Source organism: Myripristis murdjan, chromosome 17 (genome assembly GCF_902150065.1).
Source record: "Myripristis murdjan chromosome 17, fMyrMur1.1, whole genome shotgun sequence".
In the NCBI taxonomy this organism is placed as follows: Eukaryota; Metazoa; Chordata; class Actinopteri; order Holocentriformes; family Holocentridae; genus Myripristis; species Myripristis murdjan.
In genome coordinates, this window is record NC_043996.1 from 35,011,648 (window position 1) to 35,155,826 (window position 144,179).

The 144,179-nt window shown below is 42.8% G+C and overlaps 5 protein-coding genes and 3 gene segments (V, D, J or C); 4 read left to right on the top strand and 4 right to left on the bottom strand.

Moving 5' to 3' along the window:
* Positions 1–94: 94 nt before the first annotated feature.
* LOC115375420 (T-cell receptor beta-1 chain C region-like) lies at positions 95–4,380 on the top strand (the record flags this gene model as incomplete). The annotated part of the segment is given in 4 exon segments: positions 95–188; positions 2,967–3,257; positions 3,383–3,457; positions 4,036–4,380. Coding segments are annotated over 4 exon segments (591 nt in total), but the record flags the coding sequence as incomplete, so codon positions are not given.
* Positions 4,381–17,001: 12,621 nt separating this feature from the next.
* On the top strand, positions 17,002–87,800 carry LOC115375421 (uncharacterized). The gene is made up of 10 exons (XM_030074810.1): positions 17,002–17,029; positions 18,436–18,496; positions 18,744–18,951; positions 22,008–22,204; positions 28,670–28,758; positions 55,348–55,638; positions 55,764–55,838; positions 56,262–56,327; positions 86,853–86,918; positions 87,450–87,800. Exons 1-10 carry the CDS (start codon positions 17,002–17,004, stop codon positions 87,578–87,580), a joined length of 1,212 nt encoding a protein of 403 aa, XP_029930670.1. The 3' UTR covers positions 87,581–87,800.
* On the bottom strand, positions 43,624–44,409 carry LOC115374963 (T-cell receptor gamma chain V region DFL12-like). The segment is given in 2 exon segments: positions 43,624–44,177; positions 44,254–44,409. Coding segments are annotated over 2 exon segments (582 nt in total).
* Positions 87,801–92,028: 4,228 nt separating the features above from the next.
* Positions 92,029–101,326, bottom strand: LOC115375422 (uncharacterized). Its single transcript, XM_030074811.1, has 7 exons — positions 101,267–101,326; positions 99,932–100,091; positions 98,611–98,671; positions 98,218–98,363; positions 95,179–95,427; positions 94,153–94,242; positions 92,029–92,348 (listed from the first exon to the last, which is right to left on the bottom strand). The coding sequence occupies exons 1-7, from the start codon at positions 101,324–101,326 to the stop codon at positions 92,029–92,031; spliced, it is 1,086 nt and encodes a 361-aa protein (XP_029930671.1).
* Positions 101,327–111,518: 10,192 nt separating this feature from the next.
* Positions 111,519–115,495, top strand: LOC115375424 (uncharacterized). Its single transcript, XM_030074812.1, has 3 exons — positions 111,519–111,708; positions 114,243–114,530; positions 115,330–115,495. The coding sequence occupies exons 1-3, from the start codon at positions 111,519–111,521 to the stop codon at positions 115,458–115,460; spliced, it is 609 nt and encodes a 202-aa protein (XP_029930672.1). The 3' UTR covers positions 115,461–115,495.
* Positions 115,496–118,385: 2,890 nt separating this feature from the next.
* LOC115375425 (uncharacterized) lies at positions 118,386–124,307 on the bottom strand (the record flags this gene model as incomplete). Its single annotated transcript, XM_030074813.1, has 5 exons — positions 118,386–118,780; positions 119,299–119,373; positions 119,499–119,786; positions 123,008–123,117; positions 123,916–124,307. Coding segments are annotated over 5 exons (996 nt in total), but the record flags the coding sequence as incomplete, so codon positions are not given.
* A 4,640-nt stretch (positions 124,308–128,947) lies between these two features.
* Positions 128,948–136,686, top strand: LOC115375426 (uncharacterized). Its single transcript, XM_030074814.1, has 5 exons — positions 128,948–129,131; positions 130,470–130,639; positions 133,420–133,501; positions 135,404–135,694; positions 136,530–136,686. Exons 1-5 carry the CDS (start codon positions 128,948–128,950, stop codon positions 136,658–136,660), a joined length of 858 nt encoding a protein of 285 aa, XP_029930674.1. The 3' UTR covers positions 136,661–136,686.
* Positions 136,687–139,275: 2,589 nt separating this feature from the next.
* LOC115375427 (immunoglobulin lambda constant 6-like) overlaps positions 139,276–144,179 on the bottom strand; it is a gene marked incomplete at its 5' end in the record, with an annotated part of 5,036 nt that continues 132 nt past the window's right edge. The window contains 3 exon segments of the C gene segment in view: positions 139,276–139,292; positions 140,597–140,644; positions 140,770–141,057. Of these exon segments, the coding sequence occupies positions 139,276–139,292; positions 140,597–140,644; positions 140,770–141,057 (353 nt within the window).

Here is a 144,179-nt window from a genome sequence, read left to right on the forward strand (position 1 = left end):
CTGACAGTCATGTTGGCAGCAACAGCAGAGAAACACATCATGAAGCCCAAATATGACACTTGTTCAATAATTTGGACGTGTTCACCTCAGCTGACACATTCAACAACACACACAGGTTTTTGTCACAGCACTTTTCACTGTGGGGGGCAGCAAGATCTTTGGCTCAGGCACCAGACTGTATGTAAGAGGTAAGAGGCAAAATTCATTTTTCCTTCATTTGTTTTCTTGTTGAAGTTGAAAATGTGGCTTTAGGTTTGTTTTCTGCTGCTTTAGACATTCCATGTCAGTCTGTCATCACTGGCAGACAATTCAATATGCAGCCATTCATACATGAAAAACTAAATGAGTGTGTGAAGAACGTTTGTTTGGCTGGATCATTTTCTTGTGCACCCTAACATCTTGAAAATGTGCCAAGTGATTAGAGAAAGTCAGCAGTGCTCCTCTAATTCCATTCTGTGTTATCACAGGCTGATATTCACTGTCTGGGACTCAATGATCATGATGGAGGAAAACTGCTTGTATTGATTGATATTCATACAGCCCATAATAACATAGTGTGTGTTGTTGGATGCTGAACTTCATGTATTAAGGATCAGTAAATGAAATGTGCTGCTGTTGGAAACTTGTGGCTGCTTTTCTTCTCTCTCTTCTCTCTCCTGAAAGAAATGGAGGCATGAAATTATAGATGAATTATTGTGGAGGCTTTTCCTGCTCGGCTCATTAGTCGACTATTTGTATCAAATCTACAATTAATCAAAGTCAGTCTCTGTGATGAACATGATTCTTCACAGTTTATTTCATCAAGCTCTGCTCTCAGCCTCAGCCCTTCAACGGGAAGACAAAACTTTTATTTGCTGCATTGTTTTCAATGGAAATTTTAATTATCAACTTGAGAATTTAATAAATAAATGAGAGCATAATATTTCTGCAGCCTGTTGTAAAATTATCAGTATTTTCTGGTTTCTTGTGTGATTTTCCCAGAGACAGTAGTAATCTCCTTCAGCCGTTGTTTCTCCGTGTGATTAGAAACTTGTGAAGGTTGTGTTCTCTCTGATCTGATTTGGCGAGGAGTTCCACAGTTCAGCTGCTTCAACTGAAAAAGCCGTCTTCCCAAACTGTGTTGATGTGTGTTTGATACAACAGCAGTACAATGTGCCAGCACTACAATGTCTTACTAACTGACTTTAATCTCAGATGTTTGCAGTCAAAGTAAACATTTGAAAATCAAATTCAGAATTGTCAGATTAAAGTTTGAGTTGTGACTTTTCCAAAAGCCAAACTGGATGAGGTGAAGTGGATGGTGACCAGCGCTCTGATGGGCTGTGACATACACCCAATAGAAAGAAATCGGCAAAAATCACTCAGAACCCTTGTTCCACTGTTATGATACCTTAAATCATAAATGAATACAATGACATGTTACATACATGGTAGTAAATATGTTTTATGTTCTGTTGATTAAAAAATATATTTCAGATGCTATTTGACTGTAAAGAGACTTTCTGGTTAAAAAAGGCTAAAAATGAAAATTAAAAATATGTATATTTATATGATACATGAAGGTGAATATATTAATATGTTTTAATATGTGATAATATTTTTTTGCCAATAGACAAGAAAATAAATATGATAGGACATACCGTATTTCACCAATTAATCGCCGGGTCGCAAATAGCCGCCTGGTTCTTTTAAACACTTCGGGTCTGCACCCATTTTGCGTATTAAACGCCCACCCGAATAACCGCCGGGGCAATTATTTGCATTATATTGAGGTAAACCCAAAATAAGGCTATTCACCTTATTTTTGCAGAAGTATTATTATTATTATTATTATTATTATTATTGTTATTATTAACCTTTATTTAACCAGGTAAATCCCACTGAGATTAAAAATCTCTTTTTCAAGGGAGACCTGGCCAAGACGGTCAGCAGCAAAAACACTAAGTTACAGACAGAGAAACAACAGAAAGAGTTAAAATCACAAGAGAAAATCACTACAAAACAAACAAACAAACAGACAGACAAACAAACAAACAGACAGACAAACAAACAAACAGACAAACAAACAAACAGATAAACAAACAAACAGACAAACAAAAAACATTACAACAACACAACAGTACAATACAAGCAAGTCAAAAGATGAATAAAACAGAGCTCTCGGGGAGACTAATATAAACACTGATGTGCTAAAAACAACGACATTCAATGGACCTCAATTCACGATCTCTCATTACTGATTTAAAAACAGTCATTGACACCAAGTCCTTTAGTTTCAGTTCACTCTGCAACAAATTCCACGTCGAGGGAGCAGAGGAACTGAAAGCCCTCTTCCCAATTTCAGTGCGGACATTTGGGACAGAGAGCAGAAAGACTTCCTGTGAACGCAGAGAGTACAATCCGGTGTTTTTCTGTGCAATGAGATCACATAGATAGGGCGGAAGCAGCTCAAGAATAGTCTTATAAATAAAAATGTACCAATGTGTGGACCTACGGGTCGCCAGAGCTGGCCAACCCACCCGAGCATATAATTCACAGTGGTGAGTAAGAGTTTTACAATTTGTAATGAACCTTAAGGATGCATGGTACACTGTGTCAACCATATGAAGACACTGGCCAGAGGCATGCATATATAAAACATCACCATAATCCAACACAGGTAAGAAGGTAGCAGCGACAAGACGCTTTTTTTTGTAAACAGTTAGCTGCACAATAACTTGCCGCACTTCCGTTTTCTGTCAAAATAAGAGAGCTAGCTAACGTTAGAAAAAAGGGTGTACTGTAATCTTAAATCGACCGACTATAAATATGTTGGACAGTAACTGTCATCACAATAATGGCCTGGTGCAGGTCTGTGTAAAAGGTCTGAGCCCAGACTGATCACAGGACAAGACACAGGCAAGTCAAAACAGGGTTTTCACACTGACTGTGACTGTGTGCCGCTTGTTGCTCTTGTCAAACCTCAGATCGTCCAGTTGTGCCGCCCAAAGTGAGCATCTACCCAGCGACCAGAGCCGACTCGAACAAGAACAGCTCCCTGCTGTGTCTGGCCACATCCATGTTTCCTCCTCAGGTCGAGTTCTCTTGGAGGACAAAGGACAACAAGAGGACAATTCCTGAGGGAGAGCGAGTGGAGCTCAGAGAGGAAGAGCACGCCGCCTCCATCGTGCTGATCGATCAGGAGGAGCTCATCACGTATCAATACATCTGCTCCGTCAAACACCAAGGGGGCACGGTGGAGGCCAAGATACCACCAGGTAATGAAGTTTGGCTGCTTGTGTTCAGCAGTGATTTAGCTTCATCTGGAAACACGTCCAACAAGCCAAGAGGAGCAGAGAAATGACACTTTTCCCTCCAACATGTCCCTCATGTTGTGTTTCAGAGCTTCCAGCGTCTGCAGCCTCCATCCCTCCAGTCACAGACACAGCAGAGCCGCCAGCCGGGGAGCAAAGTGACGGTAAGATCAGCTGCTGCCTTCGCTAATTCACTTCCATCAGCAGGTTGGACTGAAGTGCAGCAGCTTCCTGAAGACTGGAGGCTCAACATTTGCACAGCAGCATCTCACTTCTTCTTCTGCTGTCTGACAGTAACACTGTGAGCTCTGACAGCAGCTCTTCATACTCAACTGCTGCAATCATGTCAAGCATCAACATCTGCACCTTTGCATCGTATGTGGCTTTGCACATATTAGTTGCACATGATTCCCTTTGCACATCATTCAATTTCATTTGTGTTCCAGTTGCCAGTTACTTTACTTTCCCCTCATTTTTATCAGCCAGTTTTTATTTTGCCGTTCTTTCTATGTGTTTTATTCTGTGTGTGCTTGGTGCTTTGTGTCCTGCTGCTGTTGCACACACACACTCAGCATTTCACTGCACGTTGTGTGTGATCGTGTGTGTGGCCACGCACATTAGATGTGATGATAAATCCTGTGCATCAATGTGTGTGTGTGTGTGTGTGTGTGTGTGCGTGCGTGTGTGTGTGTGTGTGTGTGTGTGTGTGTGTGTGTGTGTGTGTGTGTGTGTGGTCTCCCAGTGTCCTTCCAGTTCCAGTGCAGGGTGAAGCTGCTCTCTCTGGTTTCCACAGTGATGATAGTGAAGAGCATGGTGTACTGCTGTGGACTCTCTCTCCTGATCATCCACAGAAACAAGGGACTTGCTGACTGACTGTCCTGCAGCGCCGCTTGATGATGTCATCACTGACTGTCCTACAGTGCCGCTTGATGATGTCATCACTGAGCGAAGTGTCATCAGTTAATTGCATTTCCTGTTTTGTTCAGTCGTTGGAAACGTTGTCACTTTATGTTTAACCCTTTGAAAGGCTTTTATTTTGGAAAGGCAATTTATTCTCAAAATTCACTTTTAGTATCGCCTGTTCATTTTCTTTTTGGTGGCAATTTTCTTGTTTTTTGTTTGTTACTTTTTTTTTTCCATTATTTCTGGTGACGATATTTTTTTGGATGCTAAATTTGCGATGTTTCAGAGTAATTGACTTAAAATATGATTGTATGAAATTATAATTGTACTTTTTGTTTTGTTGTAATTTTTTAATGAATTCTTTCTAATTCTTTGGACGTTTTCTTTGGTTCCTTCCAGTCTTTGGCTGATTTCTTGCTGATGAACTCGTCATATTTTCTCCGTGTTTTGGAAGGAGATCATGAGCTTTTGTTTATTGATAAAATCTGTTTTCCAGGTCAGGATCCATAACAAATGTTTACCCTCCTGGTTGTGAAATTCTCCTCTGAACAAAAACCAACATGAGATGAATTTTCTGTTCTGTTCTATCGACCTTTTCAATAAAGTGTCACATCACAGTGTGTGTGTGTTTGTGTCCTACGTGTATGATATATACATACATTTATTTTTGATTTTAATTATTGTTATTGCTATTAATTAATTAACCAATTCAAAAAAAAAAAAAAAAAAAAACATCTATATATATTTGTCCCTTTCTGTTTTCCTCTACTCCTCCTTTATGAATTATGAAAACATGAGTCAAGATTTTTTTCTTATGTGTTTTTACTCTTCTTAGGGCATGAACATTTTTGTGAATCTCCATACTTCTTTAAGATGCAGGACTGGTATTACCATGTCATTATACTGGTATTAATATGTTTTCAGCAACAAGAACTGACAGTCTCTGCATGAAGCTCAATGGAGGGGAGCAGCAGAGAGCATTCTAACAGCTGATATGCAATTCCACCATAGAAACCACTGCATTTAGGAGAAAATGACTTTTAACCAGCTGTCCACTGCAGTGACCGCCATGCACTCATACTTTGGCCAGCAGTTATCAGTGCATACCAACATGTATGCACTGATAACTGCCAGTGCATATATGTTGGTATATATATATGTATTTATAATTAGAGATATAGATATAATATATATATGAGAGTATGACTGCTGTGTGTTGAAGTGGGCGGTGGGCTTCCTGGAAGGGCTCTTGAGCAGAACCAAGAGGTGCAACAGTTGTTTTCTTGATATGAGAAACCACAGCTAACGGAGCGGAGGCTGCACAGAAGCTGCTGTGAAAGCCACAGCGCCTGTCTGGAACATTCTGTGTCCCCCAGCAGGAAGTCAAATGTTGATTCACTGTCAACACTGCAGCTTTGATGTGTCCTCACCGCTGAGCTGCACACAGCTGCTGCCACCACTGCTGCCTCTGCTGCTCTCATTATTATTACTGTCAGTATTAGCACTATCATTATAATCACTATTATTATTATCATTCTGATTATTATTATCAATCTTATTATCGCTATCATTATTATCAGTGTGATTGTTGTTGTCATAGCAACCACAGTTCGCTTTGTCGTTACTGCTGTTATCACCACTGCTATCACTATACAGCCCTGAGGAGACGTGCAGCCTGTCTGTCTGTCTGTCAGTCTGTCTGTCTGTCTCTGCTACTAATATTACTGTTATTACTACTACTACTACTAATACTACTGTGACTACTACTACTACTACTACTACTGCTTTTACTGCTACTACTGCTACAAATACTACTACTACTACATTAATGCTACTGTTACTACTACTACTGCTACTACTACAACTGTTACTACTACTACTGCTACTGGTACTACGACTGCTACTTTTACTACTACTACTACTACTGCAGTTACCAGTACTATTACTAATGTTACTACTACTACTACTACTACTGCTACTACTACTACTATTAGTGTTACTACTACTACTACTACTACTACTATTTGTACTACCACCATGACTAATAATAATAATAATAATAATACTGATGAAGTCAGTGAGCATTAGTAGAAACAGACAAATGAAAACAGTGAAAGTTCTGTGCAGGAACTGTTTTAATGGATGAGATTTCTTGGTGAAAACAGACAGAGCTGTGCTTCTAAAATCCATTCTGCATGTCCACACATCAAACATGTTCACTGCCAAACTCACAACCTGGACAAAGAAGGAAAACATGACATGAAGTTGTTATGATTTCTGTGTGTTTCATACAGGTGAACTGAGCTATGAGGCAGACTGACTGATTTTACATGTGATGGATGAAAACTGCTCTTTGAATCAGTTCCCAACAAAGCAAACACAACAGAAACACAGCGTCACCAAAACTGAAGCACATAAAGAGCAGCGCTGATTCAGAGCCTTTGACACCAGGAGTTTCCTGTTTGTTCTCTGTTGGAACCTTTAGAACAAGCAGCAGCAAGACCACAGAAGCATTTGGAGAGACGAGGAGCTCCATGACAGACAGCAGGAAGAGGAAGGCAGTGATGACATCATCAGGCGGCGCTGCAGGACAGTCAGTGATGACATCATCAAGCGGCGCTTCAGGACAGTCAGTCAGCAGGTCCCTTGTTTCTGTGGATGATCAGGAGAGAGAGTCCACAGCAGTACACCATGCTCTTCACTATCATCACTGTGGAAACCAGAGAGAGCAGCTTCACCCTGCACTGGAACTGGAAGGACACTGGGAGACCACACACACACACACACACAAACACACACACACACACACACACACACAGACACACTGAGGTTACTATAGTTGTGTAAAAACACAGTATGACTTCAGTTAGTTGTCATTTTTTTCCTAAAGTTTAGTTTTTATTTTTCTTTCCGTTAACCCAAATTGTTTTTCACAGCTTCTCTAACATCTTTTTCATGGCTGCTGTCTCTGCTCTGAAAGACATGTTGCTTTTCAGACAGACTCCAGACGCAGCGCATTCAAATCAACTTATTTTATACTATTTCTATGTTGGTATTTGGTAAATCACTGAGAGACTGAGATATTACAGCGACACAGCACACTTTACTAATCTACCCCACAGTTTGTTTCCTCATTACCTCCTTTTATCAGGGCCTCCACCGTGCCCCCTTGGTGTTTGACGGAGCAGATGTATTGATACGTGATGAGATCCTCCTGATCGATCAGCACGATGGAGGCGGCGTGCTCTTCCTCTCTGAGCTCCACTCGCTCTCCCTCAGGAATCCTCTTGTTCTCCTTTGTCCTCCAGGAGAACTGGACCAGAGGAGGAAACATGGATGTGGCCAGACACAGCAGTGAGCTCTTCCCCTTCAGGTCGGCTCTAGTCGCTGGGTAGATGCTCACTTTGGGCGGCACAACTGGACGATCTGAGGTTTGACAAGAGCAACGAGCGGCACACAGTCACACTCAGTGTGAAAACCCTGTTTTGACTTGCCTGTGTCTTGTCCTGTGATCAGTCTGGGCTCAGGAAGCTGCTGGATGCTGTGTCAGTCTTTGTGAGGCTCTCATCAAGTGGATTCAATGTTGCTCCAAGTTTTCCCCAAGAGTCGCTCCTGGCTCTGTTCTTGTTTTCTTCTTTACAATCTGGGTTAACAATCTGGATGACAAATGTACGTCTGTATGCAGATGACGCCCTCATCTATTCTTACAAATATCTGGCAGCTCTTATTGATGATGGACTTTCTTTTTTTTCAAAATCGGGGTAAAATACTAAAAACTATTCTCAGATATCATGTGGCAGAAAAATATATATTTACAATGTTTAACAAAAAAAATGTATCTGCTGTCATGTGGAAAATATATTTCCTAACATATTTATTTTTATTTTTCATTCATTTTTTTTAAAGGTTTTTTTTTTTTTTTTTTTTGGCATTTCTGCTTTATTTGACAGTCACAGTGGAGAGAGACAGGAAGGGCAGGGGAGAGAGAAGGGATGACCTGCAGCAAAGGACCTAATGTCGGTTTCTAACCCCGGTCACTGCGATCAGGACTGAGCCCTGTTACGCACTCTTTACAAATAAGCCACCGGTGCTCCCAATATATTTACAATGTTTAACAAAAGAAAATGAATCTGCTGTCGTTTGCAAAACATTTTTCCCTATCATATTTTTTTTGTCTCATAACAAAAATTATTTCAAATATTAAATCACATTTTAAAACATATTAATATATTCACCTTCATGTTTCATTAAATATACATCTTTTTTATGAGAACGTACAGATAATCAAAGGCAACTCTTCTTGTTCATAAAAAGCCTTTAATCAAAGTGGCTTACATGATAAAAAGCTCCAACATGTTTCGGCCAGAGCATGGCCTTCATCAGACTCTCCCTTCTGTACGTCTTTTTTATTTTAATTTTTATCCTTTCTTTAACCACAAAGTCTCTTTACAGAGACATACCATACTAAATATATTTTGTAATGCACGCAACATAAAACATATTTAGGTAACACTTGACAATAACAGTACAACAATTTACGTTAGTTAATGCCGTACTAAACATTAAGTAACAAGTAATAAACATTAAATAATAGTTAACTAACAGTTAACTAATGCTGTTCATGCTAAGGTATTAATTTATATGTTATTTAAGGGTTATTGTAGATATTATTAACATTAATAAATGCCATAATAATCATTAACTAACAGTTAATTAACCATTATGGCAATAACTAACGTTAAGTAACGTTAATTCTTGTACTGTTATTGTAAAGTGTTACCCATATTTACTATCATGTATGTAACATGTCATTGTTATCATATATGATTCAAGGTATCATAACAGAGGAACAAGGGTTCTGGGTGATTTTTGCAGATTTTTTGCGATTGGGTGTATGTCACAACCCATCAAAGCGCTGGTCACCGTCCACTTCATCTCATCCAGTTTGGCTTTTGGAAAAGTCACAACTCAAACTTTAATTTGACAATTCTGAATTTGATTTTCAAATTTTTACTATTGTTGCAAAGATCTGAGATTAAAGTCAGTTAGTAAGACATTGTAGTGCTGGCACATTGTACTGCTGTTGTATCAAACACACATCAACACAGTTTGGGAAGACGGCTTTTTCAGTTGAAGCAGCTGAACTGTGGAACTCCTCGCCAAATCAGATCAGAGAGAACACAACCTTCACAAGTTTCTAATCACACGGAGAAACAACGGCTGAAGGAGATTACTACTGTCTCTGGGAAAATCACACAAGAAACCAGAGAATACTGATATTTTTACAACAGGCTGCAGAAATATCATGCTCTCATTTATTTATTAAATTCTTGTGTTGGCAATTATAATTTCCATTGAAAACAATGCAGAGCAGAGCTTCATGAAATAAACTGTGAAGAATCATGTTCATCACAGAGACTGACTTTGATTAATTGTAGATTTGATACAAATAGTGGACTAATGAGCCAAACAGGAAAAGCCTCCACAATAATTCATCTCTAATTTCATGCCTTCATTTCTTTCAGGAGAGAGAAGAGAGAGAAGAAAAGCAGCCACAAGTTTCCAACAGCAGCACATTTCATTTACTGATCCTTAATACATGAAGTTCAGCATCCAGCAACACACACTATGTTATTATGGGCTGTATGAATATGAATCAATACAAGAAGTTTTCCTCCATCATGATTATTGAGTCCCAGACAGTGAATATCAGCCTGTGATAACACAGAATGGAATTAGAGGAGCACTGCTGACTTTCTCTAATCACTTGGCACATTTTCAAGATGTTAGGATGCACAAGAAAATGATCCAGCCAAACAAACGTTCTTCACACACTCATTTAGTTTTTCATGTATGAATGGCTGCATATTGAATTGTCTGCCAGTGATGACAGACTGACATGGAAAGTCTAAAACAGCAGAAAACAAACCTAAAGCCCCATTTTCAACTTTTACAAGAAAATGAATGACGGAAAATTGAATTTTGGGTCTTACCTGTTACAAACAGTCTGGTGCCTGAGCCAAAGTAGTCGCTGCTCCCCACAGTGAAAAGTGCTGTGACAAAAACCTGTGTGTGTTGTTGAATGTGTCAGCTGAGGTCAACACGTCCAAATTATTGAACAAGTGTCATATTTGGGCTTCATGATGTGTTTCTCTGCTGTTGCTGCCAACATGACTGTCAGAGGTTGATTTCTTTTGCTTTATTTGAGCCACTGAGGTAGAAAGAGGCGGTATCCTAGATTCCTCCTCCAGTTGAAATGAGTCCAACAGATGAGACGTGCTGTCTGTCACTTTCCAAAGATTCACAAACTTCTGCTTTAACTCTGATCTCAATGTTGAAAGTGGATTTGTCCCTGATCCAGTTTGTCACATTCAGACCTGACCAGGGGTTCAGCACTTTGCTCAACTTCTCCTCAGCAGTGGCTATTAAAGGAGGGCAGAGGTGACATTTGAACAAGGAGCATGTGGACTTTGTTGTGCTCTGAACTGGCTCTCTTCATATCTATGGAGCAGAGAGTTTGCTGTTGCTGTTGGAAACCATGTTCTGGTTTTGCTCCACTGACCTCTGAGGTTCCACAGGGATCAGTTCTAGAGCCTTTTTATATTTGCTTCTGGGAGATTTATTACATATTGTGTAGCATCGTAACACAAACACACAAGGTCCCTCTGCAGCCAAACTCTGACTGGCTCCTTTCTCACAGCACAGAGCCGGTGAATTTTAACATCTGTCACGGAGATGATACTTATTATATCAAACGCACAACAAAATTTAACAGAATGCTGGACACAGATTATGGAGTTGACTGTATTGAGTAACCTACATTGTAAAGTACTGGCAGTGCTGGGACGTTTGAAGCCGAGGCTCGGAGGCGTGTCCCGAGCACGACGGGACGAGTCACATGAGGCTTGTGTCGCTTTACAGGAAACCAGGTGACCTGCGACAAACGAGGCCTCGCATCACATGGGACACGACACTGAAGGCCCTGATCAACTGGCTGCACATTTTGCTGACAAAGAGTGTATGTCACGGCTATGCACTGGACCTCAAAGCAACACACAGGCTACGTTTACACGTACACGGGTATTTTTAAAAACGGAGACATTTCCCTTCGTTTGTTCCCTTCATTTACACGCAAACGGCGAATTCACCTCTGAAAACGAATCATTCTAAAAACTACGGCCAAAGTGGAGATTTCGCATTTGCATGTAAACTGAGAAAAACGGAGAAATACAGAGTTTCAGGCAGTCGATGTCACATTATGCGCCAAAAGTGCGAGCAATGTTTACATTTGGCTATGGTCATAGACATGATATACGTATATTATGTCTATAATGGTGATGATCATGGATGCATTCACAGTAGCAGTCGCATTTCTGTTGGTGCAGACACTTTCCATATGTTTGCATTTGCAAATCCAGCTGCTTTTTTATATCGAGGAGCAGAGACGAATGAGGGCTCAGATGTCAGCAATTTTTCATATTCTCCTCCCTCGAACACAAAGAGCCAGTCCACGGCACCACCAGCATCACCGGCAGGGGTGGACTGGCCATCGGGCACACCGGGCATTTGCCCGGTGGGCCGATGTGCTAAGTGGGCCGACAGTCCCCCGACACTTTTTTTTTTTTTTTTTTTTTTTTTATTATTATTGAAATAGCTGACCGTAAGATCAGTAGATCAGTGGCCCGATTGACACTGGGCTGGCCCAATCACATTGCTAAACAACCCCTTTTGCGTAGTTTGGTCCCGCCTGCATAATGATTTCTGCAAATAAAGTCATTTCAAGAGTTTGTTTACTCAGCACCGGGCCGGCCCTTGAGACTCGCTGCTCTGCGGCCCATTGGTTATTTTTCTTCACTGACACGGGGCTGGCCCAATCATATCACGAGCCTGTGGCTCGGTGCGCCGGTGTGCAGTGCAACGCGGGTCGAACGTTATCTCATAGGATCTACTGAGATGGAGAGAAAACGCAAAAGTGGCGCAGAGAAACTGCGAGAAAAAAGCGGCTGTCAATTTTCAAACCGATCGGACTTTTTCGCTTTTTCGTAATTTATCAACATGAATGAAGAACAAGCCCAAACAATGCCAGAGGAACACAATTCCCGATGGTAGAGCGGATAGTGCCCCGTCTGCTATGCAGGAGATCTTCGGGTCAATTCCCCACCCGGACAAAAAGCGGATTTTACTTTATTAGCCTACCTCACTTTGTTGTTAACCATGACAGTGAAGTGATTCTTATCATTCTGCCTGTCACTGGCTAGATGACACACACAGTGGCATTTAGGGTTTCTGTAATTTTCATTTCTGTACTCTTTTTGTGAATTTATAACTCAGGTGCTAAATTATTATTATCATTATTATTATTGTTATTATTATTTTGCCTTGTTTTGTTTTGGGGTTTTTTGTTGTTGTTGTTTTGCCTTTTTTAATGCCTTGTTCTAACTTTATGGGGAGATATATATACCAATCGAATCAGATTCAGATTTAAAGGATTTGTGTGGTATACTTTGTTTGTTGCCATGACCTTCCTATGTGCAGTCTGGGCTCATTCTCCATTCATGTTGATAGGCACCTGCACTTACTGATCTGAAATAGATGCCCAAAAGGTGTTGGCCAGTTGTGGCCTGTTCAGTAGAATAAAAAAGTTCAATTCCTATTCATCTATTGTATTTTATTGTTCTACTATAGTACTATAGTCCAGTATGATTGGGGCAGCCAAGTAATTTGACATATTTGAACAATTTTTTAAAAAGTAACGTAATAGTTACTTTTCCTGGTAATTAATTACTTTTTAGTAGAAGTAACTAGTAACTATAATTAATTACTTTTTCAAAGTAACGTGCCCAACACTGCTGATGACAGCTAACTAATTGCATGGCATTATGGTTTTAAAGAGTTGCACAGTTGGTATACACATTTAAGAGAGCAAAAAGACTGGAAAGGTGTGCGTGATCGAATGTGGTGGGCCGGTCTGGTCCAAAATGCCCGGGCCGATTTTTTGTCCCAGTCCGCCCCTGATCACCGGTTTTGGGTCCAACCTGGGCCCGATCTGTCATGGTTTGGTGTTTTCTGTGTTTTTGTACTTTTGTCTCTTGTGTTTCTGTTTTCCTGTGTTTTGGTGTTGCTTCCTTTGCCCAGCTCTGTCTCTTTAGTCATTGATTTCAGCTGTGTCTTGTTTGCCCCTCCCAGTGCCACACTTGTCCTGTGTCTGTCAATCATCCCTGATTGTTCTGATCCCTCCCAGTGTTTCCCTCAGCCTATCCTCTGTGTTCTCCTGTCTTGTGCTCCAGCCCCTTCCCCAGGTGTGTCTCGTTAGCTATTTAGTTCTTGTGTAATTAAGTCCTGTTTTGAGTTCTGTTCCTTGTCCAGTTATTGTCTTACTGTCGGTTGTTCCTGTGTTTCCTGAGTGTTCATTAAATATTTTTGCTGTTTGCTAACTCCGTGCCTCCTGGCTCCTGCATTTGGGTCCTTCACCACCTCCCGGCGTGACAATATCTTGAGTAAGCTTGGCCCACTGGAGTAGTACGTAGGATTCATTTATGGTCATGTCTGTGGTGACTGATGTTTTTCCTGTGTGGGTGTGGTTGGAGGGAGTTTTGAAATGGAAGCAATGTTTGGGGCAGGGGAAAAAAGAGAACAAAGGTAAAGAGGGAGCAGAGAGGAGAAACCAGGGAACAGTGTGAGGACATTTCATTTAAAATGTTCTAAATTAATAAGATTGCTCTTAAGCAGAGGAAAGAGTCAGGTCTGAGGGATAGGTTCCCCTGCGCTGAAAACCCCCAGTCAAGAGTGAACACTGTGTTGTACAGCATCGATTGGGACTTTCATCCTGTCCTCCACTCCCTGGAATATCTGCTGGTGAGATTGTGGCCTTTTTTGTCTTTTTTGCAATGCATTGCTGTTTTCAGATATATTTCTGCATTTTGAAGGGTATTTTTGCCTAATAGGAAGGATTTTTGAGTTGGACACAATTATTTCAGTTTTTTTAAAGACATATGGACTTTGCCAGAGACACTGAGAAATTAATTAAGTGCATGTTGTTCTCCTTTGTTAAATAACCTTGTTTTTTGACAGCACCATTTTTGACTCTTAACTTTTAAGAGTACATATATGATTTAGTTTTCCTTACCGAATGCTGACAGTCAACCCATTTATAGTAGGATCCTGAAATTCTTGAGTAACTAGGCTTTTAATTTAAGGCTGACTGTTACAAGCAGGTGATGGAAACATGAAAAGGTCCTCACTTTACACAAACACATGGGCTCAACCTGTCAGGCAAGGCCAGGAGTTATATTTGATGTTGCTGCTGTCCAGTGGTCGAGTTGTAAAAACAATTCAGGGGGGATGGTCATTTTTTTTTCACTTGATGAAAAGTGAGGATGGCAGTTTTACGGGGGGGGATGATTTTGACCATTTTTATTTCAGGGTAGATGCCATCCACCCTAACCCCCCTAAACTCGAATACTAGGTATGTACCCAAACCTGAATACGATATTCGGAAGTACGCAAATAATGCTTTGATCCCGAATAGTTTTTCTGTCCGAAGTTCCTCCTCATTATTCGGGAGCGTTTTTCTAAAGAATCCAATCCAATCCAATCCACTTTATTTATATAGCACAATTTAACAAATACAAGGTTTTCCAAAGTGCTGCACAGCAAGATAAAACACCACAAAATAACACAACAAAAGCAGAATAAAAAGGTAAAAAAAAAAAAACAAAGAAAAAAAACGTTTGGATGCGTGTTTTGAGCATGATTTTGAGCCAATTACAAGAGATTAAAACAAAACGTAACAAAAAACATGTTGGTGCGTGTAATGTTGGGACATCAAGAACAAGGCCGGAGTGTAGAACAAAAATGCTGTTTACTTAGCACACTGGCAGTATAGCAAGCATAACTTTATCAGCAGACAATAACAGTATCATACGTTTCAGTAGTCGCCATCTTGGTTCACACTTTCTCTGTATCACATTCCGTCTCAACAGTATCTGCTTTACAACACTGCCACCTAGCGGTATAGACTAGTAATAATTCGGGAACACAACAGTGCGTGTTTTTAGTCAGTCACATCCATCTGAGACACTGCCACACTTTGGTTTTGGTGAGAGCCCTCATGCTCAGTCCCATACGTCATCACAGAGGAGCAGCAGCACAGAACACGAGCAGGCAGCACTGCAGCAACACAAAAAGCATTTTGTCATAGAAAATAACGGGAAAAGAAGCGGCTGTAAAACGTTGGATAAATTTTTTGGAGTGTCAACCCCCGCGAAACGACTGCCGCCCGATGCCGGCCGCGGCACCAGTCGGCATCAGGCAGGACGGCCGCTGCACCGGCACCGCGCCCACCCGGTCAGGTCTGTCGGATCTGACAGGTGAGCGGCTCACACAGACTGCCATATATATCTTTCATTATAAATCAACTTATGTTCATACGCGGCTGCAGCAGCACAACAGACACTGACACAGACAACATGGTTGATTATTGACTGCGCAATGCGGCCATTCGCCGGTAATCGCGGCATCAGGCGAGCCCACCTACTGGTTTACATATGCAAGTACAATACAGGTGTATTTGCTTAGACCCCCAATATTAGACAAGGGCATTTTTTCATGGTATTTTCAATGGAAAAAATATCATCTTATATTCGGATGAATACGGTATTTTATTCCCGTTCTAGTTAGCCGAGAGCTAAACCGGAAGTTAGCCGGCTACCTCGGCGGAAGTCTCTAGTGCGCCCACTTCCGGTTTCTTCCCGAATCCGAATAACGAATCTAAAGTTTTTTTTAAAAGCCCGAATCTGAACCCGAATACAAATCGAGTACTGCTGCCGTCCCTTTCTCAGCTGACTTTGTGCTCTACCTGACAGGGTTTCATTCCCACCATCTGACCAGCAGGTTGTCCCACACTTTTATACAGTTTATTTATTTATTTATTTATTGTTATTCATTTTACACAGTTTATAATCATGGTTGGCAGATTGTTTGGAGGAACTGCTGGTGGCAACGACACAATGTAAAGCAAAGCTTCAGAGCTCAGAGCCGTTTGTGTGGCTTCAGCAGTGTCCTGGAAGAACCAGATGACAGCTGAGATGGGAGCTGAAATATGTGAAGCTGGGCTCAAATCAAGCTCTCTTCCTGTGGTAAACAGGGTTTGCCATCTGTTCATTTCTTGGTTAACGCTGCAGAGTTTTTGTACAGCGACGAGCCAACACTTCTCACTGTGGGAAACTCTCTTCCAACAGGCACAGTAGTAGGTGGCGTCATGGGAGGCTTTTACTTTGTCGATCACCAACTCACAGCTGCTCCCTCTCCCTTTAGCTGAGAAATCATCTTCTTCAGGATGGTTGTAAACTTTATGAACTGTACCGTCTCTCACATCAATATGAAGAATCAGTTTGAATGTTTCTGTCTCGTTCTTCTGGTACCAGAACACATAGGTGTAACACTGTTCAGTTCCTGTACATCTGAAGGAGACTCTCTTATCGGTGCTGCTGGTCAGTGGTACCTGGTCCTGATCCAGCTGTGCTGCCATGGCAACCCCTGCTGTGGAGAAAGGGACAGGTAAATGAAGGTGAGTGTGCCAGATTTTGCTGGATGCTGATTGGTTGGAAACACTCACCTAAACACAGAGAGCACAGAGCAACACTTGGCAGTGAAAGCATTTTGTCCAGTGAGGTTTCCTCTGTTGAAGCTGGGTACAAGTGGGGCTCCGATTCAGCCGAGGCCAAATAAGGACGGCCGCTGACATCACATGAGGGCGGCGTGCTTTCTAACGCCTCGTCAAATGATTGACAGCTGAGTGGGACCTATGGTGTCAGAGCTTTTCAAACACGTCAGTAAGATCCTCCTGTTGGTCACACACCAACAGGTGAGGTGGATGTGCTGCTCTGCTGGATGTAGTGTTGGTGTCAGAGCCTTCCAGCAGCATGGGAGTGTTTTTCTGAGACCAACAGGGAGGCGGTGGAAAGACCATGTGATGCTGTGTGTTTGTAGTGATGGACAACAGAGCAGATCAGCTGAGCTTCCTCCATCTGTTCCTTCCAACAGGCCGACCAACACCGCAGAGCACAAGCTTCCTGCTGCGCGGCGCCAAGCGGCTGTCAATCAAACTGTGGTTTAGCCCCGCCTCTGCTCCCAGGAAACACCGGCTCAGCCTTTACTAGAAAACCAACCAACAGTTTCACCACATTTTCCATCATGCTGACAGCTTTTCTGTCCCGCTCTGAACTCAAAGACTTCTCTGCAGTGACTTATTATTGCTGCTCAGACCAGACCAGTCACCCCAGTTATTAATCAGCATCAATTATTGTTTATGTTGCTTATAAAACTGAAACCATAGGACAGGCTGATTCATTTTTCATGGTGAAATACACCATGTTCACAGTTTGAATGAAAAGTTTCTCTCCAGTGTGTTATTGCTGGAGATTTTCTTGAAGTTCTCACTGCACACACACGTCGTCACCAACTGGTTTAAAATCAATAAAAAACAGAGAAGTCGAGTCAAGTCGCTGATTTGTACGGCAGATTTCATAATGAAGTAGATTCAAAGAGCTTCAGATAAACAAATAAAAAAATCATAATTATCACTATTATGAATGATGTTATTATTATTATACTGGTGTGTTTTTCACTTTATTACACACTCCAGGACTGAACGAGGGTCCTTAAGGTCACAGACAGAAACAACTATACACACACACACACACACAGGAATGGAAACAATACCTTGCCTGGCTCCACCCTCTCTGTTTCCTCTCTGTGGCTTTTCAGGCCCACAAGTTGACAACAAACAGGACGACTTCATCCTCACAGCAGCAACACAAAACTAGAATATAAAACTGAATATAAAACTGAATATAAAACTCAATATAAAATTGATACTTAAACTGAATATAAAACTAGAATATAAAACTGAATATAAAATTGATATTTAAACTGAATATAAAACTAGAATATAAAACTGACTGTAATCCCTAAAGGTTAATGCCATATTTTTCTTTAACCCCTTAAATTAAAGCTGAAAGTCTGCACTTCAGTCTTGATTAGTCCATTTCAAATCCACTGAGGTGTGTTCAAGGCCAACATGATGAATATTGTGTCTCTGTCCACATACTGATGGAGCTGACTGTATACATGTGCTGATATTAAAATGATGTGTTTAGAGGTCAGCTCAGTGATGCTGGATCACATTTCTTGTCTTTCCATTTTGCTTTTGTCTCAGCCAAATCTGTGTGGACCTCAGGGTCTCTGCAGGGCAGAGTCTCTTCAGACGGGGCCGGCGGCTTGTTGCAGGTCAGCTCGGGGTGAGGAGCAGGACAAAGTTTGGAAGGCCCTGGTCTGAATGAGGAGTGGAGCCGTCAGTGAGTCAGTGCTGCAGGACGTTTCCATGATGCTGTTGACTCTCCACTTCATGTTGTCTGCTTTCCAGTGCAGCTCTGCTCAGTGTGTGGGGCAGGGTCTGTGTTCAGCTCCTCCACTAGATGGCGCTGTGGTGTTTGGGCAGCAGAGGGGCTCTGTGCTGAGTGGAGAGCGTGTGGTGTGTTTGTGAAGGAGGGCCCTGAACGCCTCCTGGCAGCTCTGCAGGAAGAGTCCCACAGACACAGTTCACCTGCGGCCCGACGGCATCGCTCTGCGGCTCCTCCGGCTCCTCGCGTGTCGCCTCCTCCTTCATTTCTACGTCACTGTGGAGGTCACAGGTCAGAGGTCAGAGGTCACGGCGGCCGGACCGCAGAGGGAACGCGTCTCCCCGACGAGCGCCGTAAGTTTCTCTGGATAATGACTCCGTTTCACAGCAGCGGCAGCACAGGCTCAAAGTGAGCCGCCGGACTTGTTCAGATGGACGTCCTTTAGTTTGAATAAAGCCGTGGATCATGTCAGGCTGGGACTTTCACTAAAATGCTTTCATTCAACACATCCTGAGCTCAGCAGCACAGAGAGCAGCACAGGAAACAGCTGGCAGCATTTCTACCTCTTCTTACCACACAGGCCAGTTCAGCCAGCAGGCCAAACAATGCTTTTGCACTGGTTGGAGTGGGAGCCACACACGGTCCAGTGTGGCGGCTGACAAATCCCTCACTAGTGCTGCTGACGAGGCTTCAGGACGCTTCTTAGAGCGCAGCCTCATTCCACATCTGACAGCAACACAAGCACAAGCCACATTTTGAAGTGTGCAGCCTCCTGTTGGAGCTTCTTCACAAAGCAGCTTGGGATCGTCTTTATTTGGGTTTGTTGTCCAGCATCACTGATCGCACCTTGAAATATCTCACTTCCATCAGGACAAAGACACTTTTCTTGGACAAATCATTTCCTGGATCATTCTCAACTTGGATTGTTTTGGAATCGCTTTTTTCCTGCTCCGTTTCTTCTTCTGCTGCTTTCTTAAAGGCGCTGACGTGACAAATATTTCTTGTGGATTATTTCACTTTCCAGCTGTTAAATATAGTCGGCACATATCTACACAGCGCTGATGCTTTTCACAGGAAACTCATGTTCTTGTGGATTCTGTGTTTTTCTGCTTTAGTTTGGGATTTGCTGACAGTTCATGTGAATGACATTTGAAGAAATGAAAGAAACCAAACTTCAGCCTGTTTGATAACTGAGTCCTGACTTTAATCTGAGCAGCAAACAGCAAAACTCACACATTTCACTTTTTCATGCACATTTGAAATATGACGTCTTCACACAAACATTCAATGACAAAATGAAAAAACAGCAGACACTGGGTTAACATACAGTGGATATTAAAATGTTTAATATTCATTGAAAAATAATCTATAGTGAATTTGAAATTGAGAATTTCCCGGGAGACTTTTTCATCTTTGATGTGATTTTTGTGTGACCTTGATCATAGGCAAAAATCAAAAAGGCAAAAAGTCTGTCAGAATTTGTCTCTAGACGGATATCTATGTTTTTTTATTTTTATCTAAAGTAGGCTATTTGTACTTTGAGTTTGATGTTGTATCGGCCCACAGTTACACTTTATAATTTAAATGTATAAGGGCTGTGCATTTTAAGTTGCATTATTTTGTGTCATAGTTTCATTTCAGTTTCTTATTTGATCTCAAAGGGACAGTGTACAGCTCAAACATATACTGTATGTCACTATTTGATGCCATATCGTGCTTTGTTTTTTGTTGACACTACAATAAATGTGTTTTTTGAAGAATAGTTTGATGTAGTTGGATTATTCAAGGTATTTCCTCTAGTTTTAGAGCTTCTTTTGAGTTTCTAGTTCTTGTAAAGCTGCTTTGATGGACTGTAGTGGAAACAGAACAGTGAGCAAAGACATTTGGTTAGAAGATTATTGCTTTTAATACCATTATTTAACATATTTTATATTTTATAATAATAATTCATGAACATGCTGAGGGCTAAACACTGTACAGCAAGTTTCAAAGAAGCGTAAGAGAGAGATAGGGAGATATAGTAAAAATAACAATTATTATTAATAATAAGAAGAAGAAGAAGAAGAACAACAACAACAACAATTATTATTATTATTATATTATTATTATAATTCTTATTATAGTCATAATAAACTTTATTTATATAGCACCTTTCATACAGTGGTTGCAGCCCAAAGTGCTTCACAGCAATATAATTTACATGAAATGAGCATGAACAGACAGAGTACAGAATAAAAGCAAGTCGTGCCAGACAGCAATTTTTTCATGTCCCCTCCAGGAATTACTCTCTGACATTTTGCTGATTATTGGCCCCTAATAATGAAATGGTATTTTTGACCCTGACCTTGATTTTATTTGAGTGATCTTTGAGAAAAACCTGTAATTTCTAAGTGAGTGCATGTGTGTGTGTGTGTGTGTGTGTGTGTGTGTGTGTGTGTGTGTGTGTGTGTGTGTGTGTGTGTGTTTCACTTTGGCTGGACTCCTGTTGGTTTTAAATGAACAAATCAAAGTGACTTGACTCAGTTTGTCCATTTTACTGGAACAGGGACCACATTTGATCATTTAGGACCAAACATGTCTTATAGATATGTTACACTGTTCTATATATCCTATGTAATGTATGTATATTTCCCAACATGTATGTTATATTTTCCACATGATGTCATCCATGTCAGATTTCCTTGTTTGATGAGATTTTCATGAATAAAGGCCATTTCTGTGGACACATTTCTCTGTCATCATGTTGCTTTGTTTTATCACCAATTCTAAGACACGACAACAGCTGACTTCATGTTGCACACAACATGTCTTTACTCATTTTTATTTCTCATTCACACACACACACACACACACACACACACACAGAAATGTCAGCAGATCCAGAAAAGACAAAGAAAAGGTGTGCAGGTGGAAACCCAAGACGGGCTTCTGTCAAACTTCAGTGTGAAACAACATCTGCACTGAGTGCAGCTTCTAGAAGAGGTGAAGAGCTGCTGAGGTCCAAATCCAGCCAGACAAATCATGTGAAAGTGAGGTAGCAGAGCTCCCACTGAGCACACACACAGTTTTTCTGTGGGAGAGGCCAGGATCTCAGTCACAGTGGGGTTGGGATCCTGGGGGGAGGAGGTCCACACACAAGTCAGGATGGAAGCTGCTTTGAAAAGTGCCGTATGAATCCTCCGCCCTCCAGAAGCTCCAACGCCACGCAAACCTCCACCATAGGTCGCACTCAGCTGTCAATCATTTGAGGAGGCGTTAGAAAGCACGCCGCCCTCATGTGATGTCAGCGGCCGTCCTTATTTGGCCTCGGCTGAATCGGAGCCCCACTTGTACCCAGCTTCAACAGAGGAAACCTCACTGGACAAAATGCTTTCACTGCCAAGTGTTGCTCTGTGCTCTCTGTGTTTAGGTGAGTGTCTCCAACCAATCAGCATCCAGCAAACTCTGGCACACTCACCTTCATTTACCTGTCCCTTTCTCCACAGCAGGGGTTGCCATGGCAGCACAGCTGCATCAGGACCAGTTATCACTGACCAGCAGAACCAATGAGAAAGTCTCCTTCAGATGTACAGGAACTGACCAGTGTTACAGCAACTATGTGTACTGGTACCAGAAGAAAGAGACAGAAACATTCAAAGTGATTCTTTACATTCACAAAAAAACTGGTGAACTCAATTCAAATTTTGGCCATCCTCAAAAAAATGATTTCTCAGCTGTAAAAGACACAAATGGCTGTGAGTTGGTGATCAACAAAGTAAAAGCCTGGCATGAAGCCACCTACTACTGTGCCTGTTATGTTTTCCACAGTGAGAAGTGTTGGCTCGTCGCTGTACAAAAACTCTGCAGCGTTAACCAAGAAATGAACAGATGGCAAACCCTGTTTACCACAGGAAGAGAGCTTGATTTGAGCCCAGCTTCACATATTTCAGCTCCCATCTCATTATTATTATTATTATCCAAATATTTTTATTGTTTTTTTTAAACTGCAAACACATACAATACAATCAACAAAGCCACAGACAGCATTCACAAGTAACATAAAAATAAAGCAACAATAATGACATAAGCATACAGCATACATAACAGAAAATGTACATACTGTATATGTACAAGATAAGATAAAATAAAATAAAATAAAATAAAATAACGAACACAAATTCTGACATGTTACAGAGATTGTGGTCAATTAAGTAGTAGTCTCAGTGTCTCTAGCCAGGAATTCCAAGTTAAAGTAGTTCAAAAATGGCTGCCAGACCTTGTAAAACCTCTGGGTTGATCCCCTGATAGAGTGTTTCAAGTTCTCAACTTTTTAATGTGCCTTTACATCCCCAACCCAGCGCCTGTGCATAGGAGGCATAACTGACTCCCAGTTAAACAAAATAAGGCGCCTGGCCAACAGGGATGAAAAGGCAATGGCATCCAATTGTGCACCAGATATTGCCACCTCAGCAGGGATCACACCAAATAACGCAATTTCAGGAGCAGGGCTTATCTCCTTGTCACAGATATAGGAAAATGTGTCAAAAATTGAAGACCAAAACTGTACCAACTTTGGGCATGCCCAAACATATGGTAGAGGGTGGCCAAAGCCTGACAGCATCGGGAACAGGTCAGATCCACATCCGGATATATCCTGGCAAGTCTACTTTTAGACAAATGGAGCCTGTGGAGCACCTTAAGCTGGAGCAAACCATGTCTGATACAGATTTAACTTTAATGTATTCTCTTAATTGCACTTTGCCAGGAGCCACCTGAGATTTCAAACCCCAGTTCCTCCTCCCACGCTGCCTTAATATTATGAAGTGATGGAGAGGTGATCATTTGAATACCTTCATACAATCTGCTCACCGCCCCACTTTGATCTGGATCTCCATCCAACCACTCATCCATCCAGTCATTTGGCAGGAGTAACGGAAAGGAAAATGCTTCCGAACAAAGGTGCGCACATGCCAATATCTGAATGAATGTGACCTGGGAATATTATACTTACTTACAAGCTGTGCAAAAGACATGAACACACCATCTTTAAAAAGATCCTTTACCCGTGTCAGACCATTCCTGAACCACAACTTAAACGCTGTATCAATGAGTGAGGGCAGAAATAGTGCATTAGCCGAATTTGGGAGAGAGGGTATAGCCTGTCTATGTTTGAAGTGGGTCCTAAATTGAGACCATATTCGAAGTGAGCCACTCACAATGGGATTGTTTGTAAGGCACTGTTTACCGAATGGAAGTGGTGCACATACTAAAGAAGGAAGGGACACAGGAAGGGTGGAATGTTGTTTCATTTCGACCCATACAGGTCCATCCCCCTCATAAGATGCAGAGACACAGTATGTCAGTTTATAAATATTAGCCGCCCAATAAGAGAAAGTTTGGCAGTGCTAAGCCTCCAGCCTCTTTCTGTTTCTCAAGATGTGCCCTTCTTATACGTGGGATGGTCTTATTCCAGACAAAGACGGATATGGATCTATCTAACTCTTTTTAAAAAAAGACTTTGGGATATAAACAGGTACTGTATGAAACAAGAATAAGAACCTAGGCATAACTGTCATCTTGACAGAACTGACCCTGCCAGCAAGTGATATAGGCAGTGCTGGCCACGCTCCTGCTTGGCCCTCTGTAGGGCTGGTTTAAAATTTTGTTTGAATAAATCATTGTATTTACAGGTTACTGATACACCAAGATATATAAAAGTGTCACGAGTTTCTATTAATGGATATGCCTCAAAGGACATCTGTTGAGCCTGGTCATTAACAGGGAAGAATAAACTCTTAGGGCTCTAGTTTCACAGACCGGGCGAGGTGGGGGCGCAGCAGTGCGAATTTCCTGCGGGATGAATAAAGTATCTATCTATCTATCTATCTATCTACCTGTGCTTCACCAACTGGGTGTGGCCAGGTGGATTTTTTGTTTGGCACGCTGTGTGCGCTGGCGCAAGTACTCCACCGTCCCTCCTACCAGCAAAAGGGAGTAGAGAAGGCATGGAGTGGGTTTGACACAGCCTTAAACCAATCAAATGAGCCCCTCAGCACTCCATAATGCAACCACAAGCGGTTCAATGGCAAGGTCAAACAGGAGCGGGCTCAGGGGACAGCCTTGTCTGGTACCCCTACATATAGGAAAATAATTGGAGATTGTTTTCTTAGTACAGACCGAGGCCAGTGGTGAAGCATACAGGACCCTTATCCAGGAACAAAAAGCCAGTCCAAAACCGAACCTCTCCAGAGTTGCAAAAAGATACTCATACTCAATCCGGTCGAATGCTTTGTGGGCATCGAGGAAGAGCAAAACGTCTGCTGTCGGTGCTTTTTCCGGAGAATAAAGAATGTTAAAAAGCCTATATATGTTACCAAAAAGCTGCTGCCCTTTAATAAAACCAGTCTGATCTGGATGTATCCCTGTATGCATAACAGACTCCAATCTACTAGCCAGAACTTTGGTTAAGATCTTGTAATCACAGCAGAGTAGGCTCACAGGCTGAAACAATTCGCATTTCAGAGGGTCCTTTCCCTTCTTAAGAAGAACTGAAATGGTGGCCTGGGTCATTGTAGGGGGAAGTGTCTCATGCTCAAGTGCCTCAGCATACACATTCTTTAGAAGGGGAATTAGTTTGCCGGTGAATTTTTTTTAAAAAAACTCAATCAGGAAGCTGTCTGGCCCTGGAGCTTTACCGCTCTTCATCCGCTTAATTATCCGATCAATTTCAGCTGCTGAGATGCTGCTATCAAGATCTGTCCCATCCTGTTGGCCTACTGTCGGTATTTTGAGACAACTGAAGAACTGAGCTAACTTTGTATTATCGCAATTTCCTGTGACGTAAAGGTCCTCATAAAATTTTCTGAATTGCTCATTTATGCCTTTTTGATCTGTGGTTATTCCACCTGGAGTGTATATCTCCGCAACAAATCTGGCCTCAGCGGATTGTCTTAGCTCATGGCATAGTAGTTTGCGGGCCCGTTCGCCATGCTCGTAAAACTCTTGGCGAGATTTAAGATGAAGCTACTCAGCAGCTCCAGACGAGAGGGTGTCAAATTCTGTTAGCAAACCTATTCTCTCCCTTCTGAGATCGGCAGATGAAGCCTCTGAATTTCTATGATCCAAATCTTTTATCAAAGAGATGAACTCATTAAGGCATGGTGACTGTCTTCTGTTAATACTTAGATTATAGGATATTATCTGTCCGCGTAAATAAGTTTTCATTGATTCCCAAAGGATACAGTGTCTTGTGTCTGGTGACTGATTTGTTTCTAGAAAAAAGTTGATTTGGGCAGATAGGAAGCTATGAGCTCCCATCTCAGCTGTCATCTGGTTCGTCCAGGACACTGCTGAAGCCACACAAACGGCTTCTTCATGCATCTTCATTTTCTGCTGCTTATCTGGAAGGCTGAGGAGGTCACAATGTCTCTGTAGGAAGTTTAGCTGCAGCCGTCAAACTGCCTGCAGGGATAATCTGCCTGGCGTCCTCCCCTGCCGGTGCTGGGTTCAGCTGTAGGAAACTGTGGACTGTCCACTTTGTAATGACACACACACAGCTGTGCTGCAAACACATTACTGTCTAAAACCCCTCAGGTCAGACCAACATAAAGCCTAAAGCTGAGAGTCACCAGAGACAGGAACACTGATAAGAAATGAAGCCAAACCTGTGGATAAGTGCTAACAGAAGCATCTAGAGAGAATAAAAAAGGCTCTGGAACTGATCCCTGTGGAACCTCAGAGGTCAGTGGAGCAAAACCAAAACATGGTGTCCAACAGCAACAGCAAACTCTCTGCTCCATAGATATGAAGAGAGCCAGTTTAGAGCACAACAAAGTCCACATGCTCCTTGTTCAAATGTGACCTCTGCCCTGCTTTAATAGCCACTGCTGAGGAGCCCTTGAGCAAAGTGCTGAACCCCTGGTCAGGTCTGAACGTGACAAACCAGATCAGGGACAAATCCACTTTCAATGTTGAGTTCAGAGTTAAAGCAGAAGTTTGTGAATCTTTGGAAAGTGACAGACAGCACGTCTCATCTGTTGGACTCATTTCAACTGGAGGAGGAATCTAGGATACCGCCTCTTTCTACCTCAGTGGCTCATATAAAGCAAAAGAAATCAACCTCTGACAGTCATGTTGGCAGCAACAGCAGACGTGTTGGCTCGTCACTGTACAAAAACTCTGCAGCGTTAACCAAGAAATGAACAGATGGCAAACCCTGTTTACCACAGGAAGAGAGCTTGATTTGAGCTCATGGCCTTGCCTGACGGGTTGAGCCCATGTGTTTGTGTAAAGTGAGAACCTGTTCATGTTTCCATCACCTGCTGATGGGACATTTATTACTGTGACACCGTACCGACAATAACACGTCACCTCACCTAGGACGTGCATGAAAAGGCAACGCTCACCTCAACACATCGTTAAATGGAATAAAATGGTGAATGGACTGCATTTCTATAGCGCTTTTCTAGCCTACTGACCACTTAATGCACATTACAAAGTTTGCCTCACATAGACACACACAGACACACACAGACACACACACACACACACACACTGATGGAAGAGGCTGCCATGCAAGGCATCTAGCTGTCCATCAGGAGCGGTGAAGGGTTCAGTATCTTGCTCAAGGACACATCGACACACTGTGGAGGAGTCGGGAATTGAATCGGGAACCCTCCAGTTACTGGACGACCACTCTGCCACCTGAGCCATGCCGCCCCCTTCTGCCCTGGAACTGGAGATTATTTCAAAGTGGACATAAATGATATTTTTCTAAAGCGTGTCAACAATTTCATGAAGTAGAAAGAAACATTTTTGATGAAAACAGGCTGATTTGTGAACGCTAATTAACATTAAAGGCAGAATGAGAAGGATTTGTAAGGCGGGGGGGCCGCCATCCAAACAGGCCCCGCCCCCACAACTATTACGATACGAATAAAAAATGAGGTTTTAATTATCTTTTGATTTGATTTTGATTTGAAAGTTTTATTTTGAACAACAAAAAAGAGAAAATGAGCGAAAAAAAAAAACAGACAATGAAAGATCATTGCTGGTCCATAGAGTAGAGTCCGTAGAGCAACGCCCCTCATGCAGTTCCAGTTGTGAAATTCATATTTTAATGAAACTCGATTTTGTTAGTGTGTGTGTGTGTGTGTAAATTTCAGTTGTTAGTCTCACATAAATAATAAATTATGACAGAAACATGCGATGACCAAGGAAAAAGCTCTGCCTGTCCCAGGAGCGCCACATTCACTAAAGAAGTGGGGGCCAAAAAGTGCTGAGTTGTGTGTTCGGCTCATTCACTGTGCCTCTATTCTGTGCACCTCATCCATGCCCCTATATTACAAGGTTACTCAATACAGTAAACTCCATAATCTGTGTCCAGTGTTCTGAAGTGCTCTGTTAAATTTTGTCGTGTTTGATATGATAAGTATCATCTCTGTGACAGATGTTAAAATTTGCCGGCTCTGTGCTGTGAGGAAGGAGCCAGTTTGGCTGCAGAGGGACCTTGTGTGTTTGTGTTACGATGCTACACAATATGTAATAAATCTCCCAGAGACAAATATAAAAAGGCTCTAGAACTGATCCCTGTGGAACCTCAGAGGTCAGTGGAGCAAAACCAAACATGGTGTCCAACAGCAACAGCAAACTCTCTGCTCCATAGATATGAAGAGAGCCAGTTTAGAGCACAACAAAGTCCACATGCTCCTTGTTCAAATGTGACCTCTGCCCTCCTTTAATAGCCACTGCTGAGGAGCCCTTGAGCAAAGTGCTGAACCCCTGGTCAGGTCTGAATGTGACAAACTGGATCAGGGACAAATCCACTTTCAACGTTGAGTTCATAGTTAAAGCAGAAGTTTGTGAATCTTTGGAAAGTGACAGACAGCACGTCTCATCTGTTGGACTCATTTCAACTGGAGGAGGAATCTAGGATACCGCCTCTTTCTACCTCAGTGGCTCAAATAAAGCAAAAGAAATCAACATCTGACAGTCATGTTGGCAGCAACAGCAGAGAAACACATCATGAAGCCCAAATATGACACTTGTTCAATAATTTGGACGTGTTCACCTCAGCTGACACATTCAACAACACACACAGGTTTTTGTCACAGCACTTTTCACTGTGGGGAGCAGCTACTGGTACTACATCTTTGGCTCAGGCACCAGACTGTATGTAACAGGTAAGACACAAAATTCATTTTTCCTTCATTTGTTTTCTTGTAGATGTTGAAAATGTGGCTTTAGCTTTGTTTTCTGCTGCTTTAGATTTTCCATGTCAGTCTGTCATCACTGGCAGACAATTCAATATGCAGCCATTCGTACATGAAAAACTAAATGAGTGTGTGAAGAACGTTTGTTTGGCTGGATCATTTTCTTGTGCATCCTAACATCTTGAAAATCTGCCAAGTGATTAGAGAAAGTCAGCAGTGCTCCTCTAATTCCATTCTGTGTTATCACAGGCTGATATTCACTGTCTGGGACTCAGTGATCATGATGGAGGAAAACTGCTTGTATTGATTCATATTCATACAGCCCATAATAACATAGTGTGTGTTGTTGGATGCTGAAGTTCATGTATTAAGGATCAGTAAATGAAATGTGCTGCTGTTGGAAACTTGTGGCTGCTTTTCTTCTCTCTCTTCTCTCTCCTGAAAGAAATGAAGGCATGAAATTATAGATGAATTATTGTGGAGGCTTTTCCTGCTCGGCTCATTAGTTCACTATTTGTATCAAATCTACAATTAATCAAAGTCAGTCTCTGTGATGAACATGATTCTTCACAGTTTATTTCATGAAGCTCTGCTCTCAGCCTCAGCCCTTCAATGGAAAGACAAAACTTTTATTTGCTGCATTGTTTTGCTGCATGGAAATTTTAATTATCAACTTGAGAATTTAATAAATAAATGACAGCATAATATTTCTGCAGCCTGTTTTAAAAATATTAGTATTTTCTGGTTTCTTGTGTGATTTTCCCAGAGACAGTAGTAATCTCCTTCAGCCGTTGTTTCTCCGTGTGATTAGAAACTTGTGAAGGTTGTGTTCTCTCTGATCTGATTTGGCGAGGAGTTCCACAGTTCAGCTGCTTCAACTGAAAAAGCCGTCTTCCCAAACTGTGTTGATGTGTGTTTGATACAACAGCAGCACAATGTGCCAGCACCACAATGTCTTACTAACTGACATTAATCTCAGATGTTTGCAGTCAAAGTAAACATTTGAAAATCAAATTCAGAATTGTCAGATTAAGGTTTGAGTTGTGACTTTTCCAAAAGCCAAACTGGATGATATTAAGTGGACGGTGACCAGCGCTCTGATGGGCTGTGACATACACCCAATAGAAAGAAATCGGCAAAAATCACTCAGAACCCTTGTTCCACTGTTATGATACCTTAAATCATAAATGAATACAATGACATGTTACATACATGTTAGTAAATATGTTTTATGTTCCCTTGATTAAAAAATATATTTCACATGCTATTTGACTGTAAAGAGACTTTCTGGTTAAAAAAGGCTAAAAATGAAAATTAAAAATATGTATATTTATATGATACATGAAGGTGAATATATTAATATGTTTTAATATGTGATAATATTTTTTTGCCAATAGACAAGAAAATAAATATGATAGGACATACCGTATTTCACCAATTAATCGCCGGGTCGCAAATAGCCGCCTGGTTCTTTTAAACGCTTCGGGTCTGCACCCATTTTGCGTATTAAACGCCCACCCGAATAACCGCCGGGGCGATTATTTGCATTATATTGAGGTAACCCAAAATAAGGCTATTCACCTTATTTTTATTATTAGTATTTAGTATTATTATTATTATTATTATTATTATTATTATTATTATTAACCTTTATTTAACCAGGTAAATCCCATTGAGATTAAATATCTCTTTTTCAAGGGAGACCTGGCCAAGACGGTCAGCAGCAAAAACCCTAAGTTACAGACAGAGAAACGACAGAAAGAGTTAAAATCACAAGAGAAAATCACTACAAAACAAACAAACAAACAGACAGACAAACAAACAAACAGACAAACAAACAAACAGATAAACAAACAAACAGACAAACAAAAAACATTACAACAACACAACAGTACAATACAAGCAAGTCAAAAGATGAATAAAACAGAGCTTTCGGGGAGACTAATATAAACACTGATGTGCTAAAAACAACGACATTCAATGGACCTCAATTCACGATCTCTCATTACTGATTTAAAAACATTCATTGACACCAATTCCTTTAGTTTCAGTTCACTCTGCAACAAATTCCACGTCGAGGGAGCAGAGTAACTGAAAGCCCTCTTCCCAATTTCAGTGTGGACATTTGGGACAGAGAGCAGAAAGACTTCCTGTGAACGCAGAGAGTACAATCCGGTGTTTTTCTGTGCAATGAGATCACATAGATAGGGCGGAAGCAGCTCAAGAATAGTCTTATAAATAAAATGCACCAATGTGTGGACCTACTGGTCGCCAGAGCTGGCCAACCCACCCGAGCATATAATTCACAGTGGTGAGTAAGAGCTTTACAGTTTGTAATGAACCTTAAGGATGCAAGGTACACTGTGTCAACCATATGAAGACACTGACCAGAGGCATGCATATATAAAACATCACCATAATCCAACACAGGTAAGAAGGTAGCAGCTACAAGACGCTTTTTTTTGGAAACAGTTAGCTGCACAATAACTTGCCGCACTTCCGTTTTCTGTCAAAATAAGAGAGCTAGCTAACGTTAGAAAAAAGGGTGTACTGTAATCTTAAATCGACCGACTGTAAATATGTTGGACAGTAACTGTCATCACAGTAATGGCCTGGTAGGGGAGACTGGGGTAAGTTGAGCCAAAGGGTAAGTTGAGCCACCCCCTGTTGCTAAGAAACGGTAAAAAACATTGATCATTTGACCAAATATTTAGGAGGAAGGCATCATTTTGTGGAGTCTGTGAAGGTAAGAACCACATGGGTAAAGTGGTTAGACATTTATTTCCAAAAAAACATTTTTTACCCTTGAAAGTGAATTCAGTCTATCATCAGTTTCCTGAGAATTGTGTTAAGACCAAAACAGATCATTTTAAATTTGTTTTATACATCAGTTGTGGTATCTATGAGCTACAACATGAGGTCATAAACCTAGCATAAAAGTGCACCATTTTAGCTGTGGGGACTAAAAAAGTCGAAATGGTAGCTCTGGGGTAAGTTGAGCCATTTGGCCAGGGGTAAGTTGAGCCGGAGCCCCATACACTTAATAAGTGTATTTTGGCTGTAGCCTAAATGTCTTAAATATTAAATAAATATGAAATATTGAATGAATAAAAAAATAAATAAATTATTTAATTAATTAATTAAAAAATAAAAATAAAATAAATATTAATTACATATTAAGTGTATGAGGTAAGTGTATTTTGGTTCAATGTTCAAATGTGTTATGTTCATATGTTCATAACTGACCTTACTGTCAGCAAGGACACCAAGAAACTAGTGTTCTAGTGTTTTCTTTCCAAAAACACAGCTGTTAATGTTCTCTTCCCAGGTGCAGTTTAAGGCCTGTTAAAACAGCTGTTTATTGTACCTGCTGAATTGTGTTTAATACATAAAAATACACATGAATGTGAAGAAGTGACTGTTATTTAGGGAGGGAGAAGGTGAGGGAGGGGTGGGATGGACGTGGGGAGGAAGGTGGGGGGTGAGTAGGGATACGGCTCAACTTACCCCGCCCCTATGCTCAACTTACCCCATACACGGGGTAAGTTGTGCCATGAGGCCACTTTTTTTGGACATGCTATATTATAGAAACAGTTATGTTTACACTCATTCTGTTTGTTTGAAGAGATGCACAACATCCTGAAATATATGCAGATATATTAGTTAGGGACAAAACTATGATTGCCTTGATGTAGTGATCCTAAATATGAAAAATGGCTCATCTTACCCCAGTCTCCCCTACAGGTCTGTGTAAAAGGTCTGAGCCCAGACTGATCACAGGACAAGACACAGGCAAGTCAAAACAGAGTTTTCACACTGACTGTGACTGTGTGCCGCTTGTTGCTCTTGTCAAACCTCAGATCGTCCAGTTGTGCCGCCCAAAGTGAGCATCTACCCAGCGACCAGAGCCGACTCGAACAAGAACAGCTCCCTGTTGTGTCTGGCCACATCCATGTTTCCTCCTGAGGTCCAGTTCTCCTGGAGGACAAAGGACAACAAGAGGACAATTCCTGAGAGAGAGCGAGTGGAGCTCAGAGAGGAAGAGCACGCCGCCGCCATCGTGCTGATCGATGAGCAAGAGCTCAACACGTATCAATACATCTGCTCCGTCAAACACCAAGGGGGCACGGTGGAGGCCAAGATACCACCAGGTAATGAATTCTAGCTGCATGTGTTCAGCAGTGATTTAGCTTCATCTGGAAACACGTCCAACAAGCCAAGAGGAGCAGAGAAATGACAGTTTTCCCTCCAACATGTCCCTCATGTTGTGTTTCAGAGCTTCCAGCATCTGCAACCTCCATCCCTCCAGTCACAGACACAGCAGAGCCGCCAGCCGTGGAGCAAAGTTACGGTAAGATCAGCTGCTGCCTTCGCTAATTCACTTCCATCAGCACGTTGGACTGATGTGCAGCAGCTTCCTGAAGACTGGAGGCTCAACATTTGCACAGCAGCATCTCACTTCTTCTTCTGATGTCTGACAGTAACACTGTGAGCACTGACAGCAGCTCTTCATACTCAACTGCTGCAATAATGTCAAGCATCAACATCTGCACCTTTGCATCGTATGTGGCTTTGCACACATTAGTTGCACATGATTCCATTTGCACATCATTCAATTTCATTTGTGTTCCAGTTGCCAGTTACTTTACTTTCCTCTCATTTTATCAGCCAGTTTTTATTTTGCCGTTCTTTCTATGTGTTTTATTCTGTGTGTGCTTGGTGCTTTGTGTCCTGCTGCTTTTGTACACACACACTCAGCATTTCAGTGCACGTTGTGTGGGATCGTGTGTGTGGCCACGCACATTAGATGTGATGATAAATCCTGTGCATCAATATGTGTGTGTGTGTGTGTGTGTGTGTGTCTGTGTGTGTGTGTGTGTGTGTGTGTGGTCTCCCAGTGTCCTTCCAGTTCCAGTGCAGGGTGAAGCTGCTCTCTCTGGTTTCCACAGTGATGATAGTGAAGAGCATGGTGTACTGCTGTGGACTCTCTCTCCTGATCATCCACAGAAACAAGGGACCTGCTGACTGACTGTCCTGCAGCACCGATTGATGATGTCATCACTGAGCGAAGTGTCATCAGTTAATTGCATTTCCTGTTTTGCTCAGTCGTTGGAAACGTTGTCACTTTATGTTTAACCCTTTGAAAGGCTTTTATTTTGGAAAGGCAATTTACTCTCAAAATTCACTTTTAGTTTCGCCTGTTCATTTGTCATTTTTGGTGATAATTTTCTTTGTTGTTTGTTTGTTTTTTTCTGTTATTTCTGGTGATGGTATATATTTTTTGTACGCTAAATTTGCGAAGTTTCAAAGTAATTTACTTAAAATATGATCGTATGAAATTATAATTGTATTTTTGATTTGTTGTAATTTTTTAATGAATTCTTTCTAATTCTTTGGTCGTTTTCTTTGGTTCCTTCCAGTCTTTGGCTGATTTCTTGCTGATGGACTCGTCATATTTTCTCCATGTTTTGGAAGGACATCATGAGCTTTTGTTTACTGATAAAATCTGTTTTCCAGGTCAGGATCCATAACAAATGTTTCCCCTCCTGGTTGTGAAATTCTCCTCTGAACAAAAACCAACATGAGATGAATTTTCTGTTCTGTTGGTTCTTCTGTGGCTGCAGATGTGATCGCTCTGTAAAATTCATGTGCATCGACCTTTTCAATAAAGTGCCACATCACAGTGTGTGTGTGTGTGTGTGTGTGTGTGTCCTACGTATATGATATATACATACATTTATATTTGAATTGAATTACTGTTAATGTTATTAATTAATTAACCAATTAAAAAGCCACAGAATTTTATTAATATATTTTTTTCTTTTTTCTTCTCCTGTACTTCTCCTTTATGAATTATGAAAGCCTGAGTCCAGATTTTTTTCTTATGTGTTTTTACTCTTCTGAGTAATGAACATTTTTGTGAGTCTCCATACTTCTTTAAGATGCAGGACTGGTATTACCATGTCATTATACTGGTATTAATATGTTTTCAGCAACAACAACTGACAGTCTCTGCATGAAGCTCAATGGAGGGGAGCAGCAGAGAGCATTCTAACAGCTGATATGCAATTCCACCATAGAAACCACTGCATTTAGGAGAAAATGACTTTTAACCAGCTGTCCACTGCAGTGACCGCCATGCACCAGAGGGGTCAAATCTGTGGCTTCTATCTCCTCCTTTGGCCAGCTTATGATCCCGGAGGGGTATCTGATAACTGCCAGTGCATACATGTTGGTATATATATATGTATCTATATATAGAGATAGAGATATAGATATAATATATATATATGAGAGTATGATTGCTGTGTGTTGAAGTGGGCGGTGGGCTTCCTGGAAGGGCTCTTGAGCAGAACCAAGAGGTGCAGCAGTTGTTTTCTTGATATGAGAAACCACAGCTAACGGAGCGGAGGCTGCACAGAAGCTGCTGTGAAAGCCACAGCGCCTGTCTGGAACATTCTGTGTCCCCCAGCAGGAAGTCAAATGTTGATTCACTGTCAACACTGCAGCTTTGATGTGTCCTCACCGCTGAGCTGCACACAGCTGCTGCCACCACTGCTGCCTCTGCTGCTCTCATTATTATTACTGTCAGTATTAGCACTATCATTATAATCACTATTATTATTATCACTATCATTATTATCACTCTTATTATTATCATTCTGATTATTGTTATCAGTCTTATTATCGCTATCATTATTATCAGTGTGATTGTTGTTGTCATAATAATAATAACAATACTGATGAAGTCAGTGAGCATTCGTAGAAACAGACAAATGAAAACAGTGAAAGTTCTGTGCAGGAACTGTTTTAATGGATGAGATTTCTTGGTGAAAACAGACAGAGCTGTGCTTCTAAAATCCATTCTGCATGTCCACACATCAAACATGTTCACTGCCAAACTCACAACCTGGACAAAGAAGGAAAACATGACATGAAGTTGTTATGATTTCTGCGTGTTTCATACAGGTGAACTGAGCTATGAGGCAGACTGACTGATTTTACATGTGATGGATGAAAAGTGCTCTTTGAATCAGTTCCCAACAAAGCAAACACAACAGAAACACAGCGTCACCAAAACTGAAGCACATAAAGAGCAGCGCTGATTCAGAGCCTTTGACACCAGGAGTTTCCTGTTTGTTCTCTGTTGGAACCTTTAGAACAAGCAGCAGCAAGACCACAGAAGCATTTGGAGAGACGAGGAGCTCCATGACAGACCGCAGGAAGAGGAGGGCAGTGATGACATCATCAAGAGGTGCTGCAGGACAGTCGGTGATGACATCATCAGGTGGCGCTGCAGGACAGTCAGTCAGCAGGTCCCTTGTTTCTGTGGATGATCAGGAGAGAGAGTCCACAGCAGTACACCATGCTCTTCACTATCATCACTGTGGAAACCAGAGAGAGCAGCTTCACCCTGCACTGGAACTGGAAGGACACTGGGAGACCACACACACACACACACACACACACACACACACACACACACACACACACACTGAGGTTACTATAGTTTTGTAAAAACACAATATCACTTCAGTTAGTTTTCAATTTTTCCTGAAAGTCTAGTTTTTATTTTTCTTTCCGTTAACCCAAATCCTTTTTAACAACTAGTTTTAGTTGTGAGTTTAGTTTTAGTGAGCTAGAATAACCTTGGTGCAGACAACCAGCCGGCTCAAATGGAACGTGAGGGATGGATCTTGGTCCCACTGAGATCAGATCTCAGTTGTGTGTGGACAGAAACAGAATCTTAATATTGCAGCAACGTCATTCATTTACAGCCTGAAGCCCCACAGTCCCACAGTGAGCGTCCTGCCTGTTGTCTGGAGACTGGACGATTAGAAAGCAGGAAATGTGTTTCCTCATATGAAAGCTATTTGTGCACAGTGTGTGAGGAGCTCAGAGGCGGTGTGTTGCTGCGTTCTCGGGACAGTTTCCCTCCACTGGGACCATCAGAGCTGAGGAACAGCCTGGGATTGGTGGATGAAGCTAAGCCAGCTGCCCGCTGCCAGTCCTGCTGCTAAAAACTGGGAAGAAACAGCAGCAGAAGCTTTTCTTGTTTCTTGGCTCTAACATCTTTTTCATGGCTGCTGTCTCTGCTCTGAAAGACATGTTGCTTTTCAGACAGACTCCAGACGCAGCGCATTCAATTCAACTTATTTTACACTATTTCTATTTTGTTATTTGGTAAATCACTGAGAGACTGAGACGCACAGCAACACGGCACACTTTACTAATCAACCCCACAGTTTGTTTCCTCATTACCTCCTTTTATCATGGCCTCCACCGTGCCCCCTTGGTGTTTGACGGAGCAGATGTATTGATACGTGATGAGCTCTTGCTGATCGATCAGCATGATGGAGGCGGCGTGCTCTTCCTCTCTGAGCTCCACTCGCTCTCCCTCAGAAGTCGGCCCGTTGTTCTCCTGTGTCCTCCAGGAGAACTGGACCTGAGGAGGAAACATGGATGTGGCCAGACACAGCAGGGAGCTCTTCCCCTTCAGGTCGGCTCTGGTCGCTGGGTAGATGCTCACTTTGGGCGGCACAACTGGACGATCTGAGGTTTGACAAGAGCAACAAGCAGCACACAGTCACAGTCAGTGTGAAAACCCTGTTTTGACTTGCCTGTGTCTTGTCCTGTGATCAGTCTGGGCTCAGGAAGCTGCTGGATGCTGTGTCAGTCTTTGTGAGGCTCTCATCAAGTGGATTAAATGTTGCTCCAAGTTTTCCCCAAGAGTCGCTCCTGGCTCTGTTCTTGTTTTCTTCTGTCCATCTGGATTAACAATCTGAATCACAAATGTACGTCTGTATGCAGATGACGCCCTCATCTATTCTTACAGATATCTGGCAGCTCTTATTGATGATGGACTTTCTTCACTTTTTCAGAATCGGGGTGAAATACTAAAAACTGCTCTAACCTATCATGTGGCAGAAACATATATTTTTACAATGTTTAACAAAAGAAAATGTATCTGCTGTCATTTCCAAAACAAACATATTTCCTAAAAGATTTATTTATTGAAGATTTTTTTTTTTTTCTGGCTTTTCTGTTTCATTTGACAGTCACAGGGGAGAGAGACAGGAAGGGCAGGGGAGAGAGGGGATGACCTGCAGCAAAGGACCTGAGGTCGGATTTGAACGCCGGTCGCTGTGATCAGGACTGAGCCCTGGTACGCGCTCTTTACCGATGAGCCACCGGTGCGCCCAATATATTTTCAATGTTTAACCAAAAAAAAAAAAAAAAAAAAACATTTAGTCCCTATCATATTTATTTTTCTGTCTCATAACAAAAAAAAAATCAAATATCTAATCACATTTTAAAACATATGTATATATTCATCTTCATGTATCATGAAAATATACATATTTTTAATTTTCATTTTGAGCCTTTCTTTAACCATTAAGTCTCTTTACAATCGTATACCATACTACATATATTTTCTAATGCATGGAATATAAAATATATTTACTATCAATAATGTATCATGTCATTGTTATAATTTATTATTTAAGGTATCATAACAGTGGAACAAGGGTGATTTTTGCAGATTTCTTTCTACTGGGTGTATGTCACAGCCCATCAGAGCGCTGGTCATCATCCACTTCATCTCATACAGTCTGGCTTTTGGAAAGGTCACAACTCAAACTTTAATTTGACAATTCTGAATTTGATTTTAAAATTTTTACTTTGACTGCAAAAATCTGAGATTAAAGTCAGTTAGTAAGACACTGTACTGCTGGCACATTGTACTGCTGTTGTATCAAACACACATCAACACAGTTTGGGAAGACGGCTTTTTCAGTTGAAGCAGCTGAACTGTGGAACTCCTCGCCAAATCAGATCAGAGAGAACACAACCTTCACAAGTTTCTAATCACACGGAGAAACAACGGCTGAAGGAGATTACTACTGTCTCTGGGAAAATCACACAAGAAACCAGAAAATACTGATATTTTTACAACAGGCTGCAGAAATATTATGCTGTCATTTATTTATTAAATTCTCGAGTTGGTAATTAAAATTTCCGTTGAAAACAATGCAGTGAATAAGAGTTTTGTCTTCCCATTGAAGGGCTGAGGCTGAGAGTAGAGCTTCATGAAACAAACTGTGAAGAATCATGTTCATCACAGAGACTGACTTTGATTAATTGTAGATTTGATACAAATAGTGGACTAATGAGCCGAGCAGGAAAAGCCTCCACAATAATTCATCTATAATTTCATGCCTCCATTTCTTTCAGGACAGAGAAGAGAGAGAAGAAAAGCAGCCACAAGTTTCCAACAGCAGCACATTTCATTTACTGATCCTTAATACATGAACTTCAGCATCCAGCAACACACACTATGTTATTATGGGCTGTATTCCATTCTGTGATAACACAGAATGGAATTAGAGGAGCACTGCTGACTTTCTCTAATCACTTGGCAGATTTTCAAGATGTTAGGATGCACAAGAAAATGATCCAGCCAAACAAACGTTCTTCACACACTCATTTAGTTTTTCATGTATGAATGGCTGCAGATTGAATTGTCTGCCAGTGATGACACACTGACATGGAAAGTCTAAAGCAGCAGAAAACAAACCTAAAGCCCCATTTTCAACTTCTACAAGAAAACAAATGAAGGAAAGAATAATTTTGTGTCTTACCTGTTACATACAGTCTGGTGCCTGAGCCAAAGATCTTGCTGCCCCCCACAGTGAAAAGTGCTGTGACAAAAACCTGTGTGTGTTGTTGAATGTGTCAGCTGAGGTGAACACGTCCAAATTATTGAACAAGTGTCATATTTGGGCTTCATGATGTGTTTCTCTGCTGTTGCTGCCAACATGACTGTCAGAGGTTGATTTCTTTTGCTTTATTTGAGCCACTGAGGTAGAAAGAGGCGGTATCCTAGATTCCTCCTCCAGTTGAAATGAGTCCAACAGATGAGACGTGCTGTCTGTCACTTTCCAAAGATTCACAAACTTCTGCTTTAACTCTGAACTCAACGTTGAAAGTGGATTTGTCCCTGATCCGGTTTGTCACATTCAGACCTGACCAGGGGTTCAGCACTTTGCTCAAGGGCTCCTCAGCAGTGGCTGTTAAAGGAGGGCAGACGTCACATTTGAACAAGGAGCGCGTGGACTTTGTTGTGCTCTAAAGTGGCTCTCTTCATATCTATGGAGCAGAGAGTTTGCTGTTGGTGTTGGACACCATGTTTTGGTTTTGCTCCACTGACCTCTGAGGTTCCACAGGGATCAGTTCCAGAGCCTTTTTATATTTGTCTCTGGGAGATTTATTACATATTGTGTAGCATCATAACACAAACAAAGTCCCTCTGCAGCCAAACTCTGACTGGCTCACAGCACAGAGCCAGTGAATTTTAACATCTGTTACAGAGATGATACTTATCATATCAAACACACGACAAAATTAAACAGAGCACTTCAGAACACTGGACACAGATTATGAAGTTGACTGTATTGAGTAACCTACAGTTTAAAGTACTGGCAGTGCTGGGACGTTTGAAGTCGAGGCATGTCCCGCGCACGACGGGACGAGTCACATGAGGCTTGTGTCGCTTTACAGAAAACCAGGTGACCTGCGACAAACGAGGCCTCGCATCACATGGGACACGACACTGAAGGTCCTGATCAACTGGCCACACATTTTGCTGTCAAAGAGTGTAGGAAAATGGTGCCGGAAGTGCCCACTTTTACCCTCCTCCCACATTATTTTTAAGCACAATCAGAGGTTCCTATATTGCAACACTTCCCACTGAGCAAGTGGGAAGTCTATATAACGTCCATATTTCGTTAAAACAGAGCTTTTGACCTGCGTCCACGCACCAAATACAAGAAACGTGCGTCTTATCGAGTAGAAGCGGTGTGACGATTTTCAAACTGATCTGACATTGCGATTTTTCGTAATTTATGTTTAAAATTGCGATTTTCACCTTCATTGAAAAATAATGGGGAACCGGCCGACACCCATGTATTTTCAAAGCCTCACAGCTCAGTCATTCTTTGGCATTGCGTGAGCTACAGTGAGAGACCTGATGGCTAGAGTGGAGCAGCCCTGGAAAATCACCTAAAAATCCTGTCTTAAAATTGCTCCACTGGCCACTATTTTCACTCCACATGCAAAAATTTCGGGTAAAGTAGTAGGAAAAATAGTTTTGCTTTGAAAAATGTAAATACAAAAGCAAAGTAGCTTAAACTTTTTAAACGGTGACACTTAACGAGGCAGGAGTGCCAGCTCTCTCCCCCATAGACTCCCATTATATCTGGAACTCAAAATCTGGGGAGAGAGGGAGAAACACACACTTTTTCAACTCGCAAAAACACATACATTTTTGGGAGTTAGAAAATAATTTTGACACAGTTTGAAAGCCCAAAGCCTTGCCTTTCTCATGATACCTTTTATTTCCGCTCGGACTTACTGTCATTGAGGAAAAAACAGTTCTCTCGTTCTCTCGTTCTCTCGTGCATGCTGTGTGATGTATAGAGCAGAAACACCTGTAGCTACTTCAATGTATTCAATGTATCCTTGGAATATTCTTTTTATTTGATCAGCTGCTGCGTGGCAGGGCCTCTGAACTCTAGCCAGAACTCACTTGATTCCACTGACCTGTTCCATTGCGGCACAACTTAGTGGCATTATCCTTGTAATTTCTCTGCATGAGAAATACAAGGTGTGGTGTGTGAGCGTGTGAACGGGTTGAAATGTGTGTGTCTCACCCCCAATGTGTGAGACTTGAGAGCTTGTAAGGAGGACTACAGTTATACAAAAATGATTTATTCAAAAAGCGACTCAAATTATATCTGGTTCGCATTCAACCATTTCTAGTGCACAATGTAGTAAAACGTGGCCTGGTGTGTTTTATTTTTCTCTCTATGGCCCCTCCGCGGCTCCGCAGTAAACAAACATAAAACAAGAGAGGAAGAATATTTACATTTTTAATCCAATCAAAGAGGACCTCACACAATTCAAACACATACAATGTACTGTACCTCAACCAATAGAATTGCCCCATCGTGATTTGGTCATACGCACTGATGCGTGCTCGGACGATACATACCGTACCGTGATGCGTCGGGTGGGAGACCGCAAGATGAACATGATGAGGATCTGCAGCAACTCCATCATTTCATTGAAAGAATTACCATTCAGTCGTCGAAATAATATAGATAAACTGGCTATTAAAGAATTGGGACCACCCAGACCAAATTTAAATATCAAGCAGCTGAGTCTATTGTATTTGAGGCATTTAACTTGATATAGCTATACAAAAATACTACTGTGTGTACAATTCATGTCTGGTGCTGCCATCTAGTGGTTGAACAGGAAAACCACATTAAACAATGCAATGTAACACTGTAAAGTTAGCTATCTGACGGGAATGAGCCGAACGTCTTTTTATTTTTTATACCGTAAGTGTTGTAATATAGGGGCATGGATGAGGTGCACAGAATAGAGGCACAGTGAATGAGCTGAACACAACTCGGCACTTTTTGGCCCCAACTTCTTTAGTGAATGCGGCGCTCCTGAGGCAGGCAGAGCTTTTTCCTTGGTCATCGCATGTTTCTGTCATAATATATTATTTATGTGAGACTAACAGCTGAAATTTACACACACACACACACACACACACACACACACACACACACACACACACACACACACACACACACACACACAAAACACTAACAAAATCAAGTTTCATTAAAATATTTCACAATTGGAACTGCATGAAGGGCGTTACTCTGCTGCCCATAACGGACGCCACACCCCAGAAGAAAACTATGGACCAGAAATGATCTTTCATTGTCTGTTTTTTTTTTTTTTTTTTTTTTTTGCTCTTTTTCTCTCTTTTTTTTTTTTTTGTTGTTCAATATAAAACTTTCAAATCAAACTAAAATCAAAAGATAATTAAAAACTTATTTTTTTATTCGTATCATAATAGTTGTGGGGGCGGGGCCTGTTTGGATGGCGGCCCCCCGCCTCACAAATCCTTCTCATTCTGTCTTTAATGTTAATTAGCGTTCACAAATCAGCCTGTTTTCATCAAAAATGTTTCTTTCCACTTCATGAAATTGTTGACACGTTTTAGAAAAATATCATTTATGCCCACTTTGATATAATCTCCAGTTCCAGGGCAGAACGGGGCTCAGGAGGTAGAGCGGTCGTCTGGTAAGCAGAGGGTTCCCGGTTCAATTCCCGGCTCCTCCACAGTGTGTCGAAGTGTCCTTGAGCAAGATACTGAACCCCTCACCGCTCCTGATGGACAGCTAGGTGCCTTGCATGGCAGCCTCTCCCATCAGTGTGTGTGTGTGTGTGTGTGTGTGTGTGTGTGAGGCAAATGTTGTAAGGTGCTTTGAGGGGTCAGTAGGTTAGAAATGCAGTCCATTCACCATTTTATTCCATTTAACGATGTGTTGAGGTGAGCGTTGCCTTTTCGTGCACGTCCTGGCTGAGGTGAGGTGTTATTGTCGGTACGGTGTCACAGTAATAAATGTCCCATCAGCAGGTGATGGAAACATGAACAGGTCCTCACTTTACACAAACACATGGGCTCAACCCGTCAGGCAAGGAGATGAGTTGTATTTGATGTTGCTGCCGTCCCTTTCTCAGCTGACTTTGTGTTCTACCTGACAGGGTTTCATTCCCACCATCTGACCAGCAGGTTGGCTCTCACTTTTATACAGTTTATTTATTTATTTATTTATTTATTTATTTTATTTATTTATTCATTCATTCATCATCATCATTATTTTATTCATTTTATACAGTTTATAATCATGGATCCACACACGTCACACACCGACCAGAGAGTCAAACACAAAACAAAATACAACACAACATTTAACATCATGCTCAAAACGACACAATGTAAAGCAAAGCTTCAGAGCTCAGAGCCGTTTGTGTGGCTTCAGCAGTGTCCTGGAAGAACCAGATGACAGCTGAGATGGGAGCTGAAATATGTGAAGCTGGGCTCAAATCAAGCTCTCTTCCTGTGGTAAACAGGGTTTGCCATCTGTTCATTTCTTGGTTAACGCTGCAGAGTTTTTGTACAGCGACGAGCCAACACTTCTCACTGTGGGAATCATAACAGGCACAGTAGTAGGTGGCTTCATGGGAGGCTTTTACTTTGTCGATCACCAACTCACAGCTGCTGCCTCTCCCTTTAGCTGAGAAATCATCTTTTTGAGGATGGTTGAAACGGTTATTAACTGTACCGTCATTCACATTAATGCGAAGAATCACTTTGAATGTTTCTGTCTCTTTCTTCTGGTACCAGAACACATAGACGTTACACAGGTCAGTTCCTGTACATCTGAAGGAGACTTTCTCATTGGTGCTGCTGGTCAGTGATAACTGGTCCTGATCCAGCTGTTCTGCCATGGCAACCCCTGCTGTGGAGAAAGGGACAGGTAAATGAAGGTGAGTGTGCCAGAGTTTGCTGGATGCTGATTGGTTGGAAACACTCACCTAAACACAGAGAGCACAGAGCAACACTTGGCAGTGAAAGCATTTTGTCCAGTGAGGTTTCCTCTGTTGAAGCTGGGTACAAGTGGGGCTCCGATTCAGCCGAGGCCAAATAAGGACGGCCGCTGACATCACATGAGGGCGGCGTGCTTTCTAACGCCTCCTCAGATGATTGACAGCTGAGTGGGACCTATGGTGTCAGAGCTTTTCAAACACGTCAGTAACATCCTCCTGTTGGTCACACACCAACAGGTGAGGTGGATGTGCTGCTCTGCTGGATGTAGTGTTGGTGTCAGAGCCTTCCAGCAGCATGGGAGTGTTTTTCTGAGACCAACAGGGAGGCGGTGGAAAGACCATGTGATGCTGTGTGTTTGTAGTGATGGACAACAGAGCAGATCAGCTGAGCTTCCTCCATCTGTTCCTTCCAACAGGCCGACCAACGCTGCAGAGCACAAGCTTCCTGCTGCGCGGTGCCAAGCGGCTGTCAATCAAACTGTGGTTTAGCCCCGCCTCCGCTCCCAGGAAACACCGGCTCAGCCTTTACTAGAAAACCAACCAACAGTTTCACCACATTTTCCATCATGCTGACAGCTTTTCTGTCCCGCTCTGAACTCAAAGACTTCTCTGCAGTGACTTATTATTGCTGCTCAGACCAGACCAGTCACCCCAGTTATTAATCACCATCAATTATTGTTTATGTTGCTTATAAAACTGAAACCATAGGACAGGCTGATTCATTTTTCATGGTGAAATACACCATGTTCACAGTTTGAATGAAAAGTTTCTCTCCAGTGTGTTATTGCTGGAGATTTTCTTGAAGTTCTCTCTGCACACACACGTCGTCACCAACTGGTTTAAAATCAATACAAAACAGAGAAGTCGAGTCAAGTCAGCTGATTTGTACGGCAGATTTCATACTGAAGTAGATTCAAAGAGCTTCAGATAAACAAATAGAAAATCATAATTATCACTATTGTGAATTCTATTATTATGATTATACTGGTGTGTGTTTCAGTTTATTACACACTCCAGGACTGAATGAGGGTCCGTAAGGTCACATACAGAAACAACTGTACACACACACACACACACACACACACACACACACACACAGGAATGGCAACAATACCTTGCCTGGCTACACCCGACAGAAAGGATTAAAACAATAAAATAAAATATTATTACTCATAATAATAATGGTAAAAGTTCAAATGGGAGCTGTATGTAAAGGCCAGGATCTCTGTTTCCTCTCTGTGGCTTTTCAGGCCGACAAGTTGACAACAAACAGGACGACTTCATCCTCACAGCAGCAACACAAAACTAGAATATAAAACTGAATATAAAACGGACTGTAATCCCTAATAAAATTAATGCCATATTTTTGTTTAACCCCTTAAATTAAAGCTGAAAGTCTGCACTTCAGTCTTGATTAGTCCATTTCAAATCCACTGAGGTGTGTTCAAGGCCAACATGATGAATATTGTGTCTCTGTCCACATACTGATGGAGCTGACTGGATACATGTGCTGATATTAAAATGATGTGTTTAGAGGTCAGCTCAGTGATGCTGGATCACATTTCTTGTCTTTCCATTTTGCTTTTGTCTCAGCCAAATCTGTGTGGACATCAGGGTCTCTGCAGGGCAGAGTCTCTTCAGACGGGGCCGGCGGCTTGTTGCAGGTCAGCTCGGGGTGAGGAGCAGGACAAAGTTTGGAAGGCCCTGGTCTGAATGAGGAGTGGAGCCGTCAGTGAGTCAGTGCTGCAGGACGTTTCCATGATGCTGTTGACTCTCCACTTCATGTTGTCTGCTTTCCAGTGCAGCTGTGCTCAGTGTGTGGGGCAGGGTCTGTGTTCAGCTCCTCCACTAGATGGCGCTGTGGTGTTTGGGCAGCAGAGGGGCTCTGTGCTGAGTGGAGAGCGTGTGCTGTGTTTGTGAAGGAGGGCCCTGAACGCCTCCTGGCAGCTCTGCAGGAAGAGTCCCACAGACACAGTTCACCTGCGGCCCGACGGCATCGCTCTGCGGCTCCTCCGGCTCCTCGCGTGTCGCCTCCTCTTTCATCTCTACGTCACTGTGGAGCTCAGAGGTCAGAGGTCAGAGGTCACCGGACCGCACGGGGAACGCGTCTCCCCGACGAGCGCCGTAAGTTTCTCTGGATAATGACTCGGTTTCACAGCAGCGGCAGCACAGGCTCAAAGTGAGCCGCCGGACTTGTTCAGATGGACGTCCTTTAGTTTGAATAAAGCCGTGGATCATGTCAGGCTGGGACTTTCACTAAAATGCTTTCATTCAACACATCCTGAGCTCAGCAGCACAGAGAGCAGCACAGGAAACAGCTGGCAGCATTTCTACCTCTTCTTACCACACAGGCCAGTTCAGCCAGCAGGCCAAACAATGCTTTTGCACTGGTTGGAGTGGGAGCCACACACGGTCCAGTGTGGCGGCTGACAAATCCCTCACTAGTGCTGCTGACGAGGCTTCAGGACGCTTCTTAGAGCGCAGCCTCATTCCACATCTGACAGCAACACAAGCACAAGCCACATTTTGAAGTGTGCAGCCTCCTGTTGGAGCTTCTTCACAAAGCAGCTTGGGATCGTCTTTATTTGGGTTTGTTGTCCAGCATCACTGATCGCACCTTGAAATATCTCACTTCCATCAGGACAAAGACACATTTCTTGGACAAATCATTTCCTGGATCATTCTCAACTTGGATTGTTTTGGAATCGCTTTTTTCCTGCTCCGTTTCTTCTTCTGCTGCTTTCTTAAAGGCGCTGACGTGACAAATATTTCTTGTGGATTATTTCACTTTCCAGCTGTTAAATATAGTTGGCACATATCTACACAGCGCTGATGCTTTTCACAGGAAACTCATGTTCTTGTGGATTCTGTGTTTTTCTGCTTTAGTTTGGGATTTGCTGACAGTTCATGTGAATGAGATTTGAAGAAATGAAAGAAACCAAACTTCAGCCTGTTTGATAACTGAGTCCTGACTTTAATCTGAGCAGCAAACAGCAAAACTCACACATTTCACTTTTTCATGCACATTTGAAATATGACGTCTTCACAAAAACATTCAGTGACAAAATGAAAAAACAGCAGACACTGGGTTAACATACAGTGGATATTAAAATATTTAATATTCATTGAAAAATAATCCACAGTGAATTTGAAATTGAGAATTTCCCAGGAGACTTTATCATCTTTGATGTGATTTTTGTGTGACCTCGATCATAGGCATAAATCAAAAAAGCAAAATTGTTCATATTTTACTAATATTTTGATTTTGTCTCTAGATAGATTTCTTTTTTTATTTATTTATTTAAAGTAGGCTATTTGTACTTTGAGTTTGATGTTGTATTGGCCCACAGTTACACTTTATAATTTAAATGTATGATGTCATGATGTCATCCATGTCAGATTTCCTTGTTTGTTGAGATTTTCATGAATAAAGGCCATTTCTGTGGACACATTTCTCTGTCATCATGTTGCTTTGTTTTATCACCAATTCTAAGACACGACAACTGCTGACTTCATGTTGCACACATGTTTTTACTCATTTTTATTTCTGATTCACACACACACACACACACACACACACACACAGAAATGTCAGCAGATCCAGAAAAGACAAAGAAAAGGTGTGCAGGTGGAAACCCAAGACGGGCTTCTGTCAAACTTCAGCGTGAAACAACATCTGCACTGAGTGCAGCTTCTAGAAGAGGTGAAGAGCTGCTGAGGTCCAAATCCAGCCAGACAAATCATGTGAAAGTGAGGTAGCAGAGCTCCCACTGAGCACACACACAGTTTTTCTGTGGGAGAGGCCAGGATCTCAGTCACAGTGGGGTTGGGATCCTGGGGGGAGGAGGTCCACACACAAGTCAGGATGGAAGCTGCTTTGAAAAGTGCCGTATGAATCCTCCGCCCTCCAGAAGCTCCCACGCCACGCAAACCTCCACCATAGGTCCCACTCAGCTGTCAATCATTTGAGGAGGCGTTAGAAAGCACGCCGCCCTCATGTGATGTCAGCGGCCGTCCTTATTTGGCCTCGGCTGAATCGGAGCCCCACTTGTACCCAGCTTCAACAGAGGAAACCTCACTGGACAAAATGCTTTCACTGCCAAGTGTTGCTCTGTGCTCTCTGTGTTTAGGTGAGTGTTTCCAACCAATCAGCATCCAGCAAACTCTGGAACACTCACCTTCATTTACCTGTCCCTTTCTCCACAGCAGGGGTTGCCATGGCAGCACAGCTGCATCAGGACCAGTTATCACTGACCAGCAGAAACAATGAGAGAGTCTCCATCAGATGTACAGGAACTGACCAGTGTAGCGGCAGCTATGTGTTCTGGTACCAGAAGAAAGAGACAGAAACATTCAAAGTGATTCTTCGTATTGATGTGAGCAATGGCAGAGTTGAAAAAGGTTACAACCATCCTCAAAAAGATGATTTCTCAGCTAAAGGGAGAGGCAGCAGCTGTGAGTTGGAGATCAACAAAGTAAAAGCCTCCCATGACGCCACCTACTACTGTGCCTGTTATGCTCTCCACAGTGAGAAGTGTTGGCTCGTCGCTGTACAAAAACTCTGCAGCGTTAACCAAGAAATGAACAGATGGCAAACCCTGTTTACCACAGGAAGAGAGCTTGATTTGAGCCCAGCTTCACATATTTCAGCTCCCATCTCATTATTATTATTATCCAAATATTTTTATTGGCTTTTTTAAACTGTAAACACATACAATACAATCAACAAAGCCACAGACAGCATTCACAAGATACATAAAAATAAAGCAACAATAATGACATAAGCATACAGCATACATAAATGTATATATGTACAAGATCAGATAAAATAAATTAAAATAACAAACACAAATTCTGACATGTTACAGAGATTGTGGTCAATTAAGTAGTAGTCTCAGTGTCTCTAGCTGGGAATTCCAAGTTAAAGTAGTTCAAAAATGGCTGCCAGACCTTGTAAAACCTCTGGGTTGATCCCCTGATAGAGTGTTTCAACTTCTCAACTTTTTAATGTGCCTTTACATCCCCAACCCAGCGCCTGTGTGTAGGAGGCATAACTGACTCCCAGTTAAACAAAATAAGGCGCCTGGCCAATAGGGATGAAAAGGCAATGGCATCCAATTGTGCACCAGATATCGCCACCTCAGCAGGGATCACACCAAATAACGCAATTTCAGGAGCAGGGCTTATCTCCTTGTCACAGATATAGGAAAATGTGTCAAAAATTGAAGACCAAAACTGTACCAACTTTGGGCATGCCCAAACATATGGTAGAGGGTGGCCGGAGCCTGACAGCATCGGGAACAGGTCAGATCCACATCCGGATATATCCTGGCAAGTCTACTTTTAGACAAATGGAGCCTGTGGAGTACCTTAAACTGGAGCAAACCATGTCTGATACAGATTGAACTTTAATGTATTCTCTTAATTGCACTTTGCCAGGAGCCACCTGAGATTTCAAACCCCAGTTCCTCCTCCAACGCTGCCTTAATATTATGAAGTGATGGAGAGGTGATCATTTGAATACCTTCATACAATCTGCTCACCACCCCACTTTGATCTGGATCTCCATCCAACCACTCATCCATCCAGTCATTTGGCAGGAGTAACGGAAAGGAAGGAAAATGCTTCCGAACAAAGGTGCGCACATGCCAATATCTGAATGAATGTGAGCTGGGAATATTATACTTACTTACAAGCTGTGCAAAAGACATGAACACACCATCTTTAAAAAGATCTTTCACCCGTTTCGGACCATTCCTGAACCACAACTTAAACACTATATCCATGAGTGAGGGCGGAAAGAGTGCATTAGCCGAATTTGGGAGAGAGGGTATAGCCTGTCTATGTTTGAAGAGCGTCCTAAAGTGAGACCATATTCGTAGTGAGCCATTCACGATGGGATTGTTTGTAAGGCACTGTTTACCAAGTGGAAGTGGTGCACATACTAAAGAAGGAAGGGACACAAGAAGGGTGGAATGTTGTTTCATTTCGACCCATACAGGTCCATCCCCCTCATAAGATGCAGAGACCCAGTATGTCAGTTTATAAATATTAGCCGCCCAATAATATTGTAGAAAGTTTGGCAGTGCTAAACCTCCAGCCTCTTTCTGTTGATGAAGATGCACCCTTCTTATCTGTGGGATGGTCTTATTCCAGACAAAGACGGATATGGATTTATCTAACTCTTTAAAAAAGACTTTGGGATATAAACAGGTACTGTATGAAACAAGAAAAAGAACCTAGGCATAATTGTCATCTTGACAGAATTGACCCTGCCAGCAAGCGATATAGGCAGTGCTGACCAACAGACAAGATCCTGCTTGGCCCTCTGTAGAGCTTGTTTAAAATTTTGTTTGAATAAATCATTGTATTTACAGGTTACTGATACGCCAAGATATGCAAAAGTGTCACGAGTTTCTATTAATGGATATGCCTCAAAGGACATCTGTTGAGCCTGGTCATTTACAGGGAAGAGTAAAGTCTTAGGGCTCTAGTTTCGCAGACCAGGCGAGGCGGAGGCGCAGCGCACCTGCGCTTCTCCAACTGGGTGTGGCCAGGTGGATTTTGCAAGTCTGGCACGCCGTGTGCGCTGGCGCAAGTACTCCGCCGTCCCTCCTACCAGCAAAAGGGAGTAGAGAAGGCATGGAGTGGGTTTGACACAGCCGATTCACTTTAAACCAATCAAATGAGCCCCTCAGCACTCCTTAATGCAACCGCAAGCAGTTCGATGGCAAGGTCAAACAGGAGCGGGCTCAGGGGACAGCCTTGTCTGGTACCCCTACATATAGGAAAATAATTGGAGATTGTTTTATTAGTACGGACCAAGGCCAGTGGTGAAGCATACAGGACCCTTATCCAGGAACAAAAAGCCAGTCCAAAACCGAACCTCTCCAGAGTTGCAAATAGATACTCATACTCAATCCGGTCGAATGCTTTGTGGGCATTGAGGGAGAGCAAAACCTCTGCTGTCGGTGCTTTTTCCGGAGAATAAAGAATGTTAAAAAGCCTACGTAGGTTACCAAAAAGCTGCTGCCCTGTAATAAAACCAGTCTGATCTGGATGTATCACTGTATGCATAACAGACTCCAATCTACTAGCCAGAACTTAGTTAAGGTTGGTTAAGATCTTGTAATCACAGCAGAGTAGGCTCACAGGCCGAAGCGATTCGCATTTCAGAGGGTCCTTTCCCTTCTTAAGAAGAACTGAAATGGTGGCCTGGGTCATTGTAGGGGGGAGTGTCTCATGCTCAAGTGCCTCAGCATACACATTCTTTAGAAGGGGAATTAGTTTACCCAAGAATTTAAAAAAAAAAAAACTCAATCAGGAAGCTGTCTGGCCCTGGTGCTTTACCGCTCTTCATCCGCTTAATTATCCGATCAATTTCAGCTGCTGAGATGCTGCTATCAAGATCTGTCCTATCCTGTTAGCCTACAGTCGGTATTTCGAGACAGTTGAAGAACTGAGCTAGCTTTGTATTATCGCAATTTTCTGTGGTTTCTGAATTGCTCATTCATGCCTTTTTGATCTGTGGTTATTCCATCTGGAGTGTTAATCTCCGCAATAAATTCGGCCTGAGCGGATTGTCTTAGCTCAAGGCATAGTAGTTTGCTGGCCCGTTCGCCATGCTCGTAAAACTCTTGGCGAGATTTAAGATGAAGCTACTCAGCTGCTCCAGACGAGAGGGTGTCAAATTCTGTGAGCAAACCTATTCTCTCCCTACTGAGATCAGCAGATGGAGCCTCTGAATTTCTATGATCCACATCCTTTATCAAAGAGATGAGCTCATTAAGGCATGCTGACCGTCTTCTATTCATACTTACATTATAGGATATTGTCTGTCCGTGTAAATAAGTTTTCATTGATTCCCAAAAGATACAGTGGCTTGTGTCTGGTGACTTATTTGTTTCTAGAAAAAAGTTGATTTGGGCAGATAGGAAGCTATCAGCTCCCATCTCAGCTGTCATCTGGTTCTTCCAGGACACTGCTGAAGCCACACAAATGGCTTCTTCATACATCTTCATTTTCTGCTGCTTATCTGGAAGGCTGAGGAGGTCAGAGTGTCTCTGTAGGAAGTTTAGCTGCAGCCGTCAAACTGCCTGCAGGGATAATCTGCCCGGCGTCCTCCCCTGCCGGTGCTGGGTTCAGCTGCAGGAAACTGGACTATCCACTCTGTAATGACACACACACAGCTGTGCTGCAAACACATTGCTGTCTAAAACCCCTCAGGTCAGACCAACATAAAGCCTAAAGCTGAGAGTCACCAGAGACAGGCACACTGATAAGAAATGAAGCCAAACCTGTGGATAAGTGCTAACAGAAGCATATAGAGAGAATAAAAAAGGCTCTGGAACTGATCCCTGTGGAACCTCAGAGGTCAGTGGAGCAAAACCAAAACATGGTGTCCAAATCCAACAGCAAACTCTCTGCTCCATAGACATGAAGAGAGCCAGTTTAGAGTGCAACAAAGTCCACACGCACCTTGTTCAAATGTGACCTCTGCCCTCCTTTAATAGCCACTGCTGAGGAGCCCCTGAGCAAAGTGCTGAACCCCTGGTCACATCTGAATGTGACAAAGCGGATCAGGGACAAATCCACTTTCAACGTTGAGTTCAGAGTAAAAAAGCAGAAGTTTGTGAATCTTTGGAAAGTGACAGACAGCACGTCTCATCTGTTGGACTCATTTCAACTGGAGGAGGAATCTAGGATACCGCCTCTTTCTACCTCAGTGGCTCAAATAAAGCAAAAGAAATCAACCTCTGACAGTCATGTTGGCAGCAACAGCAGAGAAACACATCATGAAGCCCAAATATGACACTTGTTCAATAATTTGGACGTGTTCACCTCAGCTGACACATTCAACAACACACACAGGTTTTTGTCACAGCACTTTTCACTGTGGGGAGCAGCTACTGGTACTACATCTTTGGCTCAGGCACCAGACTGTATGTAAGAGGTAAGACACAAAATTAAATTTTCCTTCATTTGTTTTCTTGTAGAAGTTGAAAATGGGGCTTTAGCTTTGTTTTCTGCTGCTTTAGACTTTCCATGTCAGTCTGTCATCACTGGCAGACAATTCAATCTGCAGCCATTCATACATGAAAAACTAAATGAGTGTGTGAAGAACGTTTGTTTGGCTGGATCATTTTCTTGTGCATCCTAACATCTTGAAAATCTGCCAAGTGATTAGAGAAAGTCAGCAGTGCTCCTCTAATTCCATTCTGTGTTATCACAGGCTGATATTCACTGTCTGGGACTCAGTGATCATGATGGAGGAAAACTGCTTGTATTGATTCATATTCATACAGCCCATAATAGCATAGTGTGTGTTGCTGGATGCTGAAGTTCATGTATTAAGGATCAGTAAATGAAATGTGCTGCTGTTGGAAACTTGTGGCTGCTTTTCTTCTCTCTCTTCTCTCTCCTGGAAGAAATGAAGGCATGAAATTGTAGATGAATTATTGTGGAGGCTTTTCCTGCTCGGCTGATTAATCGACTATTTGTATAAAATCTACAATTAATCAAAGTCAGTCTCTGTGATGAACATGATTCTTCACACTATTTGATCAAGCTCTACTCTCAGCCTCAGCCCTTTAACGGGAAGATAAAACTCTAATTCACTGCATTGTTTTCAATGAAATTTTAATTACCAACTCACAAATTTAATAAATAAATGACAGCATAATATTTCTGCAGCCTGTTGTAAAATTATCAGTATTTTCTGGTTCATTGTGTGATTTTCCCAGAGACAGTAGTAATCTCCTTCAGCCGTTGTTTCTCCGTGTGATTAGAAACTTGTGAAGGTTGTGTTCTCTCTGATCTGATTTGGCGAGGAGTTCCACAGTTCAGCTGCTTCAACTGAAAAAGCCGTCTTCCCAAACTGTGTTGATGTGTGTTTGATACAACAGCAGTACAATGTGCCAGCACTACAATGTCTTACTAACTGACATTAATCTCAACTTTTTGTAGTTTAAGTAAAAAATTGAAAATCAAATTCAGAATTGTCAGATTAAAGTTTGAGTCGTGACCTTTCCAAAAGCCAAACTGGATGAGATGAAGTGGACGGTGACCAGCGCTCTGATGGGTTGTGACATACACCCAATAGAAAAAAATCTACAAAAATCACCCAGAGACATTGGTCCACTGTTATGATAAATGAAATAATAAATGATAACAATGACATGTTACATACATGATAGTAAATATTTTTTATATATTCCATGCATTACAAAATACATTTAATATCGTATATGAACTTAAAGAGACTTCATGGTTAAAGAAAGGATAAAAATGAAAATTAAAAAATATGTATATTTATATGATACATGAAGGTGAATATATCAGTATGATTTAATATGTGAATTGATATGTGATGGTAATTTTTTACCGATAGACAAAAAAAAAAAAAAAATAGATATCATAGAGAAAAAAATATTTTGCAAATTACAACAGATACATTTTCTTTTGTTAAACTCTGTAAATTTATTGTGCGCACCGGTGGCTTATTGGTAAAGAGAGCGTACCAGGGCTCAGTCCTGATCGCAGCGACCGGGGTTCAAAACCGACCTTAGGTCCTTTGCTGCAGGTCATCCCTTCTCTCTCCCCTGCCCTTCCTGTCTCTCTACACTGTGACTGTCAAATAAAGCAGAAATGCCCAAAAAATAAATGAATAAAATCTTTGGAAAAAATCATTGTATATATGCATTTTTATGTCACATGACTGCTTAGAGCAGTTTTTAGTATTTTACCCCAATTCTGAAAAAGTGAAGAAAGTCCATCATCAATAAGAGCTGCCAGATATCTATAAGAATAGATGAGGGCGTCATCTGCATACAGACGTACATTTGTGATCCAGATTGTTAACCCAGATTGTAAAGAAGAAAACAAGAACAGAGCCAGGAGCGACTCTTGGGGAAAACTTGGAGCAACATTTAATCCACTTGATGAGAGCCTCACAAAGACTGACACAGCATCCAGCAGCTTCCTGAGCCCAGACTGATCACAGGACAAGACACAGGCAAGTCAAAACAGGGTTTTCACACTGACTGTGACTGTGTGCCTCTTGTTGCTCTTGTCAAACCTCAGATCGTCTAGTTGTGCCGCCCAAAGTGAGCATCTACCCAGCGACCAGAGCCGACCTGAAGGGGAAGAGCTCCCTGTTGTGTCTGGCCACATCCATGTTTCCTCCTGAGGTCCAGTTCTCCTGGAGGACAAAGGACAACAAGAGGACAATTCCTGAGAGAGAGCGAGTGGAGCTCAGAGCGGAAGAGCACGCCGCCGCCATCGTGCTGATCGATGAGCAAGAGCTCAACACGTATCAATACATCTGCTCCGTCAAACACCAAGAGGGCACGGTGGAGGCCAAGATACCACCAGGTAATGAATTCTAGCTGCATGTGTTCAGCAGTGATTTAGCTTCATCTGGAAACACGTCCAACAAGCCAAGAGGAGCAGAGAAATGACACTTTTCCCTCCAACATGTCCTTCATGTTGTGTTTCAGAGCTTCCAGCATCTGCAACCTCCCTCCCTCCAGTTAGAGACACAACAGAGCCGCCAGCCGTGGAGCAAAGTTACGGTAAGATCAGCTGCTGCCTTCTCTAATATACAAGAAATCATGTGTTCAGTTCAGTAAATCAACGGCTTCAGCTGAATCTACAGAGTCCAGCAAGAAGATGGAGAGGGAGCGCTGACGCAGCAAACAGCTTCACATCACAGCCAGTTTGTCTTTGGTCCTGATTTTCTCACTCATTTCATTGAAATACGGACAGATTGTTTGATGAAGTGGGAGGTTTCTCTCAACCTGGCTGTAAAATTAGTTTTGTCATAATTTACTATTTTTTTCATGTTTTCTAGTGAAATATGGGTAATTTGAAAACATGAGGCCTGCTCTCATAATTCAGCAAATGCAACAGGTGATCATGGTTCAGGTGTAAAAGCACAGATGATCTTCTTCCAAAAGCCAAGAGGAGCAGAGAAATGACATTTTCCCTCCTTGCAGCGTCTGCAGCCTCCATCCCTCCAGTCACAGACACAGCAGAGCCACCAGCCGGGGAGCAAAGTGACGGTAAGATCAGCTGCTGCCTTCGCTAATTCACTTCCATCAGCACGTTGGACTGAAGTGCAGCAGCTTCCTGAAGACTGGATGCTCAACATTTGCACAGCAGCATCTCACTTCTTCTTCTGCTGTCTGACAGTAACACTGTGAGCATTGACAGCAGCTCTTCATACTCAACTGCTGCAATCATGTCAAGCATCAACATCTGCACCTTTGCATCGTATGTGGCTTTGCACACATTAGTTGCACATGATTCCATTTGCACATCATTCAATTTCATTTGTGTCCCAGTTGCCAGTTACTTTACTTTCCCCTCATTTTTATCAGCCAGTTTTTATTTTGCCGTTCTTTCTATGTGTTTTATTCTGTGTGTGCTTGGTGCTTTGTGTCCTGCTGCTTTTGCACACACACACTCAGCATTTCACTGCACGTGGTGTGTGATCATGTGTGTGGCCACGCACATTAGATGTGATGGTAAATCCTGTGCATCAATATGTATGTGTGTGTGTGTGTGTGTGTGTGTGTGGTCTCCCAGTGTCCTTCCAGTTCCAGTGCAGGGTGAAGCTGCTCTCTCTGGTTTCCATAGTGATGATAGTGAAGAGCATGGTGTACTGCTGTGGACTCTCTCTCCTGATCATCCACAGAAACAAGGGACCTGCTGACTGACTGTCCTGCAGCGCCGCTTGATGATGTCATCACTGACTGTCCTACAGTGCCGCTTGATGATGTCATCACCGACTATCCTGCAGCGCCGCTTCATGATGTCATCTCCGACTGTCCTGCAGCGCTGCTTGATGATGTCATCACTGAGCAAAGTGTCATCAGTTAATTGCATTTCCTCTTTTGCTCAGTCATTGGAAACATTGTCACTTTATGTTTAACCCTTTGAAAGGCTTTTATTTTGGAAAGGCAATTTATTCTCAAAATTCACTTTTAGTATCGCCTGTTCATTTTCTTCTTGGTGGCAATTTTCTTGTTTTTTGTTTGTTTGTTTGTTTGTTTTTTCCATTATTTCTGGTGACTATATTTTTTTGGATGCTAAATTTGCGATGTTTCAGAGTAATTGACTTAAAATATGATTGTATGAAATTATAATTGTACTTTTTGTTTTGTTGTAATTTTTTAATGAATTCTTTCTAATTCTTTGGACGTTTTCTTTGGTTCCTTCCAGTCTTTGGCTGATTTCTTGCTGATGAACTCGTCAAATTTTCTCCATGTTTTGAAAGGACATCATGAGCTTTTATTTGTTGATAAAATCTGTTTTCCAGGTCAGGATCCATAACAAATGTTTCCCCTCCTGGTTGTGAAATTCTCCTCTGAACAAAAACCAACATGAGATGAATTTTCTGTTCTGTTCTATCGACCTTTTCAATAAAGTGTCACATCACAGTGTGTGTGTGTTTGTGTCTTACATATTTTATATATACATACATTTATATTTGAATTTAATTATTGTTATTGTTATTAATTAATTAACCAATTAAAAAAAACCATTATTTTATCTATATATATTTGTCCCTTTCTGTTTTCCTCTACTCCTCCTTTATGAATTATGAAAACATGAGTCAAGATTTTTTTCTAAAGTGTTTTTACTCTTCTTAGGGCATGAACATTTTTGTGAGTCTTTAAGATGCAGGACTGGTATTACCATGTCATTATACTGGTATTTTATAATGGTATTAATATGTTTTCAGCAACAAGAACTGACAGTCTCTGCATGAAGCTCAATGGAGGGGAGCAGCAGAGAGCATTCTAACAGCTGATATGCAATTCCACCATAGAAACCACTGCATTTAGGAGAAAATGACTTTTAACCAGCTGTCCACTGCAGTGACCGCCATGCACTCCTACTTTGGCCAGCAGTTATCAGTGCATACCAACATGTATGCACTGATAACTGCCAGTGCATACATGCTGGTATATATTTATATTTATATTTATATTTATAAATATAGATATAGTATATATATGAGAGTATGATTGCTGTGTGTTGAAGTGGGCGGTGGGCTTCCTGGAAGGGCTCTTGAGCAGAACCAAGAGGTGCAGCAGTTGTTTTCTTGATATGAGAAACCACAGCTAACGGAGCGGAGGCTGCACAGAAGCTGCTGTGAAAGCCACAGCGCCTGTCTGGAACATTCTGTGTCCCCCAGCAGGAAGTCAAATGTTGATTCACTGTCAACACTGCAGCTTTTATGTGTCCTCACCGCTGAGCTGCACACAGCTGCTGCCACCACTGCTGCCTCTGCTGCTCTCATTATTATTACTGTCAGTATTAGCACTATCATTATAATCACTATTATTATTATCACTATCATTATTATCACTATTATTATTATCATTCTGATTATTGTTATCAATCTTATTATCGCTATCATTATTATCAGTGTGATTGTTGTTGTCATAGCAACCACAGTTCGCTTTGTCGTTACTGCTGTTATCACCACTGCTATCACTATACAGCCCGGAGGAGACGTGCAGCCTGTCTGTCAGTCTGTCAGTCTGTCTGTCTGTCTCTGCTACTAATACTACTGTTATTACTAGTACTACTACTAATACTACTGTGACTACTACTACTACTACTACTACTACTGCTTTTACTGCTACTACTGCTACAAATACTACTACTACTAATACATTAATACTACTGTTACTACTACTACTGCTACTACTACAAATGTTACTACTACTACTGCTACTGTTACTACGACTGCTACTTTTACTACTACTACTACTACTACTGCAGTTACCAGTACTACTACTATTAGTGTTACTACTACAACTACTACTACTACTACTGTTTGTACTACTACCATGACTAATAATAATAATAATAATAATAATAATAATAATGATAATGATACTGATAAAGTCAGTGAGCATTAGTAGAAACAGACAAATGAAAACAGTGAAAGTTCTGTGCAGGAACTGTTTTAATGGATGAGATTTCTTGGTGAAAACAGACAGAGCTGTGCTTCTAAAATCCATTCTGCATGTCCACACATCAAACATGTTCACTGCCAAACTCACAACCTGGACAAAGAAGGAAAACATGACATGAAGTTGTTATGATTTCTGCGTGTTTCATACAGGTGAACTGAGCTATGAGGCAGACTGACTGATTTTACATGTGATGGATGAAAACTGCTCTTTGAATCAGTTCCCAACAAAGCAAACACAACAGAAACACAGCGTCACCAAAACTGAAGGACATAAAGAGCAGCGCTGATTCAGAGCCTTTGACACCAGGAGTTTCCTGTTTGTTCTCTGTTGGAACCTTTAGAACAAGCAGCAGCAAGACCACAGAAGCATTTGGAGAGACGAGGAGCTCCATGACAGACAGGAGGAAGAGGAGGGCAGTGATGACATCATCAAGCGGCGCTGCAGGACAGTCGGTGATGACATCATCAAGCGGCGCTTCAGGACAGTCAGTCAGCAGGTCCCTTGTTTCTGTGGATGATCAGGAGAGAGAGTCCACAGCAGTACACCATGCTCTTCACTATCATCACTGTGGAAACCAGAGAGAGCAGCTTCACCCTGCACTGGAACTGGAAGGACACTGGGAGACCACACACACACACACACACACACACACACACACACACACACACACACAAACACACACACACACACACACACACACACAGACACACTGAGGTTACTATAGTTGTGTAAAAACACAGTATGACTTCAGTTAGTTGTCATTTTTTTCCTAAAGTTTAGTTTTTATTTTTCTTTCCGTTAACCCAAATTGTTTTTCACAGCTTCTCTAACATCTTTTTCATGGCTGCTGTCTCTGCTCTGAAAGACATGTTGCTTTTCAGACAGACTCCAGACGCAGCGCATTCAAATCAACTTATTTTATACTATTTCTATGTTGGTATTTGGTAAATCACTGAGAGACTGAGACATTACAGCAACACAGCACGCTTTACTAATCAACCCCACAGTTTGTTTCCTCATTACCTCCTTTTATCAGGGCCTCCACCGTGCCCTCTTGGTGTTTGACGGAACAGATGTATTGATACATGATGAGATCCTCCTGATCGATCAGTAAGATGGAGGCGGCGTGCTCTTCCTCTCTGAGCTCCACTCGCTCTCCCTCAGGAATCCTCTTGTTGTCCTGTGTCCTCCAGGAGAACTGGACCAGAGGAGGAAACATGGATGTGGCCAGACACAGCAGGGAGCTCTTCCCCTTCAGGTCGGCTCTGGTCGCTGGGTAGATGCTCACTTTGGGCGGCACAACTTGACGATCTGAGGTTTGACAAGAGCAACGAGCAGCACACAGTCACACTCACTGTGAAAACCCTGTTTTGACTTGCCTGTGTCTTGTCCTGTGATCAGTCTGGGCTCAGGAAGCTGCTGGATGCTGTGTCAGTCTTTGTGAGGCTCTCATCAAGTGGATGAAATGTTGCTCCAAGTTTTCCCCAAGAGTCGCTCCAGGCTCTGTTCTTGTTTTCTTCTTTACAATCTGGGTTAACAATCTGGATGACAAATGTACGTCTGTATGCAGATGACGCCCTCATCTATTCTTACAAATATCTGGCAGCTCTTATTGATGATGGACTTTATTTTTTTCAAAATCGGGGTAAAATACTAAAAACTATTCTCAGATATCATGTGGCAGAAAAATATATATTTACATTGTTTAACAAAAAAAAATGTATCTGCTGTCATGTGGAAAATATATTTCCTAACATATTTATTTTTATTTTTCATTCATTTTTTTTAAGGTTTTTTTTTTTTTTTTTTTTTTTTTGGCTTTTCTGCTTTATTTGACAGTCACAGTGGAGAGAGACAGGAAGGGCAGGGGAGAGAGAAGGGATGACCTGCAGCAAAGGACCTAATGTCGGTTTCTAACCCCGGTCACTGCGATCAGGACTGAGCCCTGTTACGCACTTTTTACCAATAAGCCACCGGTGCTCCCAATATATTTACAGTGTTTAACAAAAGAAAATGAATCTGCTGTCGTTTGCAAAACATTTTCCCTATCATATTTTTTTGGTCTCATAACAAAAATTATTTCAAATATTAAATCACATTTTAAAACATATTAATATATTCACCTTCATGTTTCATTAAATATACATCTTTTTTATGAGAACGTACAGATAATCCAAGGCAACTCTTCTTGTGCATAAAAAGCCTTTAATCGAAGTGGCTTACATGATAAAAAGCTCCAACATGTTTCGGCCAGAGCATGGCCTTCATCAGACTCTCCCTTCTGTACGTTCTCATGGAAATATTTTCCCCGTAAGTCCAATGAGCACCTTCTTTTGTCATGGTATGAACCTTTTTTACATGAAATGTTGACACGCTGTAGCCTTCTCCTATTCTCCCTTTTTTCATGCATCTTTTTTATTTAAATTTTTATCCTTTCTTTAACCACAAAGTCTCTTTACAGAGACATACCATACTAAATATATTTTGTAATGCACGCAACATAAAACATATTTAGGTAACACTTTACAATAACAGTACAACAATTTACGTTAGTTAATGCCGTACTAAACATTAAGTAACAAGTAATAAACATTAAATAATAGTTAACTAACAGTTAACTAATGCTGTTCATGCTAAGGTATTAATTTATATGTTATTTAAGGGTTATTGTAGATATTATTAACATTAATAAATGCCATAATAATCATTAACTAACAGTTAATTAACCATTATGGCAATAACTAACGTTAAGTAACGTTAATTGTTGTACTGTTATTGTAAAGTGTTACCCATATTTACTATCATGTATGTAACATGTCATTGTTATCATATATGATTCAAGGTATCATAACAGAGGAACAAGGGTTCTGGGTGATTTTTGCAGATTTTTTGCGATTGGGTGTATGTCACAACCCATCAAAGCGCTGGTCACCGTCCACTTCATCTCATCCAGTTTGGCTTTTGGAAAAGTCACAACTCAAACTTTAATTTGACAATTCTGAATTTGATTTTCAAATTTTTACTATTGTTGCAAAGATCTGTGATTAAAGTCAGTTAGTAAGACATTGTAGTGCTGGCACATTATACTGCTGTTGTATCAAACACACATCAACACAGTTTGGGAAGACGGCTTTTTCAGTTGAAGCAGCTGAACTGTGGAACTCCTCGCCAAATCAGATCAGAGAGAACACAACCTTCACAAGTTTCTAATCACACGGAGAAACAACGGCTGAAGGAGATTACTACTGTCTCTGGGAAAATCACACAATAAACCAGAAAATACTGATATTTTTACAACAGGCTGCAAAAATATCATGCTCTCATTTATTTATTAAATTCTTGTGTTGGCAATTATAATTTCCATTGAAAACAATGCAGAGCAGAGCTTCATGAAATAAACTGTGAAGAATCATGTTCATCACAGAGACTGACTTTGATTAATTGTAGATTTGATACAAATAGTGGACTAATGAGCCGAGCAGGAAAAGCCTCCACAATAATTCATCTCTAATTTCATGCCTTCATTTCTTTCAGGAGAGAGAAGAGAGAGAAAAAAAGCAGCCACAAGTTTCCAACAGCAGCACATTTCATTTACTGATCCTTAATACATGAAGTTCAGCATCCAGCAACACACACTATGTTATTATGGGCTGTATGAATATGAATCAATACAAGAAGTTTTCCTCCATCATGATTATTGAGTCCCAGACAGTGAATATCAGCCTGTGATAACACAGAATGGAATTAGAGGAGCACTGCTGACTTTCTCTAATCACTTGGCAGATTTTCAAGATGTTAGGATGCACAAGAAAATGATCCAGCCAAACAAACGTTCTTCACACACTCATTTAGTTTTTCATGTATGAATGGCTGCATATTGAATTGTCTGCCAGTGATGACAGACTGACATGGAAAGTCTAAAACAGCAGAAAACAAACCTAAAGCCCCATTTTCAACTTTTACAAGAAAATGAATGACGGAAAATTGAATTTTGTGTCTTACCTGTTACAAACAGTCTGGTGCCTGAGCCAAAGTAGTCGCTGCTCCCCACAGTGAAAAGTGCTGTGACAAAAACCTGTGTGTGTTGTTGAATGTGTCAGCTGAGGTCAACACGTCCAAATTATTGAACAAGTGTCGTATTTGGGCTTCATGATGTGTTTCTCTGCTGTTGCTGCCAACATGACTGTCAGAGGTTGATTTCTTTTGCTTTATTTGAGCCACTGAGGTAGAAAGAGGCGGTATCCTAGATTCCTCCTCCAGTTGAAATGAGTCCAACAGATGAGACGTGCTGTCTGTCACTTTCCAAAGATTCACAAACTTCTGTTTTAACTCTGATCTCAATGTTGAAAGTGGATTTGTCCCCGATCCAGTTTGTCACATTCAGACCTGACCAGGGGTTCAGCACTTTGCTCAAGGGCTCCTCAGCAGTGGCTATTAAAGGAGGGCAGAGGTGACATTTGAACAAGGAGCATGTGGACTTTGTTGTGCTCTGAACTGGCTCTCTTCATATCTATGGAGCAGAGAGTTTGCTGTTGCTGTTGGAAACCATGTTCTGGTTTTGCTCCACTGACCTCTGAGGTTCCACAGGGATCAGTTCTAGAGCCTTTTTATATTTGCTTCTGGGAGATTTATTACATATTGTGTAGCATCGTAACACAAACATACAAGGTCCCTCTGCAGCCAAACTCTGATTGGCTCCTTTCTCACAGCACAGAGCCGGCGAATTTTAACATCTGTCACGGAGATGATACTTATTATATCAAACACACGACAAAATTTAACAGAATGCTGGACACAGATTATGGAGTTGACTGTATTGAGTAACCTACATTGTAAAGTACTAGCAGTGCTGGGACGTTTGAAGCCGAGGCTTGGAGGCGTGTCCCAAGCACGACAGGGCGAGTCACATGAGGCTTGTGTCGCTTTACAGGAAACCAGGTGACCTGTGACAAACGAGGCCTCGCATCACATGGAACACGACACTGAAGGCCCTGATCAACTGGCTGCACATTTTGCTGACAAAGAGTGTATGTCACGGCTATGCACTGGACCTCAAAGCAACACACAGGCTACGTTTACACGTACACGGGTATTTTTAAAAACGGAGACATTTCCCTTCGTTTGTTCCCTTCATTTACACGCAAACGGCGAATTCACCTCTGAAAACGAATCATTCTAAAAACTACGGCCAAAGTGGAGATTTCGCATTTGCATGTAAACTGAGAAAAACGAAGAAATACAGAGTTTCAGGCAGTCGATGTCACATTATGCGCCAAAAGTGCGAGCAATGTTTACATTTGGCTATGGTCATAGACATGATATATGTATATTATGTCTATAATGGTGATGATCATGGATGCATTCACAGTAGCAGTCGCATTTCTGTTGGTGCAGACACTTTCCATATGTTTGCATTTGCAAATCCAGCTGCTTTTTTATATCGAGGAGCAGAGACGAATGAGGGCTCAGATGTCAGCAATTTTGCATATTCTCCTCCCTCGAACACAAAGAGCCAGTCCACGGCACCACCAGCATCACCGGTTTTGGGTCCAACCTGGGCCCGATCTGTCATGGTTTGGTGTTTTCTGTGTTTTTGTACTTTTGTCTCTTGTGTTTCTGTTTTCCTGTGTTTTGGTGTTGCTTCCTTTGCCCAGCTCTGTCTCTTTAGTCATTGATTTCAGCTGTGTCTTGTTTGCCCCTCCCAGTGCCACACCTGTCCTGTGTCTGTCAATTATCCCTGATTGTTCTGATCCCTCCCAGTGTTTCCCTCAGCCTATCCTCTGTGTTCTCCTGTCTTGTGCTCCAGCCCCTTCCCCAAGTGTGTCTCGTTAGCTATTTAGTTCTTGTGTAATTAAGTCCTGTTTTGAGTTCTGTTCCTTGTCCAGTTATTGTCTTACTGTCGGTTGTTCCTGTGTTTCCTGAGTGTTCATTAAATATTTTTGCTGTTTGCTAACTCCGTGCCTCCTGGCTCCTGCATTTGGGTCCTCCACCACCTCCCGGCGTGACAGAATAACTGGACCACAACATGGACCCAGCAGAGCAATGCCTTTTTAAAGAAAAGGTTTTTCATTTTGAACAGACTGTGGAGAACCTCATGATGGCTCAGTCCCATCAGGAGGCTCATCTCCTTAAAGAAATATTTGTCCAACAGTTGTGGTTTAAAGAGAGGCCGTGGGTGAGTCACTTTGTTCCCTGTTTGGATGTTGTCCATGACAGACTGAACAATTACTGACTGAACACCTCATTGGACACTCCAGTTTCCTCCCAACCTGCACCCCAGTCTCATCTGCCACAGCTGCTTTCTGTTGTTCGTCTTGCTGCTCCATCCCAGAACCCATTTCTGGGAACCCGACTGGCATTTCGAGGTCCTTGTAGCCACCAGCTGGCCAGGCGCCGGCTTGCTGGTCAACAGCGTGCTAGCTTCAAGTGTGTAAGCCACTTGCAGGCTAGCCGCACCCCAGCCACCAGCCTCAGCAGCCTGGCAAGCTCAGCTACGAGCCCCAGCAGCCCAGTAAGTCAAGCCACGAGCCCCAAAAGCCCGACAGCCCCAGCTACTAGCCTCAGCAGCCTAGCAAGCCCAGCTACCAGCTCCAGGAATCCAGCAAGCCCAGTTCCGAGTGTTCAACTCGCTGACCCGGTCCCAGTCCCTGTCCCAGTTCCCCGAGTTCGACTGGCTGACCCGGTCCCAGTCCCTGTCCCAGTTTCCCGAGTTCGACTGGCTGACCTGGGTCCAGTCCCTGTCCCAGTTCCCCGAGCCCGACTGGCAGACCCGGTCCCCGTCCCAGTTCCAGTTCCCTGAGTTTGACTGTCTGACCCGGTCCCAGTCCCTGTCCCAGTTCCCCGAGTTCGACTGGCTGACCCGGTGTCAGTCCCTGTCCCAGTTCCCCGAGCCCGACTGGCTGACCCGGTCCCAGTCCCTGTCCCAGTTCAACGAGCCCGACTGGCTGACCCGGTCCCAGTCCCCGTCCCAGTTCCCCGAGCCCGACTGGCTGACCCGGTCCCAGTTTCCCGAGCCCGACTGGCTCGGGAAACGGTCATGGTTTGATGTTTTCTGTGTTTTTGTAGTCTTTAGTCATTGATTTCAGCTGTGTCTTGTTTGCCCCTCCCAGTGTCTTGTTTGCCCCTGTCCTGTGTCTGTCAATTATCCCTGATTGTTCTGATCCCTCCCAGTGTTTCCCTCAGCCTATCCTCTGTGTTCTCCTGTCTTGTGCTCCAGCCCCTTCTCCAGGTGTGTCTCATTAGCTATTTAGTTCTTGTGTATTTAAGTCCTGTTTTGAGTTCTGTTCCTTGTCCAGTTATTGTCTTACTGTCGGTTGTTCCTGTGTTTCCTGAGTGTTCATTAAATATTTTTGCTGTTTGCTAACTCTGTGCCTCCTGGCTCCTGCATTTGGGTCCTTCACCACCTCCCGGCGTGACAATATCTTGAGTAAGCTTGGCCCACTGGAGTAGTACGTAGGATTCATTTATGGTCATGTCTGTGGTGACTGATGTTTTTCCTGTGTGGGTGTGGTTGGAGGGAGTTTTGAAATGGAAGCAATGTTTGGGGCAGGGGAAAAAAGAGAACAAAGGTAAAGAGGGAGCAGAGAGGAGAAACCAGGGAACAGTGTGAGGACATTTCATTTAAAATGTTCTAAATTAATAAGATTGCTCTTAAGCAGAGGAAAGAGTCAGGTCTGAGGGATAGGTTCCCCTGCGCTGAAAACCCCCAGTCAAGAGTGAACACTGTGTTGTACAGCATCGATTGGGACTTTCATCCTTTCCTCCACTCCCTGGAATATCTGCTGGTGAGATTGTGGCCTTTTTTGTCTTTTTTGCAATGCATTGCTGATTTCAGATATATTTCTGCATTTTGAAGGGGATTTTTGCCTAATAGGAAGGATTTTTGAGTTGGACACAATTATTTCAGTTTTTTTAAAGACATATGGACTTTGCCAGAGACACTGAGAAATTAATTAAGTGCATGTTGTTCTCCTTTGTTAAATAACCTTGTTTTTGACAGCACCATTTTTGACTCTTAACTTTTAAGAGTACATATATGATTTAGTTTTCCTTACTGAATGCTGACAGTCAACCCATTTATAGTAGGATCCTGAAATTCTTGAGTAACTAGGCTTTTAATTTAAGGCTGACTGTTACAAGCAGGTGATGGAAACATGAAAAGGTCCTCACTTTACACAAACACATGGGCTCAACCTGTCAGGCAAGGCCAGGAGTTATATTTGATGTTGCTGCTGTCCAGTGGTCGAGTTGTAAAAACAATTCAGGGGGGATGGTCATTTTTTTTTCACTTGATGAAAAGTGAGGATGGCAGTTTTACAGGGGGGATGATTTTGACCATTTTTATTTCAGGGTAGATGCCATCCACCCTAACCCCCCTAAACTCGAGTACTAGGTATGTACCCGAACCTGAATACGATATTCGGAAGTACGCAAATAATGCTTTGATCCCAAATAGTTTTTCTGTCCGAAGTTCCTCCTCATTATTCGGGAGCGTTTTTCTAAAGAATCCAATCCAATCCAATCCACTTTATTTATATAGCACAATTTAACAAATACAAGGTTTTCCAAAGTGCTGCACAGCAAGATAAAACACCACAAAATAACACAACAAAAGCAGAATAAAAAGGTAAAAAAAAAAAAACAAAGAAAAAAAAATGTTTGGATGCATGTTTTGAGCATGATTTTGAGCCAATTACAAGAGATTAAAACAAAACGTAACAAAAAACATGTTGGTGCGTGTAATGTTGGGACATCAAGAACAAGGCCGGAGTGTAGAACAAAAATGCTGTTTACTTAGCACACTGGCAGTATAGCAAGCATAACTTTATCAGCAGACCGTAACAGTATCATACGTTTCAGTAGTCGCCATCTTGGTTCACACTTTCTCTGTATCACATTCCGTCTCAACAGTATCTGCTTTACAACACTGCCACCTAGCGGTATAGACTAGTAATAATTCGGGAACACAACATCTCTCTCTGTAAAAGAATATGCTCTCAATATAAAGTGAATGCCAGTAGAAGAAACAAACGAAATAAATAAATCCTTCTGTAATAAGGTAAGGCTGTAGTTGTCCTGTGGAATAAACACAAATAACCAAATACTCTTATTTTACCATTAGCATAGGTATCATGAATATGGTAACTTTGCATAAGGCACATTAAACATGTAACAGTGCACATTATTCTGTAGCAATAATAATTACTCTGAACTTCAATACTGTCTAGTGCATAACCAGTAACACACTGAACCTTGTTAGCTGTCTTAGCTGCAATAACAAGTTACTACAATCATCTCAGTTTACTTTTGGCCAACTATGGCATGACATAGTCCTTATGCCACTTGGGCTTGTATTTAACACGTGGCGGTTTGTGAGAGGGGGAATGCTTAACACCTGTATGTAGCAGTCCAGATGTGTCACAGTCTTGTCCAGCCACAGGAGGAGTGTGGGCAAGATGAGAGGCATTCCAAGTCTTCCCATCACTCCCATCACTCAGTAAGAAAGAGTTTGGACCGATTCTCTTTCTCACAGTTGCAGGGGAAGTGAATCTGGGGTGAGCTTTAGGAACATGGTGAGGCTTCCTTATCCTCACTCTCTCTCCAGGTCGGAAAGAAGGCATGCGTGCGCCACGTTTAGCATCAGTGTAATGCTGCATTTTATCCTGATGTCTCTGAACTGCATGACGAGCAGAAACATCCAGCGGAGAGATGGCAGACGGCAGGGGAAGAATATCCAGTTTGGTGCGCATTTTTCTGCCGTAAAGGAGTTCATATGGTGAGGTAGAGGTTGCAGCATGTGGTGTTGCATGATACACCTGGAGCCAGTTCATTACAGTCTCTTTCCATGGTTGTGACTGTTGAATGGCAGTTTGAATGCAGCCTCTCAGGGCGCGATGAAACCTCTTGACAGCTCCATTCGCAGCTGGATAGTAGACAGATGTTCTACTATGGGAGATACCTTGGGTGTGCAGGAATGAGGCAAAAACTGCAGAAGTGAACCGTGGACCATTGTCCGTGACAATGTTCTCTGGGTTACCATGACGGCTGAAAACAGATATCAGAAAGTGAATAACATCCTCAGTAGTGGCAGTATGTGAAAAGGCAAGCTCAGGCCACTTAGAATAATAGTCTGTCAGCGTGATAGCGTAACTGCAGGCAGAAACTGCTGTATCAAAGGGTCCAACAATATCAAGGCCAAGTTTCTTCCACGGCCCGTCAGGTAGTGGGACTGGTTGCAGAGGAGCAGGGCAAGTACGGGCTGTTTTATCATTAGCCTGACAGAGTAGGCATGTAGAGATGCACGACTGTACCTGTGAGTCCATCTTTGGCCACCAGTAGAGGTCACGCAGGCGTTGCTTTGTGCGGACGATCCCTTGGTGACTCTCATGTGCAAGTGTGATCAGTGTGTGACGTAAAGAGAGTGGTGCGATGAGTCTTGAGCCTCTGAGGATGTAGTTATCTTTGACTGAGAACTCATCTCTGATTTTGTAGTATGGGGCCAGTACATCACTTACTGATTTAATGGAGGAAGGCCAACCACTTTCAGGACAAGAAGAACAAACAGAGTCAAAGTCAGCCACTGGAAGGGAGCTCAGGGTAGCAGAAATCTGTGCCACCATCTCAGGTTCTGCATCTGTAATAGAGTTAGCAGGCACAGGCAAGGGAAGACGTGAGAGACAATCAGCTGTGTAGTTCTGAGAGCCTGGTTGATAGACAACATCGTAGTCAAAACAGAGCAGGCGTGCGGACCAGCGGGCGATGTGCATTCCAGCCCGACCGATTCCTTTTGTGGTGAGTAGTGTCGTCAATGCCTGGTGATCTGTGCGGAGAGTAAAACGACGTCCCCACAGGTATGTTCTCCATTTCTCTATAGCCCACACACAGGCGAGTGCTTCTTTTTCAATGGTTGAATAGCGTCTCTCCGTTTCAGTCAGTGTGCGGGAAGCAAAAGCCACCGCCTTCTCTGTGCCATCAGGCTGTACTTGTGCAAAGACAGCGCCAAGTCCATAGTCACTTGCATCTGTGGAAATCACAGGTCGCAGAGAAGGGTTGAAAAGAGCAAGTGCAGGACTGTTCACAAGGAGTTACTTGACTTCCTCAAAGCTGCTTTGTGCTGCAGGAGTCCACGTTAATGTGTCTTTGTCACTGGCACATGCACGCATAGGAGACACAACTGTTGCAAAGTTGGGCAAGAACTTTGAATACCAGGATACTAGGCCCAGAAAGGATCTTAAGGCAGCAGCATCAGATGGGGGAGGTGCTTTCAGGACGGCATCGATGTGTTCTTGGTCAGGGAGAATGCCATCTGCAGTAACTGTATGACCTAGGAAACGTAGGGAGGTCTTCCTGAAGTGACATTTGTTCTCATTGAGTACCAGTCCAGCCTCCTTCAGCTTTTGGAGGACAGTGGTGAGATTCTGGTCATGCTCAGTAGGGGTGTTGCCATAGACGATGAGGTCATCCAAATAATTTTGGACACCTGGGAGACCTTTGAGGATGTCAGCCATCATTTTCTGGAAGGCTGAGGGAGCAGACGCAAGGCCATAGGGAACTCTGCAAAATCTGAACAAACCATCATGTGTGATGAATGCTGTGAGGTCTCTGCTATCTTCATGGAGAGGCAGCTGGTAGTACGCATTAGCTAGATCGATTGTAGAAAACATCTGTGCACCTTGTAAGTTTGCAAACAGTTCATCCACATGTGGTAGGGGGTAGCAGTCTGTGACCACAGCTTTGTTTGGTTCACGGAGATCTGCGCACATCCGTATTCCGCCAGTTTTTCGTCCTGTGACCACAATAGGTGAAACCCAGGGTGATGCATCGATCCTTTCAACCACGCCAGCCTTCAGCAAACGGTCCAGTTCTGCTGAGACAGAAGCTCTTACAGAAAAAGGCAGGCGTCGTAGTTTCTGGCGTACTGGTGTAACAGTGGGGTCAATTTTTACCTTATGCACAAAGTTTTGTGCGCAGCCAATGTCTGGTGCGGCAGGGATGGAAGCAGGTGTAGAGTTTGTGGTCAACACAGGAGCAGGTGAAGCAGTCACACAGCTGACAGCAGGAGCAGCACAGATGCAGGGAGTAGATGCAGAGTTTGTGGTGGACACTGGAGGAAGGACAGTGTTACCTTTGATGCAGATGCTCAGGGCTTCCAGAAGATCTCTTCCTAAGAGAGGGGTGCCCTTTTTCACCACATAGAATGTAGCTGAGGCAGTGAGAACTCCTCTACTCACTTTGGTATGTAGGCAGCCAAGCACAGGGATTCTCTTCCCTGTGTAGGTCACCAGCCAACGAACAGGTGGAAGCAGTGGTATGTCTTGTAGGTACTGAACATACATGTAGTGTGGCAAAATAGACACTGCTGATCCTGTGTCAACAACCATTTCATGCTCTTTGGTAAGAGAAGCAGGTGCACTGATATTAATTTTGCACTTAAGTGTGTCTGGTGCATGGCAAGGGTTGTTTAAGTAAAGCACAGTCAGTTTAGGTAGCTGTATCTCACCTACATCACTGGTCTTGGGTGAGCTGGACGAGCGACAAACACGGGCAAAATGTCCAACTTTATGACAAGACTTGCAAGTTGCTTTGGCTGCAGGACACTGGGGAGAATTAGCCAGATGTTTGTCAGAACCACATCTGAAACAGCTGCGGGAAGATGTAGTAGTGGCATTAGACGGCTTATTTGGACGAGTGTGCTGTTTGTATTTCTTTCTAGTGAGCTGTGGACGGGGCTGTACAGCTTGCACTGGGGCACTGTCCTTTGCTGCAATTGCTTTGGCTTGTTGGACAGCGGATTCTACTTGTGATGCAATTGTTAGGGCTTTGTCCAGTGTCAGATCTGGCTCAAGCAGGAGCCTCTCCCTTATGTTGGAGTTAGTCACATGTTCAATCAACTGATCACGGATCATTTCATCTGTTTTATCGTCAAAGCCGCATTTTGAAGCAAGATCACGCAGCACGGTCACATACTGTGCGATAGTTTCATGGGGTGCTTGTCTTCGCTGTCTAAAGGCATGGCGTTCCACAACAACATTAACTTTGGGTGTGTAGTGTTTCTCTAGAGCAGCGACAGCAGAGGCAAAGGTGTCACCTGTATCTGATAGTGAGTAGAAAGTCCGTTGTCCCTCGGCTCCGAGACAGTGGAGTAATGTAGCTCTCCTGCGAGCTTCAGGCCAAGCATTTCCCGTTGCGTTAATTACCAGCAGATAATTGTTGAAAATCCGCATCCACATGTCGAAGGGCATCGCCGGCTCTCCCGGGCACGGCAAAAACATCGGAGGCGCAGGCACACTTCCAGCCATGTTGGGTCAGCAAAAAATGCCCAAAAAAACACGTAACGTGAGGTTCACTCGTCGCCAAAATGTAATATTGGGACATCAAGAACAAGGCCGGAGTGTAGAACAAAAATGCTGTTTACTTAGCAGACTGGCAGTATAGCAAGCATAACTTTATCAGCAGACCATAACAGTATCATACATTTCAGTAGTCGCCATCTTGGTTCACACTTTCTCTGTATCACATTCCGTCTCAACAGTATCTGCTTTACAACACTGCCACCTAGCGGTATAGACTAGTAATAATTCGGGAACACAACAGTGCGTGTTTTCAGTCAGTCACATCCATCTGAGACACTGCCACACTTTGGTTTTGGTGAGAGCCCTCAGGCTCAGTCCCATACGTCATCACAGAGGAGCAGCAGCACAGAACACGAGCAGGCAGCACTGCAGCAACACAAAAAGCATTTTGTCATAGACAATAACGGGAAAAGAAGCGGCTGTAAAACGTTGGATACATTTTTTTGAGTGTCAACGCCCGCGAAACGACTGCCGCCCGATGCCGGCCGCGGCACCAGTCGGCATCAGGCAGGACGGCCGCTGCACCGGCACCGCGCCCACCCGGTCAGGTCTGCCGGATCTGACAGGTGAGCGGCTCACACAGACTGCCATATATATCTTTCATTATAAATCAACTTCTGTTCATACGCGGCTGCAGCAGCACAACAGACAATGACACAGACAACATGGTTGATTATTGACTGCGCAATGCAGCCATTCGCTGGTAATCGCGGCATCAGGCGAGCCTACCTACTGGTTTACATATGCAAGTACAATACATGTGTATTTGCTTAGACCCCCAATATTAGACGAGGGCATTTTTTCATGGTATTTTCAATGGAAAAAATATCATCTTATATTCGGATGAATACAGTATTTTATTCCCGTTCTAGTTAGCCGAGAGCTAAACCGGAAGTTAGCCGGCTACCTCGACAGAAGTCTCTAGTGCGCCCACTTCCGGTTTCTTCCCGAATCCGAATAACGAATCTAAAGTTTTTTTTATATGCCCGAATCTGAACCTGAATACAAATCGACTGCTGCTGCCGTCCCTTTCTCAGCTGACTTTGTGCTCTACCTGACAGGGTTTCATTCCCACCATCTGACCAGCAGGTTGTCCCACACTTTTATACAGTTTATTTATTTATTTATTTATTGTTATTCATTTTACACAGTTTATAATCATGGTTGGCAGATTGTTTGGAGGAACTGCTGGTGGCAACGACACAATGTAAAGCAAAGCTTCAGAGCTCAGAGCCGTTTGTGTGTCTTCAGCAGTGTCCTGGAAGAACCAGATGACAGCTGAGATGGGAGCTGAAATATGTGAAGCTGGGCTCAAATCAAGCTCTCTTCCTGTGGTAAACAGGGTTTGCCATCTGTTCATTTCTTGGTTAACGCTGCAGAGTTTTTGTACAGCGACGAGCCAACACTTCTCACTGTGGGAATCTCTCTTCCAACAGGCACAGTAGTAGGTGGCTTCATGGGAGGCTTTTACTTTGTCGATCACCAACTCACAGCTGCTGCCTCTCCCTTTAGCTGAGAAATCATCTTCTTCAGAATGGTTGTAACCTTTATGAACTGTACTGTCGCTCAGATCAATATGAAGAATCAGTTTGAATGTTTCTGTCTCTTTCTTCTGGTACCAGTACACATTGTTGTTGATACACTGTTCAGTTCTTGTACATCTGAAGGAGACTCTCTCATTGGTGCTGCTGGTCAGTGGTACCTGGTCCTGATCCAGCTGTACTGCCATGGCAACCCCTGCTGTGGAGAAAGGGACAGGTAAATGAAGGTAAGTGTGCCAGAGTTTGCTGGATGCTGATTGGTTGGAAACACTCACCTAAACACAGAGAGCACAGAGCAACACTTGGCAGTGAAAGCATTTTGTCCAGTGAGGTTTCCTCTGTTGAAGCTGGGTACAAGTGGGGCTCCGATTCAGCCGAGGCCAAATAAAGACGGCCGCTGACATCACATGAGGGCGGGTGCTTTCTAACGCCTCCTCAAATGATTGACAGCTGAGTGGGACCTATGGTGTCAGAGCTTTTCAAACACGTCAGTAACATCCTCCTGTTGGTCACACACCAACAGGTGAGGTGGATGTGCTGCTCTGCTGGATGTAGTGTTGGTGTCAGAGCCTTCCAGCAGCATGGGAGTGTTTTTCTGAGACCAACAGGGAGGCGGTGGAAAGACCATGTGATGCTGTGTGTTTGTAGTGATGGACAACAGAGCAGATCAGCTGAGCTTCCTCCATCTGTTCCTTCCAACAGGCCGACCAACGCCGCAGAGCACAAGCTTCCTGCTGCGCGGCGCCAAGCGGCTGTCAATCAAACTGTGGTTTAGCCCCGCCTCCGCTCCCAGGAAACACCGGCTCAGCCTTTACTAGAAAACCAACCAACAGTTTCACCACATTTTCCATCATGCTGACAGCTTTTCTGTCCCGCTCTGAACTCAAAGACTTCTCTGCAGTGACTTATTATTGCTGCTCAGACCAGACCAGTCACCCCAGTTATTAATCAGCATCAATTATTGTTTATGTTGCTTATAAAACTGAAACCATAGGACAGGCTGATTCATTTTTCATTGTGAAATACACCATGTTCACAGTTTGAATGAAAAGTTTCTCTCCAGTGTGTTATTGCTGGAGATTTTCTTGAAGTTCTCACTGCACACACACGTCGTCACCAACTGGTTTAAAATCAATAAAAAACAGAGAAGTCGAGTCAAGTCAGCTGATTTGTACGGCAGATTTCATACTGAAGTAGATTCAAAGAGCTTCAGATAAACAAATAAAAAATCATAATTATCACTATTATGAATGCTATTATTATGATGAAACTAGTGTGTGTTTCAGTTTATTACACACTCCAGGAGTCCAGGACTGAACGAGGGTTGCTTAAGGTCACCTGGGGGTCGTTAAGGTCACATACAGAAAGAACTGTACACACACACACACACACACACACACACACACACACACACACACACACACAAACAGGAATGGAAACAATACCTTGCCTGACTACACCTGACAGAAATGATAATAATGATAATAATTTAAAAAAAATAATAATATTATTATTATTACTAATAATAATACTGGTAAAGGTTCAAATTGTTGCTGTATGTAAAGGCCAGGATCTCTGTTTCCTCTCTGTGGCTTTTCAGGCCGACAAGCTGACAACAAACAGGACGACTTCATCCTCACAGCAGCAACACAAAACTAGAATATAAAACTGAATATAAAACTGGCTGTAATCCTTAAAAGGTCAAGGCCATGTTTTTCTTTAACCCCCTAAATTAAAGCTGAAAGTCTGCACTTCAGTCTTGATTAGTCCATGTCAAATCCACTGAGGTGTGTTCAAGGCCAACATGATGAATATTGTGTCTCTGTCCACATACTGATGGAGCTGACTGTATACATGTGCTGATATTAAAATGATGTGTTTAGAGGTCAGCTCAGTGATGCTGGATCACATTTCTTGTCTTTCCATTTTGCTTTTGTCTCAGCCAAATCTGTGTGGACCTCAGGGTCTCTGCAGGACAGAGTCTCTTCAGACGGGGAAGGCGGCTTGTTGCAGGTCAGCTCGGGGTGAGGAGCAGGACAAAGTTTGGAAGGCCCTGGTCTGAATGAGGAGTGGAGCCATCAGTGAGTCAGTGCTGCAGGACGTTTCCATGATGCTGTTGACTCTCCACTTCATGTTGTCTGCTTTCCAGTGCAGCTCTGCTCAGTGTGTGGGGCAGGGTCTGTGTTCAGCTCCTCCACTAGATGGCGCTGTGGTGTTTGGGCAGCAGAGGGGCTCTGTGCTGAGTGGAGAGTGTGTGGTGTGTTTGTGAAGGAGGGCCCTGAACGCCTCCTGGCAGCTCTGCAGGAAGAGTCCCACAGACACAGTTCACCTGCGGCCCGACGGCATCGCTCTGCGGCTCCTCCGGCTCCTCGCGTGTCGCCTCCTCTTTCATTTCTACGTCACTGTGGAGGTCAGAGGTCACAGGTCAGAGGTCACGGCGGCCGGACCACAGAGGGAACGCGTCTCCCTGACGAGCGCTGTAAGTTTCTCTGGATAATGACTCCGTTTCACAGCAGCGGCAGCACAGGCTCAAAGTGAGCCGCCGGACTTGTTCAGATGGACGTCCTTTAGTTTGAATAAAGCCGTGGATCATGTCAGGCTGGGACTTTCACTAAAATGCTTTCATTCAACACATCCTGAGCTCAGCAGCACAGAGAGCAGCACAGGAAACAGCTGGCAGCATTTCTACCTCTTCTTACCACACAGGCCAGTTCAGCCAGCAGGCCAAACAATGCTTTTGCACTGGTTGGAGTGGGAGCCACACACGGTCCAGTGTGGCGGCTGACAAATCCCTCACTAGTGCTGCTGACGAGGCTTCAGGACGCTTCTTAGAGCGCAGCCTCATTCCACATCTGACAGCAACACAAGCACAAGCCACATTTTGAAGTGTGCAGCCTCCTGTTGGAGCTTCTTCACAAAGCAGCTTGGGTTCGTCTTTATTTGGGTTTGTTGTCCAGCATCACTGATCGCACCTTGAAATATCTCACTTCCATCAGGACAAAGACACTTTTCTTGGACAAATCATTTCCTGGATCATTCTCAACTTGGATTGTTTTGGAATCGCTTTTTTCCTGCTCCGTTTCTTCTTCTGCTGCTTTCTTAAAGGCGCTGACGTGACAAATATTTCTTGTGGATTATTTCACTTTCCAGCTGTTAAATATAGTCGGCACATATCTGCACAGCGCTGATGCTTTTCACAGGAAACTCATGTTCTTGTGGATTCTGTGTTTTTCTGCTTTAGTTTGGGATTTGCTGACAGTTCATGTCAATGAGATTTGAAGAAATGAAAGAAACCAAACTTCAGCCTGTTTGATAACTGAGTCCTGACTTTAATCTGAGCAGCAAACAGCAAAACTCACACATTTCACTTTTTCATGCACATTTTAAATATGACGTCTTCACAAAAACATTCAATGACAAAATGAAAAAACAGCAGACACTGGGTTAACATACAGTGGATATTAAAATGTTTAATATTCATTGAAAAATAATCCATAGTGAATTTGAAATTGAGAATTTCCCAGGAGACTTTATCATCTTTGATGTGATTTTTGTGTGACCTCGATCATAGGTAAAAATCAAAAAGGCAAAACGTCTGTCAGGATATTAATGTATGAAATAGTTCATATTTTACTGATATTTTGATTTTGTCTCTAGATAGATTTCTTTTTTTTTTATTTAAAGTAGGCTATTTGTACTTCGAGTTTGATGTTGTATCGGCCCACAGTTACACTTTATAATTTAAATGTATAAGGGCTGTGCATTTTAAGTTGCATTATTTTGTGTCATAGTTTCATTTCATTTTCTTATTTGATCTCAAAGGGACAGTGTGCAGCTCAAACATATACTGTATGTCACTATTTGATGTCATATCGTGCTTTGTTTTTTGTTGACACTACAATAAATGTGTTTTTTGAAGAATAGTTTGATGTAGTTGGATTATTCAAGGTATTTCCTCTAGTTTTAGAGCTTATTTTGAGTTTCTAGTTCTTGTAAAGCTGCTTTGATGGACTGTAGTGGAAATTAGAACAGTGAGCAAAGACATTTGGTCAGAGGATTATTGCTTTTAATAGCATTATTTAAAACATATGAACATGCTGAGGGCTCAACACTGTACAGCAAGTTTCAAAGGAGAGAAAGAGAGAAAGAGCAATAATAATAATAATAATAATAATAATAAAAATAATAATAATACATTTTATTTATATAGCACCTTTCATACAGTGGTTGCAGCCCAAAGTGCTTCACAGCAATATAATTTACATGAAATAAGCATAAACAGACAGAGTACAGAATAAAAGCAAGTCGTGCCAGACAGCAATTTTTTCACGTCCCCTCCAGGAATTACTCTCTGACATTTTGCTGATTATTGTCCCCAAATTATGAAATGGGATTTTAGACCCTGACCTTGATTTTATTTGAGTGATCTTTGAAAAATACCTGTAATTTCTAAGTGTTATGTGTGTGTGTGTGTGTGTGTGTGTGTGTGTGTGTGTGTGTGTGTGTGTTTAAAACCTGCCACGACTGTGAAGCCCTTTTACTCGACTCCTGTTGGTTTTAAATGGGCTGAACAAATCAAAGTGACTTGACTCAGTTTGTCCATTTTACTGGAACAGGGACCACATTTGATCGTTTAGGACCAAACATGTCTTATAGATATGTTTGGACTGTTCTATATATCCTATGTAATGTATGTATATTTCCCAACATGCATGTTATATTTTCCACATGATGTCATCCATGTCAGATTTCCTTGTTTGATGAGATTTTCATGAATAAAGGCCATTTCTGTGGACACATTTCTCTGTCATCATGTTGCTTTGTTTTATCACCAATTCTAAGACACAACAACAGCTGACTTCATGTTGAACACCACATGTTTTTACTCATTTTTATTTCTCACACACAAACACACACACACACACACACACACACACACACACACACACACACACACACACAGAAATGTCAGCAGATCCAGAAAAGACAAAGAAAAGGTGTACAGGTGGAAACCCAAGACGGGCTTCTGTCAAACTTCAGCGTGAAACAACATCTGCACTGAGTGCAGCTTCTAGAAGAGGTGAAGAGCTGCTGAGGTCCAAATCCAGCCAGACAAATCATGTGAAAGTGAGGTAGCAGAGCTCCCACTGAGCACACACACAGTTTTTCTGTGGGAGAGGCCAGGATCTCAGTCACAGTGGGGTTGGGATCCTGGGGGGAGGAGGTCCACACACAAGTCAGGATGGAAGCTGCTTTGAAAAGTGCCGTATGAATCCTCCGCCCTCCAGAAGCTCCCACGCCACGCAAACCTCCACCATAGGTCCCACTCAGCTGTCAATCATCTGAGGAGGCGTTAGAAAGCACGCCGCCCTCATGTGATGTCAGCGGCCGTCCTTATTTGGCCTCGGCTGAATCGGAGCCCCACTTGTACCCAGCTTCAACAGAGGAAACCTCACTGGACAAAATGCTTTCACTGCCAAGTGTTGCTCTGTGCTCTCTGTGTTTAGGTGAGTGTTTCCAACCAATCAGCATCCAGCAAACTCTGGCACACTCACCTTCATCTACCTGTCCCTTTCTCCACAGCAGGGGTTGCCATGGCAGCACAGCTGCATCAGGACCAGGTATCACTGACCAGCAGAACCAATAAGAAAGTCTCCTTCAAATGTACAGGAACTGACCAGTGTGGCCAAGATAATGTGTTCTGGTACCAGAAGAAAGAGACAGAAACATTCAAACTGATTCTTTACATTAACAGAAAAACTGGTGTACTTAATTCAAATCCTGGCCATCCTCAAAAAGATGATTTCTCAGCTCTAAAATACACAAATGGCTGTGAGTTGGTGATCAACACAGTAAAAGAATCCCATGAAGCCACCTACTACTGTGCCTGTTGGAAGAGAGTTTCCCACAGTGAGAAGTGTTGGCTCGTCGCTGTACAAAAACTCTGCAGCGTTAACCAAGAAATGAACAGATGGCAAACCCTGTTTACCACAGGAAGAGAGCTTGATTTGAGCCCAGCTTCACATATTTCAGCTCCCATCTCAGCTGTCATCTGGTTCTTCCAGGACACTGCTGAAGCCACACAAACAGCTTCTTCATGCATCTTCATTTTCTGCTGCTTATCTGGAAGGCTGAGGAGGTCAGAGTGTCTCTGTAGGAAGTTTAGCTGCAGCCGTCAAACTGCCTGCAGGGATAATCTGCCCGGCGTCCTCCCCTGCCGGTGCGGGGTTCAGCTGCAGGAAACTGTGGACTGTCCACTCTGTAATGACACACACACAGCTGTGCTGCAAACACATTACTGTCTAAAATCCCTCAGGTCAGACCAACATAAAGCCTAAAGCTCAGAGTCACCAGAGACAGGAACACTGATAAGAAATGAAGCCAAACCTGTGAATAAGTGCTAACAGAAGCATATAGAGAGAATAAAAAAGGCTCTGGAACTGATCCCTGTGGAACCTCAGAGGTCAGTGGAGCAAAACCAGAACATGGTGTCCAACAGCAACAGCAAACTCTCTGCTCCATAGATATGAAGAGAGCCAGTTTAGAGCACAACAAAGTCCACATGCTCCTTGTTCAAATGTTACCTCTGCCACGCCACAAGCAGCGTGAGAGGAAGCAGAAGAGCGGTAAGTGTGGAGGTATCCGAGCTAAGCTTGCAGCTAACCCACACAAGCCGGCTATCCCCACCATCGCGCTGGCCAACGTACGCTCTTTGGACAATAAACTGGACTACATACGACTACTACAGACAACTCTTTGTGTGTATGGAAACATGGCTCAATAACAACGTCCCACGCCATTCAGCTCGATGGGCTAACATGCTACCGAGTGGACAGAGCTCTCGTTGAAGGAGGTAAGACCTGCCGCGAGGGACTCTGTGTCTACATCAATGATGCCTGGTGTCGAGACACCAGGCACTGGGCTGTTGTGGTCTGCAAACACTGCTCACTGTTAGTGGAGTTTATGGTTATTAGGTGTCGACCTTATTACCTCCTGAGGGAACTATCAGCCATACTACTCGCTGCTGTTTATGTCCCTCGAAGCTCAAACTACAGCAACAGGAGAGAGGCATGGCAAACAGCATGGCTAACAGCAGCAAGACCTAAGAGACTGCAGTCCGCCTTCAGCTAATGAAAGACTTAAATATCATGGAGGATATCAATGGTAGAAAAAGCAGAAATAGCGACAGAAGAAAAAGAAGACTTTGCAAGCAGGCACAAGTGTGGCCAGAAGGGTCTTCAGAGGGACTCAAGGACTGTTTTAACATCACAGACTGGAATGTGTTTAAACAGGCTGCCACCTACAACAACAACACACACATCCAGGAGTACACAGATACAGTCACCGCCTACATCACCAAGTGCATTGATAATGTAACAGATCCTAAGACCATCACTGTTTGGGCCAATCAGAAACCGTGGCTCACAGGTGAAGTCCACAGGCTCCTGAAGGCTTGGAACGGCGCCTTCAAAGCAGGAGACGAGGTGGGCCTGAGGACAGCTAGGGCCAGCCTGTCCCGCGGCATCAGAGAGGCTAAACGGCAGTACTCCAGGAAGATATCCCATCGTTTCAGCGACAGCAGAGACACACGGAGCCTGTGGAGGGGGATACAGACCATCACGGACTACAAAACCCCACCACGGACCTGCGACGGTACCACCTCGCTGCTGAACGACCTGAATGACTTCTTCGCTCGCTTTGAGGCACACAACAGCACGCCTGCACAGAAGTCCCCACCCCCTCCTGGCGAGGGGGTGGGGACTGACACTGACCTCGCTGACACTGACCTCGGACAGGGTGAGAAGAGCACTCAGCAGGACCAGCACTCGTAAAGCTTCTGGACCAGGCAACATACCTGGCCACATGCTGAGAGACTTTAACAACTTGCTGAGACAGGCTGTTGTCCCCACGTGCCTCAAAGCCACCACCATCATCCCCGTCCCCAAGAAGTCATCGCCCTCCTGTTTCGATGACTACCGTCCAGTTGCACTCACCCCCATCCTCATGAAGTGCTTTTAACGGCTAGTCATGGAACACATACAAGGATACAAGGATACAAGGAAGTTTATTGGTCATTATACAACAGGTTGTATAATGAAATTAAAACATGGTTCCCTCTTGACTGATTAATTGATTGTATAAAAAATAAAATTATTAAGCAAGGAGGAGTTCAGATGGTGCATTCAGTCTCACAGCCTGAGGGAAGAAGCTGGGGTGGGTGTTGTCTTTTAGGATCTCACCTCACCTCCCCTATATCACTGAGGCTTGGTAGATGGGTGCCAATGATGTTTTGGGCAGGTTTAATCACTCGTTGCAGAGTCTTCCTGTCCTGGGCCGTGCACATCCCATGCCAGTTTGAGATGTTTCCAGTCAGGATGCTTTCAGTCGCTCCTTTGTAGAAGTTGACAAGAACTTGGCGTGGGAATTTTGCTTTCTTAAGTTTCCTTAAGAAATACAGCCGTTTCTGAGCTTTTTTAACCAGGGCAGAGATATGTCAAGTCCATGACAGGTTTTCTGTTATGTTGATTCCCAGGAACTTGAAACTGCTCACTTGCTCCACCTCAGCTCCATTGATGTAGACAGGTTCGTGTGTCTTTGCCTCCTTTTTCTTAAAATCAACTATCAGCTCTTTGGTTTTGCTGACGTTGAGCAGAAGGTTGTTTTCTCTGCACCATTCTGCAAGATGGTTGATTTCCTCCCGATATGAAAACTCATCATTGTTGGAAATCCGGCCGATGATGGTGGTGTCATCCGCGAACTTCACAATAGAGTTCTCTCCATGTCGGGGGTTGCAGTCGTGGGTGTACATCAAGTCTAACCCTAACCCACGCCCTTTCCAGTTTGCATATCGGTCCAACCACTCGACCAATGATGCCATCTCCACTGCCCTCCACTCAGCCCTCACACACCTGGACTCAAAAAACTCATATGTCAGAATGCTATTCATTGATTTCAGTTCAGTGTTCAATACAATCATCTCCCAACAGCTTGTTCCAAAACTGGACCGGCTGGGGCTGAAGACCTCGCTGTGCAACTGGTTGCTGGACTTCCTGACCGGGAGACCACAGGCAGTACGGGTCAGCAGCAACACATCCAGCACCATCATACTGAACACGGGGGCCCCTCAAGGATGTGTGCCGAGCCCCCTCCTCTTCACCCTGCTGACCCACGGCTGCACACCATCGCACAGCTCAAACCTCTTCATCAAGTTCGCGGACGACACGACTGTGGTGGGTCTCATCAGTAACGATGATGAGACAAACTACAGGAGCGAGGTGAACCACTTGGCCATGCGGTGAATTTGTGTCGCTGCTACTGTGCCTGTGCCTTTTTACTTTTTTTTTTAACATGCCCCTATTTATATAAATATACTATTTACTTTTTTTTTAATAAATAATGTTTTTTTTTTTTTTTTTGATGTATTAAATGTTTATTGTCTGCACCGAGGGTCTGAGCGAAACACAATTTTGATCCTCTGTATGACCTGTACATACTGTAGAATTGACAATAAAGCTGACTTTGACTTTGAAATATGACACTTGTTCAATGATTGGGACGTGTTCACCTCAGCTGACACATTCAACAACACACACAGGTTTTTGTCACAGCACTTTTCACTGTGGGGGGCAGCAGCAGCTACTTCTACATCTATGGCTCAGGCACCAGACTGTATGTAAGAGGTAAGAGGCAAAATTCATTTTTCCTTCATTTGTTTTCTTGTAGAAGTTGAAAATGTGGCTTTAGCTTTGTTTTCTGCTGCTTTAGACTTTCCATGTCAGTCTGTCATCACTGGCAGACAATTCAATATGCAGCCATTCATACATGAAAAACTAAATGAGTGTGTGAAGAACGTTTGTTTGGCTGGATCATTTTCTTGTGCATCCTAACATCTTGAAAATCTGACAAGTGATTAGAGAAAGTCAGCAGTGCTCCTCTAATTCCATTCTGTGTTATCACAGGCTGATATTCACTGTCTGGTACTCAATGATCATGATGGAGGAAAACTGCTTGTATTGATTCATATTCACACAGCCCATAATAACATAGTGTGTGTTGCTGGATGCTGAACTTCATGTATTAAGGATCAGTAAATGAAATGTGCTGCTGTCGGAAACTTGTGGCTGCTTTTTTTCTCTCTCTTCTCTCTCCTGAAAGAAATGAAGGCATGAAATTATAGATGAATTATTGTGGAGGCTTTTCCTGCCCGGCTCATTAGTCCACTATTTGTATCAAATCTACAATTAATCAAAGTCAGTCTCTGTGATGAACATGATTCTTCACAGTTTATTTCATCAAGCTCTGCTCTCAGCCTCAGCCCTTCAACAGGAAGACAAAACTTTCATTTGCTGCATTGTTTTCAATGGAAATTTTAATTACCAACTCGAGAATTTAATAAATAAATGACAGCATAATATTTCTGCAGCCTGTTGTAAAAATATCAGTATTTTCTGGTTTCTTGTGTGATTTTCCCAGAGACAGTAGTAATCTCCTTCAGCCGTTGTTTCTCCGTGTGATTAGAAACTTGTGAAGGTTGTGTTCTCTCTGATCTGATTTGGCGAGGAGTTCCACAGTTCAGCTGTTTCAACTGAAAAAGCCGTCTTCCCAAACTGTGTTGATGTGTGTTTGATACAACAGCAGTACAATGTGCCAGCACTACAATGTCTTACTAATTGACTTTAATCTCAGATTTTTGCAGTCAAAGTAAAAATTTTAAAATCAATTTCAGAATTGTCATATTAAAGTTTGAGTTTTAATTTTTGCATAAGCCAAACTGGATGAGATGAAGTGGACGGTGACCAGAACTCTGATGGGCTGTGACATACACCCAATAGAAAAAAATCTGCAAAAATCACCGGGAAACATTGTTCCACTTTATGATTTATGATACTTGATATACCTAAGATATCTATGATACCTAATATTTTTTTATATTCCATGCATTACAAAATACATTTAGTATGGTGTATGACCTTAAAGAGACTTCATGGTTAAAGAAAGGATAAAAATGAAAATTTAAAAAATATGTATATTTATATGATACATGAAGGTGAATATATCAGTATGATTTAATATGTGAATTGATATGTGAAGATAATTTTTTGCCAATAGACGAAAAAAATAGACATGATAGGGAAAAAAATATGTTGCAAATTACAGCAGATACATTTTCTTTTGTTAAACACTGTAAATGTATTGTGCGCACTGGTGGCTTATTGGTAAAGAGAGCGTACCAGGGTTCAGTCCTGATCGCAGCGTCCGGGGTTCAAAACCGACCTTAGGTCCTTTGCTGCAGGTCATCCCTTCTCTCTCCCCTGCCCTTCCTGTCCATCTCCCCTGTGACTGTCAAATGAAGCAGAAAGGCCCAAAAAATAAATGAATAAAATCTTTGGAAAAAATCATTGTAAATATGCATTTTTATGTCACATGACTGCTTAGAGCAGTTTTTAGTATTTTACCCCAATTCTGAAAAAGTGAAGAAAGTCCATCATCAATAAGAGCTTGCAGATATTTGTAAGAATAGATGAGGGCGTCATCTGCATACAGACGTACATTTGTCATCCAGATTGTTAACCCAGATTGTAAAGAAGAAAACAAGAACAGAGGCAGGAGCAACTCTTGGGGAAAACTTGGAGCAACATTTAATCCACTTGATGAGGGCCTCTCAAAGACTGACACAGCATCCAGCAGCTTCCTGAGCCCAGACTGATCACAGGACAAGACACAGGCAAGTCAAAACAGGATTTTCACACTGAATGTGACTGTGTGCCGCTCGTTGCTCTTGTCAAACCTCAGATCATCAAGTTGTGCCGCCCAAAGTGAGCATCTACCCAGCAACCAGAGTCGACCAGAAGGGGAAGAGCTCCCTGCTGTGTCTGGCCACATCCATGTTTCCTCCTGAGGTCCAGTTCTCCTGGAGGACAAAGGACAACAAGAGGATTCCTGAGGGAGAGCGAGTGGAGCTCAGAGAGGAAGAGCACGCCACCGCCATCGTGCTGATCAATCAGCCAGAACTCATGTATCAATACATCTGCTCCGTCAAACACCAAGGGGGCACGGTGGAGGCCAACATACCACCAGGTAATGAAGTCTGGCTGCTTGTGTTCAGCAGTGATTTAGCTTCATCTGGAAACACGTCCAACAAGCCAAGAGGAGCAGAGAAATGACACTTTTCCCTCCAACATATCCCTCATGTTGTGTTTCAGAGCTTCCAGCGCCTACAACCTCCTTCCCTCCAGTCAGAGACACAACAAAGCCGCCAGCCAGGGACCAGACTGACGGTAAGATCAGCTGCTGCCTTCGCTAATTCACAAGAAATCATGTGTTCAGTTCAGTAATCAGACGGCTTCAGCTGAATCTACAGAGTCCAGTAAGAAGATGGAGAGGGAGCTTCACATCAAAGCCAGTTTGTCTTTGGTCCTGATTTGCTTGTAAAGGCAGAAACTCATTTCATTGAGCTATGGACAGATTGTTTGATGAAGTGGCAGGTTTCTCTCAACCTGGCTCTAAAATATGTTTTTTTTTTTTTTTCATATTTTACTCTTTTTTTCATGTTTTCTAATGAAAAATTGGTAGTTTTAAAACATGAGGCCTGCTCTCATAATTCAGCAGATGCAACAGGTGATTGTGGTTCAGGTGTAAAAGCACAGCTGATCTTCCAAAAGCCAAGAGGAGCAGAGAAATGACATTTTCCCTCCTTGCAGCGTCTGCAGCCTCCATCCCTCCAGTCAGTGACATAGCAGAGCCGCCAGCCGGGGAGCAAAGTGACGGTAAGATCAGCTGCTGCCTTCGCTAATTCACTTCCATCAGCAGGTTGGACTGAAGGGCAGCAGCTTCCTGAAGACTGGAGGCTCAACATTTGCACAGCAGCATCTCACTTCTTCTTCTGATGTCTGACAGTAACACTGTGAGCTCTGACAGCAGCTCTTCATACTCAACTGCTGCAATCATGTCAAGCATCAACATCTGCACCTTTGCATCATATGTGGCTTTGCACACATTAGTTGCACATGATTCCACTTGCACAGCATTCAATTTCATTTGTGTCCCAGTTGCCAGTTACTTTACTTTCCCCTCATTTTTATCAGCCAGTTTTTATTTTGCCGTTCTTTCTATGTGTTTTATTCTGTGTGTGCTTGGTGCTTTGTGTCCTGCTGCTTTTGCACACACACTCAGCATTTCACTGCATGTTTTTGTGATTGTGTGTGTGGCCACTCACATTAGATGTGATGATAAATCCTGTGCATCAATGTGTGTGTGTGTGTGTGTGTGTGTGTGTGTGTGTGTGTGTGGTCTCCCAGTGTCCTTCCAGTTCCAGTGCAGGGTGAAGCTGCTCTCTCTGGTTTCCACAGTGATGATAGTGAAGAGCATGGTGTACTGCTGTGGACTCTCTCTCCTGATCATCCACAGAAACAAGGGACCTGCTGACTGACTGTCCTGCAGCGCCGCTTGATGATGTCATCAGTGTCATCAGTTAATTGCATTTCCTGTTTTGCTCAGTCGTTGGAAACGTTGTCACTTTATGTTTAACCCTTTGAAAGGCTTTTATTTTGGAAAGGCAGTTTACTCTCAAAATTCACTTTTAGTATCGCCTGTTCATTTGTCGTTTTTGGTGATAATTTTCGTTTTTGTTTGTTTGTTTTTTCCTGTTATTTCTGGTGACTGTACATTTTTTTGTATGCTAAATTTGCAATGTTTCAGAGTAATTTACCTAAAATATGATCGTATGAAATTATAATTTTATTTTTCATTTGTTCTAATTTTTTAATGAATTCTTTCTAATTCTTTGGTCGTTTTCTTTGGTTCCTTCCCGTCTTTGGCTGATTTCTTGCTGATGAACTCGTCATATTTTCTCCATAGATAGATAGATAGAGAGATAGATATACTTTATTGATCCCAACCAGGGAAATCTGCTTCCATGTTTTGGAAGCAGATCATGAGCTTTTGTTTATTGATAAAATCTGTGTTTCAGGTCAGGATCCATAACAAATGTTTCCCCTCCTGGTTGTGAAATTCTCCTCTGAACAAAAACCAACATGAGATGAATTTTCTGTTCTGTTGGTTCTTCTGTGGCTGCAGATGTGATCGCTCTGTAAAATTCATGTGCATCGACCTTTTCAATAAAGTGCCACATCACAGTGTGTGTGTGTGTCCTTCGTATATGATATATACATACATTTATATTTGAATTTAATTATTGTTATTGTTATTAATTAATTAACCAATTAAAAAAAAACACATTATTTTATCTATATATATTTGTCCCTTTCTGTTTTCCTCTACTCCTCCTTTATGAATTATGAAAGCCTGAGTCAAGATTTTTTTCTTAAGTGTTTTTACTCTTCTTAGGGCATGAACATTTTTGTGAGTCTCCATACTTCTTTAAGATGCAGGCCTGGTATTACCATGTCATTATACTGGTATTTTATAATGGTATTAATATGTTTTCAGCAACAAGTACTGACAGTCTCTGCATGAAGCTCAATGGAGGGGAGCAGCAGAGAGCATTCTAACAGCTGATATGCAATTCCACCATAGAAACCACTGCATTTAGGAGAAAATGACTTTTAACCAGCTGTCCACTGCAGTGACCGCCATGCACCAGAGGGGTCAAATCTGTGGCTTCTGTCTCCTCCTTTGGCCAGCTCATGATCCTGGAGGGGTATCTGATAACTGCCAGTGCATACATGTTGGTATATATATGTATCTGTATATAGAGATAGAGATAGAGATATAATATATATATGAGAGTATCAGCACTGTGTGTTGAAGTGGGCGGTGGGCTTCCTGGAAGGGCTCTTGAGCAGAACCAAGAGGTGCAGCAGTTGTTTTCTTGATATGAGAAACCACAGCTAACGGAGCGGAGGCTGCACAGAAGCTGCTGTGAAAGCCACAGCGCCTGTCTGGAACATTCTGTGTCCCCCAGCAGGAAGTCAAATGTTGATTCACTGTCAACACTGCAGCTTTGATGTGTCCTCACCGCTGAGCTGCACACAGCTGCTGCCACCACTGCTGCCTCTGCTGCTCTCATTATTAGCACTATCATTATTAGCACTGTTAATATTATCACTATTATTATTATCACTCTTATTATTAACAGTATGATTGTTGTTGCTGTTGTGGCAACCATCGTTAGCTTTGTCGTTACTGCTGTTATAACCACTGCTATCATTATACAGCCCTGTGGAGACCTGCAGCCTGTCTGTCTCTCTGTCTGTCTGTCTGTCTGTCTGTCTGTCTGTCTGTCTGTCTGTCTGTCTGTCTGTCTGTCTCTCTCTCTGTCTGTCTGTCTGTCTGTCTGTCTCTCTGTCTGTCTCTCTGTCTGTCTGTCTCTGTGCTGCTCTTGTTGGAGCTTGTGCTTCATGGATTTGGTTGATGTCTGTTGGGTTTGTGTGTAATAACTAATAATAATAACATATTAATAATAATAATACTGATAAAGTCAGTGAGCATTAGTAAAAACAGACAAATGAAAACAGTGAAAGTTCTGTGCAGGAACTGTTTTAATGGATGAGATTTCTTGGTGAAAGCAGACAGAGCTGTGCTTCTAAAATCCATTCTGCATGTCCACACATCAAACATGTTCACAAACAAGCAGCAGCAAGACCACAGAAGCATTTGGAGACGAGGAGCTCCATGACAGACAGGAGGGCGAGGAGGGCAGTAATGACATCATCAAGCGGCGCTGCAGGACAGTCAGTGATGACATCATCAGGCGGTGCTGCAGGACGGTCAGTGATGACATCATCAAGTGGCGCTGTAGGACAGTCAGTGATGACATCATCAAGCGGCGCTGCAGGACAGTCAGTGATGACATCATCAAGCGGTGCTGCAGGACAGTCGGTGATGACATCATCAAGCAGCGCTGCAGGACAGTCAGTCAGAAGGTCCCTTGTTTCTGTGGATGATCAGGAGAGAGAGTCCACAGCAGTACACCATGCTCTTCACTATCATCACTGTGGAAACCAGAGAGAGCAGCTTCACCCTGCACTGGAACTGGAAGGACACTGGGAGACCACACACACACACACACACACACACACACACACACACACACACACACACATTTCAATTCAATTCAATCTTTATTAACAGACACAAGGTCGAGTAAAAACACACAACAAAAGACAACACAACATCAACCAGTTAACAGTCTCAGTAGGGCATGGAAGCTAATGACCCTTACACCACAAAACATTTCACTGGCACTGCAACACTTTGGCCTCCCCAGTAGAATCCTCATACAATCATTGTAAGCAACTTGGAGTTTCTGCATGCTGCTCTGCTTAAAGCTGAGCCACGAGGGGGCAGTGTAGAGTGGTGTACAGTCGGCTCTAAGCAGGGTTATCTTGACCTCATTCGAACAGAAAAATAACTTTTTTCTCAACATGTTTGCTTGTGCATACAACATGCGTCACTGTCTGTGTATGTCATCATCATCATTCATGTGATCATTTAAGATATGACCCAAGTATTTAACTCTGCCACAGACAGGCAGCACCTGTCCTGACAGGTGAAAAGAGGTTACTGTAGTTGTGTAAAAACGAAAGTTAAAACTAAAACTTGTGAATTTCCCAGTTTGGGATCAATAAAGTATACCTATCGATCTATCTATCTGTCTAAAACTAAAACTAAAGTAAAGAAAAAAAAAAAAAGAGGTTACTATAGTTGTGTAAAAACACAGAATCACTTCAATTAGTTGTCAATTATTTCCTAAAGTCTAGTTCCTAATGTCTAGTCCGCAATATCTCAAAGACTTCCTTACTCCTCATTCATCCTCTCACAACCTCCGGTCCCAAAGCTCCAATCTCCTTCTTCCTCCCCACAAGAGACTCTGCACTATGGGAGACTGAGCACTCTGCTCCACTGCCCCCCACATCTGGAACCTGAACTCCCTGAACAAAACCCCAGTCTGTGGACACTTTCAAAAAAGGACTCAAAACATTTTTGTTCAGGCAGGCGTTTTTAAGCTGTCCTTAGTTGCCTTTGAATTTTCATCCTGTGCTCTTACTCTTCCTTCCTTTTAGCTGTTCTCTCCTTGTTGATGATTTTTTACTGTTTTACTGCTCTTTGTGTTTTTGTTATGTTATTTTAGGTTTTTGTAGCACTTTGAGATTCTTTTATGAAAAGTGCATTACAAATAAAATTTATTATTATTATCATTAAGTTAAGTTTTTATTTTTCTTTCCGTTAACCCATATTGTTTTTCACAGCTAGTTTTAGTTGTGAGTTTAGTTTTAGTGAACTAGAATATCCTTGGTGCAGACAACCAGCCGGCTCAAATGGAGCGTGAGGGATGGATCTTGGTCCCACTCAGATCAGATCTCAGTTGTGTGTGGACAGAAACACAATCTGAATATTGCAGCAACATCATTCATTTACAGCCTGAAGCCCCACAGTCCCACAGTGAGCGTCCTGCCTGTTGTCTGGAGACTGGACGATTAGAAAGCAGGAAATGGGTTTCCTCATATGAAAGCTATTTGTGCACAGTGTGTGAGGAGCTCAGAGGCGGTGTGTTGCTGCGTTCTCGGGACAGTTTCCCTCCACTGGGACCATCAGAGCTGAGGAACAGCCTGTGATTGGTGGATGAAGCTACGCCAGCTGCCCGCTGCCAGTCCTGCTGCTAAAAACTGGGAAGAAACAGCAGCAGAAGCTTTTCTTGTTTCTTGGCTTTAATGTCTTGTTCATGGCTGCTGTCTCTGCTCTGAAAGACATGTTGCTGTCAGACAGACTCCAGATGCAGCGCATTCAAATCAACTTATTTTACATTCATTCATTCATTCATCTTCTAAACTGCTTATCCTCAATAGGGTCGCGGGGGGGTGCTGGAGCCAATCCCAGCGCACATAGGGCGCTGTTACAGCGACAAGGCATGCTTTACTAATCAACCCCACAGTTTGTTTCCTCATTACCTGGTATCTTGGCCTCCACCGTGCCTATTTGGTGTTTGACGGAGCAGATGTATTGATACGTGATGAGATCCTCCTGATCGATCAGCAAGATCGAGGCGGCGTGCTCTTCCTCTCTGAGCGCCACTCGCTCGCCCTCAGGAGGCGGCCCGTTGTTCTCCTGTGTCCTCCAGGAGAACTGGACCAGAGGAGGAAACATGGATGTGGCCAGACACAGCAGGGAGCTCTTCCCCTTCAGGTCGGCTCTGGTCGCTGGGTAGACGCTCACTTTGGGCGGCACAACTGGACGATCTGAGGTTTGACAAGAGCAACGAGCAGCACACAGTCACAGTCAGTGTGAAAACCCTGTTTTGACTTGCCTGTGTCTTGTCCTGTGATCAGTCTGGGCTCAGGAAGCTGCTGGATGCGGTGTCAGTCTTTGTGAGGCTCTCATCAAGTGGATTCAATGTTGCTCCAAGTTTTCCCCAAGAGTCACTCCTGGCTCTCTTCTTGTTTTCTTCTTTACAATCTGGGTTAACAATCTGGATGACAAATGTACGTCTGTATGCAGATGATGCCCTCATCTATTCTTACAAATATCTGGCAGCTCTTATTGATGATGGACTTTCTTTTTTTCAAAATCGGGGTAAAATACTAAAAACTGCTCTAAGCTGTCACGTGGCAAGAAAAAATATATATTTACTAGGGGTGTAACGATACACAAAAATCACGGTTCGGTACGTACATCGGTTTTGAGGTCTTGGTTTAGGTCATTTTCGGAACAGTATGGGAAGAAAATGCAAAACATAAAATTGCTTAAAACAAGCAATTTTATGTTTGTGAGGAACTTTCTTGTAACATTATACAAAATATAGAAAAAAAATAAAATACCGCTGCCAAGTGCTGGTAATAAGGTTTCCAATAAATAACATTTTCTCATTATGAACAAAAAAATATTTGAAATACGTTTTCCAATAAATAAAAAAATCTCAAATTGAAAAAAAAAAAAATCTCTCTCTCTCTCTCTCTCTCTCTCTCTCTCTCTCTCTCTATATATATATATATATATATATATATGTATATAGCAGAGCTTCCACGGGCCGGCCCTGCCACCTTCAGTTAGTAGTTAGTAAGACATTGTAGTGCTGGCACATTGTACTGCTGTTGTATCAAACACACATCAACACAGTTTGGGAAGACGGCTTTTTCAGTTGAAGCAGCTGAACTGTGGAACTCCTCGCCAAATCAGATCAGAGAGAACACAACCTTCACAAGTTTCTAATCACATGGAGAAACAACAGCTGAAGGAGATTACTACTGTCTCTGAGAAAATCACACAATGAACCAGAGAATACTGATATTTTTACAACAGGCTGCAGAGATATTATCCTGTTATACATTTATTACATTTCTGAGTTGGTGATTAAAATTTCCATTGAAAACAATGCAGTAAATGAAAGTTTTGTCTTCCTATTGAAGGGCTGAGGCTGTGAGCAGAGTTTCATGAAATAAAGTGTGAAGAATCATGTTCATCACAGAGACTGACTTTGATTAATTGTAGATTTGATACAAATAGTGGACTAATGAGCCGAGCAGGAAAAGCTTCCACAATAATTAATCTATAATTTCATGCCTTCATTTCTTTCAGGAGAGAGAAGAGAGAGAAGAAAAGCAGCCACAAGTTTCCAACAGCAGCACATTTCATTTACTGATCCTTAATACATGAACTTCAGCATCCAGCAACACACACTATGTTATTATGGGCTGTATGAATATGAATCAATACAAGCAGTTTTCCTCCATCATGATCATTGAGTCCCAGACAGTGAATATCAGCCTGTGATAACACAGAATGGAATTAGAGGAGCACTGCTGACTTTCTCTAATCACTTGGCAGATTTTCAAGATGTTAGGATGCACAAGAAAATGATCCAGCCAAACAAACGTTCTTCACACACTCATTTAGTTTTTCATGTACGAATGGCTGCATATTGAATTGTCTGTCAGTGATGACAGACTGACATGGAAAGTCTAAAGCAGCAGAAAACAAACCTAAAGCCCCATTTTCAACTTCTACAAGAAAACAAATGAAGGAAAAATTAATTTTGCCTCTTACCTGTTACATACAGTCTGGTGCCTGAGCCAAAGATCTTGTACCAGTAGTCGCTGCCCCCCACAGTGAAAAGTGCTGTGACAAAAACCTGTGTGTGTTGTTGAATGTGTCAGCTGAGGTCAACACGTCCAAATTACTGAACAAGTGTCATATTTGGGCTTCATGATGTGTTTCTCTGCTGTTGCTGCCAACATGACTGTCAGAGGTTGATTTCTTTTGCTTTATTTGAGCCACTGAGGTAGAAAGAGGCGGTATCCTAGATTCCTCCTCCAGTTGAAATGAGTCCAACAGATGAGACGTGCTGTCTGTCACTTTCCAAAGATTCACAAACTTCTGCTTTAACTATGAACTCAATGTTGAAAGTGGATTTGTCCCTGATCCGGTTTGTCACATTCAGGCCTGACCAGGGGTTCAGCACTTTGCTCAAGGGCTCCTCAGCAGTGGCTATTAAAGGAGGGCAGAGGTCACATTTGAACAAGGACAAAGTGGACTTTGTTGTGCTCTAAACTGGCTCTCTTCATATCTATGGAGCAGAGAGTTTCCTGTTGGTGTTGGACACCATGTTTTGTGTTTGCAGCACAGCTGTGTGTGTGTCATTACAGAGTGGACAGTCCACAGTTTCCTGCAGCTGAACCCCGCACCGGCAGGGGAGGACGCTAGGCAGATTGTCCCTGCAGGCAGTTTGACGGCTGCAGCTAAACTTCCTACAGAGACACTCTGACCTCCTCAGCCTTCCAGATAAGCATCAGAAAATGAAGATGCATGAAGAAGCCGTTTGTGTGGCTTCAGCAGTGTCCTGGAAGAACCAGATGACAGCTGAGATGGGAGCTGAAATATGTGAAGCTGGGCTCAAATCAAGCTCTCTTCCTGTGGTAAACAGGGTTTGCCATCTGTTCATTTCTTGGTTAACGCTGCAGAGTTTTTGTACAGCGACGAGCCAACACTTCTCACTGTGGGAAACTCTCTTCCAACAGGCACAGTAGTAGGTGGCTTCATGGGAGGCTTTTACTTTGTTGATCACCAACTCACAGCTGCTGCGTCTCCCTTTAACTGAGAAATCATCTTCTTCAGGATGGTTGTAACCTTTATGAACTGCACCGTCACTCACATCAATAAGAAGAATCAGTTTGAATGTTTCTGTCTCGTTCTTCTGGTACCAGTACACAAAGTCGTAGCTACACTGTTCAGTTCCTTTACATGTGATGGAGACTCTTTCTTTGGTTCTGCTGGTCAGTGATACCTGTTCCTGATGCAGCTGTGCTGCCATGGCAACCCCTGCTGTGGAGAAAGGGACAGGTAAATGAAGGTGAGTGTGCCAGAGTTTGCTGGATGCTGATTGGTTGGAAACACTCACCTAAACACAGAGAGCACAGAGCAACACTTGGCAGTGAAAGCATTTTGTCCAGTGAGGTTTCCTCTGTTGAAGCTGGGTACAAGTGGGGCTCCGATTCAGCCGAGGCCAAATAAGGACGGCCACTGACATCACATGAGGGCGGCGTGCTTTCTAACGCCTCCTCAAATGATTGACAGCTGAGTGGGACCTATGGTGGAGGTTTGCGTGGCGTGGGAGCTTCTGGAGGGCGGAGGATTCATACGGCACTTTTCAAAGCAGCTTCCATCCTGACTTGTGTGTGGACCTCCTCCCCCCAGGATCCCAACCCCACTGTGACTGAGATCCTGGCCTCTCCCACAGAAAAACTGTGTGTGTGCTCAGTGGGAGCTCTGCTACCTCACTTTCACATGATTTGTCTGGCTGGATTTGGACCTCAGCAGCTCTTCACCTCTTCTAGAAGCTGCACTCAGTGCAGATGTTGTTTCACGCTGAAGTTTGGCAGAAGCCCGTCTTGGGTTTCCACCTGTACACCTTTTCTTTGTCTTTTCTGGATCTGCTGACATTGCTGTGTGTGTATGTGTGTGTGTGTGTGTGTGTGTGTGTGTGTGAATGAGAAATAAAAATGAGTAAAAACATGTTGTGTGCAACATGAAGTCAGCTGTTGTTGGTGGCTTAGAATTGGTGATAAAACAAAGCAACATGATGACAGAGAAATGTGTCCACAGATATGGCCTTTATTCATGAAAATCTCATCAAACAAGGAAATCTGACATGGATGACATCATGTGCAAAATATAACATGCATGTTGGGAAATACATGATTGATTGATTGATTGTGTCATACTTCACTCAGAAGCCTAGCCCATATGGACTTACAAGACACTGTTGTACACATTACAAAACCATGCTCAAACATACAACAACAACAACAACAACAACAACAACAACAACAACAAACTATGCATTGGAATAAATCAGGAATACAAAGTCAAATCCAAATCTAGGCACTTCCAAAATACACCCCTCAAGTTATGTATCAGTTAAACAAAATATGCTGCCTTCTATTCCAGGCCTTGGAAATAAAGTTTGCAGTCTTAAATACTTCAGCATTAAAGAGCCATTTCAATTTGTAGCCATCATCTGCCCAGAATAGCTCAGGTTTTTGGTTTTGCATGGCCTCAAATAAAGGGACCCTCAAATCATCATCCAGGGTGCAATAAAACATAAAATGAAATTCATTTTCAACATCTTTTAAATGACAGACATTACAAATTATATTCTCTTCAGGAATGGCTGTGAACCACCCTACTTCAATGGCCAGGGGCAGGGTACCACTTCTCCGTTGGACACACAGTGACCTCTGGCTTCTGGTTGGGAAATATGCATACATTACATAGGATATATATAACAGTGTAACATATCTATAAGACATGTTTGGTACTAAATGATCAAATGTGGTCCCTGTTCCAGTAAAATGGAAAAACTGAGTCAAGTCACTTTGATTTGTTCAGCCCATTTAAAACCAACAGGAGTCGAGCCAAAGTGCACTTTACTTAGAAATTACAGGCTTTTCTCAAAGATCACTCAAATAAAATCCAGGTCACACAAAAATCGCATCAAAGATGATAAAGTCTCCCGGGAAATTCTCAATTTCAAATTCACTATGGATTATTTTTCAATGAATATTAAACATTTTAATATCCACTGTATGTTAACCCAGTGTCTGCTGTTTTTTCATTTTGTCATTGAATGTTTTTGTGAAGACGTCATATTTAAAATGTGCATGAAAAAGTGAAATGTGTGAGTTTTGCTGTTTGCTGCTCAGATTAAAGTCAGGACTCAGTTATCAAACAGGTTGAAGTTTGGTTTCTTTCATTTCTTCAAATCTCATTGACATGAACTGTCAGCAAATCCCAAACTAAAGCAGAAAAACACAGAATCCACAAGAACATGAGTTTCCTGTGAAAAGCATCAGCGCTGTATAGATATGTGCCGACTATATTTAACAGCTGGAAAGTGAAATAATCCACAAGAAATATTTGTCACGTCAGCGCCTTTAAGTAAGCAGCAGAGGAAGAAACGGAGCAGGAAAAAAACGATTCCAAAACAATCCAAGTTGAGAATGATCCAGGAAATGATTTGTCCAAGAAAAGTGTCTTTGTCCTGATGGAAGTGAGATATTTCAAGGTGCGATCAGTGATGCTGGACAACAAACCCAAATAAAGACGATCCCAAGCTGCTTTGTGAAGAAGCTCCAACAGGAGGCTGCACACTTCAAAATGTGGCTTGTGCTTGTGTTGCTGTCAGATGTGGAATGAGGCTGCGCTCTAAGAAGCGTCCTGAAGCCTCGTCAGCAGCACTAGTGAGGGATTTGTCAGCCGCCACACTGGACCGTGTGTGGCTCCCACTCCAACCAGTGCAAAAGCATTGTTTGGCCTGCTGGCTGAACTGGCCTGTGTGGTAAGAAGAGGTAGAAATGCTGCCAGCTGTTTCCTGTGCTGCTCTCTGTGCTGCTGAGCTCAGGATGTGTTGAATGAAAGCATTTTAGTGAAAGTCCCAGCCTGACATGATCCACGGCTTTATTCAAACTAAAGGACGTCCATCTGAACAAGTCCGGCGGCTCACTTTGAGCCTGTGCTGCCGCTGCTGTGAAACGGAGTCATTATCCAGAGAAACTTACGGCGCTCGTCGGGGAGACGCGTTCCCCGTGCGGTCCGGCCGCCGTGACCTCTGACCTCTGACCTCCACAGTGACGTAGAAATGAAAGAGGAGGCGACACGCGAGGAGCCGGAGGAGCCGCAGAGCGATGCCGTCAGGCCGCAGGTGAACTGTGTCTGTGGGACTCTTCCTGCAGAGCTGCCAGGAGGCGTTCAGGGCCCTCCTTCACAAACACACCACACGCTCTCCACTCAGCACAGAGCCCCTCTGCTGCCCAAACACCACAGCGCCATCTAGTGGAGGAGCTGAACACAGACCCTGCCCCACACACTGAGCACAGCTGCACTGGAAACCACACAACATGAAGTGGAGAGTCAACAGCATCATGGAAACGTCCTGCAGCACTGACTCACTGACGGCTCCACTCCTCATTCAGACCAGGGCCTTCCAAACTTTGTCCTGCTCCTCACCCCGAGCTGACCTGCAACAAGCCGCCGGCCCCGTCTGAAGAGACTCTGCCCTGCAGAGACCCTGATGTCCACACAGATTTGGCTGAGACAAAAGCAAAATGGAAAGACAAGAAATGTGATCGAGTCAGCTCCATCAGTATGTGGACAGAGACACAATATTCATCATGTTGGCCTTGTACACACCTCAGTGGATTTGAAATGGACTAATCAAGACTGAAGTGCAGAGTTTCAGCTTTAATTTTAGGGGTTAAACAAAAATATGGCATTAACCTTTTAGGGATTACAGTCACTTCTATATTCAGTTTCATATTCTAGTTTTGTGTTGCTGCTGTGACGATAAAGTCGTCCTGTTTGTTGTCAACTTGTGGGCCTGAAAAGCCACAGATGCCCCTTTTCCACCAAAAAACACCTGGTGCTAGTTAGGAGCTGGTGCTAGAGCCGGTGCTTAACTGGTGCCAACAAAGAACCGGTTTGCTTTTTCACCGGCCAAGAGCCAAGCGGAGCCAAGTCAGAGCCACGTCATGACGTCATCGTGAAACGTGATCAGGTGGGTGTGCGAGACGCTCGCTTGGAATCACACCAACAAACATGGATGACCCACCGTAGCGATGCAAATACTGCTCATGTGTTTACAAGCCTACATTGCGGTCCAGAGGCGAAAAACGCAATTATTGCCGGCTACCCGTCGTATTCGTGGTCTGAACGAACGGTGAGTATGTTCAGCTTTACGTTTATAGCGATCGCTGCTCCCGTTTGAGTCTGTAAGTCCACCAATGACACGGTGGGCCGCGTCATCGGTTCTTTCTCTGGCTCCTGTTTAGCCCCTGCTCGGAGTCGGTGCTTGCCTAGCACCAGTTTGGAACCAGTTTGGCCCCAGCTTGGGCGGTGGAAAACCAAAAAACTGGTGCTAAGTCAGACACCGGTTCCAAACCAGCTGTGGTGGAAAAGGGGTAAGAGAGGAAACAGAGATCCTGGCCTTTACATACAGCAACGATTTGAGCCTTTACCATCATTATTATTAGTAATAATATTATTTTATTTATTTATTTATTTTAATAATTATCAGTATTATCATCTCCGTCGGCCGTAGCCAGGCAAGATATTGTTTCCAGTCCTGTGTGTGTGTGTGTGTGTGTGTGTGTGTGTGTGTGTACAGTTGTGTCTGTGATGTCAGACAGTTTTACCGGTTGGTTCTGCCACTTCGGCTCTTTCTCTTAATTCACTGTCTAGCTCACTCGACCACCTCTCCTCGTATATTACTGTGTTGATCTCATTCCACGACTTGTGTTTTTTGATTTTCCACAATAAAAGCCCTCGATACATCCAGTGTGTAACTGCTTGCAGAAGGAGGTTAGATGTGTGTGGAGGTTCTCAGTCTTCAGGTCCTGGTTCTCCACACAGAGCTGGACTGTTGGTAGGTTCTCCAAGAAGTTTCTCTTCTTCACTGCTGACAGACGGGCGGGACGTCCCAGCTGTTTCACCTGTGGGGACGTCCAGGAGCCAGGTGACCCTAACGACCACCAGATGTCCCCAACGACCGCCAGGTATCCATAACGACCACCAGGTGACCATAACGACCGTCAGGTGTCCCTCATGACCGTCATGTGACCTTAATGACCCTCGTTCAGTCCTGGACTCCTGGAGTGTGTAATAAATAATAATACAGGTGAAACTCAGAAAATTAGAATATCGTGCAAAAGTTCATTTATTTAAGTAATTCAACTTAAAAGGTGAAACTAATATATTATAGACTCATAACATGCAAAGCAAGATATTTCAAGCCTTTATTTGTTATAATTTTGATGATTATGGCTTACAGCTTATGAAAACCCCAAAATCAAAATCTCAGAAAATTAGAATATTGTGAAAAGGTTCAATATTGTAGCTCAAAGTGTCACACTCTAATCAGCTAATTAATCCAAAACACCTGCAAAGGGTTCCTGAGCCTTTAAAAGCTCTCTCAGTCTGGTTCAGTAGAGTTCACAATCATGGGGAAGACTGCTGATCTGACAGTTGTGCAGAAAGCCATCATTGACACCCTCCACAAGGAAACAACCAGTTGGTGATGACGTGTGTGTGCAGTGAGAACTTCAAGAAAATCTCCAGCAATAACACACTGGAGAGAAACTTTTCATTCAAACTGTGAACATGGTGTATTTCACCATGAAAAATGAATCAGCCTGTCCTATGGTTTCAGATTTATAAGCAACATAAACAATAATTGATGCTGATTAATAACTGGGGTGACTGGTCTGGTCTGAGCAGCAATAATAAGTCACTGCAGAGAAGTCTTTGAGTTCAGAGCGGGACAGAAAAGCTGTCAGCATGATGGAAAATGTGGTGAAACTGTTGGTTGGTTTTCTAGTAAAGGCTGAGCCGGTGTTTCCTGGGAGCGGAGGCGGGGCTAAACCACAGTTTGATTGACAGCCGCTTGGCGCCGCGCAGCAGGAAGCTCGTGCTCTGCGGCGTTGGTCGGCCTGTTGGAAGGAACAGATGGAGGAAGCTCAGCTGATCTGCTCTGTTGTCCATCACTACAAACACACAGCATCACATGGTCTTTCCACCGCCTCCCTGTTGGTCTCAGAAAAACACTCCCATGCTGCTGGAAGGCTCTGACACCAACACTACATCCAGCAGAGCAGCACATCCACCTCACCTGTTGGTGTGTGACCAACAGGAGGATGTTACTGACGTGTTTGAAAAGCTCTGACACCATAGGTCCCACTCAGCTGTCAATCATCTGAGGAGGCGTTAGAAAGCACGCCGCCCTCATGTGATGTCAGCGGCCGTCCTTATTTGGCCTCGGCTGAATCGGAGCCCCACTTGTACCCAGCTTCAACAGAGGAAACCTCACTGGACAAAATGCTTTCACTGCCAAGTGTTGCTCTGTGCTCTCTGTGTTTAGGTGAGTGTTTCCAACCAATCAGCATCCAGCAAACTCTGGCACACTCAACTTCATTTACCTGTCCCTTTCTCCACAGCAGGGGTTGCCATGGCAGCACAGCTGGATCAGGACCAGTTATCACTGACCAGCAGCACAAATGAGAGAGTCTCCTTCAAATGTACAGGAACTGGCCAGTGTATCAATGACTATGTGCACTGGTACCAGAAGAAAGAGACAGAAACATTCATAGTGATTCTTCGTATTGATGTGAGCGATGGTACAGTTAAAAAAGGTTTCAACCATCCTGAAGAAGATGATTTCTCAGCTAAAGGGAGAGGCAGCAGCTGTGAGTTGGTGATTGACAAAGTAAAATCCTCCCATGAAGCCACCTACTACTGTGCCTGTTGGAGGTATGATTCCCACAGTGAGAAGTGTTGGCTCGTCGCTGTACAAAAACTCTGCAGCGTTAACCAAGAAATGAACAGATGGCAAACCCTGTTTACCACAGGAAGAGAGCTTGATTTGAGCCCAGCTTCACATATTTCAGCTCCCATCTCAGCTGTCATCTGGTTCTTCCAGGACACTGCTGAAGACACACAAACGGCTCTGAGCTCTGAAGCTTTGCTTTACATTGTGTCGTTGCCACAAGCAGTTCCTCCAAACAATCTGCCAATAAAGAATCAATATCCTGGCTGCTGGATAAACTGAGCTCTGAACCTCAGCACAGACTGAGTTATTTATTTATTGATTTATTTATTTATTTATTTATTGTGAATCCTTTGAGTCACGTGATTCCTGCGGGATGGGAGTCAATTTATCTCCTCAGCACGTGACTTGGACGGGACGGCAAAACAAGTCAACAGGAGTGGGCAGGAGTCATAATAACAACAGGTCAATTCTGACTTATACATATGAAGCTCACATATAAATAAACTGTGTTCTCTTTGTTTTTAACATAATGCTAAATGTTGTGTTGTATTTTGCATTGTGTTTGACTCTCTCCTGTCTGCTCTGGTTGCTGGTCGGTGTGTGACGTGTGTGGATCCATCATTATAAACTGTATAAAAGTGAGAGACAACCTGCTGGTCAGATGGTGGGAATGAAACCCTGTCAGGTAGAGCACAAAGTCAGCTGGGAAAGGGACGGCAGCAACATCAAATACAACTCATCTCCTTGCCTGACGGGTTGAGCCCATGTGTAAAAACTTGCTTGCTATTGGCTGGGTTGCACACTGAGCTTCTACATTGGCATATCAGTCAAAATATGAGGACCAGAGGAGAGCATTCCAATATTTATTCTCTTCTTTAATCAAAGTTGATTGTTGTACAGGTGATGGTGATGATGATTCAACAGCCACAAACAAATTAGAGCAATTATAAATCACCAGCAATACAGGAATGAATCTATTAGAGCACTTATTTCTTCGGCATATAAAGAACCAACACGAACTCACTCAGATAATGCATCAGGGTGAACAATCAACAGGGAATTTGCAGCTGGTGAGATCTGTTTGGCTGATGTGTGTGAATCCCGCCCACCAAGACTTGGGCATGTAGGAGTATTTTCTACAGCCGCCCCTCAAATATGGTGACATATTTGATAATGACCTTAGTCTTCACCAGACTGAGTGCGTTCAGGATCCGTTATTGGGGGGAGGGGTATTAATCTTGTGACAGGCCTAATGTACAGTTTCCCTTTGATGTTCACTTCCACTGTACGGATACGCCCGTCTTCACTGGGAATAAGGCGGGTTACCTTCCCAATAGGCCAGAGTCCTCTGGGCAGCTGTGGGTCTACCATCATTACTACATCCGACACCGTTAGGCTGATCTTGTCCCTTTGCCATTTCTGGCGGGTTTGAAGGCTAGGTAAATAGTCTTTAATAAAGCGTTTCCAGAAGTGGTCTGCTATGATCTGGCTGTGTCTCCACCTTCTTCGACTAACAAGATCTGAGTCACCATACACTGCTTGGGGAAGGGAAGCATCTCGCCGCCCCATAAGGAGCAAATTTGGGGTCACGGGGTCAGGATCAGCCAGGTCTGATGACACATACCCCAGAGATTTCGAGTTGAGAATGTCTTCTATTTCTATCAGAACAGTGTTTAGTACCTCCTCCGTAACGGTTTGTGCCCCCACTGTCACTCGCAACGCCATTTTAATAGATCTCACCTCTCTCTCCCACGAGCCTCCAAAGTGGGGAGCATTTGGAGGGCTGAACCTGAAGTGGATTTTCCTTTTACCCAGCTGCTCCTTCAATACTGGATTCAAGGCCTCAAAAGCGTCACTGAGTTCCTTCGCTCCTCCTTTGAAGTTTGTCCCACAATCTGATAAAAGTTCCAAGGGTTGACATCAGCGTGCTGTGAAACGTCGCAGGGCCATAAGAAAACTGTCGGTGTCAAGGCTTGTTAGGATTTCTATATGGAGGCAGTGGGTTGTAAGGGATTTGAACAAGAAGCCCCCATCTTTTATCTGTTTTGTGACCCAGCTTTATGAGCAATAGACCGAAACAGTCCATACCCGTAGACCAGAATGGAGACTGGGTTAAACGGACTCGGAAAGGGGGCAGGTCTGCCATTTTGGGAATAATGGGTTTAGCTCTCCATTTCCTGCATTCTGTACAAGTCCATCGATGCTGCTTAATAGCTTGCCGGCCTCGAAGAATCCAGTATGAACGTCTGATCTCTGCAAAGACCCTTTCGGGACCGGGATGGAGAAGGCGGATATCATAGTCCTTGATTATCAGATGGGTTACTGGATGTTTGTGTTGCCTCGCTAACTTGGTGGTCAGAGGTCAGCAGCTTTTCCGTCCTGCCGGTGCTGTGTACTGTGGTTAGAATAGGAGAGACACACACGTTGTGCTGGTGTTTACCTCACGACAGGAGGATTTATTCTTCCTCTGTGCGTGCCGGAAACTCCTCTATACCACCCAAGCGCAATGCGCCATCTGACGGCTTAAATGTGAAATAGAAGTATAGTGACTTAAAATACAATGAAATTATATGAACAATGAAAACAATGAAAATAAATGAGAAAGATGAATTAAAAAAAATAATAGGGGGGTGTCTGTTTTTTCTTGGTTTTATCCTATTTATTTTTCTCTTAACTGTTTCTGATATTAACTGTTTTCAACCCTCTACATTTGGGGTCTAGAACAATGGGGTACATTGTTCCTGGTTCAAGTTTCTCTGCCAATCACAGTCTGCCTCCTACTTGAATAAGAATTAACTTGTGCACAAACTGTGGAGAGAGGGAAGAGAGGTGACTATTTCCAGGAAGTTCTCTACCTGACTTTAGGGCCTGGAAATCCTCTGGGAAGCTTTCTGATTGAGCTTTTGAAAGAAGAACTATTTCAACTTCAGCCTGGGTGTAAGATGGGATTCCAGTGGGGCAGTGTTTGGCAATATCCTGAAGGCTTTGATGGGTTGCCTCAACAAGGTCTTGCCAGGTAGTAAAGTGACACAGGTCTGGTAGATTTGAGTGTGTGTTGATCTGTGTGAGGCCACAAAACATGGACTTGCTTGCTGAAGTTCACCTGGGGGTATGGGGTCATCCCACTCTCTTCTTTTCATCCAGAGCTGTTGGAGGAGGACTTTAGCTCTGGTGGTGTAAGATATTATATATCCAATGGGATCGTACTGAGTGGCAAGTACTTTGTATACATTCCTCATGGTTAAAGCATTATACACTACTGGCCTATGCTTGTACCCTAGAGCGTCAGATGGAAAGTGCCAACTTAACCCTAAAGTGCCCTCTGTTGGTTCGATCCTGTCATGGCTCAGCCAACGTTCTGTGCTGTCAGACTGGGCCTCAGGGGTTAAATGGTCTACAACAGACTGGATGTTACTGGCCCACTGCCTGATGTCAAAGCCCCCAGTGGATAACACATCCCTCAACTTAATAACCAGTTCCTTTGCCTCGTGAGGGCAAGGAAGGGAATGCAGACAACTGTCAACATAGAAAGTACTATGGCTACTATGGCTGTAACATCGGGGTTGTGCTCTTGATGTTCCTGTGCGTGTCTTTGTACAGCATAAATAATACAGCAGGGGCAACAGGTGGTTGTATACGGCAGTACTTGCCACTCATACACATCAGGCGGGTCCTGCCTTTTTAGATCATGCCACAAGAATCTTAGCAGTGGTCTGTCTTCTGGGAGGAGTCTTATTTGGTGGAATATGTATTTAATGTCTCCACTGATTGCCACTCGGTGTTGTCAAAAGCGAAGCAACACACCTAGCAGTGATGGGCCTAATACTGGTGCTGGGAGGAGTTGGCTCTTCAAAACTTGGCCTTGGTAGGGGAATGAACAATTAAAGACAATGCGGGACTTCCCATTGTGCTGCACTAGGTGATGGGGGATGAACCAGGACTCTAATGATTTGGGTATTTGCTCAGTAGTTAGTTTGGATACATAACCTGCCTGCACCAACTTGTCTATCTCTTTAGTGTAGGTTTGGCCTAGGTCTGGGTTTTTGACTAAGTGGTGCTCAGTCTGGCACAGGAGGGGCATAACTGAATCCTTGGGGGCTTGTAGAGTGGGGGCATTGTGTATACGAAGTAGCGGCGTTGCATAGCATTCAGTACAGTTTCATAGCCTCCTTGTCTTGTTTGGATCTTGTGATTAATTTTTCATTTCTAAAGGGGAGAATGTCTATTTGCTATAATTTCTCCACATTACGGCTGAGGTCTGCATAAGGGGTGCCAGTTGAGGTGGTGAAGAGAGCTTGGGAGGCATCTGATTGCTCATGCAGGAAGGTTGGGCCCTGCAGTGTCCAACCGAGCTTGGTATGGAGAGCTGCTGGTGCCCCCAGGGGACCTAAGCAAACTTCCTTTGTTGGGGTTATGAGATGACAATTATCTGCTCCTATCAAAAGAAGAGGCTGCACTTTGGAGAAGGACTGAAGGGGAAGACCCTGTAGGTGGCGGTAGCGCTTCTGGAGCTTATCCACTGGGTAACTCTGGTCCACCAGTGAAAACTTATCAGACGTAAAAGCATCTTTAATCATGAATGTTTTCTGTGGGTTCAGAGCAGGGGAAATCTCAAAACTGACTGCGGCACCATCAAAGCCTTCAGTTCATTGTCTGATGGTGCGTACAACAAGGTGTTCCATGGGCCCTTCAAGCCCTAGTTGTTTACAGGCTGGTGGGAGGAGCATTGTACGCTGGGAGCCGTCATCCAAGATGGCATAGGTGTCTAATGCGTGGTGTGGAGTGGAGGAGGCACTTGCTGGGGTGCAGGTGCTGGGGGCACCTGGAGTGGAGGAGGCACTTGCTGGGGAGGAGGTGCTGGGGGCACCTGGAGTGGAGGAGGCACTTGCTGGGGAGAAGGTACTGGGGGAACCTGGAGTGGAGGAGGCACTTGCTGGGGAGGAGGTGCTGGGGGCACCTGGAGTGCAGACTCTAAACATGCTTTGGTGGGGAGATTGGGCATGTGATCATCATGTTGGTGTAATAGACATGCCCTATGCGCACATGGTTGAGTGTGCTTACACTGTGGTGGGTTGGGCTTACATTCTTCACAGTCTATCTCTGAATCTCCACCACAGTAACTTGAGGGAAAAGAAATGCATGAATCTTTCTGCCCCTCCAGTGCATCCTACGTACTGAGAAGCTGCATGACCATATCTCTTATTTGCTCAACTTGTTCATTTATGGGGGGTGGGCAAGACTGTCTCTCATTCATGGGTTCAGCAACATGAGGATATGCTTGGTTCGATGAGGGAGAGAAACTTGATAATGTTCATAATCTTGGAGATATGAAGGTGCTGTCCTCTGTCGCTCTCCTCTCCTAATTCTGTCCTCACCATGCTGCTCTCTCTGATCCATATCCAATGCCTAAGCATCCGACTCGAAGGACCATGTAAAAACTTGCTTGCTATTGGCTGGGTTGCACACTGAGCTTCTACATTGGCATATCAGTCAAAATATGAGGACCAGAGGAGAGCATTCCAATATTTATTCTCTTCTTTAATCAAAGTTGACTGTTGTACAGATGATGGTGATGATGATTCAACAGCCACAAACAAATTAGAGCAATTATAAATCACCAACAATACAGGAATGAATCTATTAGAGCACTTATTTCTTCAGCATATAAAGAACCAACATGAACTCACTCAGATAATGCATCAGGGTGAACAATCAACAGGGAATTTGCAGCTCCACAGCCAGACAGGATGCTTCAACAAACAGTGGAAAGAGGCAGAGCAGTGCCTGATTGAAGCTCTTATCACCTCAGGTGAGGTCTGTTTGGCTGATGTGTGTGAGTCCCGCCCACCAAGACCTGGGCAGGTAGGAGTATTTTCTACACCATCCCTGCGTTCCAATACTCATACTACCATACTATTTAGTAGGGAAAAAAAGAATTAGTATGTCCCAATACATAGTATGTCAGATGCAGTATGCCAAGAGTACCAGGATGTTCTACTACATCCGGTCAGATTTCGCAGTATGCATTTCAGCATGCTGCTCTGGCCATTCTGACCCACGTCGCACTGACTGAGTTGCGTGTACAAGCCACGCCCACATACGGACGACAACAAAACACACATATCACACAAAATTCGCTCAGTGACAGCAGAAGCAACAGGAAGACAGAAGATCAGAAATATGACAGAGGACAGCGCAGTATGACACAGCACCGCCATTTTGACAACATTCAAATTTGCTGCTACAGACGGCGGTGGAAGTGAGCAAGAGGGTCGGACTTCTGGGATGATGTATGTAGTGTGTCCCAATAGTATGCATTCACATGCATATTTCATACTAAACTACATACTTTGTAAGCACAGCTGCAGTACATACTAAAAGTAAAAAGTATAAGTATGTGATTTGGAATGCATGGCATTTGTTTGTGTAAAGTGAGGACCTGTTCATGTTTCCATCACCTGCTGATGGGACATTTATTACTGTGACACCGTACCGACAATAACACGTCACCTCAGCCAGGACATGCATGAAAAGGCAACGCTCACCTCAACACATCGTTCTGCCCTGGAACTGGAGATTATTTCAAAGTGGAAATAAATGAAATTTTTCTAAAACATGTCAACAATTTCATGAAGTAGAAAGAAACATTTTTGATGAAAACAGGCGGAGTTGTGAACACTAATTAACATTAAAGGCAGAATGAGAACAAACAGGCCCCGCCCCCACCTGTCAACAACTATCATGATACGAACAAAAAAAAAGGTTTTAATTATCTTAAAAATCATTGCTGGTCCATAGTTTTCTTCTGGCTTTCTTCTTTCTTTCTTCCCCCAGAACCTGCCCCTGGAGGGGTGGGTTCTGTCACAGTCCGTGTCAGGATTCCCACCTCTCCTGGCTCTGGTGTGCCGCCTTGTCATCAATTACACCTCCTCATCAGCCTGATCTGACGCACCTGGGTGAACACCTGACACTCATCTCCTCATCAGCTCCGCTATATAAGCGCCGGCGAGTAGTATGCGTGTTGCTTTCGGTCCAGTGCATAGCCGTGACATACACTCTTTGTCAGCAAAATTTGCGGCCAGTTGATCAGGGCCTTCAGTGTCATGTCCCATGTGATGCAAGGCAGAAGCGCCAGATTCACTTAAGAAGTGGGGGGCCAAAAAGTGCCGTGTTGTGTGTTCAGCTCATTCACAGTGCCTCTATTCCATGCACCTCATCCATGCCCCTATATTGCAACACTTATGGTATCAAAAATAAAAAGACGTTTGGCTCATTCCCGTTAACTCAGACACACATGCCCCAAATCCATCACCAAGATAGAAGTGTCATTAAAATTAATGCTTTGGACTTGTCGTTTCAATGTACATCATGAATTAACGTGCAGTGAGGTCCTTGGCTGGGTAGGCAGGATCAGCCAGAGCTTAAATTGCATAGTACATGCATACAGAAATATATATTAAGTGGAACTCAATATTAAAACCACTGCAAAGTCAATCAAGCTGCCGCTGTCAAAAATGTAGTTATTGACATCGGCGGATTATAGCGCGCACACAATTACTGCCAATTAATTTCCTGAGACAAACATTCACCTGCATTTCTGCAGGATTTCCAGCCCAGGAGCTCCCAAAGACAAGATCACAACAAGAAATCAGCTGAATCTCAACAACACAGGACGTCCAGCTCCAGTGCAGTCTATAAGAGCAACAACTATACATTCTAAACACCGCCCGCTCGGATCACACACACTATTAAACCTCCAAGCACAACTAAGTCTGAAAAGCCTAAAAAGCCACTGAGTCATTCACATACGAGCACAACATAGGAAGACTTTATAACCAGAGAGAGAGAGACAGAGAGAGAGAGAGAGAGAGAGAGACTTTTAAATCTCCCTGTTAGCTTTTACCTTTTCGTTGTGTGCACTGATGTGGAGTCTGAGCTGCTCATCCAGCGCTGTGTCTGTCCGGCTCTTCCCAAAGGTGTTCAGGTTGATGAGAGAGCGGACGTGGGCTGTCGAGGTTTGGTGCTACAGCAAAGCCTCGGCAGGTTGTGCAGGTCGCAGTCAGCCTCTCTCAGCCAGACGCGGCCGCGACCCGCCGAGAAAAGGAGACTCGCTCTTTCTTTTTGTGCCGTTCCGTTTGAAGTAAATCTATCTATCTATCTATCTATTCCGTTTGAAAAGTCCTCACAATGTTTGTCCCTTCCTTTGGATTAAATCCTTGAGGTCAGGTGTTGGTTTCCCAGTTAATATTACGTTTTTTCCTCAAATATCAAGTTAGAAAGTCTTTTCATGGGAAATCTCCACCTTCACTGCTAGCCAAACGCACCGCGCGCCGGTGACAACAGCATCACGGGACCTTGTGGGGGGTGATTCCCGACATTCTTCATGAAGTTCAATTTTGTTTGGCAGTATTTTGTTTTCTTACTCACGTTTGCAGATGCATGCGGTCAGTTCAAACAGGCAACAAAACACACAGCAATGAAACAATTTTATTGGTTGATGTACAGTACACTGTATGTATTTGAATTGTGTGACGTCCTCGTGTGACGGCGGAGGGGCCATTGAGAGAAAAATAAAACACACCATGCTACGTTTTACTACTACTACTAGTGCGAACCAGATATAATTTGTGAGTGCCAGCTTTCGGCTGTATCTTTCTCTCTGTGGCCCCTCTCTGTATTTTACCTAACGTATGAGTTACCGTAAGTGTTGCAATATAGGGGCATTTGCAGTGAATGGAGCAGTTTTTACCTTAGGTGTTGCAATATAGGGACCTCTGATTGTGCTTAAAAATAATGTGGGGGAGGGTAAAAGTGGGGGGGGCAATGGCCCCCTGGCCCCCGCGTTTCTGGCGCCAGTGATGCGAGGCCTCGTTTGTCGCAGGTCACCTGGTTTTCTCTAAAGCGACACAAGCCTCATGTGACTCGTCCCGTTGTGCTCGGGACATGCCTCCGAACCTCAGCTTTAAACGTCCCAGCACTGCCAGTACTTTAAAATGTAAGTTACTCAATACAGTCAACTCCATAATCTGTGTCCAGTGTTCTGAAGTGCTCTGTTAAATTTTGTCGTGTGTTTGATATGATAAGTATCATCTCTGTGACAGATGTTAAAATTCACCGGCTCTGTGCTGTGAGCCAGTCAGGGTTTGGCTGCAGAGGGACCTTGTGTGTTTGTGTTATGATGCTGCACAATATGTAATCTCCCAGAGGCAAATATAAAAAGGCTCTGGAACTGATCCCTGTGGAACCTCAGAGGTCAGTGGAGCAAAACCAAAACATGGTGTCCAACAGCAACAGCAAACTCTCTGCTCCATAGATATGAAGAGAGCCAGTTTAGAGCACAACAAAGTCCACATGCTCCTTGTTCAAATGTGACCTCTGCCCTCCTTTAATAGCCACTGCTGAGGAGCCCTTGAGCAAAGTGCTGAACCCCTGGTCAGGTCTGAATGTGATCACGGACAAATCCACTTTCATTGTTGAGTGACAGACAGCACGTCTCATCTGTTGGACTCATTTCAGCTGGAGGAGGAATCTAGGATACCGCCTCTTTCTACCTCAGTGGCTCAAATAAAGCAAAAGAAATCAACCTCTGACAGTCATGTTGGCAGCAACAGCAGAGAAACACATCATGAAGCCCAAATATGACACTTGTTCAATAATTTGGACGTGTTCACCTCAGCTGACACATTCAACAACACACACAGGTTTTTGTCACAGCACTTTTCACTGTGGGAGCAGTGGCTACAGGTACGGGATCTTTGGCTCAGGCACCAGACTGTATGTAACAGGTAAGACACAAAATTCATTGTACCTTCATTTGTTTTCTTGTAGAAGTTGAAAATGTGGCTTTAGCTTTGTTTTCTGCTGCTTTAGACTTTCCATGTCAGTCTGTCATCACTGGCAGACAATTCAATCTGCAGCCATTCATACATGAAAAACTAAATGAGTGTGTGAAGAGCGTTTGTTTGGCTGGATCATTTTCTTGTGCATCCTAACATCTTGAAAATCTGCCAAGTGATTAGAGAAAGTCAGCAGTGCTCCTCTAATTCCATTCTGTGTTATCACAGGCTGATATTCACTGTCTGGGACTCAATGATCATGATGGAGGAAAACTGCTTGTATTGATTCATATTCATACAGCCCATAATAACATAGTGTGTGTTGCTGGATACTGAAGTTCATGTATTAAGGATCAGTAAATGAAATGTGCTGCTGTTGGAAACTTGTGGCTGCTTTTCTTCTCTCTCTTCTCTCTCCTGAAAGAAATGAAGGCATGAAATTATAGATGAATTATTGTGGAGGCTTTTCCTGCTCGGCTCATTAGTCCACTATTTCTATCAAATCTACAATTAATCAAAGTCAGTCTCTGTGATGAACATGATTCTTCACAGTTTATTTCATCAAGCTCTGCTCTCAGCCTCAGCCCTTCAACGAGAAGACAAAACTTTAATTTACTGCATTGTTTTAAATTGAAATTATTATTACTAACTGATGCATTTACAAAGTAAATGACAGCATAATATTTCTTCAGCCTGTTTTAAAAATATCAGTATTTTCTGGTTTCTTGTGTGATTTTCCCAGAGACAGTAGTAATCTCCTTCAGCCGTTGTTTCTCCGTGTGATTAGAAACTTGTGAAGGTTGTGTTCTCTCTGATCTGATTTGGCGAGGAGTTCCACAGTTCAGCTGCTTCAACTGAAAAAGCCGTCTTCCCAAACTGTGTTGATGTGTGTTTGATACAACAGCAGTACAATGTGCCAGCACTACAATGTCTTACTAACTGCTGAAGGTGACAGGGCCGGGCCGTGGAAGCTCTTCTATAACAAAGTGCCGTCAGCCGTGAAGACAACATTTTCAAAAGACAGCACATTATTTCCACTGCTGCTTGTGCGCTGCTGCTAGAGAATAGTTGTTGAAGTTTCCTCCAGCAGCTTGAGTGTGTGTTGACAGAGTGAAGAGGCTGCACAGCAGCAGCTCTTGCCTGAGACCAGGCTGTGACACAACAGGAGAGATGGAGAGGATCGCTGAGTGCATATGAACTTCTGCTGCTTCCCTTTGGATTTGATGGTTAATAAATGTGAGCTGAGCTCATTGTGTTTGTACACAAGAGCATTGAGGCCACACCAAAATGGAGAAAAATCAGTTCTGGGACTCATTTCAGAATCCTGACAAATATGTCAGAATTGGGTTAGGGTTAGAATCAGAATTCTGAAAGTTGAATCTGATTTCTGACAGATTTTTGCATTTAAAGTAAAAATATGAAAATGAAATTCAGAATTTTCAGATTAAAGTTTGAGTTTAGACTTTTCCAAAAGTCAAACTGTATGAGATGAAGTGGACGGTGACCAGCGCTCTGATGGGTTGTGGCATACACCCAATAGAAAAAAATCTGCAAAAATCACCCAGAACCCTTGTTCCACTGTTATGATACCTTAAATCATAAATGATAACAATGACATGTTACATACATGGTAGTAAATATGTTTTATGTTCCATGCGTTAGAAAATATATTTAGTATGGTATATGATTGTAAAGAGACTTCATGGTTAAAGAAAGGAAAAAAATTAAAAATATGTATATTTTCATGATACATGAAGGTGAATATATTAATGTTTTAAAATGTGATTCAATATTTGAAATAATTTTTGTCATGAGACAAAAAAAATAAATATGATAGGGACAAAATGTTTTGCAAACGACAGCAGATTCATTTTCTTTTGTTAAACATTGTAAAAATATTAGGAGCACCGGTGGCTCATCAGTAAAGAGCGCGTACCAGGGTTCAGTCCTGATCGCAGCGACCGGGGTTCATATCCGACCTCAGGTCCTTTGCTGCAGGTCATCCCTTCTCTCTCCCCTGCCCTTCCTGTCCATCTCCACTGTGACAGTCAAATAATGCAGAAATGCCAAAAAAAAAAAAAAAAAAAAATTGTAAATATATATGTTTATGCCACATGACAGCTTAGAGCAGTTTTTAGTATTTTACCCCGATTTTGAAAAAGTGAAGAAAGTCCATCATCAATAAGAGCTGCCAGATATTTGTAAGAATAGATGAGGGCGTCATCTGCATACAGACGTACATTTGTCATCCAGATTGTTAACCCAGATTGTAAAGAAGAAAACAAGAACAGAGCCAGGAGCGACTCTTGGGGAAAACTTGGATCAACATTTAATCCACTTGATGAGAGCCTCACAAAGACTGACACAGCATCCAGCAGCTTCCTGAGCCCAGACTGATCACAGGACAAGACACAGGCAAGTCAAAACAGGGTTTTCTCACTGAGTGTGACTGTGTGCCGCTCTTTGCTCTTGTCAAACCTCAGATCGTCAAGTTGTGCCGCCCAAAGTGAGCGTCTACCCAGCGACCAGAGTCGACCTGAAGGGGAAGAGCTCCCTGCTGTGTCTGGCCACATCCATGTTTCCTCCTGAGGTCCAGTTCTCCTGGAGGACAAAGGACAACAAGAAGATTCCTGAGGGAGAGCGAGTGGAGCTCAGAGAGGAAGAGCACGCCGCCGCCATCTTGCTGATCGATCAGCAAGAGCTCATCACGTATCAATACATCTGCTCCGTCAAACACCAAGAGGGCACGGTGGAGGCCATGATAAAAGGAGGTAATGAAGAAACAAACTGTGGGGTTGATTAGTAAAGCGTGCTGTGTTGCTGTAACGTCTCAGTCTCTCAGTCATTTACCAAATGCCAAGATAAAAATAGTGTAAAATAAGTTGATTTGAATGCGCTGCGTCTGGAGTCTGTCTGAAAAGCAACATGTCTTTCAAACAGCAGCCATGAAAAAGATGTTAGAGCCAAAAAACAAGAAAAGCTTCTGCTGCTGTTTCTTCCCAGTTTTTAGCAGCAGGACTGGCAGCGGGCAGCTGGCGTAGCTTCATCCACCAATCCCAGGCTGTTCCTCAGCTCTGATGGTCCCAGTGGAGAGAAACTGTCCCGAGAACGCAGCAACACACCGCCTCTGAGCTCCTCACACACTGTGCACAAATAGCTTTCATATGAGGAAACACATTTCCTGCTTTCTAATCGTCCAGTCTCCAGACAACAGGCAGGACGCTCACTGTGGGACTGTGGGGCTTCAGGCTGTAAATGAATGACGTTGCTGCAATATTCAGATTGTGTTTCTTTCCACACACAATCTGAGATCTGATCTCAGTGGGACCAAGATCCATCCCTCACGCTCCATTTGAGCCGGCTGGTTGGCTGCACCAAGGTTATTCTAGCTCACTAAAACTAAACTCACAACTAAAACTAGCTGTGAAAAACAATTTGGGTTAATAGAAAGAAAAATAAAAACTAGACTTTCGGAAAAAAATTACAACTAACTGAAGTGATTTTGTGTTTTTACAAAACTACAGTAACCTCAGTGTGTGTGTGTGTGTGTGTGTGTGTGTGGTCTCCCAGTGTCCTTCCAGTTCCAGTGCAGGGTGAAGCTGCTCTCTCTGGTTTCCACAGTGATGATAGTGAAGAGCATGGTGTACTGCTGTGGACTCTCTCTCCTGATCATCCACAGAAACAAGGGACCTGCTGACTGACTGTCCTGCAGCACCGCCTGATGATGTCATCACTGCCTGTCCTGCAGCGCCGCCTGATGATGTCATCACTGCCTTCCTCTTCCTGCTGTCTGTCATGGAGCTCCTCGTCTCTCCAAATGCTTCTGTGGTCTTGCTGCTGCTTGTTCTAAAGGTTCCAACCGAGAACAAACAGGAAACTCCTGGTGTCAAAGGCTCTGAATCAGCGCTGCTCTTTATGTCCTTCAGTTTTGGTGACGCTGTGTTTCTGTTGTGTTTGCTTTGTTGGGAACTGATTCAAAGAGCAGTTTTCATCCATCACATGTAAAATCAGTCAGTCTGCCTCATAGCTCAGTTCACCTGTATGAAACAGGCAGAAATCATAACAACTTCATGTCATGTTTTCCTTCTTTGTCCAGGTTGTGAGTTTGGCAGTGAACATGTTTGATGTGTGGACATGCAGAATGGATTTTAGAAGCACAGCTCTGTCTGTTTTCACCAAGAAATCTCATCCATTAAAACAGTTCCTGCACAGAACTTTCACTGTTTTCATTTGACTGTTTCTACTAATGCTCACTGACTTTATCAGTATTATTATTATTATTATGTTATTATTATTATTAGTCGTGGTAGTAGTACTAACAGTAGTAGTAGTAGTAGTAGTAGTAACAGTAGTAGTAGTACCGGTAACTGCAGTAGTAGTAGTAGTAAAAGTAGCAGTCATAGTAACAGTAGCAGTAGTAGTAGTAACAGTTGTAGTAGTAGTAGTAGTAGTTGTAACAGTAGTAGTAGTATTAGTAACAGTAGTAGTAGTAGTAGTAGTAGTAACAGTAGTAGTAGTAGTAGTAACAGTATTATTATTAGTAGTTGTATGTTATTTAGTTTTATTTTTTTCAAAGTGGCCGGTCCCCTTGATTCCTTCCTGTTTGTGAGAGAAATGCAGGGAAGCTGCTCAGGCTCCAGAGGGTTCATTTGTCTGTTGATGAATGTAGAAAAAGGCCCAAAGTGCTGAAAAGACGAGGAGCCAGGAGCAGGAACACAAATCCAATCCAGGAGAAAAGAAGTGAGAGAGCTGAGAGGATGAGAAGTTGGCGGTGGGAGAGATGAGGAGGAATAAGACGATAAAGAAATGTTTGAAAGCGTCAGGAGAACGCCTTCAGATCCAGATGTGCTTTGACAAGGGATTTAAAAGAAGACGCAGAGTTTACAGGGAGCTCCAGCGCTCGCTCGCTCTGTGTGACCAGGCCAGATTTGGGAAGAGGCCAAAGGGCCGAGCAGCGATCAGGCTCACAGGGACTGAACAAGTCACTGCCACTCAATCCAGGTTTATTTGTACAGCGGTTTTCTCAAGGCGCTTCACACAAACCCAACAGACATCAACCAAATCCATGAAGCACAAGCTCCAACAAGAGCAGCACAGAGACACAGACAGACAGACAGACAGACAGACAGAGAGACAGACAGACAGGCTGCAGGTCGCCTCAGGGCTGTATAGTGATAGCAGTGGTGATAACAGCAGTAACGACAAAACTAACTGCGGTTGCTATGACAACAACAATCACACTGATAATAATAATGATAGTGATAATAATAACAGTGATAATATTAATAGTGCTAATAATGATGGTGCTCATAATGAGAGCAGCAGAGGCAGCAGTGGTGGCAGCAGCTGAGTGCAGCTCAGCAGTGAGGACACATAAAAGCTGCAGTGTTGACAGTGAATCAACATTTGACTTCCTGCTGGGGGACACAGAATGTTCCAGACAGGCGCTGTGGCTTTCACAGCAGCTTCTGTGCAGCCTCCGCTCCGTTAGCTGTGGTTTCTCATATCAAGAAAACAACTGCTGCACCTCTTGGTTCTGCTCAAGAGCCCTTCCAGGAAGCCCACCGCCCTCTTCAACACACAGCGCTGATACTCTCATATATATATATTATATCTCTATCTCTATCTCTATATATAAATACATATATATATATATATATATATACCAACATGTATGCACTGGCAGTTATCAGTGCATACATGTTGGTATGCACTGATAACTGCTGGCCAAAGTAGGAGTGCATGGCGGTCACTGCAGTGGACAGCTGGTTAAAAGTCATTTTCTCCTAAATGCAGTGGTTTCTATGGTGGAATTGCATATCAGCTGTTAGAATGCTCTCTGCTGCTCCCCTCCATTGAGCTTCATGCAGAGACTGTCAGTTTTTGTTGCTGAAAACATATTAATACCAGTATAATGACATGGTAATACCAGTCCTGCATCTTAAAGAAGTATGGAGACTCACAGAAATGTTCATGCCCTAAGAAGAGTAAAAACACTTAAGAAAAAAATCTGGTCTCAGGCTTTCATAATTCATAAAGGAGTAGAGGATAGGAAAAAAGGAAAAATACTGTATATATAGATGAAATTCTGTGGCTGTTTAATTGGTTAATTAATAAATTACAATAACAATAATTAAATTCAAATATAAATGTATGTATATATCATATACGTAGGACACACACACACACACACACACACACTGTGATGTGGCACTTTATTGAAAAGGTCGATGCACATGAATTTTACAGAGCGATCACATCTGCAGCCACAGAAGAACCAGCAGAACAGAAAATTCATCTCATGTTGGTTTTTGTTCAGAGGAGAATTTCACAACCAGGAGGGGAAACATTTGTTATGGATCCTGACCTGAAAAACAGATTTTATCAATAAACAAAAGCTCATGATCTCCTCCCAAAACATGGAGAAAATATGACGAGTCCATCAGCAAGAAATCAGCCAAAGACTGGAAGGAACCAAAGAAAATGACCAAAGAATTAGAAAGAATTCATTAAAAAATTACAACAAATCAAAAATACAATTATAATTTCATACGATCATATTTTAAGTAAATTACTTTGAAACCTCGCAAATTTAGCATCCAAAAAAATATACCATCACCAGAAATAACAGAAAAAAACAAACAAACAACAAAGAAAATTATCACCAAAAATGACAAACGAACAGGCGATACTAAAAGTGAATTTTGAGAGTAAACTGCCTTTCCAAAATAAAAGCCTTTCAAAGGGTTAAACATAAAGTGACAACGTTTCCAACGACTGAGCAAAACAGGAAATGCAATAAACTGATGACACTTCGCTCAGTGATGACATCATCAGGCGACACTGCAGGACAGTCGGTGATGACATCATCAAGCGGTGCTGCAGGACAGTCAGTCAGCAGGTCCCTTGTTTCTATGGATGATCAGGAGAGAGAGTCCACAGCAGTACACCATGCTCTTCACTATCATCACTGTGGAAACCAGAGAGAGCAGCTTCACCCTGCACTGGAACTGGAAGGACACTGGGAGACCACACACACACACACACACACACACATATTGATGCACAGGATTTACCATCACATCTAATTTGAGTGGCCACACACACAATCACATACAACGTGCAGTGAAATGCTGAGTGTGTGTGTGCAAAAGCAGCAGGACACAAAGCACCAAGCACACACAGAATAAAACATAGAAAGAACGTCAAAATAAAAACTGGCTGATAAAAATGAGGGGAAAGTAAAGTAACTGGCAACTGGGACACAAATGAAACTGAATGATGTGCAAGTGGAATCAAGTGCAACTAATGTGTGCAAAGCCACATACGATGCAAAGGTGCAGATGTTGATGCTTGACATTATTGCAGCAGTTGAGTATGAAGAGCTGCTCTCAGTGCTCACAGTGTTACTGTCAGACATCAGAAGAAGAAGTGAGATGCTGCTGTGCAAATGTTGAGCCTCCAGTCTTCAGGAAGCTGCTGCACTTCAGTCCAACCTGCTGATGGAAGTGAATTAGCAAAGGCAGCAGCTGAACTTACCCTCACTTTGCTCCCCGGCTGGCGGCTCTGCTGTGTCTGTGACTGGAGGGATGGAGGTTGGAGACACTGGAAGCTCTGAAACACAACATGAGGGACATGTTGGAGGGAAAAGTGTCATTTCTCTGCTCCTCTTGGCTTGTTGGACGTGTTTCCAGATGAAGCTAAATCACTGCTGAACACAAGCAGCCAAACTTCATTACCTGGTGGTATCTTGGCCTCCACCGTGCCCCCTTGGTGTTTGACGGAGCAGATGTATTGATACGTGATGAGCTCCTCCTGATCGATCAGCACGATGGAGGCGGCGTGCTCTTCCTCTCTGAGCTCCACTCGCTCTCCCTCAGGAATCTTCTTGTTGTCCTGTGTCCTCCAGGAGAACTGGACCAGAGGAGGAAACATGGATGTGGCCAGACACAGCAGGGAGCTCTTCACCCCTGGTTCAGCTCTGGTCGCTGGGTAGATGCTCACTTTGGGCGGCACAACTTGACGATCTGTGGTTTGACAAGAGCAAAGAGCGGCACACAGTCACAGTCAGTGTGAAAACCCTGTTTTGACTTGCCTGTGTCTTGTCCTGTGATCAGTCTGGGCTCAGGAAGCTGCTGGATGCTGTGTCAGTCTTTGTGAGGCTCTCATCAAGTGGATGAAATGTTGCTCCAAGTTTTCCCCAAGAGTCGCTCCTGGCTCTCTTCTTGTTTTCTTCTTTACAATCTGGGTTAACAATCTGGATCACAAATGTACGTCTGTATGCAGATGATGCCCTCATCTATTCTTACAATTATCTGGCAGCTCTTATTGATGATGGACTTTCTTCACTTTTTCAAAATCGGAGTAAAATACTACAAACTGCTCTAAGCTATCATGTGGCATAAAAATTTATATTTACAATGTTTAACGATAGAAAAAGTATGTGCTATCATTTGCAAAACAAATATACTGTATTTCACCAATTAATAGCCTGGGCATTTAATACACAAAATCAACTTGGACCCCAGGTGTTTTTAAAGAACCAGGCGGCTATTCGCTGCAGGCCTTCATTTATTTTTGCACAGAGTTGCACCAGGCCATTATTGTGATTACAGTTACTGTCCAACATATTTATAGTCGCTCGATTTAAGATTACAGTACACCCTTTTTTCTAACGTTAGCTAGCTCTCTTATTTTGACAGAAAACGGAAGTGCGGCAAGTTATTGTGCAGCTAACTGTTTACAAAAAAAAGCGTCTTGTAGCTGCTACCTTCTTACCTGTGTTGGATTATGGTGATGTTTTATATATGCATGCCTCTGGTCAGTATCTTCATATGGTTGACACAGTGTACCATGCATCCTTAAGGTTCATTACAAACTGTAAAGCTCTTACTCACCACTGTGAATTATATGCTCAGGTGGGTTGGCCAGCTCTGGCGACCTGTAGGTCCACACATTGGTGCATTTTTATTTATAAGACTATTCTTGAGCTGCTTCCGCCCTATCTATGTGATCTCATTGCACAGAAAAACACCGGATTGTACTCTCTGCGTTTACAGGAAGTCTTTCTGCTCTCTGTCCCAAATGTCCGCACTGAAATTGGGAAGAGGGCTTTCAGTTACTCTGCTCCCTCGACGTGGAATTTGTTGCAGAGTGAACTGAAACTAAAGGACTTGGTGTCAATGAATGTTTTTAAATCAGTAATGAGAGATCGTGAATTGAGGTCCATTGAATGTCGTTGTTTTTAGCACATCAGTGTTTATATTAGTCTCCCCGAGAGCTCTGTTTTATTCATCTTTTGACTTGCTTGTATTGTACTGTTGTGTTGTTGTAATGTTTATTGTTTGTTTGTTTGTTTGTTTGATTGTTTGTCTGTTTGTTTGTTTGTCTGTTTGTTTATCTGTTTGTTTGTCTGTTTGTTTGTTTGTTTGTTTGTTTTGTAGTGATTTTCTCTTGTGATTTTAACTCTTTCTGTCGTTTCTCTGTCTGTAACTTAGTGTTTTTGCTGCTGACCGTCTTGGCCAGGTCTCCCTTGAAAAAGAGATTTTTAATCTCAATGGGATTTACCTGGTTAAATAAAGGTTAATAATGATAATAATAATAATAATAATAATAATAATAATAATAATAATACTTCTGCAACAATAAGGTGAATAGCCTTATTTTAGGTTACCTCAATATAATGCAAATAATCGCCCCGGCGGTTATTCGGGTGGGCATTTAATACGCAAAATGGGTGCAGACCCAAAGCGTTTAAAAGAACCAGGCGGCTATTTGCGACCCGGCGATTAATTGGTGAAATATGGTATGTCCTATCATATTTATTTTCTTGTTTATTGGCAAAAAATATTATTACATATTAAAACATATTAATATATTCACCTTCATGTATCATATAAATATACATATTTTTAATTTTCATTTTTAACCTTTCTTTAACCAGAAAGTCTCTTTACAGTCAAATAGCATGTGAAATATATTTTACAATCAACAGAACATAAAACATATTTACTACCATGTATGTAACATGTCATTGTTATCATTTATGATTTAAGGTATCATAACAGTGGAACAAGGGTTCTGGGTGATTTTTGCCGATTTTTTTCTATTGGGTGTATTTCACAGCCCATCAGAGCGCTGGTCACCGTCCACTTCACCTCATCCAGTTTGGCTTTTGGAAAAATCACAACTCAAACTTTTTTCTGAAATTGATTTTCAAATTTTTACTTTGACTGCAAAAATCTGAGATTAAAGTCAGTTAGTAAGACATTGTAGTGCTGGCACATTGTACTGCTGTTGTATCAAACACACATCAACACAGTTTGGGAAGATGGCTTTTTCAGTTGAAGCAGCTGAACTGTGGAACTCCTCGCCAAATCAGATCAGAGAGAACACAACCTTCACAAGTTTCTAATCACACAGAGAAACAACGGCTGAAGGAGATTACTACTGTCTCTGGGAAAATCACACAAGAAACCAGAGAATACTGATATTTTTACAACAGGCTGCAGAAATATTATGCTCTCATTTATTTATTAAATTTGTGAGTTGGTAATTGAAATTTCCATTGAAAACAATGCAGCAAATGAAAGTTTTGTCTTCCTATTGAAGGGCTGAGGCTGAGAGCAGAGCTTCATGAAATAAAGTGTGAAGAATCATGTTCATCACAGAGACTGACTTTGATTAATTGTAGATTTGATACAAATAGTGGACTAATGAGCCAAGCAGGAAAAGCCTCCACAATAATTCATCTATAATTTCATGCCTTCATTTCTTTCAGGAGAGAGAAGAGAGAGAAGAAAAGCAGCCACAAGTTTCCAACAGCAGCACATTTCATTTACTGATCCTTAATCCATGAACTTCAGCATCCAGCAACACACACTATGCTATTATGGGCTGTGTGAATATGAATCAATACAAGCAGTTTTCCTCCATCATGATCATTGAGTTCCAGACAGTGAATATCAGCCTGTGATAACACAGAATGGAATTAGAGGAGCACTGCTGACTTTCTCTAATCACTTGGCAGATTTTCAAGATGTTAGGATGCACAAGAAAATGATCCAGCCAAACAAACGTTCTTCACACACTCATTTAGTTTTTTATGTATGAATGGCTGCATACTGAATTGTCTGCCAGTGATGACAGATTGACATGGAAAGTCTAAAGCAGCAGAAAACAAACCTAAAAACACATTTTCAACTTCTACAAGAAAACAAATGAAGGAAAAATTAATTTTGTGTCTTACCTGTTACATACAGTCTGGTGCCTGAGCCAAAGATCTTGTAGTACCAGCCGCTGCTGCTCCCCACAGTGAAAAGTGCTGTGACAAAAACCTGTGTGTGTTGTTGAATGTGTCAGCTGAGGTGAACACGTCCAAATTATTGAACAAGTGTCATATTTGGGCTTCATGATGTGTTTCTCTGCTGTTGCTGCCAACATGACTGTCAGAGGTTGATTTCTTTTGCTTTATTTGAGCCACTGAGGTAGAAAGAGGCGGTATCCTAGATTCCCCCTCCAGTTGAAATGAGTCCAACAGATGAGACGTGCTGTCTGTCACTTTCCAAAGATTCACAAACTTCTGCTTTAACTCTGAACTCAACGTTGAAAGTGGATTTGTCCCTGATCTGGTTTGTCACATTCAGACCTGACCAGGGGTTCAGCACTTTGCTCAAGGGCTCCTCAGCAGTGGCTATTAAAGGAGGGCAGAGGTCACATTTGAACAAGGACCAAGTGGACTTTGTTGTGCTCTAAACTGGCTCTCTTCATATCTATGGAGCAGAGAGTTTGCTGTTGGTGTTGGACACCATGTTTTGGTTTTGCTCCACTGACCTCTGAGGTTCCACAGGGATCACTTCCAGAGCCTTTTTTATTCTCTCTATATGCTTCTGTTAGCACTTATCCACAGGTTTGGCTTCATTTCTTATCAGTGTTCCTGTCTCTGGTGACTCTGAGCTTTAGGCTTTATGTTGGTCTGACCTGAGGGGTTTTAGACAGTAATGTGTTTGCAGCACAGCTGTGTGTGTGTCATTACAGAGTGGACAGTCCACAGTTTCCTGCAGCTGAACCCAGCACCGGCAGGGGAGGACGCCGGGCAGATTATCCCTGCAGGCAGTTTGACGGCTGCAGCTAAACTTCCTCCAGAGACACTCTGACCTCCTCAGCCTTCCAGATAAGCAGCAGAAAATGAAGATGCATGAAGAAGCCATTTGTGTGGCTTCAGCAGTGTCCTGGAAGAACCAGATGACAGCTGAGATGGGAGCTGAAATATGTGAAGCTGGGCTTAAATCAAGCTCTCTTCCTGTGGTAAACAGGGTTTGCCATCTGTTCATTTCTTGGTTAACGCTGCAGAGTTTTTGTACAGCGACGAGCCAACACTTCTCACTGTGGGAATCATAACAGGCACAGTAGTAGGTGGCTTCATGGGATTCTTTTACTTTGTCGATCACCAACTCACAGCTGCTGCCTCTCCCTTTAGCTGAGAAATCATCTTTTTGAGGATGGTTGTAACCTTTTTCAACTGTACCATCGCTCACATCAATACGAAGAATTGCTTTGAATGTTTCTGTCTCGTTCTTCTGGTACCAGAACACATAATCTCCGATGCAATGGCCAGTGATTTTACATGTGAAGGAGACTGTTTCGTTGGTGCTGTTGGTCAGTGATAACTGGTCCTGATGCAGCTGTGCTGCCATGGCAACCCCTGCTGTGGAGAAAGGGACAGGTAAATGAAGGTGAGTGTTCCAGAGTTTGCTGGATGCTGATTGGTTGGAAACACTCACCTAAACACAGAGAGCACAGAGCAACACTTGGCAGTGAAAGCATTTTGTCCAGTGAGGTTTCCTCTGTTGAAGCTGGGTACAAGTGGGGCTCCGATTCAGCCGAGGCCAAATAAGGACGGCCGCTGACATCACATGAGGGCGGCGTGCTTTCTAACGCCTCCTCAAATGATTGACAGCTGAGTGGGACCTATGGTGGAGGTTTGCGTGGCGTGGGAGCTTCTGGAGGGCGGAGGATTCATACGGCACTTTTCAAAGCAGCTTCCATCCTGACTTGTGTGTGGACCTCCTCCCCCCAGGATCCCAACCCCACTGTGACTGAGATCCTGGCCTCTCCCACAGAAAAACTGTGTGTGTGCTCAGTGGGAGCTCTGCTACCTCACTTTCACATGATTTGTCTGGCTGGATTTGGACCTCAGCAGCTCTTCACCTCTTCTAGAAGCTGCACTCAGTGCAGATGTTGTTTCACGCTGAAGTTTGACAGAAGCCCGTCTTGGGTTTCCACCTGCACACCTTTTCTTTGTCTTTTCTGGATATGATGACATTTCTGTTTGTGTGAGTGTGTGTGTGTGTGTGTGTGTGTGTGTGTGTGTGTGTGTGAATGAGAAATAAAAATGAGTAAAAACATGTTGTGTGCAACATGAAGTCAGTTGTTGTCGTGTCTTAGAATTGGTGATAAAACAAAGCAACATGATGACAGAGAAATGTGTCCACAGAAATGGCCTTTATTCATGAAAATCTCATCAAACAAGGAAATCTAACATGGATGACATCATGTGGAAAATATAACATGCATGTTGGGCAATATAGATACATTACATAGGATATATATAACAGTGTAACATATCTATAAGATATGTTTGGTCCTAAATGATCAAATGTGGTCCCTGTTCCAGTAAAATGGACAAACTGAGTCAAGTCACTTTGATTTGTTCAGCCCATTTAAAACCAACAGGAGTCGAGCCAAAGAGCCTCACAGTCGTCACACACACACACACACACACACACACATGCGTGCGCACACACACACACACACACACACACAATGAGATTACTGTAGTTTTCTAAAAACACAATATCACTTCAGTTAGTTGTCATTTTTTTCCTAAAGTCTAGTTTTTATTTTTCTTTCCGTTAACCCAAATTGTTTTTCACAGCTAGTTTTAGTTGTGAGTTTAGTTTTAGTGAACTAGAATAACCTTGGTGCAGACAACCAGCCGGCTCAAATGGAGCGTGAGGGATGGATCTTGGTCCCACTGAGATCAGATCTCAGATTGTGTGTGGACAGAAACACAATCTGAATATTGCAGCAACGTCATTCATTTACAGCCTGAAGCCCCACAGTCCCACAGTGAGCGTCCTGCCTGTTGTCTGGAGACTGGACGATTAGAAAGCAGGAAATGTGTTTCCTCATATGAAAGCGATTTGTGCACAGTGTCACTTAGAAATTACAGGTTCTTCTCAAACATCACTCAAATAAAATCGAGGTCAGGGTCGAAAATCCCATTTCATTATTGGGGGACAATAAACAGCAAAATGTCAGAGTGTAATTCCTGGAGGGGACATGAAAAAATTGCTGTCTGGCACAACTTGCTTTTATTCTGTACTCTGTCTGTTTATGCTCATTTCATGTAAATTATATTGCTGTGAAGCACTTTGGGCTGCAACCACTGTATGAAAGGTGCTATATAAATAAAATTTATTATTTTTATTTTTATTTTTATTATAATTATTATTATTATTAGTAGTAGTAGTAGTACTGTATCTACCTCTTTCTCTCCTTTGAAAATTGCTGTACAGTGTTGAGCCCTCAGCATGTTCATATGTTTTAAAAAATGCTATTAAAAGCAATAATCTTCTAACCAAATGTCTTTGCTCACTGTTCTAATTTCCACTACAGTCCATCAAAGCAGCTTTTCAAGAACTAGAAACTCAAAATAAGCTCTAAAACTAGAGGAAATACCTTGAATAATCCAACTACATCAAACTATTCTTCAAAAAACACATTTATTGTAGTGTCAACAAAAAACAAAGCACGATATGGAATCAAATAGTGGCATACAGTATATGTTTGAGCTGTACACTGTCCCTTTGAGATCAAATAAGAAAATGAAATGAAACTATGACACAAAATAATGCAACTTAAAATGCACAGCCCTTATCCATTTAAATTATAAAGTGTAACTGTGGGCCTATACAACATCAAACTCAAAGTACAAATAGCCTACTTTAAATAAAAAAAAATAGATATCTATCTAGAGACAAACTCAAAATATCAGTAAAATATGAACTATTTCAGACATTAATATCCTGACAGACGTTTTGCCTTTTTGATTTTTGCCTATGATCGAGGTCACACAAAAATCACATCAAAGATGATAAAGTCTCCTGGGAAATTCTCAATTTCAAATTCACTATGGATTATTTTTCAATGAATATTAAACATTTTAATATCCACTGTATGTTAACCCAGTGTCTGCTGTTTTTTTTTTTTTTTATTTTGTCATTGAATGTTTTTGTGAAGACGTCATATTTCAAATGTGCATGAAAAAGTGAAATGTGTGAGTTTTGCTGTTTGCTGCTCAGATTAAAGTCAGGACTCAGTTATCAAACAGGCTGAAGTTTGGTTTCTTTCATTTCTTCAAATCTCATTCACATGAACTGTCAGCAAATCCCAAACTAAAGCAGAAAAACACAGAATCCACAAGAACATGAGTTTCCTGTGAAAAGCATCAGCGCTGTGTAGATATGTGCCGACTATATTTAACAGCTGGAAAGTGAAATAATCCACAAGAAATATTTGTCACGTCAGCGCCTTTAAGAAAGCAGCAGAAGAAGAAACGGAGCAGGAAAAAAGCGATTCCAAAACAATCCAAGTTGAGAATGATCCAGGAAATGATTTGTCCAAGAAAAGTGTCTTTGTCCTGATGGAAGTGAGATATTTCAAGGTGCGATCAGTGATGCTGGACAACAAACCCAAATAAAGACGATCCCAAGCTGCTTTGTGAAGAAGCTCCAACAGGAGGCTGCACACTTCAAAATGTGGCTTGTGCTTGTGTTGCTGTCAGATGTGGAATGAGGCTGCGCTCTAAGAAGCGTCCTGAAGCCTCGTCAGCAGCACTAGTGAGGGATTTGTCAGCCGCCACACTGGACCGTGTGTGGCTCCCACTCCAACCAGTGCAAAAGCATTGTTTGGCCTGCTGGCTGAACTGGCCTGTGTGGTAAGAAGAGGTAGAAATGCTGCCAGCTGTTTCCTGTGCTGCTCTCTGTGCTGCTGAGCTCAGGATGTGTTGAATGAAAGCATTTTAGTGAAAGTCCCAGCCTGACATGATCCACGGCTTTATTCAAACTAAAGGACGTCCATCTGAACAAGTCCGGCGGCTCACTTTGAGCCTGTGCTGCCGCTGCTGTGAAACGGAGTCATTATCCAGAGAAACTTACGGCGCTCGTCGGGGAGACGCGTTCCCCGTGCGGTCCGGCCGCCGTGACCTCTGACCTCTGACCTCTGACCTCCACGGTGATGTAGAAATGAAAGAGGAGGCGACACGCGAGGAGCCGGAGGAGCCGCAGAGCGATGCTGTCGGGCCGCAGGTGAACTGTGTCTGTGGGACTCTTCCTGCAGAGCTGCCAGGAGGCGTTCAGGGCCCTCCTTCACAAACACACCACACGCTCTCCACTCAGCACAGAGCCCCTCTGCTGCCCAAACACCACAGTGCCATCTAGTGGAGGAGCATGTTGGCCTTGGACACACCTCAGTGGATTTGAAATGGACTAATCAAGACTGAAGTGCAGACTTTCAGCTTTAATTTTAGGGGTTAAACAAAAATATGGCATTAACCTTTTAGGGATTACAGTCACTTCTATATTGAGTTTTATATTCAGTTTTATATTCAGTTTTATATTCTAGTTTTGTGTTGCTGCTGTGAGGATGAAGTCATCCTGTTTGTTGTCAGCTTGTCGGCCTGAAAAGCCACAGAGAGGAAACAGAGATCCTGGCCTTTACATACAGCAACGATTTGAGCCTCTACCATTATTATTATTAGTAATAATATTATTTTATTATTTTTTTTTTTTAAATTATTATCAGTATTATCATCTCTGTCGGGCGTAGCCAGGCAAGATATTTTTTCCAGTCCTGTGTGTGTCTGTGTGTGTGTGTGTGTGTGTGTGTGTGTGTGTGTGTCTGTATGTGTGTGTGTGTGTACAGTTGTGTCTGTGATGTCAGACAGTTTTACCAGTTGGTTCTGCCATGTCGGCTCTCTCTCTTAATTCACTGTCTAGCTCGCTCGACCACCTCTCCTCGTATATTACTGTGTTGATCTCATTCCACGACTTGTTTTTTTTTTTTTTTTTCCACAATAAAAGCCCTCGATACATCCACTGTGTAACTGCTTGCAGAAGGAGGTTAGATGTGTGTGGAGGTTCTCAGTCTTCAGGTCCTGGTTCTCCACACAGAGCTGGACTGTAGGTTCTCCAAGCCGTTTCTCTTCTTCACTGCTGACAGACGGCGGGACGTCCCAGCTGTTTCACCTGTGGGAACGTCCAGGAGCCAGGTGACCCTAACGACCACCAGATGTCCCCAACGACCGCCAGGTATCCATAACGACCACCAGGTGTCCCTAACGACCGCCAGGTGTCCCTAAAGACCGCCATGTGACCCTAACGACTGTCAGCTGACAATAACGACCATAGGGTGACCTTAACAACCATCAGGTGTCCCTAATGACCATGAGCTCACCCTAACGACCATCAGGTGACCCTAACGACAGCCAGGTGACCTTAATAACCGTCAGGTGACCTTAAGGACCCTCGTTCAGTCCTGGACTCCTGGAGTGTGTAATAAACTGAAACACACACTAGTTTCATCATAATAACATCATTCATAATAGTGATAATTATGATTTTCTATTTGTTTATCTGCAGCTCTTTGAATCTACTTCAGTATGAAATCTGCCGTACAAATCAGCTGACTTGACTTGACTTCTCTGTTTTTTATTGATTTTAAAGCAGTTGGTGACGACGTGTGTGTGCAGAGAGAACTTCAAGAAAATCTCCAGCAATAACACACTGGAGAGAAACTTTTCATTCAAACTGTGAACATGGTGTATTTCACCATGAAAAATGAATCAGCCTGTCCTATGGTTTCAGATTTATAAGCAACATAAACAATAATTGATGCTGATTAATAACTGGGGTGACTGGTCTGGTCTGAGCAGCAATAATAAGTCACTGCAGAGAAGTCTTTGAGTTCAGAGCGGGACAGAAAAGCTGTCAGCATGATGGAAAATGTGGTGAAACTGTTGGTTGGTTTTCTAGTAAAGGCTGAGCCGGTGTTTCCTGGGAGCAGAGGCGGGGCTAAACCACAGTTTGATTGACAGCCGCTTGGCGCCGCGCAGCAGGAAGCTTGTGCTCTGCGGCGTTGGTCGGCCTGTTGGAAGGAACAGATGGAGGAAGCTCAGCTGATCTGCTCTGTTGTCCATCACTACAAACACACAGCATCACATGGTCTTTCCACCGCCTCCCTGTTGGTCTCAGAAAAACACTCCCATGCTGCTGGAAGGCTCTGACACCAACACTACATCCAGCAGAGCAGCACATCCACCTCACCTGTTGGTGTGTGACCAACAGGAGGATGTTACTGACGTGTTTGAAAAGCTCTGACACCATAGGTCCCACTCAGCTGTCAATCATTGAAGAGGCATTAGAAAGCACGCCGCCCTCATGTGATGTCAGCGGCCGTCCTTATTTGGCCTCGGCTGAATCGGAGCCCCACTTGTACCCAGCTTCAACAGAGGAAACCTCACTGGACAAAATGCTTTCACTGCCAAGTGTTGCTCTGTGCTCTCTGTGTTTAGGTGAGTGTTTCCAACAAATCAGCATCGAGCAAAATCTGGCACACTCACCTTCATTTACCTGTCCCTTTCTCCACAGTAGGGGTTGCCATGGCAGTACAGCTGGATCAGGACCAGTTACCACTGACCAGCAGCACCAATGAGAGTGTCTCCTTCAGATGTACAGGCACTGACCAGTGTCGCTACAACTATGTGTACTGGTACCAGAAGAACGAGACAGACACATTCACAGTGATTCTTCGTATTGATGTGAGAGACGGTACAGTTTATAATGATTACAACCATCCTCAAAAAGATGATTTCTCAGCTAAAGGGAGACGCAGCAGCTCTGAGTTGGTAATCAGCAAAGTAAAATCCTCCCATGAAGCCACCTACTACTGTGCCTGTTGGAAGTATGATTCCCACAGTGAGAAGTGTTAGCTCGTCGCTGTACAAAAACTCTGCAGCGTTAACCAAGAAATGAACAGATGGCAAACCCTGTTTACCACAGGAAGAGAGCTTGATTTGAGCCCAGCTTCACATATTTCAGCTCCCATCTCAGCTGTCATCTGGTTCTTCCAGGACACTGCTGAAGCCACACCAACGGCTCTGAGCTCTGAAGCTTTGCTTTACATTGTGTCGTTGCCACCAGCAGTTCCTCCAAACAATCTGCCAATAAAGTATTAATATCCTGGCTGCTGGATAAACTGAGCTCTGAACCTCAGCACAGGCTGAGTCATTTATTTATTGATTTATTGATTTATTGATTTATTTATTGTGAATCCTTTGAGTCACGTGATTCCTGCGGGATGGGAGTCAATTTATCTCCTCAGCACGTGACTTGGACGGGACGGCAAAACAAGTCAACAGGAGTGGGCAGGAGTCATAATAACAACAGATCAATTCTGACTTATTGTTATGTGTCAGTATTATATTGTTTTTTCATGTGTACTCTAATATGTATTTTGCTCTTTACCTTTCAGTTCAAGGCGCAGCTCCTAATTGGAGTAACCGAGGGCACCTGCCTGATGCTGTGGGCTGGGCCTATATAAGTGGCTCTTTTGTCCCGGCCTCTCTCTCTCCACTTCCCAGAACAACATCCCAGCGTTCACTGATGTTATGTTTGTCCTGTGTTTTTTTTTGTTTTTGTAGAATAAATGTTATTCTTTGGCATTTATCTTGGTGTTCTGTTCCTCATTGTGTTGCGACTCTGAGCCGGTCGTAACACTTATACATATGAAGCTCACATATAAATAAACTGTGTTCTCTTTGTTTTTAACATAATGTTAAATGTTGTGTTGTATTTTGCATTGTGTTTGACTCTCTCCTGTCTGCTCTGGTTGCTGGTCGGTGTGTGACGTGTGTGGATCCATGATTATAAACTGTATAAAAGTGAGAGCCAACCTGCTGTCAGGTGGTGGGAATGAAACCCTGTCAGGTAGAGCACAAAGTCAGCTGAGAAAGGGACGGCAGCAACATCAAATCTAACTCATCTCCTTGCCTGATGGGTTGAGCCCATGTGTTTGTGTAAAGTGAGGACCTGTTCATGTTTCCATCACCTGCTGATGGGACATTTATTACTGTGACACCGTACCGACAATAACACGTCACCTCAGCCAGGACGTGCACGAAAAGGCAACGCTCACCTCAACACATCGTTCTGCCCAGGAACTGGAGATTATTTCAAAGTGGAAATAAATGATATTTTTCTAAAATGTGTCAACATTTTTGATGAAACAGGCTAATTTGCGAACGCTAATTAACATTAAAGACAGAATGAGAAGGATTTGTGAGGCATGGGGCCGCCATCCAAACAGGCCCCGCCCCCACCTGTCAACAACTATTATGATACGAATGAAACAAAAATGTTTTAATTATCTTAAAGATCATTTCTGGTCCGTAGTTTTTCTGGGGTGTGTTATGGGCAGTAGAGTAACGCCCTCCTGCAATTCCAGTTGTGAAATTCATATTTTAATGAAACTCAATTTTGTTAGTGTTTTGTGTGTATGTGTAAATTTTAGCTGTTACTCTCAAATAAATAATAAATTATGACAGAAACATGCAATGACCAAAGAAAAAGCTTTGCCAACAATCTTTGTCAGCAAAATGTGCGGCCAGTTGATCAGGGCCTTCAGTGTCGTGTCCCATGTGATGTGAGGCCTCGTTTGTCGCAGGTCACCTGGTTTTCTGTAAAGCGACACAAGCCTCATGTGACTCGTCCCGTCATGCTCGGGACACGCCTCGACTTCAAATGTCCCAGCACTGCCAGTACTTTAAAATGTAGGTTACTCATTACAGTCAACTCCATAATCTGTGTCCAGCGTTCTGAAGTGCTTTATTAAATTTTGTCGTGTGTTTGATATGATAAGTATCATCTCTGTGACAGATGTTAAAATTTTGCCGGCTCTGTGCTGTGAGAAAGGAGCCAGTCAGAGTTTTGCTGCAGAGGCACCTTGTGTGTTTGTGTTATGATGGTGAACAATATGTAATAAATCTCCCAGAAGCAAATATAAAAAGGCACTGGAACTGATCCCTGTGGAACCTCAGAGGTCAGTGGAGCAAAACCAAAACATGGTGTCCAACACCAACAGCAAACTCTCTGCTCCATAGATATGGAGAGAGCCAGTTTAGAGCACAACAAAGTCCACATGGTCCTTGCTCAAATGTGACCTCTGCCCTCCTTTAACAGCCACTGCTGAGGAGCCCTTGAGCAAAGTGCCAAACCCCTGGTCAGGTGTGACAAACAGGATCAGGGACAAATCCACTTTCAACGTTGAGTTCAGAGTTAAAGCAGAACTAAAGTGAATTAAAGTGAATCTTTGGAAAGTGACAGACAGCACGTCTCATCTGTTGAACTCATTTCAACTGGAGGAGGAATCTAGGATACCGCCTCTTTCTACCTCAGTGGCTCAAATAAAGCAAAAGAAATCAACCTCTGACAGTCATGTTGGCAGCAACAGCAGAGAAACACATCATGAAGCCCAAATATGACACTTGTTCAGTAATTTGGACATGTTGACCTCAGCTGACACATTCAACAACACACACAGGTTTTTGTCACAGCACTTTTCACTGTGGGGAGCAGCAACTGGTACTGGATCTATGGCTCAGGCACCAGGCTGTATGTAACAGGTAAGACACAAAATTCATTTTTCCTTCATTGGTTTTCTTGTAGAAATTGAAAATGTGGCTTTAGGTTTGTTTTCTGCTGCTTTAGACTTTCCATGTCAGTCTGTCATCACTGGCAGACAATTCAATATGCAGCCATTCATACATGAAAAACTAAATGAATGTGTGAAGAACGTTTGTTTGGCTGGATCATTTTCTTGGAACATCTTCAAAATCTGCCAAGTGATTAGAGAAAGTCAGCAGTGCTCCTCTAATTCCATTCTGTCATATCACAGACTGATATTCACTGTCTGGGACTCAATGATCATGATGGAGGAAAACTGCTTGTATTGATTCATATTCACACAGCCCATAATAACATTGTGTGTGTTGTTGGATGCTGAAGTTCATGTATTAAGGATCAGTAAATGAAATGTGCTGCTGTTGGAAACTTGTGGCTGCTTTTCTTCTCTCTCTTCTCTCTCCTGAAAGAAATGAAGGCATGAAATTATAGATGAATTATTGTGGAGGCTTTTCCTGCTCGACTCATTAGTCCACTATTTGTATCAAATCTACAATTAATCAAAGTCAGTCTCTGTGATGAACATGATTCTTCACAATTTATTTCATAAAGCGCTGCTCTCAGCCTCAGCCCTTCAACGGGAAGACAAAACTTTCATTTGCTGCATTGTTTTCAATGGAAATTTTAATTACCGACTCGAGAATTTAATCAATAAATGAGAGCATAATATTTATACAGCCTGTTGTAAAAATATCAGTATTCTCTGGTTTCTTGTGTGATTTTCCCAGAGACAGTAGTAATCTCCTTCAGCCGTTGTTTCTCCGTGTGATTAGAAACTTGTGAAGGTTGTGTTCTCTCTGATCTGATTTGGCGAGGAGTTCCACAGTTCAGCTGCTTCAACTGAAAAAGCCGTCTTCCCAAACTGTGTTGATGTGTGTTTGATACAACAGCAGTACAATGTGCCAGCACTACAATGTCTTACTAACTGACTTTAATCTCAGATTTTTGCAATCAAAGTAAACATTTGAAAATCAAATTGAGAATTGTCGGATTAAAGTTTGAGTTGTGACTTTTCCAAAAGCCAAACTGGATGAGATGAAGTGGACGGTGACCAGCACTCTGACAGGCTGTGACATACACCCAATAGCAAAAAATCGGCAGAAATCACCCAGAGCCCGTGTTCCACTGTTATGATACCTTGAATCATAAATGACAACAATGACATGTTACATACATGTTAGTAAATATGTTTTATGTTCCCTTGATTAAAAAATATATTTCACATGCTATTTGACTGTAAAGAGACTTTCTGGTTAAAGAAAGGCTAAAAAGGAAAATTTTAAGTACATATCTTCAGTATGCATGAATGTGAATATATCAATATTATATAATATGTGATTTAATATGTGATAATAATTTTTCACCAACAGACAAAAAACTAATAAATAAATATGATACAAAATATATTTGTTTTGCAAATGACAGCAGATACATTTTCTTTTGTTAAACATGGTAAATACATATTTTTTATGCCACAAGAGAGCTCAGAACAGTATTTTGTATTTTACTCTGAGTCTGAAAAAAGTGAAGAAAGTCCATCATCAATAAGAGCTGCCAGATATTTGAAAGAATAGATGAGGGCATCATCTGCATACAGACGTACATTTGTCATCCAGATTGTTAACCCAGATTGTAAAGAAGAGAACAAGAACAGAGCCAGGAGCGACTCTTGGGGAAAACTTGGAGCAACATTTAATCCACTTGATGAGAGCCTCACAAAGACTGACACAGCATCCAGCAGCTTCCTGAGCCCAGACTGATCACAGGACAAGACACAGGCAAGTCAAAACAGGGTTTTCACACTGACTGTGACTGTGCCGCTCGTTGTTCTTGTAAAACCTCAGATCGTCCAGTTGTGCCGCCCAAAGTGAGCATCTACCCAGCGACCAGAGCCGACCTGAAGGGGAAGAGCTCCCTGCTGTGTCTGGCCACATCCATGTTTCCTCCTGAGGTCCAGTTCTCCTGGAGGACACAGGAGAACAACGGGCCGATTCCTGAGGGAGAGCGAGTGGAGCTCAGAGAGGAAGAGCACGCCGCCTCCATCTTGCTGATCGATCAGGAGGATCTCATCACGTATCAATACATCTGCTCCGTCAAACACCAAGGGGGCACGGTGGAGGCCATGATAAAAGGAGGTAATGAGGAAACAAACTGTGGGGTTGATTAGTAAAGTGTGCCGTGTTGCTGTAACATCTCAGTCTCTCAGTGATTTACCGAATACCAAAATAGAAATAGTGTCAAATAAGTTGATTTGAATGCGCTGCGTCTGGAGTCTGTCTGAAAAGCAACATGTCTTTCAGAGCAGAGACAGCAGCCATGAAAAAGATGTTAGAGCCAAGAAACAAGAAAAGCTTCTGCTGCTGTTTCTTCCCAGTTTTTAGCAGCAGGACCGGCAGCGGGCAGCTGGCGTAGCTTCATCCACCAATCCCAGGCTGTTCCTCAGCTCTGATGGTCCCAGTGGAGGGAAACTGTCCCGAGAACACAGCAACACACCGCCTCTGAGCTCCTCACACACTGTGCACAAATAGCTTTCATATGAGGAAACACATTTCCTGCTTTCTAATCGTCCAGTCTCCAGACAACAGGCAGGACGCTCACTGTGGGACTGTGGGGCTTCAGGCTGTAAATGAATGACGTTGCTACAATATTCAGATTGTGTTTCTGTCCACACACAACTGTGATCTGATCTCAGTGGGACCAAGATCCATCCCTCACACTCCATTTGAGCCGGCTGGTTGTCTGCACCAAGGTTATTCTAGCTCACTAAAACTAAACTCAAAACTAAAACTAGCTGTGAAAAACGATTTGGTTTAACGGAAAGAAAAATAAAAACTAGACTTTAGGGAAAAAATTACAACTAACTGAAGTGATACTGTGTTTTTACAAAACTACAGTAACCTTAGTGTGTGTGTATGTGTGTGTGTGTGTGTGTGTGTGTGTGTGTGTATGTGTGTGTGTGTGGTCTCCCAGTGTCCTTCCAGTTCCAGTGCAGGGTGAAGCTGCTCTCTCTGGTTTCCACAGTGATGATAGTGAAGAGCATGGTGTACTGCTGTGGACTCTCTCTCCTGATCATCCACAGAAACAAGGGACCTGCTGACTGACTGTCCTGCAGCGCCGCCTGATGATGTCATCACCGACTATCCTGCAACGCCGCTTGATGATGTCATCACCGACTGTCCTGCAGCACCTCTTGATGATGTCATCACTGCCCTCCTCTTCCTCCTGTCTGTCATGGAGCTCCTCGTCTCTCCAAATGCTTCTGTGGTCTTGCTGCTGCTTGTTCTAAAGGTTCCAACAGAGAACAAACAGGAAACTCCTGGTGTCAAAGGCTCTGAATCAGCGCTGCTCTTTATGTGCTTCAGTTTTGGTGATGCTGTGTTTCTGTTGTGTTTGCTTTGTTGGGAACTGATTCAAAGAGCACTTTTCATCCATCACATGTAAAATCAGTCAGTCTGCCTCATAGCTCAGTTCACCTGTATGAAACACGCAGAAATCATAACAACTTCATGTCATGTTTTCCTTCTTTGTCCAGGTTGTGAGTTTGGCAGTGAACATGTTTGATGTGTGGACATGCAGAATGGATTTTAGAAGCACAGCTCTGTCTGTTTTCACCAAGAAATCTCATCCATTAAAACAGTTCCTGCACAGAACTTTCACTGTTTTCATTTGTCTGTTTTTACTAATGCTCACTGACTTCATCAGTATTATTATTACTATTATGTTATTATTATTATTATTAGTCGTGGTAGTAGTACTAACAGTAGTAGTAGTAGTAGTAGTAGTAACAGTAGTAGCAGTAGTAAAAGTAGCAGTCATAGTAACAGTAGCAGTAGTAGTAGTAACAGTTGTAGTAGTAGTAGTAGTAGTTGTAACAGTAGTAGTAGTATAGTTGTAGTAGTATTAGTAGCAGTAGTAGTAGTAGTAGTAACAGTAGTAGTAGTAGTAGTAACAGTATTATTATTAGTAGTTGTATGTTATTTAGTTTTATTTTTTCAAAGTGGCCAGTCCCCTTGATTCCTTCCTGTTTGTGAGAGAAATGCAGGGAAGCTGCTCAGGCTCCAGAGGGTTCATTTGTCTGTTGATGAATGTAGAAAAAGGCCCAAAGTGCTGAAAAGACGAGCCAGGAGCAGGAAGACAAATCCAATCCAGGAGAAAAGAAGTGAGAGAGGTGAGAGGACGAGAAGTTGGGAGAGATGAGGAGGAATAAGACGATAAAGAAATGTTTGAAAGCGTCAGGAGAACGCCTTCAGATCCAGATGTGCTTTGACAAGGGATTTAAAAGAAGACGCAGAGTTTACAGGGAGCTCCAGCGTTTGCTCGCTCTTTGTGACCAGGCCAGATTTGGGAAGAGGCCAAAGGGCCGAACGGCGATCAGGCTCACAGGGACTGAACAAGTCACTGCCTCTCAATCCAGGTTTATTTGTACAGCGGCAAATCATAAGAGACGTTTTCTCAAGGCGCTTCACACAAACCCAACAGACATCAACCAAATCCATGAAGCACAAGCTCCAACAAGAGCAGCACAGAGACACAGACAGACAGAGAGACAGACAGACAGACAGAGAGAGAGAGACAGACAGACAGAGAGACAGATAGACAGGCTGCAGGTCGCCTCAGGGCTGTATAGTGATAGCAGTGGTGATAACAGCAGTAACGACAAAACTAACTGCGGTTGCTATGACAACAACAACCATACTGATAATAATAATGATAGTGATAATAATAACAGTGATAATATTAATAGTGATAATAATGATGGTGCTCATAATGAGAGCAGCAGAGGCAGCAGTGGTGGCAGCAGCTGTGTGCAGCTCAGCGGTGAGGACACATAAAAGCTGCAGTGTTGACAGTGAATCAACATTTGACTTCCTGCTGGGGGACACAGAATGTTCCAGACAGGCGCTGTGGCTTTCACAGCAGCTTCTGTGCAGCCTCCGCTCCGTTAGCTGTGGTTTCTCATATCAAGAAAACAACTGCTGCACCTCTTGGTTCTGCTCAAGAGCCCTTCCAGGAAGCCCACCGCCCACTTCAACACACAGCAATCATACTCTCATATATATATTATATCTATATCTATAAATATAAATATAAATATAAATATATACCAGCATGTATGCACTGGCAGTTATCAGATACCCCTCCAGGATCATGAGCTGGCTAAAGGAGGAGACAGAAGCCACAGATTTGAACCCTCTGGTGCATGGCGGTCACTGCAGTGGACAGCTGGTTAAAAGTCATTTTCTCCTAAATGCAGTGGTTTCTATGGTGGAATTGCATATCAGCTGTTAGAATGCTCTCTGCTGCTCCCCTCCATTGAGCTTCATGCAGAGACTGTCAATTCTTGTTGCTGAAAACATCTTAATACCATTATAAAATACCAGTATAATGACATGGTAATACCAGTCCTGCATCTTAAAGAAGTATGGAGACTCACAAAAATGTTCATGCCCTAAGAAGAGTAAAAACACTTAAGAAAAAAATCTTGACTCAGGGTTTCATAATTCATAAAGGAGGAGTAGAGGAAAAGAGAAAAGGGAAAATATATATAAACAAAATTCTGTGGCTGTTTAATTGGTTAATAAATTAATAACAATAACAATAATTAAATTTAAATATAAATTTCTGTATATATCATATACGTAGGACACACACACACACACACACACACACACACTGTGATGTGGCACTTTATTGAAAAGGTCGATGCACTTGAATTTTACAGAGCGATCACATCTGCAGCCACAGAAGAACCAGCAGAACAGAAAATTCATCTCATGTTGGTTTTTGTTCAGAGGAGAATTTCACAACCAGGAGGGGAAACATTTGTTATGGATCCTGACCTGAAAAACAGATTTTATCAATAAACAAAAGCTCATGATCTCCTTCCAAAACATGGAGAAAATATGACGAGTCCATTAGCAAGAAATCAGCCAAAGACTGGAAGGAACCAAAGAAAATGAACAAAGAATTAGAAAGAATTCATTAAAAAATTACAACAAATCAAAAATACAATTATAATTTCATACGATCATATTTTAAGTAAATTACTTTGAAACCTCGCAAATTTAGCATCCAAAAAATATATACCATCACCAGAAATAACAGAAAAAAACAAACAAACAACAAAGAAAATTATCACCAAAAATGACAAACGAACAGGCGATACTAAAAGTGAATTTTGAGAGTAAACTGCCTTTCCAAAATAAAAGCCTTTCAAAGGGTTAAACATAAAGTGACAACGTTTCCAACGACTGAGCAAAACAGGAAATGCAATAAACTAATGACACTTCGCTCAGTGATGACATCATCAGGCGACACTGCAGGACAGTCGGTGATGACATCATCAAGCGGTGCTGCAGGACAGTTAGTCAGCAGGTCCCTTGTTTCTGTGGATGATCAGGAGAGAGAGTCCACAGCAGTACACCATGCTCTTCACTATCATCACTGTGGAAACCAGAGAGAGCAGCTTCACCCTGCACTGGAACTGGAAGGACACTGGGAGACCACACACACACACACACACACACACACACACACACACACACACACACACATATTGATGCACAGGATTTACCATCACATCTAATTTGAGTGTCCACACACACGATCACATACAACGTGCAGTGAAATGCTGAGTGTGTGTGTGCAAAAGCGGCAGGACACAAAGCACCAAGCACACACAGAATAAAACATAGAAAGAACGTCAAAATAAAAACTGGCTGATAAAAATGAGGCGAAAGTAAAGTAACTGGCAACTGGGACACAAATGAAATTGAATGATGTGCAAGTGGAATCATGTGCAACTAATGTGTGCAAAGCCACATACGATGCAAAGGTGCAGATGTTGGTGCTTGACATTATTGCAGCAGTTGAGTATGAAGAGCTGCTGTCAGTGCTCACAGTGTTACTGTCAGACATCAGAAGAAGAAGTGAGATGCTGCTGTGCAAATGTTGAGCCTCCAGTCTTCAGGAAGCTGCTGCACTTCAGTCCAATGTGCTGATGGAAGTGAATTAGCAAAGGCAGCAGCTGAACTTACCCTCACTTTGCTCCCCGGCTGGCAGCTCGGCTGCAGATGCTGGAAGCTCTGAAACACAACATGAGGGACATGTTGGAGGGAAAAGTGTCATTTCTCTGCTCCTCTTGGCTTGTTGGACGTGTTTCCAGATGAAGCTAAATCACTGCTGAACACAAGGAGCCAAACTTCATTACCTGGTGGTATCTTGGCCTCCACCGTGCCCCCTTGGTGTTTGACGGAGCAGATGTATTGATATGTGATGAGCTCCTCCTGATCGATCAGCACGATGGAGGCGGCGTGCTCTTCCTCTCTGAGCTCCACTCGCTCTCCCTCAGGAATCTTCTTGTTGTCCTGTGTCCTCCAGGAGAACTGGACCAGAGGAGGAAACATGGATGTGGCCAGACACAGCAGGGAGCTCTTCACCTCTGGATCAGCTCTGGTCGCTGGGTAGATGCTCACTTTGGGCGGCACAACTGGACGATCTGAGGTTTGACAACAGCAAAGAGCGGCACACAGTCACACTCAGTGTGAAAACCCTGTTTTGACTTGCCTGTGTCTTGTCCTGTGATCAGTCTGGGCTCAGGAAGCTGCTGGATGCTGTGTCAGTCTTTGTGAGGCTCTCATCAAGTGGATGAAATGTTGCTCCAAGTTTTCCCCAAGAGTCACTCCTGGCTCTCTTCTTGTTTTCTTCTTTACAATCTGGGTTAACAATCTGGATCACAAATGTACGTCTGTATGCAGATGATGCCCTCATCTATTCTTACAATTATCTGGCAGCTCTTATTGATGATGGACTTTCTTCACTTTTTCAAAATCGGGGTAAAATACTACAAACTGCTCTAAGCTGTCATGCGGCATAAAAAATTATATTTACAATGTTTAACAATAGAAAAAGTATGTGCTATCATTTGCAAAACAAATATACTGTATTTCACCAATTAATAGCCTGGGCATTTAATACACAAAATCAACTTGGACCCCAGGTGTTTTTAAAGAACCAGGCGGCTATTCGCTGCAGGCCTTCATTTATTTTTGCACGGAGTTGCACCAGGCCATTATTGTGATTACAGTTACTGTCCAACATATTTATAGTCGGTCGATTTAAGATTACAGTACACCCTTTTTTCTAACGTTAGCTAGCTCTCTTATTTTGACAGAAAACGGAAGTGCGGCAAGTTATTGTACGGCTAACTGTTTACAAAAAAAAGCGTCTTGTCGCTGCTACCTTCTTACCTGTGTTGGATTATGGTGATGTTTTATATATGCATGCCTCTGGTCAGTGTCTTCATATGGTTGACACAGTGTACCATGCATCCTTAAGGTTCATTACAAACTGTAAAGCTCTTACTCACCACTGTGAATTATATGCTCGGGTGGGTTGGCCAGCTCTGGCGACCCGTAGGTCCACACATTGGTGCATTTTTATTTATAAGACTATTCTTGAGCTGCTTCCGCCCTATCTATGTGATCTCATTGCACAGAAAAACACCGGATTGTACTTTCTGCGTTTACAGGAAGTCTTTCTGCTCTCTGTCCCAAATGTCCGGACTGAAATTGGGAAGAGGGCTTTCAGTTACTCTGCTCCCTCGACGTGGAATTTGTTGCAGAGTGAACTGAAACTAAAGGACTTGGTGTCAATGAATGTTTTTAAATCAGTAATGAGAGATCGTGAATTGAGGTCCATTGAATGTCGTTGTTTTTAGCACATCAGAGTTTACATTAGTCTCCCCGAAAGCTCTGTTTTATTCATCTTTTGACTTGCTTGTATTGTACTGTTGTCTTGTTGTAATGTTTATTGTTTGTTTGTTGATCTGTTTGTTTGTTTGTTTGTCTGTTTGTTTGTTTGTTTTGTAGTGATTTTCTCTTGTGATTTTAACTCTTTCTGTGGTTTCTCTGTCTGTAACTTAGTGTTTTTGCTGCTGACCGTCTTGGCCAGGTCTCCCTTGAAAAAGAGATTTTTAATCTCAATGGGATTCACCTGGTTAAATAAAGGTTAATAATAACAATAATAATAATAATAATAATAATAATACTTCTGCAAAAATAAGGTGAATAGCCTTATTTTGGGTTACCTCAATATAATGCAAATAATTGCCCCGGCGGTTATTCGGGTGGGCGTTTAATACGCAAAATGGGTGCAGACCCGAAGCGTTTAAAAGAACCAGGCGGCTATTTGCGACCCGGCGATTAATTGGTGAAATACGGTATGTCCTATCATATTTATTTTCTTGTCTATTGGCAAAAAAATATTATCACATATTAAAACATATTAATATATTCACCCTCATGTATCATATAAATATACATATTTTTAATTTTCATTTTAAGCCTTTCTTTAACCACAAAGTCTCTTTACAGTCAAATAGCATGTGAAATATATTTTGTAATCAACGGAACATAAAACATATTTACTATCATGTATGTAACATGTCATTGTTATCATTTATGATTTAAGGTATCATAACAGTGGAACAAGGGTTCAGGGTGATTTTTGCCGATTTCTTTCTATTGGCTGTATGTCACAGCCCATCAGAGTGCTGGTCACCGTCCACTTCATCTCATCCAGTTTGGCTTTTGGAAAAATCACAACTCAAACTTTATTCTGACAAATCTGAAATGGATTTTCAAATTTTTACTTTGACTGCAAAAATCTGAGATTAAAGTCAGTTAGTAAGACATTGTAGTGCTGGCACATTGTACTGCTGTTGTATCAAACACACATCAACACAGTTTGGGAAGACGGCTTTTTCAGTTGAAACAGCTGAACTGTGGAACTCCTCGCCAAATCAGATCAGAGAGAACACAACCTTCACAAGTTTCTAATCACACGGAGAAACAACGGCTGAAGGAGATTACTACTGTCTCTGGGAAAATCACACAAGAAACCAGAAAATACTGATATTTTTACAACAGGCTGCAGAAATATTATGCTCTCATTTATTTATTAAATTTGTGAGTTGGTAATTAAAATTTCCATTGAAAACAATGCAGCAAATGAAAGTTTTGTCTTCCCGTTGAAGGGCTGAGGCTGAGAGTAGAGCTTCATGAAATAAAGTGTGAAGAATCATGTTCATCACAGAGACTGACTTTGATTAATTGTAGAATTTATACAAATAGTGGACTAATGAGCCGAGCAGGAAAAGCCTCCACAATAATTCATCTATATTTTCATGCCTTCATTTCTTTCAGGAGAGAGAAGAGAGAGAAGAAAAGCAGCCACAAGTTTCCAACAGCAGCACATTTCATTTACTGATCCTTAATACATGAACTTCAGCATCCAGCAACACACACTATGTTATTATGGGCTGTATGAATATGAATCAATACAAGCAGTTTTCCTCCATCATGATCATTGAGTCCCAGACAGTGAATATCAGCCTGTGATAACACAGAATGGAATTAGAGGAGCACTGCTGACTTTCTCTAATCACTTGGCACATTTTCAAGATGTTAGGATGCACAAGAAAATGATCCAGCCAAACAAACGTTCTTCACACACTCATTTAGTTTTTCATGTATGAATGGCTGCATATTTAATTGTCTGCCAGCGATGACAGACTGACATGGAAAGTCTAAAGCAGCAGAAAACAAAGCTAAAGCCACA

Coding starts and splice junctions, on each gene's coding strand:
- LOC115375424 (XM_030074812.1), top strand. CDS start 111,519: ATGTTGGCAGCAACAGCAGAGAAACACATCATGAAGCCCAAATATGAC. Junction 111,709..114,242: donor CACCAGACTGTATGTAACAG/GTAAGACACAAA, acceptor GTCAAACCTCAG/ATCGTCAAGTTGTGCCGCCC. Junction 114,531..115,329: donor GGAGGCCATGATAAAAGGAG/GTAATGAAGAAA, acceptor GTGGTCTCCCAG/TGTCCTTCCAGTTCCAGTGC.
- LOC115375421 (XM_030074810.1), top strand. CDS start 17,002: ATGGTGTCAGAGCTTTTCAAACACGTCA. Junction 28,759..55,347: donor CACCAGACTGTATGTAACAG/GTAAGACACAAA, acceptor GTCAAACCTCAG/ATCGTCTAGTTGTGCCGCCC. Junction 55,839..56,261: donor AGCCGTGGAGCAAAGTTACG/GTAAGATCAGCT, acceptor CCCTCCTTGCAG/CGTCTGCAGCCTCCATCCCT.
- LOC115375426 (XM_030074814.1), top strand. CDS start 128,948: ATGTGTGTGGAGGTTCTCAGTCTTCAGGTCCTGGTTCTCCACACAGAG. Junction 130,640..133,419: donor CAGTGATTCTTCGTATTGAT/GTGAGAGACGGT, acceptor CAACACACACAG/GTTTTTGTCACAGCACTTTT. Junction 133,502..135,403: donor CACCAGGCTGTATGTAACAG/GTAAGACACAAA, acceptor GTAAAACCTCAG/ATCGTCCAGTTGTGCCGCCC.
- LOC115375422 (XM_030074811.1), bottom strand. CDS start 101,326: ATGGTGTCAGAGCTTTTCAAACACGTCAGTAACATCCTCCTGTTGGTC. Junction 98,364..98,610: donor TTGTTGCAGGTCAGCTCGGG/GTGAGGAGCAGG, acceptor GTGTTTGTGAAG/GAGGGCCCTGAACGCCTCCT. Junction 95,428..98,217: donor CGTCACTGTGGAGGTCAGAG/GTCAGAGGTCAC, acceptor CTTTCTCCACAG/CAGGGGTTGCCATGGCAGCA.